This window comes from Crinia signifera, chromosome 9 (genome assembly GCF_055691185.1).
Source record: "Crinia signifera chromosome 9, ASM5569118v1, whole genome shotgun sequence".
NCBI classification, from domain to species: Eukaryota; Metazoa; Chordata; class Amphibia; order Anura; family Myobatrachidae; genus Crinia; species Crinia signifera.
In genome coordinates this window covers 128,261,221-128,405,399 of record NC_139225.1, presented here as the reverse complement: position 1 = coordinate 128,405,399, position 144,179 = coordinate 128,261,221, and the positions used below count along the sequence as shown (strand labels likewise).

The following is a 144,179-nucleotide window of genomic DNA, read 5'->3' as shown; positions in this document are numbered from 1 at the left end:
GCTAACCATCGATAGATAAAACTATTGATGGTTACCCATCACATAGTTTTTTTACTATGGCTGTCTGGATGCAGAATTGCCATCGATGGCAACCATCGATGGTGACTGAACTGATGGCCATCACTAGTAGCATTACAGGGCAGCTGAGCAACAACTCAGTTGTCCAATAGTGTGGGCAGATAACAGCTCTGTCACTGGCTGGAGCACGCAGGATGTGCCGGCCAGCAGCACCAGCATGTGGACTGAAGCAGCAGAGGAGAGGCAGAGAGAGGGGCTCTCCACTGTAGTGCTGGGCTGCTGCCTGCAACTGCAAACAATTAAGGCAGCATGTAATAGATTTTTAAGCTGTCTCTGGGTCATTTTATATAATATATATACAATCAGGCTGATAGACAAATATCTAAATGCTCTAAACAACTTTGGCCTGTCAGCCAACAAGATAAGGATTTAAGGAAATTGAAAAATGTATCTTTGATGCCTTGCTTTAAGCACCCCGTAATGTAAGAGATTGGGTGGTAAACACTGATATCTCTAATGCCGTGTTCTCACTGCGAGTGAGAAAGACACGGCTTTTACCCGGCATTAAAATCCCGGGGACTGCAGGGACGGACCCCCGTTCTAACTGCAAGGCAAATTCCTGGGTAAAGAAGTTCTACCCGGGAATTTGCCTTTAAACACGGGTTTTTTGGCAGTGTGAACGGGTCAACCCGTGTCTGCATATCCGGATCTCAGACACGGGTATAAAGAAGGGTTTTACCCAGGGTTGCCGACCCTCCCGGAATTCCCGGGAGTCTCCCGAAAATCGGGTCCCCCTCCCGGCCCCCCGGAAGGGTGGGCAACCCTCCCGGAATCTGGGGGACCCCCCTGAACCCCCCGAATCGCGGCATGCAAATGCCGCAATCCGCGGGTCTCAGAGGAGGGGGCGGAGCTAAAACGGCACAATCGTGTCATTTAGCCCCGCCCCCTCCATGGGTATCAGTAATTTCTACTATTTCCCGTAGTGGGGGCGGGGCTTAATGACGTCACCGTCAAGCCCCCCCCCCCCCCCCCCCCCCCCCCGATCGGGTAAGTAAAGTCTCCTCTCCGGGCTTCTCCCGGAGAGGAGCATTAAAAAGTCGGCAACCCTGGTTTTACCCGTGTATGAAATCCGGATATGCAACCCGTTCACACTGCAAAAAATCCTGTGTTAAAAGGAAAATAGACCCGGGAATTTGGCTGCAGTGAGAACGGGGTATAAGAGGACACTCCCCAACACACGTTCTAAAGCAGGGGGATGCTACAGGTGTGTTGGTTGCACAACCTGTAGCGGCATGTCCAATGCTAAATCATTTTGTCACCCTCACCTGGGGTATAAGATAATGATTAAATTTCCAGTCACCTGCACTACTACCTATGTAGTCAGGGCCGGATTAAAGCAGGGGCAAAAGGGGTCAGTACCCCTGAGCTAGGGCCCCCCTGTGGTTGGCATGTATTTAAAAAAAATAAAAAAAATTTAGCTTAAGTTTTTGTGCATGGCAGTGGGGTAGTGCGGCAGCTTCACCTATCTGCCAATGTGACAATGATTAACCCCTTCCTGACAGAGCTAGTTTTTGCGTTCCTGACAGAGCCATTTTTTTCAAATCTGACATGTCTCACTTAAGTGGGGATAACTTTTTTTTGCTTTTACTTATCCCAGTGATTTTGAGATTGTTTTTTCGTGACACATTGTACTTCAAGTTAGTGGTAAATTTTCGTCGATACGGTCTGTGTTTTTTTGTGAAAAATACCAAAATATCGTGAAAAAATGGAAAATTTAGCGATTTGCAAAATGTTAAATTTTCTGCTTGTGAGACAAATAATCTTACCACTCAAAATAGTGAATAACTAACATAGACCATATGTCTACTTTATGTTGACATCATTATTTCAACTTCCTTTTAATTTTTTTGGACACTAGGAGGCTTACAATATGAATAGCAAATTCTCAATTTTTCAAGAAAATTTCAAACACTGATTTTTTTAGGGACCAGTTCAGTTCTGATGTGACTTTGAGGGACTTGTATGTGAGACACCCCCATAAATGATGCCATTTCAAAAACTGCACCCCTCACAGTATTCAAAACAGCATTTTGGAAGTTTGTTAACCCTTTAGGTGTTTCACAGGAATTAAAACAAAGTGTAGGTGAAATTTCAAAATTTCTTTTTTTTTGCAGATTTGCAATTTTAATACATTTTTCTAAGGAACACAGTACATTTTACTAGAGAAATGTGACTAAAAATTGATTCCCCCAATTCTTTTGTTTTCATAAATATCCTATATGTGGCCCTAGTGTGCACGGTGACCAAACCACAGGCTTCATAATAGAAGGAGCACCTACTTGATTTTGGAGCCTCCTTTTTATGAGATTATTTTTTAGGCACCATGTAGGTTTCTAGGCACCATAACATGCTAAAAGTTAGGAACCCCCCCACAAGTGACCCCATTTTGCAAACTACACCCCTCAGGGAATTCATCTAGGGGTATAGTGTACATTTCAAACCCGCAGGGGTTTCACCAATTGTGGTACAACTGGGCAGTGAAAATGAAAAATTATTTTTTTTACACAAAAATGCAGTTCTGGCTCCAAATTTGTCATTTTCAGAAGGTATGAAGGAGACAAAGCACCCCAAAATCTGTGCCCCAATTTCTCCCGAGTACGGCAATGCCTCACATGTGACCAAAAAATACCAGTTGGGTGCATGGCAGGACTCAAAAGGGAAGGAGTGATTTTTGGATTTTGCAGCTCAGATTCTGGTGGAATTTTGGTGGGTGCTATGTCGCATTAGCAAGACCCCCCAAGCACCAATACAGTGGAACCCCCCCACAAGTCACCCCATTTTGAAAACTACACCCCTCAGGGAATTCATCTAGGGGTATAGTGTACATTTCAAACCCCCAGGGGTTTCACCAATTTTGATACAAGTGGGCAGTGAAAATGAAAAATTACATTTTTTTACACAAAAATGCAGTTCTGGCTCAAAATTTTTCATTTTCAGAAGGTATGAAGGAGAAAAAGCACCCCAAAATCTGTGCCCCAATTTCTCCCGAGTACGGCAATGCCTCACATGTGACCAAAAAATACCAGTTGGGTGCATGGCAGGACTCAGAAGGGAAGGAGTGATTTTTGGATTTTGCAGCACAGATTCTGGTGGAATGAATGGTGGGTGCTATGTTGCACCAATACAGTGGAACCCCCCCACAAGTCACCCCATTTTGCAAACTACACCCCTCAGGGAATTCATCTAGGGGTATAGTGTACATTTCAAACCCCCAGGGGTTTCACCAATTTTGATACAAGTGGGCAGTGAAAATGAAAAATTACATTTTTTTACACAAAAATGCAGTTCTGGCTCACAATTTTTCATTTTCAGAAGGTATGAAGGAGAAAAAGCACCCCAAAATATGTGCCCCAATTTCTTCCGAGTACGGCAATGCCTCACATGTGACCAAAAAATACCAGTTGGGTGCATGGCAGGACTCAGAACGGAAGGAGTGATTTTTGGATTTTGCGGCTCAGATTCTGGTGGAATTTTGGTGGGTGCTATGTCGCATTAGCAAGACCCCCCAAGCACCAATACAGTGGAACCCCCCCACAAGTCACCCCATTTTGCAAACTACACCCCTCAGGGAATTCATCTAGGGGTATAGTGTACATTTAAAACCCCCAGGGGTTTCACCAATTTTGATACAAGTGGGCAGTGAACATGAAAAATTACATTTTTTACACAAAAATGCAGTTCTGGCTCAAAATTTTTCATTTTCAGAAGATATGAAGGAGAAAAAGCACCCCAAAATCTGTGCCCCAATTTCTCCCGAGTACGGCAATGCCTCACATGTGACCAAAAAATACCAGTTGGGTGCATGGCAGGACTCAAAAGGGAAGGAGTGATTTTTGGATTTTGCAGCTCAGATTCTGGTGGAATTTTGGTGGGTGCTATGTCGCATTAGCAAGACCCCCCAAGCACCAATACAGTGGAACCCCCCCACAAGTCACCCCATTTTGCAAACTACACCCCTCAGGGAATTCATCTAGGGGTATAGTGTACATTTCAAACCCCCAGGGGTTTCACCAATTTTGATACAAGTGGGCAGTGAAAATGAAAAATTACATTTTTTTACACAAAAATGCAGTTCTGGCTCAAAATTTTTCATTTTCAGAAGGTATGAAGGAGAAAAAGCACCCCAAAATCTGTGCCCCAATTTCTCCCGAGTACGGCAATGCCTCACATGTGACCAAAAAATACCAGTTGGGTGCATGGCAGGACTCAGAACGGAAGGAGTGATTTTTGGATTTTGCGGCTCAGATTCTGGTGGAATTTTGGTGGGTGCTATGTCGCATTAGCAAGACCCCCCAAGCACCAATACAGTGGAACCCCCCCACAAGTCACCCCATTTTGCAAACTACACCCCTCAGGGAATTCATCTAGGGGTATAGTGTACATTTAAAACCCCCAGGGGTTTCACCAATTTTGATACAAGTGGGCAGTGAACATGAAAAATTACATTTTTTACACAAAAATGCAGTTCTGGCTCAAAATTTTTCATTTTCAGAAGATATGAAGGAGAAAAAGCACCCCAAAATCTGTGCCCCAATTTCTCCCGAGTACGGCAATGCCTCACATGTGACCAAAAAATACCAGTTGGGTGCATGGCAGGACTCAAAAGGGAAGGAGTGATTTTTGGATTTTGCAGCTCAGATTCTGGTGGAATTTTGGTGGGTGCTATGTCGCATTAGCAAGACCCCCCAAGCACCAATACAGTGGAACCCCCCCACAAGTCACCCCATTTTGCAAACTACACCCCTCAGGGAATTCATCTAGGGGTATAGTGTACATTTCAAACCCCCAGGGGTTTCACCAATTTTGATACAAGTGGGCAGTGAAAAAGAAAAATTACATTTTTTACACAAAAATGCAGTTCTGGCTCAAAATTTTTCATTTTCAGAAGGTATGAAGGAGAAAAAGCACCCCAAAATCTGTGCCCCAATTTCTCCCGAGTACGGCAATGCCTCACATGTGACCAAAAAATACCAGTTGGGTGCATGGCAGGACTCAGAAGGGAAGGAGTGATTTTTGGATTTTGCAGCACAGATTCTGGTGGAATGAATGGTGGGTGCTATGTTGCACCAATACAGTGGAACCCCCCCACAAGTCACCCCATTTTGCAAACTACACCCCTCAGGGAATTCATCTAGGGGTATAGTGTACATTTCAAACCCCCAGGGGTTTCACCAATTTTGATACAAGTGGGCAGTGAAAATGAAAAATTACATTTTTTTACACAAAAATGCAGTTCTGGCTCAAAATATTTCATTTTCAGAAGGTATGAAGGAGAAAAAGCACCCCAAAATCTGTGCCCCAATTTCTCCCGAGTACGGCAATGCCTCATGTGTGACCAAAAAGTGGCAGGACTCAGAAGGGAAGGAGTGATATTTGGAGTTTGCAGCACAAATTCTGGTGGAATGATGGTGGGTGCTATGTCGCATTAGCAAGACCCCCCAAGCACCAATACAGTGGACCCCCCCCACAAGTGACCCCATTTTGCAAACTACACCCCTCAGGGAATTCATCTAGGGGTATAGTGTACATTTCAAACCCCCAGGGGTTTCACCAATTTTGATAAAACTGGGCAGTGAACATGAAAAATTACATTTTTTTACACAAAAATGCAGTTCTGGCTCAAAATTTTTCATTTTCACAAGGAATGAAGGAGAAAAAGCACCCCAAAATCTGTGCCCCAATATCTCCCGAGTACGGCAATGCCTCACATGTGACCAAAAAATACCAGTTGGGTGCATGGCAGGACTCAGAAGGGAAGGAGTGATTTTTGGATTTTGCGGCTCAGATTCTGGTGGAATGAATGGTGGGTGCTATGTGGCATTAGCAAGACCCCCGAAGCACGGTGAAATGATGAACCTAATATTCCATAGATGTGTGGTATATTTTAAAACACTCCTTTATACATAGGCCGGGTTTGTCGGGGCAAGTGTCACACTGGAAAATAGTTTGCTTTCTTATTCCCTTTTTATAGCAAACTTTGCACCTTTTTTGTGTCCTGCCCTTTTTTCCAGTGGAGGGGATTTCATCAGGAAAATGCTGCCCTGGTACAATACGGGGGCCAGTACTAGAAGTACTGGGGCCCTCTGCCTGCTGGTTCCCAAATATTAGGCCCTTTATGACTTCCTCTTGAAAGTGCATAAATGTCCCCCTCTGGCCGGTAGAACGGAATAGCACGTAAGCGTTATACAGTGCCATCTGGATGATATACACGGCCACCTTCTTGTACCAGATTTTTGTTTTCCGCAGGGCACTGTACGGCTTCAGTACCTGATCTGAAAGATCCACTCCGCCCATGTACCTATTGTAATCCAGGATACAATTAGGTTTGGAGGTGTGGGTACTGGTACCTCGTACAGGGACGGAGGTGGTACTGTCTCCGTGAATTGTTGTCAGTATAAGGACATCCCTCTTGTCCTTATATTTGACCAACAACATATTTTCGGTGCATATTCCCCTGCTTTCACCCCTTCTCATTACTTGGGCAATGTGCGTTTTTGGGAGGCCTCTTTGGTTCTTGCGCACAGTACCGCAAGCTGCTGTACCTCTTGAACCAAGGGCCTTAAACAGGGGGATGCTGGTGTAAAAGTTATCCACATAGAGGTGATAACCTTTATCCAGGAAGGGGTGCACTAAATCCCAGACAATTTTCCCACTAACACCTACGAGGGAGGGGGGGCATTCTGGCGGTAGAATTCTTGAATCCTTCCCTTCATAAACCCTAAACCTGTGGGTGTACCCTGAGGTGCTTTCACACAGCTTATACATTTTTATGCCATACCTTGCCCTCTTACTGGGAAGGTACTGGCGGAATTTAACCCTTCCTTTAAAATGTATAAGGGACTCGTCGATACAAATAAATTTTTCAGGGATGTACACCTCTTCAAATTTGGCACTGAAATGATCAATGACCGGCCTGACTTTGAATAGCCGGTCAAAGGTGGGATCATCTCTGGGTGGGCACTGTGCATTATCGGTGTAATGTATAAATTTAAGAATTGTCTCAAATCGAGTCCGGGGCATGGCCATACGGTAAAATGGAGTACTGTACAGAACATCTGTACTCCAATATTGCCTAATTTCTGGCTTTTTTACTATGCCCATATGAAACACCAGACCCCAAAACGTCATCATCTCTACTGCATCTACAGGGGTCCACCTAGCAAATGATGACGTGGGGTTTTGAGCAATAAACTGCTGGGCATATAAATTAGTTTGGTCCACCATTAAATTTATAAAATCATCAGAGAAAAATAATTTGAAAAAGTCAATTTCTCTGAGACCTGTGGAATCAAATTGGATTCCTGGCATGGCCAAAAACTCAGGAACCTGGGGCTCAAAATTGTCTGGTGGTGGGGTCCATACTAGATCAATTATTGGGGGGGGAATCTCAGCTGATCTACGGGGGCGTCTTTGAGGGGGTCCCTCATCAGCAGAGGAGGAAGAGGAGCTTAAGGCAAATCCTTCAAATTCCCCGCTTGCATCACTGCCTGTGTCAGAGTCAGAAGCAAGCATGGCATATGCCTCCTCCACTGAATACATTCTCCTGGATGATTGGGAGGACATTTGGGAGGACATTTGGGAGGACATTTGGGATGCCATTTTTATTTTTGTGTTACCGGTAGTGAAATGTTTCAACACGTGTATAGTGTAGGGGGGGGCACAAACTTTATTTCAATCCGGGGGGTATGTAGTGTGTAGTGTGTATGTGGTGCAGAAAAAAAAAAAAATGCTTTATACCAATAAAAAAAAAAAAAATGAAGGGGTTAAAAAAAAAAAAAATTGAAGGGGTTAAAAAAAAAAAAAAGGAAGGGGTTAAAAAAAAAAAAGGTCCTGCGCCAAAAATTGAGCACAGATGTTGGTCAGTAACGTCTGTCACTGAACAGCGCTCAAAGGCAACAGGAATTTGATCAAAAAAAAAATAAAAATAGATCAACCCTGTGCCGAAAAAGATGATCAGTGATGTACGTCACTGATCAGCGCACAGCGGCCACAGGACACCCACAAAATCACAGTGTGTGTAAAAAAAAAAATTAAAAAAATACCCCACAGCACACACACAAAAAAAAAGGTGATCAGTGATGCGACACTGATTACCAGTGAGGTGCAGCAGGTGCACAACCTTTGGTGCAACTGACAGGTATATATAAAAAAAAAAAAACCTCTGTACCCCCAAAAAAGTTGCTGATCACCTCAGATATAGTGATCAGCACAAAAGGCGGGGACAGCAGACACAAAATTTAGCACTCTCTATCACTATCTCTCTCTATCTCTCACTATCTAACACTATCTAACACTCTATGACACTGCAGCAGCAGCACTCACAGGTATATCTATATATAAAAAAAAACCTGCGCCCCCAAAAAGTTACTGATCAGTTAATTTATACTGATCAGCACAAAAGGAGGGGGCAGCAGTCAGTTATATAAAAAATATATAGCACAATCTGTCACTATCTCTCTCTATCTCTCTCTCTCTATCTCTCTCTATCTCTCTATAACTATCACACTGCAGCAGCACAAAATATAGCACTCTGTCAGTAGGCCTCTCTCTCTATCTCTCTCTCTCTATCTCTCTCTCTCTATCTATAACTATATCACACTGCAGCAGCACAAAATATAGCACTCTCTGACACTATCTCTCTCTCTATCTCTCTCTATCTCTCTCTATCTCTCTCTTTCTATCTCTCTCTATCTCTCTCTCTCTATCTATCTCTATCTATCTCTCTATCTATCTAGCTAATACTAATACAGTGCAGCAGCACAATATCACAGTATGGCACAATTAAAGCACAGGATCCAGGATCCAGGAAGCAATCAGCAATCAGCAGCGATCAGGTAAGTATTGCAGCAAGTATTTCTGGTCAGTATGGCGGCAGGGGGGTACGGTGACCGCACTGCACGCTTTCCAGACCGGAATGGCGTCTGCAGTGCAGTCACCGTTAGTTTAAATCTCCCTCCTTGGCTGTGATTGGTCCGTCGGTCCGACGGACCAATCACGGCCTTTGGGGGCGGGCGGGGTGAGGTGGGGTGACACCAGTGTCACCCTTACACCCCGCGGTGATTGGTGCTGTACTTTACAGCACCAATCACCTCTGATCCCGTGTCACCGGCGAACGTTATTCGCCGGTGACACAGGAAAACGCTGTGAATGGCTGTTCACACTGAACAGCCAATCACAGCGATCGCCGACGGGGGGGCGGCATCGCAGCCCCCCCGGGGCATGCACGGACATGTCTGCTGTCAGGGACAGCAGACATGTTGAAACTGTCACCGCGTCTATAGACGCGGTGACAGTTTAAATCCATGACGTACATTTACGCCATGTGTCGGGAAGTGCTTCCCGACCATGACGTAAATGTACGTCAAATGTCGGGAAGGGGTTAATGGTGCTGAGCTTAAGGATTCAAGGCACACTGACTGCACAAGTGTGCAGTGCAGTACTGGGAGTTGACTAAGTCCCATGACACTTTGCACCAGAGGGCAGAGGCTGAGAGGTTTGTGCTGTGCTCTGATTGGTGGAGCTTATTACATGTTTCTCAGACCCATGGAGGACAGTAGGAGCCTAGTCATGGGAGGGTTTTTAATCAGAGGCAGCACTGGAACTGTGAGGTCTCCTAAAGTCCTACAGAGTAAGGTGCAGAGGGACAAACACAGGCTTTTCATGTGGTATGTACTCTATGTTTTGACAGTGTAATATTCTCCCATGCAGTTTGTGGCCAGTAATGACAAGTGCAAGGGGCAGGGCCGGTGCCAGGCACCGGAGCGCCCCAGGCGGGGGCAGGGGGGTGCCCCGGCGCTCACACACTCCACGGGCGGCGGGGAGTGATGCGGCCACCACTGCGCTCCACGGGAGGGGGAGATGGGTGATGCAACTTCCGCCGTTGCTGCGCTCCACTGGAGGGGGGATGGGAGATATGGCTGCTGCTGTGCTCCACGGGTGGGGGAGAGTTGGTGGTGGGAGATGCCGCGGGGGGGGGGGGGGGGGGCTAGAGATGCGGCTCCGGTTGGGCTCCAGGAGGGTTGCTGTGGGCTCTACCCCCGCCGCTGACAATGACCAGCACGGGGGGACGTGCTCCAGGGGGGAGGGGGGCGGCTCAGTCACTCACTTGCTCCCAGCTCCTTCTTTCTTCCTGCTCTCCTCGGGAGCTTTGCCGATGCTGCTGTTTTTTTCTGCTGCTCAATACCGCCCTCCAGTGACCGGCACCCTAGGCAAATGCCTAATGCTGCCTAGTGGTGGCGCCGGCCCTGGCAAGGGGCCACCCTGTCTAAAGTGCCCCGAGCCCCCCGAAGGCTTAATCTGGCACTGCACGTAGTATATTTGATCCACTGTCGATGTGGTTTATGCTACGTGGGAAAAACCATACTTACTTTCAGGGAGCGTATTGCTATTCACTGCCATGCCATTAAAGCCGTACTAAGTAAAAAGGACAATGATCAGCCTGTAGCCAGGCATTTTGCTTAGGCTAAACACAGCCTGGCTAATTTAAAGTACATTATCATTGATCACGTCCCGGTGGACAAAAAGGGTGGCGACCGGGCAAAGAGATTATTACAGCTAGAAACATACTGAATTCATAAATTGGGTACCATAAGCCTAAGGGTCTAAATGAACAGATTTCCTATAATATGTTTCTGCAATGATAATATGGATCTGATTACAACTGTGTCTTGTATTTTTGTGCATTTTGTCCTATGTTGTATATAGTGTTTTGTATATTTTTTATAATGTTTCTCTGCGATCTTCCTGCGTCTCACTAGGGTGGACACCAACGTAATGACGTGTGCACGTCAGGGGGAAGGCAGGAGATCCGGGTGGACAATGAGAGAGAGACGTGTGGAGGAGGAGCGGAATTCTGCACGGTACATAGGTTTGCACCCCGGCTGGAATATGCTCTAAGTTTGCTGAGTGCCGTTGCTTTGACCTCTCTCTCTCTCTGTATATGTACATATATATATATATATATATGCCTGTGTGTATATATATATATATATATATATATATATATATATATATACATACACTTATGTGGGGTACACACCAGGATGATCTGGCCCAAAATGAGCCAATTTAGATACAATCTCGACCGATTGTATCTAAATTGGCCATGTTTTGGGCCATTTCACTGGCGTTCTGATACGATCCCGATCTGATGCACGGCCCCACGTGTCGTTAGGTCTTTTCTAAGATCTTACCTGCAGAAGGTAGGAACTGAGGAACGACCACTGAAGTGGGTGCGGGTCACGATCGGATCGCGATCACATCAGGTGGATTTTCGGACCTGGTCATTGGCTCCGTCAGCTCGTGAGCGGGTTGTACGTTCCTGTAAGGACCCGCTCACGAGCTCCATCATGCTGGTGTGTACCCAGCATTACCCTCTACCTATCCCCACCCCCCACCCCGTGCCATAACTTGAAATTTTGCGACCCCCAGACAAAAAAGTCACCCCCCCATTTACTTGGATGCTTGCCATTCAGTACATATAAAAACAAATATACTGGATGTTTATAGCACCAGTGTTTTATATATCGCCTATTTTTCATTATGTATATTATTATTATATGGCGGGAGGAAAAGTCTGGGTTTAGGCAGTAGGAGGAAAGGTCGGGGTTTAGGCAGCAGGAGGAAAAGTCGGGGTTTAGGCAGCAGGAGGAAAAGTCTGGGTTTAGGCAGTAGGAGGAAAGGTCGGGGTTTAGGCAGCAGGAGGAAAAGTCGGGGTTTAGGCAGCAGGAGGAAAGGTCGGGGTTTAGGCAGCAGGAGGAAAGGTCTGGGTTTAGGCAGCAGGAGGAAAGGTCGGGGTTTAGGCAGCAGGAGGAAAGGTCGGGGTTTAGGCAGCAGGAGGAAAGGTCGGGTTTAGGCAGCAGGAGGAAAGGTCGGGGTTTAGGCAGCAGGAGGAAAGGTCTGGGTTTAGGCAGCAGGAGGAAAGGTCGGGGTTTAGGCAGCAGGAGGAAAGGTCAGCGTTTAGGCAGCAGGAGGAAAGGTCGGGGTTTAGGCTGTGGTAAGGAATGTTGGGGTTTAGGCTACAGCAGGGGAGGGGTAAGGTTATATTTAGCAGTGCAGCCACCAATCCCATACCTCCCAACTTTTGACTTGACGAAATAGGGACACTCGCCGCGCGAGCGCCCGAAAAGGGGGTGGGGCGTATGCAAATGAGGGCACGGCTTATGCTAATTAGCCGCGGCCTCATTTTCATACGAGAATAGACGCTGTGCGCATGCGCACAGCGTCTATTCTACTAGATTGGGGGGTCTCCCAACTGCCACCCCCCGCAGCGGGACAATGCCTGCCGCGGGTGGGACAGCGGGACAGGACCCGAAAATCGGGACTGTCCCTCTAAAATCGGGACAGTTGGGAGGTATGCAATCCTCTCCCTCTACCTCCAAACCCAGGGTCACAGTGAATGCCTCCTTGTAGTACAGCAAGCGGCCTCTACCCCCAGAAGTATTGGCAGAGTGTATATAAGTACGTGCAGTGTGGTTGTTAGACCTCACACTTAGAAGATATAACCAGTTTGAAGGGTTTATTCAAGTGGCAGGCTTGTAGGTTACAACAGTACTTCATGAGTTAACTTCAAGCAGTAATACAACTTGTACATTTGGTAACGACAGTCTCTGGTTGTTACTTAGCTGTAGCGTTTTGGCGCGTGCAGGGTAAATGACAGTCTGCTGGTTTACGCTGCGGTATCTCTCCCAGTCTCGCTGCTGCCAATGATGACTGATCTCCCTGTGCAAAAGGTCACGCTGGTAACGGGATTACAGCGGGGGCTTGCTCCTATGCGCTCCGGTGCACGTGGAGCTACAAACAGCATGGACGGAGTCACACACGATCTGAGGCACACTCTAACGCGGGGACTTCCTCACAGGAAAGAGTAACGCTGCCAGCAGGGTCAGGGGTCTCTGCCCTGCTATTCGCTTAAGCGACCTGTCACTCAGGGTGACGCTTAACTACGTTGGCTGCAAGGGGGAAAAGGAAGACTGTAAGTCTTACACTAAGCAGTGTATGCGGAGACAGGCGCTGAGCGCTGCAATCTAACACTCCCCCTCGCTTAAGGCTGTCTTCGGCTACATAAAAGAACTCAATACAATGCTTTGTCCTTTTGTAATACCTGTAACCGAAAATATGGTTAGAGAGGAAAAGACATTCAGAACATCAAAAACTTCAAATCAACATTTTTGAACTTAGACAAGTCCACAGTCCTTCACGAACTTAGTAAGCAAGTTTCCCGACAGTCCTTTAGTAAGCATGTCAGCGACATTCTGTTCACTTGCAATGTATTCAACATCGATGGACTTGTTCTCCACTAGTTCTCTGATGAAGTGATGTCTTATCGCGATGTGCTTTGACCTTCCATGGTGCTTGGTAGTACAGGAAAGATCTATTGCTCCCCTGTTATCACATGCGATACTGATAGTCTCTTCTTCATAAAGTAGACCTAACTCACACAAAGTCTCTTTGATCCAGAGTGCTTCTTTTGATGTCTTTGTAAGAGCCATGTATTCGGCCTCGGTTGTTGAGAGAGCAACGGTCGGTTGTTTTCTACTCGCCCAACTAACTGCTGCTCCGGCCAGTGTGAACAGGTAACCGGTGTGGGAACGACGATCATCTTCATCTGCTCCCCAGTCGGCATCGCAGAAGACTTTCAAATTTGAATTGCTTGTCTTGGCGAATTTTAATTTCAAGGAACTTGTACCTTTTAGGTATCTCAGAATCCTCTTCACTGCGATCCAGTGTTGTCTTCCAGGATTTATTGCAAATTGGCTCACCCGACTGACTGCATGAGTGATGTCTGGACGAGTTCCAATACTTGCATACATAAGACTTCCAACCACGTTCTTGTAAGGAACATCTTGCATTTCCTCTATTTCTTCTTGTGTGGTTGGTGACATACTTTTTGTAATCTTGATGCTTTTGTCAATTGGTGTATTCACTGACTTGGAGTCTGCCATCCCATACTTCAAGATTGTTGCCTCGATGTACGTTTGTTGGTCGACTGTGACTGTTCCCTTTTGCAAGTTTTGAACAATCCTCATGCCCAACAGATGATTGGCTGGACCTAAGTCTTTCAACTTGAATCTCTGTTTCAGTTGATCTCTTACACTTGTGATGTGATCTTCGTGACCTGCTATAAGTATATCATCCACATAGACTGCTATGATGAACAACTTTTCTCCCAGAGTTTTGTGATAAAGGCAGTGGTCAGTCTCTGATCTAATAAAATTCATTTCAAGCAGTACTGTGTCCAATTTTATGTACCAGCAACGACCACTCTGCTTTAGGCCATATATGGATTTCTTCAGAAGACACACTTTCTCTGTCTGAAGTTCATTCTCATCATAATGATCTGGTGATTCCATATAGATCTCTTCAAGTAGTTCTCCATTTAGAAACGCTGAATCGAAGTCTAATTGGTATAGCAGTAAGTCTTGTAAAGTGGCGACTGCAATTACTAATCTGAGAGTGTTATACCTCGCAACAGGTGAGTATATCCCCCCATAGTCAATTCCGGATCTCTGTGTGTATCCCTTAGCAACAAGACGGGCTTTGTAACGGGCAACTTCTCCGTCTGAATTTAACTTCTTGCAGAAGACCCACTTGTTCTTGACTGTCTTGCGGTTGCTTGGCCTATTTACTATGGTCCAAGTATCGTTCTCTCTCAGTGCTGATAACTCTGTGTCTATTGCAGATTTCCATTTCGCCCAATCACTGCACGCTTTCGCTTCTTGAATACTCTGAGGTTCACTGAAAGCAATATTCGCATATTCTTCCTCATATCTTCTGGCTGGTATGCCCTTGTTTCTTCTCACAGAAGCTCTTTTAGTTGGTTCGCTTCCTTCTTCAGTATTTTCTGTTGCAGGTATGCTTTCTATTTCACATACCTCTACTAGTGCTTGCTTTTCTTGCTCTTTTGCTTTTGTGGGTGATGCTGTTTCTTGAAATATCACATCTCTTGATTTCAGGAGACGTCTGTTCTCTGCATCCCAGAGCCTGTACCCTTTGCTCTCCTCACAATAGCCTAGCAATATGCACTGTCTTGATTTTGGGTCAAGTTTCTTCCTTCTCTCCTTTGGTATATGTGCATAAGCTCTGCTCCCAAAGACACGGAGGTGACTGATGTCTGGCTTCTTCCCAGACCAGGCCTCTAAGGGGGTTTTTCCCTTCACGGCCACTGTAGGTGTTCTGTTTTTCAGGTATACTGCAGTAGATACAGCTTCTGCCCAAAAACTCTTCTCCAGGCCAGCATCGTTCACCATCGCTCGTGCTCTTTCAACGATTGTTCTGTTCGCCCTTTCACTTACGCCATTCTGTTCAGGCGTGTAGGCCATCGTCAGCTGATGCTTTATGCCATGCCTTTTTAGGAAGTCGGTTAGTACTTCATTTTCGTACTCTCCCCCATTGTCGGATCTCAGGACCTTTAGTTTTAGGCCCGTCTGAGTTTCCACTAGGTTCTTGTACTCCACAATTTTCTTGACCACCTCACTTTTCTTCCTTATGAAGTATACGTGTGTCATTCTTGTGGCGTCATCGATGAGAGTCATGAAGTATTTGTAACCACTGGTTGACTCCTCTTCCATTGGTCCGCACACATCTGTGTGTACCAGAGCTAGTTGTGTTTCTGCTCTGCCTGCTGACTTGGGAAATGGGTTGCGGGTCTGCTTGCCTTTTATGCAACTCTCGCACACAGGTCTTCCGGTGTCTTTCACTGTGATTCCTGTTGCCATCCCATCAGCTAGTTTCTGGACATTATCATATCCTAAGTGTCCCAAACGTCTGTGCCAGAGCTCCATGGACTCATTTTCAGCAGAGGCTGCCAAAGCTACACATTCATCTGTGTCTAGGACGTATAGTTGGTTGCATCGGGTTGCTGAAGCAATTACAGTCCCTCTTTCATTATGCACCATGCACTTGCCCTTTGCAAACTGGACTCTGTAGCCTTTTGCCTCGAGTACGCTGATAGCGATGAGGTTACTTCCCAATTCTGGTACATACAGGACGTCTTGGATATCTGTGACTACTGTCTGTCCCTCAATTCTTAGTCTCACTGTGATTGTCCCAACACTTGAAGCAGTAAGGATCTTTTCACCAATCCCGGTAACTGTTGTGGGGTTACACTGTGTTAAAGAATTGAACCACTCCTTGTTGCAGCTGAAGTGTCTAGAGGCTCCCGAGTCCATGTACCAGAGATCCCTCCTTGGCTTGTCTGTTACATTCAGTGCTGACTCGTTCTTTTTATCATGCCGCTTGTGCATGCCACTAGTGTTCTTCAGCCTGCATTCTGAAGCCTTGTGCCCTACTTTGTGGCACACATAACATTTGAATGTGCATTTCTTGGGTTTCGCACCCTTTGCTACTAAGGCAGAACCTTCAGCTATGGCATCCTTGTGGATTCTCTCTTGGAACTGTAGTAGTTTGGCTCTCACAACTTCAGTTGTAAGCTTGGTCTCATTTGACTCTAGTGCGACAACCAGAAAGTCAAATTCCTCTGTCAAATTCTGCAGCATTACCATTGCTACTTCTTCCTCATCCACTTTTGCTCCTACACACGCCAATTGCTGAGCTATCGATAGTATTTTTATCAATATAATCGTTCATGTCCTTGCATGCATTCAATTTTGTTCCATACAGTGTGCGTCTCAGACTTATCCTTCTCATTAAGCCTTTATTTTCATAAGCACAGAGTTGTCCACATGTCCTTAGCGGACTCTTTCCCACAGATAGTAGAATAAACATGCTGCTCCACAGCCAGGCCTATTGTGCCAATGGCCTTGTCTACCTCTTCTGGGTTTGGACTTTCTCCTGGGGCTATTGTGACTTTCCATAGCTTCTCCCTCTTAAGCTGCATTTCCATAGCGAACTTCCATGTAGTGTAATTCTCTGAGCCTTTGAGCTTTGGAAAGTTCATGCTATGCCCTGTACTGTGCATTCTCGTTAACTCTTCCACAAATGGCAATTTAGAAATAATTCCTTTGTGTTCTTTTATGTACTGCGCTAGCACTTTGTCTTCAGGGGGTTAATCTTCGCGCACGTGACGTGCTGGGCCCATAACCTATTGGCAGAGTGTATATAAGTACGTGCAGTGTGGTTGTTAGACCTCACACTTAGAAGATATAACCAGTTTGAAGGGTTTATTCAAGTGGCAGGCTTGTAGGTTACAACAGTACTTCATGAGTTAACTTCAAGCAGTAATACAACTTGTACATTTGGTAACGACAGTCTCTGGTTGTTACTTAGCTGTAGCGTTTTGGCGCGTGCAGGGTAAATGACAGTCTGCTGGTTTACGCTGCGGTATCTCTCCCAGTCTCGCTGCTGCCAATGATGACTGATCTCCCTGTGCAAAAGGTCACGCTGGTAACGGGATTACAGCGGGGGCTTGCTCCTATGCGCTCCGGTGCACGTGGAGCTACAAACAGCATGGACGGAGTCACACACGATCTGAGGCACACTCTAACGCGGGGACTTCCTCACAGGAAAGAGTAACGCTGCCAGCAGGGTCAGGGGTCTCTGCCCTGCTATTCGCTTAAGCGACCTGTCACTCAGGGTGACGCTTAACTACGTTGGCTGCAAGGGGGAAAAGGAAGACTGTAAGTCTTACACTAAGCAGTGTATGCGGAGACAGGCGCTGAGCGCTGCAATCTAACAAGAAGTACCCCATGCCTCCCTGCACTATAGTCAGCTGCCTTTTATTCACCCCCGACCAAACACCCCACCAGCCACCCTTCCCCCACGTGCATCACTGTTCCCATCCCCACTCACCTCAGCATTCACTTGTTGCTGGCATACTGGGAGCCTACTGTCAGGGGTGTGCAGGAGGTGCATATCTCAGCTGTATTCATTGTCCAGTGCTGGCAGTGAAGTGCCGCTGGCGCCGGTATTTGGGGAGAAACCACTGCTACCTTGTCCCGCGGAAAGCAGCCTTTAATAAAGCTGCTGCTGCTCCATGTCTGGCAGCTGCAGCAATAACTTATATGCAGCTCCCACCGGACTGCAGGTTCCAGCGCTCCCTGCAGACCCCGCTGTCGCTGGCAGCCTCAAGACACCACAGGGTCTGCAGGACCATTGTTCCGACACTGACCACCCCCCCCCCAACCCTCCATCCACAGCCTAATCCTCCCCACTAGTGCTTAACCACCACACCCCACCACCTAAACTCCCCGCCGCCCCGCAGTCTGATCCTAACCTCCCCTTCTAAATGCCTAAACTGAACACCCGTCCCCCCAGCAGGGCCCCCTTGTCTTTAGTACCCCGGTACTCTGAATGTAACCATGACGATGTCCTGTGTCTCTCCACGCTTTCCAAACATATTTTTATAACAGTAATGCTATTTACAAATACCACAAGCTTTGGGATCGTTGGACCCATTCATATATTCCTATCTTGGTATCAGACGAGTTGCTTGTTATGCATTGAATTTTAGTCCTGCCCTTCTCTTGCTTCACCCTGAATGGGGAATTATTTTAATACTTTTATGATCTTTTTATCCTCTGGTCATCTGGCTGTATGCCTATGAGTTGGCGTATGAATATCTGTAATGTGTGTAGTTCCTTCCCTGCAGTTTATGAGTAAAGAAGCATGCTGAACTTCCGGTGTCCTCTTTCATGAAGGTTTGATGTAATATAAGTCACAGACTTAACACTATGGTGGCCAATAAGGTCTGTGCTTCATTGTATTGCTCTTTACTATTAGTACAGCCAATCAGTGGCTTCCCATTAATTTTTATGTGATTTTTTTTTTTTTGCAGCTCTGCTCCTGGCTTCCCTGCCCGGCTCTCCATGAGAACCACCCCCGCCCGGCTCCCTCCACCTACAACTCCACAGGACTTGACACATCAAGTGCCTGATCGTGTGTGCACCCTCCTGGGGAGTGCCGGGACAGACAAGTCGGCCTAATGTATGGCGCGTCTGTAAGAAAGCTTTTTTGGAAGCTCTGTCCCAGCATCCCTACTTTGATAATTCTAATGAAAGCATTGCCAGTTGGCGTTACATTTGCATACCACAACTAGAGGTTATATGAAGTTAGTTGTAAATATGTATTGGATTTTCATAAACATTGTAATAGCAGATGTGTGCGACCTTTGCATGTTCCAGATGACAATATAATAAACTTATACTTCTATATAAGAAATAAAGACACGGAGACTTAGGTTTGCCAGAAACTTGTTAGCTGAATTTATTTTGAGAATAATTTAAAATAATTTATTTAGATTATTCATTTATTTAAATGGTGGCCCAGAAAGAACGGCTATTAACTAAACTCCACCCCAAACTGGCTTACGTAATTCGGCCTAAAACAACAAGCGGTATCCACTTAACCTACAGCATTGACTGCCCACCCAGCCGGGTGGGGTCGCTGTCCCCGAGCGGGTGATCCAGCGAAGGCCTAAGCCAATGAGAGGCAAGTGCACCGAAACAAACCAAATATGCAGCAAACATAACTTAATAAACGCCTTAAAATCTATCAACTTGCCGTTCTTTCCCGCCTAACAGCTAACGCGATTAAACCCACCACCCCAACCGTCTGAAATTTGGGAAGGGAGGGCGGGGAACTTTCAGGAAAAAGAGGAAGACTCCTCCTCCTTCCTGGATTATTATTTCAGCCAAACCTAGCTTATCCATTGGTTCCCCGAGTCACATGTTCTAAAAGGTACACATCCAGCTATCAATGTTTGGTACTTATGTATTATCTGGGCTCCCATGTAAAATGCACCCCATTTTTTCATACCCCTACTATCCAACTACGCATGGAGATGATTTTATATAGTGTGGCGAGCGCAGCGAGCCACCGTGCCCGAAGCGTGGTGAGCGCAGCGAGCCCCGCGAGGGGATGCGGTCTCATAAGAAAAACGGGAGCCCAGATATTACATAAGTACCCAATGTTTAATTCACTCCATGTCTAATCCAGCCATTAGGTTGTTCTTAACAAATAAACCACCGGGTGGCACCATGGACCATTCTACAAAACCATTTTTAGGCACGCCTATGCCAGTTCTCCTGGTTCCGGCAGCGTGGGCCATCCTGAGTAAGCTGAGGGCAGGGCCGGTGCAAGGCACCGGAGCGCCCCAGGCGAGTCGGGGTGGGGGCGCCCTGGTGCCTGGGGGTGGGGTACCTGTATTATAAAACTGGCGGCGTCGGCGTCCCTGCAGTGCTGGAGCGGGCAGGGTGTCTGTGCCGCGGGGGTACCTGCGGCGCTGTCACTGTGTATAAAGCTGCTGCTGGCGGCGGCGGGGTCCCTGCAGTGAATAGAGAATAACTAGCGCTATGCGGCGGCGCGGGAAGCACTTTTGATTTTGAAAACACTTGCCGCACGCTGATTGGCTGAATTTCAGCCAATCAGCGTGCGGCAAGTGTTTTCAAACCCAGAAGCGCTTCCCGCGCCGCCGCATAGCGCTAGTTATTCTCTATTCACTGCAAGGACCCCGCCGCCACCGCCAGCAGCAGCTTTATACACAGTGACAGCACCGCAGGTACCCCCGCGGCACGGACACCCCTGCCCGCTCCAGCACTGCAGGGACGCCGACGCCGCCAGCTATATGCACATGCTGGGGGTGAGGGGCGAACTGCCGCCCTCCAGGTGCCGGTGCCCTAGGCAAATGCCTAGAGCTGCCTAGTGGTGGTGCCGGCCCTGGCTGAGGGTCATTAAGACAAATGTTTGCAGAGACACGATTTTTGGATCACAGAATCTTGCAGGAGGCGTCTATTAAACCAAGACTGCAATATATAAAGAAACCAGCAGGTGTCAGGATGAGACCGTGCAAAGATAGATTAGTGCCAAGCTAAAAATGGATGACATTGATGAAGCATTATCACTCTCTATAATGTAATAAATGTTGTTTCTGAAGTGGCGGATCTTGCATTCCCTCTTAGAACCGCTACACATGGCTGACTAAAAGGTAATATCTGACTGTTATAGATGATTCGCAGGAGACCCTTTATGAAATAAGGGCCTAATTCATATTGGCACGCAGTGCTGATGTTCGCACATCTGCGCATGTGCCTTGATCACACTGTGTATGCTGCAATAAGGTACATTTGCGCTACTGCTCGTATTGAGAATTTCATACCTCCTAACTAGAGATGTGCACCGGCCACTTTTCGGGTTTTGGGTTTTGGGTTCTGATTACCTTGAGGTTTTGGGTTCTAATGGGTTTTGGCAAAACACCTCCTAAGTGTTTTGTGTTTGGATTTTTTTGGGTTCTGATTTTTTTGTTAAAAAATGCATAAAAACAGCTAAAATCGCAGAATTTTGTGTTTTTTTTGCTCCTACGCTATATTGACCTCAATAATATTCATTTACACTCATTTCCAGTGTATTCTGAACACCTGACACCTCACAATATTGTTTTTATTGCCAAAGTTTGCACTGAGGTAGCTGGATAACTATGCTAAGCCACACAAGTGTGCGGCACAAACACGTGGCTCATGTAAGAGTGGCACTGCAGCGGCAGACATGATGGCAGTTTAAAAAAATAGGCCCATAAAAGATACCTATCTGGCTTGATCATGCACTGTTTACCATGTGCAGCCAAGGAGCGGTGGGCATTTTGTGCAGCACAGAGTTTGTCTGCAAGTGTGTAACTGTTTTGATCACTTTAACATCCAACAAGACCCCTATCTGGCTTGATTGTGTGATAATGTAATCTGATTGTTTAATTTTGTGATTATTATTCATTTATTATTACCAGTCGTCTTAAATCATTGCCTAATGGGTGTAGGGGAGTGGGCTAATCAATTTTAAGGTGGCAGATGGAAGATGTAATGTAATGTAAACCATCACTAGCATTGGTTGCAGCAGTGGCAGATGGACCCGGCTGTGCAGATAAGGAGGATGCTGACAGCGATGATGTCAAAGGGAGAGCCAGCGAACTGTTGCTCCATGCAGCGCTGGAAAACTTTGCTGCCCGTGGTGATGCCATAGGGCATGCGTAACCATCACTAGCATTGGTTGCAGCAGTGGCAGTAACTGATGGACCTGGCTGTGCAGATAAGGAGGATGCTGACAGCGATGATGTCAAAGGGAGAGCCAGCGAACTGTTGCTCCATGCAGTGCTGGAAAACTTCGCTGCCCGTGGTGATGCCATAGGGCATGCGTAGGAAGACGTAGCACCCAATAGGGGTCATGAAGGCAGTAAGCATGGAAGAGGCTCTGTCCAGAGGGATCTGCCAAAACCCACACTTGGCATTCAGGGTGCTAAAGACCGTTGCACCTGGCATGTCAGTGATCACCTGCTCGATGGTGCAAAGTGTGTATCTGTTTTGGTCAGTTTAATATTTTATAAGACCCCTATCTGTCTTGATTGTGATTATGATTATTTATAATTAATTTCATCTGATTTTTTATTTGGTGATTAGTAATATTATTCATTTATTATTTATTATTACCATTCGTCTCGTCAATCATTGCCTAATGGGTGGAGGGGAGGGGGCTAATCAATGACTAGGTGGCAGCTGGAAGAGTTCTATCTGGCTGCGACTTCTGTAACTCTATTGATCGCTAGGGTGGATTCAGGTGATCTGGCTCGCTAGGCGGGTGTTCCCTTTGCTCACTGCTTCACATGCGTCCCTCGTGAAGCTGCGCGCTCTGTCGAGGAGGATGTCCTTTGCCGGTAGAGAAGTACTGATCTTCTCTCAAGGTGTTACGACTCGTAGCTGCACTCCCCTGCTACAACCTCAAAACAAGCACCAAGACCCCTATCTGGCTTGATTGTGCACTGTTTACACAGTGCAGCCGAGGAGCAGTGGGCGATTGGTGCAGCAATCAGTGGAATGCAAAGCGTTATATGCATTTCAAAGACAAGTCCCTCATACAAATGACTCTCAGCAGTGGGCACCAGACCAGACAGGTAAAAAAAAATGTAGCCGCCCCCAAAGAAGTGTAATTGCAGCCGCCCGCAAAGAAGTGTAATTGCAGCCGCCCTCAAAAAAGTTTAGCCGCCCCCAAAGAAGTTTAATTGCAGCTGCACAAAAAGAATTTTCATTGCAGCCTCCCTCAAAAAAGTTTAGCCGCCCCCAAAGAAGTTTAATTGCAGCCGCCCCCAAAGAAGTTTAATTGCAGCCGCCCAAAAAGAAGTGTAATTGCAGCCGTCCCCAAAGAAGTTTAATTGCAGCCGCCCTCAAAAAAGTTTAGCCGCCCCCAAAGAAGTTTAATTGCAGCTGCACAAAAATAATTTTCATTGCAGCCTCCCTCAAAAAAGTTTAGCCGCCCCCAAATAAGTTTAATTGCAGCCGCCCCCAAAGAAGTTTAATTGCAGCCGCCCAAAAAGAAGTGTAATTGCAGCCGTCCCCAAAGAAGTTTAATTGCAGCCTCCCTCAAAAAAGTTAAGCCGCCCGTAAAGAAGTTTAATTGCAGCCGCACAAAAAGAAGTTTCATTGCAGCCGCCCACAAAAAAGTTTAGCCGCCCAAAAAGAAGTGTAATTGCAGCCTTCCTGCACCAGCCCTGACTCCCCCAGGTCAGGGAGATCACAACCGAGACACAACATACGCTTTAAACCGAGGATTGAGCACTGTGGGCAAAATGTATTCCTCTGACTTTAACAGACTGACCACCCTCGTATCCTGACAAAGCGTATGGAGGGCTTCATCCACAATAGCGACATGCTTTGCGGAATCGCTCCGCTTTAGCTCCTCCTTCACTTTCTCCAGCTGCTTTTGTAACAGCCTGATCAGGGGAATCACCTGACTAATGCAGGCAGTGTCGGAACTGACTTCACGTGTGGCTACTTCAAACGGCTGGAGAACCTTGCACAACACGGAAATCAGCCTCCACTGCGCTTGAGTCAGGTGCAGCCCCGCTCCTCTGCCTATGTCATAGGTGGCTGTGTAGGCTTGAATGGCCTTTTGCTGCTCCTCCATTCTCTGCAGCATATAGAGGGTGGAGTTCCAGCGCGTCACCACCTCTTGTTTCAGCTGATGGCAGGGCAGGTTGCGGAGGCAGGCTGTGGCAGAATGCCGAAAGTGTCCGCAAATTTTGCGTGCCACCGCAAGCATCTCCTGCACACTCCTGTCATTTTTTATGAAATGCTGCACCACCAAATTTATTGTGTGGGCAAAACATGGCACGTGCTGGAAATTGCCCATGTTTAATGCCCGCACAATGTTACTGGCGTTGTCCGACACCACAAATCCCCAGGAGAGTCTAAGGGGGGTAAGCCACAGGGAGATGATTTCCCTCAGTTTCTCTAAGAGGTTGTCGGCGTTGTGCCTCTTCTTGAAACCGGTGATACACAGCGTAGCCTGCCTAAGAAGGAGCTGGCATGCAGGAGATGCTGCTGCTGCTGCTGCGGAAGGCGATGCATCTACCCAGTGGGCTGTCACAGTCATATAGTCCTTAGTTTGCCCTGATCCACTTGTCCACATGTCTGTAGTTAAGTGTACAGTGGGTACAGCCGCATTTTTCAGGGCACTGAGGACACTTTTTCTGACCTCCCTGTACATCGCGGGTATCGCCTGCCTAGTGAAGTGGAATCTAGACGAGATTTGGTACCGGGGACACAATACCTGCATCAACCGTTTAAATCCCACTCCATTGATGGCGGACACCGGACGCACGTCTAACACCAACATAGCTGTCAAGGCCGCAGTTATCCGCTTTGCCATAGGATGACTGCTGTCGTATTTCATCCTCATGGAAAATGACTGTTGGACGGTCAATTGCTTAGTGAAAGACGTAGCGGTCTTACGACTTCCCCTCTGGGATGATGACTGACTTCCCCTCTGGGATGACGACTGACTTCCAGGAGCAGCAGCAGCAGCAGCGGCAGTAGTAGTAGTAGTAGGCGTAGTGCTGCAGGATCCTCCGGAGGAATCTATGGAGTCATTCATGCAGGTGAGATGGACTGCAGGACTCCCCCCTATCCGGATCGAGGAGGAATTTGTCGAGGAGGGAGTTGGTGGTGTGCTTTTCAGGCATTTGGCTCCAAAAGGAGGACCAAGTGATTTAGGTGTCGCTGGACTGCTAGCCGCACTTTCTGGACTAAACACTGAACCATGACGCGTCTTTAGGTGACGTTGAAGGGAGGTTGTCCCTAGGTGGGCAAGATCCTTACCCCTGCTTATTGGAGTTTTACATAAGCTACAAATGGCAATACTTTTGTTGTCCGGATGCGGATAAAAAAAATTCCAGACCGCAGAGGTGGATTTATTGGTCCTTTGTCCAGGCATGACGATGGGCTTTTTCATCCCATGGACAACAACTTTTTCCCCCACAGGTGCCTCATTCCCCCCTGGTGCGTCATTTAAGCAAACCAAGTCTCCATCCTCCTCGACAACTTCCTCCTCAGTGCCAGCAACATCAATATCCTCCTCCTGGTGTACAACATCACCTTCACTAATAAAATCTGGAACTAGACTGTGGGTGATCCTTCCAGCATATGCAGAGGGCGTACTGCAAATGGTGGAAGGAGCCACCTCTTCACGTACAGTGATGGGAAGGTCCGGCATCACAACCACCGCCACCCTCGGACTCTCTGTGGGGATTTGGGATATGTCTTTAGAAGGATGTGTTTTTTCCAGATTTATTTTCTGAATTTTTTTCTGTTTTTTTTTTTCTGAAATTTTTTCAGACTTTTTTGAGTCGGTGTCAGCCTAACTCTCTTTAATTTCCTATTGGGCGGGGAGAGAGGAGGAGGAGGACTTTCCTCGTCATCTGAAGCTGCACCACTAGTCATGAAGTTAGGCCATGGCCTTAGCCGTTCCTTGCCACTCCGTGTCGTAAATGGCATATTGCCAAGTTTAAGTTTCTCTTCCAACGATTTACATTTCATATTTTTATTCCTTTTACGGAAGTTTGGTTTCAATTGTACATGCCCTCTGCTTTCACACTGGGCATCGGCCGTTCCAGACGACGTTGTTGGCATTTCATCGTCTATGTCATGACTAGTGGCAGCAGCTTCAGAACTATGAGGAAGTGCATCTTCATCTTTCCTTTGTTTGTTAACCTCCATATTTTGGATCTCCATTATTATTGTGGAGTTATGTCACAGAACAGCGCCACTGGAGTGCAATTATATACGTATGTCAGTGAGTATGCACCAGCAGGCAGTTATACAGATACAGCAGTATTAGGCAGTGAGCCACACACCAGACAGGTACGGCAGTATTAGGCAGAGAGCCCCAGACCAGACAGGTAGATAATGATATACGGCAGTATTTAGGCAGTGAGCCCCAGACCAGAGGGTAGATACGGCAGTATTGGGCAGTGAGCCACAGACCACACAGGTACGGCAGTATTAGGCAGAGAGCCCCAGTCCAGACAGGTACGGCAGTATTAGGCAGTGAGCCCCAGACCACAAAGGTAGAGATTTACGGCAGTATTTATTTATTAGACAGTGAGCCCCAGACCAGACGGTACATACGGCAGTATAGCCAGTGAGCCCCAGACCACAAAGGTAGAGATATACGGCAGTATTTAATTATTTATTAGCCAGTGAGCCCCAGACCAGACGGTACATACGGCAGTATAGCCAGTGAGCCCCAGACCACAAAGGTAGAGATATACGGCAGTATTTAATTATTTATTAGCCAGTGAGCCCCAGACCAGACGGTACATACGGCAGTATAGCCAGTGAGCCCCAGACCACAAAGGTAGAGATATACGGCAGTATTTAATTATTTATTAGCCAGTGAGCCCCAGACCAGACGGTACATACGGCAGTATAGCCAGTGAGCCCCAGACCACAAAGGTAGAGATATACGGCAGTATTTAATTATTTATTAGCCAGTGAGCCCCAGACCAGACGGTACATACGGCAGTATAGCCAGTGAGCCCCAGACCACAAAGGTAGAGATATACGGCAGTATTTAATTATTTATTAGGCAGGCAGTATTTAATTATTTATTAACCAGTGAGCCCCAGACCAGACGGTACATACGGCAGTATAGCCATTGAGCCCCAGACCACAAAGGTAGAGATATACGGCAGTATTTAATTATTTATTAGCCAGTGAGCCCCAGACCAGACGGTACATACGGCAGTATAGCCAGTGAGCCCCAGACCACAAAGGTAGAGATATACGGCAGTATTTAATTATTTATTAGGCAGGCAGTATTTAATTATTTATTAGCCAGTGAGCCCCAGACCAGACGGTACATACGGCAGTATAGCCAGTGAGCCCCAGACCACAAAGGTAGAGATATACGGCAGTATTTAATTATTTATTAGCCAGTGAGCCCCAGACCACAAAGGTAGAGATATAAGGCAGTATTTAATTATTTATTAGCCAGTGAGCCCCAGACCAGACGGTACATACGGCAGTATAGCCAGTGAGCCCCAGACCACAAAGGTAGAGATATACGGCAGTATTTAATTATTTATTAGCCAGTGAGCCCCAGACCAGACGGTACATACGGCAGTATAGCCAGTGAGCCCCAGACCACAAAGGTAGAGATATACGGCAGTATTTAATTATTTATTAGGCAGGCAGTATTTAATTATTTATTAGCCAGTGAGCCCCAGACCAGACGGTACATATGGCAGTATAGCCAGTGAGCCCCAGACCACAAAGGTAGAGATATACGGCAGTATTTAATTATTTATTAGGCAGTGCAGCACCAGTGGACTATATATATTTATTTAATATAATTAATTAATTAATTATTAATATATATAATAAATGGCACAGCACAGCACCAGAGGTATGCCCCAGCACAGAGGAGACAGTAGTACTACAGGCAGGTACACAGTTAGACTGTTCTCCTAAGCAGAGGAGAACATAGTACACAGCAGCACTGAGGGAGACAGCCCTAGCAAATAAAATAATTAATTACAGCACAGCTCACCAGAGGTAGACCGCACAGAGGAGACAGTAGTACTACAAGTACACAGTTAGACTGTTGTCCTAAGCTGAGAACAGAGTACACAGCAGCACTGAGGGAGACAGCCCCAGCAAATAAAATAATCAATTACAGGCAGCACAGCACACCAGAGGTAGACCGCACAGAGGAGACAGTAGTACTACAAGTACACAGTTAGACTACTACACAGCAGTTCAAGGAAATTGCACGCTGCCTAGGCTGCATGCATACCCAAGGAGCGCAGTTGTACTCAGAAAAAAAAAAAATAATAACAATAATAATTTTCCTTAATGGAATTATTTATTAAAAAACAATATATAACAATTTATACATAGAATAAAAATTCATTAGAAGTGCACTTCAAACATAGATCAGACAGACAGGACAAACAACATAAGACAAACGGATGCTTGGCATATATGGTAACTAATATGCTTATTTCTCAATACAACACTGACAAGGCAGATTTGTGTGCATAGTTACCAGTCCTGCTCTTTAGATAGAGCTTCAAGCTGCACAGAAATGTCCCCACTCTATGTGTGTGGTCAGGGCTCAGTCCTTCCTCTACTCAGCTGGATATTCTCAATTGCTGAGGAGGGATGCAGCTGCAGCCAAAGCAGTGTACCCACTTTGCAGACAATTTTTAGCAGCAGAATACAGGGGTCACTTTGCAATATCCTGGCATCAAACACAGCTCCAAAAAACGCGTTTCTCCGCCTCTTAGCAGTCATCAGCGGCTTCCTCAGTTTGTGCTGTGCAAGTGACAGTGTCCAGTTTAAATAGCAGACCCGTTCGCGGGGTTTGTAATGCCTCACTTCCGGGTTCTGTGTGTCAAGCCTCGTTTTCAGTCAGTTCAGTTTACTGAACTCCGGCGGCCATCTTGTTTTTGTGGTTCAAGCCTCGTTTTCAGTACAGCTATAAAGCTGTAAGGAGTGTCCTTCGTTTATCTCCTCAAGTATATATAGTTAACACAGATCATATCTCCCTCTTAGTGGTGCTCCAGCTTATAAATTGAAGCGCTGTGCAACTTCCTAGGCACTTTGTAAGCCACTTAGATAGGAAGCTCCGGCGGCCATCTTTGTTATGGGCAAAAGTCTATCTCTCACATAGACCTTTATTGAAGATAAACTGGCAGATTCGTTTTACTCCATCATATTAGAAATTGCTGTTGCTCATTGCTTGTCAGTGTATCGGTCACATATCATATGGTATATAGATTTTATTATATTTCCATGTGGCCTTTTTCTTTTTTCCTTTAATGAGAAAACCTCTTTATGGGGAGCTATGAGGAGAAGTACATCTGGGGTGGCGAACTCGGGGCGAGCCTGGTGCTCTATGGCAGATACATAGATGATTTGTTTTTTATTTGGGATGGGGATTTGGATTCAGTTACTCACTTCACTAACAGTCTTAACGATAATACATTTGGTTTAAAATTCACTAGTAATTTTTCACAAGGTGCTATTAATTTTTTGGATATTGCCCTCACAGTGGAGGACGGGAAAATCCAAACTGAAACCTTCGTCAAAAGTGTAGACCAAAACCGATATTTAAACTACAAAAGTAGTCATTATGATAAGTGGAAAAAGAACATTCCAAAAAGCCAGTTCATGAGAATTAAACGTAATTGTTCAACTGATATTGCCTATAAAAAACAAAGCAACCAAATTTACCAATCCTTCCAAGAACAAGGTTATCCTGTGAGAATCCTAGACGAGTCCCTGAAAAATGTTAATGAAATGAAGAGAGAGAATTTATTAGAAATAAGAACAAAAGAGAGTATTAGAGAAAAAAGAGGGAAAATTGAGGAGAGAAAAAATAAAGCCGTGTTCGTTACCCAGTTTAACACAAAAGCGTTGGATATAAAGAAAATTGTGAATAGAAACATGCATCTGTTGAAGTCAGACGAGATCCTGAATAAAGAGGTAGACTTTGGGAACACTGTGGTGTTCCGAAAGTCCAAAAGTTTAAAAGAAAAACTTGCACCTAGTTTCTTTACAAAGAAAAACCCGACACTAACCACCCAAACTTGGCTGCCAACAAAACCAGAAGGTTTCCATGTATGCGGGGGAGGTGCAAGAATCTGTGTCTCATGTAACATGATGGATAGGAAAACAACCAACTTTTCATCCTATGTTTCAGGAGAAACCTTCCCCATAAAAGAATTTATAAACTGTAAAACAAAATACATAATATATCTCCTTACTTGTGGATGCGGCCTGCAATATGTTGGCCGCACCATAAGAAATTTGCACATAAGATATATGGAACATAAAAGAAATATAACAAAGTTAAGTAAAAACAATAGTTTGTATAGACACATGGCAGGTTGCCAACGTGGAGACATGAAGGGCATCAAAATGGTGGGGATTGAACATGTTACTGGTACCCCTAGGGGGGGGGATAGATATACCAGACTATGTAGAAGAGAGGCCTACTGGATTTTCTGTCTTAGGACCTTGAATCCATTAGGCCTCAATGATACTATTGAAATGAACAATCTTTAATTTCTTCCGGTTCACAAAGATCGTTTTGGATGCTGTTAATCATGGTCCTTAAGGGATGGGGAGGGCTGCTATGGTTTCCCGGGAGGGTGGGTGGGATGGGTAATGTTATCCTATTCCCTTGATAACAACTCTGTTCCCTATTGTATTACCGGAACATTTGTTAAAAATATTAAACAAATGAATACAATTAAATACCTGTACTAATTATGAGGTCATAGACCATCAATAATATATATGTTTTATATTTCATCATATATATTTTATATATATTTTTATTTATTTTTTTATTTTGGAGTAATGGTGATAAATAGGGGAAATGAGAAATGAAAATTAATGTATGTACATAGAAAAATGATGACAAGAATTAGAAATATGAAAAATGCCCCATATATGTAATTTTTTATATAATATATGTGTGTGTCCTGTTTAATGCTTGGCATAAGACTAATATGGCTCTGTTTCAAAATACAATAATGATTTCTCATTAAAGGAAAAAAGAAAAAGGCCACATGGAAATATAATAAAATCTATATACCATATGATATGTGACCGATACACTGACAAGCAATGAGCAACAGCAATTTCTAATATGATGGAGTAAAACGAATCTGCCAGTTTATCTTCAATAAAGGTCTATGTGAGAGATAGACTTTTGCCCATAACAAAGATGGCCGCCGGAGCTTCCTATCTAAGTGGCTTACAAAGTGCCTAGGAAGTTGCACAGCGCTTCAATTTATAAGCTGGAGCACCACTAAGAGGGAGATATGATCTGTGTTAACTATATATACTTGAGGAGATAAACGAAGGACACTCCTTACAGCTTTATAGCTGTACTGAAAACGAGGCTTGAACCACAAAAACAAGATGGCCGCCGGAGTTCAGTAAACTGAACTGACTGAAAACGAGGCTTGACACACAGAACCCGGAAGTGAGGCATTACAAACCCCGCGAACGGGTCTGCTATTTAAACTGGACACTGTCACTTGCACAGCACAAACTGAGGAAGCCGCTGATGACTGCTAAGAGGCGGAGAAACGCGTTTTTTGGAGCTGTGTTTGATGCCAGGATATTGCAAAGTGACCCCTGTATTCTGCTGCTAAAAATTGTCTGCAAAGTGGGTACACTGCTTTGGCTGCAGCTGCATCCCTCCTCAGCAATTGAGAATATCCAGCTGAGTAGAGGAAGGACTGAGCCCTGACCACACACATAGAGTGGGGACATTTCTGTGCAGCTTGAAGCTCTATCTAAAGAGCAGGACTGGTAACTATGCACACAAATCTGCCTTGTCAGTGTTGTATTGAGAAATAAGCATATTAGTTACCATATATGCCAAGCATCCGTTTGTCTTATGTTGTTTGTCCTGTCTGTCTGATCTATGTTTGAAGTGCACTTCTAATGAATTTTTATTCTATGTATAAATTGTTATATATTGTTTTTTAATAAATAATTCCATTAAGGAAAATTATTATTGTTATTATTTTTTTTTTTCTGAGTACAACTGCGCTCCTTGGGTATGCATGCAGCCTAGGCAGCGTGCAATTTCCTTGAATTGCTATATCTGTATAGAGGCACACAACCTCTGTTTCCAAGGAGCTGCAATAGCCCTCAGAATCTCTTTATAATTTTATAATTTTTTTTATTTGTTACAAGCACATATTCCTTCTATCCTACCAGCGCTCCTAGGTGACCCCAGGGTCACATTCCTCTTCTGTTGTATTGCTGTGCTGTTGTGACTAGGTGCAGCAGGTATTAAATAATTAATTATATCTGTAATACGTAATTATGACAAATTTAAAATGTCTAAGTGAAAGGATGGAGAGGAGGAATATGTACTTAAAAGACCCCACAAAAATTCAAGCAACGTCAGATGCAAATGGGGATAGCATGCACAGTCTGTTTAATAGACTAGAGAACCTGTGTATAGACGATACAAGACACTGGTGGGACCAAGTCCTTTTACAAAAATATTTGGATCAGAATATAATTCCGAGAGGCTTAAGGATTTTAAAAACCTCCACATTTAAGGATGATATTAAATTTTCAGAAGAGTGGGACACCACTCTAGATAACTGCTCTAAAAATCTGATGCGATTACTCATCAGATTTAGAGAAACAAAAGTAGGAGAGATCCAAAAAGATATTGAGTTGACACAGGAAAAACTCAAGGTTTATGCAAATGATCCTGATTTTTCGAAACGGGACCAACAAGTGAATAAAAGTGTGGAGGATTTTGAAAAATCCTTGATCCATAGGAAAAATAACAAACTTGATAGGGACAGGTCCGATTATGCCTCAGGAACAGTACATAGTTTCAATAGGAATAGAACAAAAGACTGGGAAAGGAACAGAGGAAATAGGAATTTCAGCCAGAAAGAGGAAATCAGGAAACCCTATGCCACTAATTGGGAACAGAGGAATAGGTATTCTAACGAAAAAAGACCCCAACGTACATATCAGCAAAATGAACAAAAATCCCTTGAATTAAGCAATAGATATGAACCATTAGAGAATTATGAAACTCCCCCTAATAGAACCTATGGTTCAAATTATACCCCTAGGAGAACCTATAAAGACAAAGAGAGGAATGTAGACAGGAGAGGTGGTGATTATATTGCCCCTCTACCACAAAGAGAGAGGACTTTTTTAGGGGACCCCCCCAGACACAAATATCAGAGGAACTGGGGGGAGGGACAAAACATGTCACTAAAAAGATCAAGGGACCACGATATAGAGGAAAACGAGGAGGGTGGAAACTGTCCAGGAAACATTCCAAAAAGAAGGTAAAGGGCAAAGGTGTCTTTAACCTCTCAAAAAAGGTTCTAACAGAAGAGGAAATTAACTTGCTCCAGAAGGGGTTAAATTTTGCCCCAGCGAGCAAACCAAATCTGTTTGAACTATTTATCGACCTCAATAGATACGTGAGGAATCTGAGTCAGAAAAGGTATTTTTTCCTAAAAAAACACCAAAAAAACATAGGGAGTGAATTACCAACTCTGGACAGTGATGATAACAGGGCTCTAGAAATTCTGGAGTCATTAGTAATAGAGAGTGGTACGAACACGGAGGAAATCCCTATTTTTGATATAAAAGAAAGTGAAACAAAAAAGAAAATTTTCAAAAAGAAATCCGAATTTTACCCCTTACAGTTCAGGGGCCCGTATATAGAGAGCTTTTATAAGGTCACTATGGAACAATTCAGAGACCTGTGTAATAAATCAGAAAAGAAACCCCTGAAAGACAATCTAAGCAAAAAAGAAAGGGCTGCTCTAAAATCTATATCAAAAGACAATAGCCTAACTATTAAACAAGCAGACAAAGGGGGGGGGGGTGGTGATTATGGAAACTACAGACTATGTGAATGAGGCTTATAGGCAATTAAGCAACATAAATTACTACGCAAAATTATCTAGCGACCCAACTCCGAAATTTCTTAGGGAATACGGGCACATGCTTGACGAGGGACTCTCTGTGGGGGCAATATCCAAGGAAACACATGGTTTTCTTTCTGTTTCTTACCCTGTCACCCCCACCTTTTATTTTTTACCAAAAATCCACAAATCACTCTCAAATCCACCGGGTCGCCCGATCATCTCTGGGATAGGATCTTTAACAAATAATCTATCTTTTTTTGTTGACAGCTATTTGCAGAAATTTGTTTTTGAGTTACAGTCATATATAAAAGATACTACACATTTTTTGCAAAAAATTCAAAATATACAATGGAAAAATAGTTATTATTTGATTACGAGCGATGTAGAAGCCCTCTATTCCAATATAGACCACGAGATGGGCATCAGAGCAGTGGAGGATTATCTGTTGAAAGACCCAGAGATGTCGGGCGACCTATGCACTTTTATTTTACAGTCTATTAGATTTATTTTGACACATAATTATTTCATATTTGATTCACAATTTTATTTGCAGTCACTGGGCACAGCCATGGGCACCAGGTTCGCCCCGAGTTTTGCCAACCTCTTTATGGGGAGCTATGAGGAGAAGTACATCTGGGGTGGCGAACTCGGGGCGAGCCTGGTGCTCTATGGCAGATACATAGATGATTTGTTTTTTATTTGGGATGGGGATTTGGATTCAGTTACTCACTTCACTAACAGTCTTAACGATAATACATTTGGTTTAAAATTCACTAGTAATTTTTCACAAGGTGCTATTAATTTTTTGGATATTGCCCTCACAGTGGAGGACGGGAAAATCCAAACTGAAACCTTCGTCAAAAGTGTAGACCAAAACCGATATTTAAACTACAAAAGTAGTCATTATGATAAGTGGAAAAAGAACATTCCAAAAAGCCAGTTCATGAGAATTAAACGTAATTGTTCAACTGATATTGCCTATAAAAAACAAAGCAACCAAATTTACCAATCCTTCCAAGAACAAGGTTATCCTGTGAGAATCCTAGACGAGTCCCTGAAAAATGTTAATGAAATGAAGAGAGAGAATTTATTAGAAATAAGAACAAAAGAGAGTATTAGAGAAAAAAGAGGGAAAATTGAGGAGAGAAAAAATAAAGCCGTGTTCGTTACCCAGTTTAACACAAAAGCGTTGGATATAAAGAAAATTGTGAATAGAAACATGCATCTGTTGAAGTCAGACGAGATCCTGAATAAAGAGGTAGACTTTGGGAACACTGTGGTGTTCCGAAAGTCCAAAAGTTTAAAAGAAAAACTTGCACCTAGTTTCTTTACAAAGAAAAACCCGACACTAACCACCCAAACTTGGCTGCCAACAAAACCAGAAGGTTTCCATGTATGCGGGGGAGGTGCAAGAATCTGTGTCTCATGTAACATGATGGATAGGAAAACAACCAACTTTTCATCCTATGTTTCAGGAGAAACCTTCCCCATAAAAGAATTTATAAACTGTAAAACAAAATACATAATATATCTCCTTACTTGTGGATGCGGCCTGCAATATGTTGGCCGCACCATAAGAAATTTGCACATAAGATATATGGAACATAAAAGAAATATAACAAAGTTAAGTAAAAACAATAGTTTGTATAGACACATGGCAGGTTGCCAACGTGGAGACATGAAGGGCATCAAAATGGTGGGGATTGAACATGTTACTGGTACCCCTAGGGGGGGGGATAGATATACCAGACTATGTAGAAGAGAGGCCTACTGGATTTTCTGTCTTAGGACCTTGAATCCATTAGGCCTCAATGATACTATTGAAATGAACAATCTTTAATTTCTTCCGGTTCACAAAGATCGTTTTGGATGCTGTTAATCATGGTCCTTAAGGGATGGGGAGGGCTGCTATGGTTTCCCGGGAGGGTGGGTGGGATGGGTAATGTTATCCTATTCCCTTGATAACAACTCTGTTCCCTATTGTATTACCGGAACATTTGTTAAAAATATTAAACAAATGAATACAATTAAATACCTGTACTAATTATGAGGTCATAGACCATCAATAATATATATGTTTTATATTTCATCATATATATTTTATATATATTTTTATTTATTTTTTTATTTTGGAGTAATGGTGATAAATAGGGGAAATGAGAAATGAAAATTAATGTATGTACATAGAAAAATGATGACAAGAATTAGAAATATGAAAAATGCCCCATATATGTAATTTTTTATATAATATATGTGTGTGTGTCCTGTTTAATGCTTGGCATAAGACTAATATGGCTCTGTTTCAAAATACAATAATGATTTCTCATTAAAGGAAAAAAGAAAAAGGCCACATGGAAATATAATAAAATCTATATACCATATGATATGTGACCGATACACTGACAAGCAATGAGCAACAGCAATTTCTAATATGATGGAGTAAAACGAATCTGCCAGTTTATCTTCAATAAAGGTCTATGTGAGAGATAGACTTTTGCCCATAACAAAGATGGCCGCCGGAGCTTCCTATCTAAGTGGCTTACAAAGTGCCTAGGAAGTTGCACAGCGCTTCAATTTATAAGCTGGAGCACCACTAAGAGGGAGATATGATCTGTGTTAACTATATATACTTGAGGAGATAAACGAAGGACACTCCTTACAGCTTTATAGCTGTACTGAAAACGAGGCTTGAACCACAAAAACAAGATGGCCGCCGGAGTTCAGTAAACTGAACTGACTGAAAACGAGGCTTGACACACAGAACCCGGAAGTGAGGCATTACAAACCCCGCGAACGGGTCTGCTATTTAAACTGGACACTGTCACTTGCACAGCACAAACTGAGGAAGCCGCTGATGACTGCTAAGAGGCGGAGAAACGCGTTTTTTGGAGCTGTGTTTGATGCCAGGATATTGCAAAGTGACCCCTGTATTCTGCTGCTAAAAATTGTCTGCAAAGTGGGTACACTGCTTTGGCTGCAGCTGCATCCCTCCTCAGCAATTGAGAATATCCAGCTGAGTAGAGGAAGGACTGAGCCCTGACCACACACATAGAGTGGGGACATTTCTGTGCAGCTTGAAGCTCTATCTAAAGAGCAGGACTGGTAACTATGCACACAAATCTGCCTTGTCAGTGTTGTATTGAGAAATAAGCATATTAGTTACCATATATGCCAAGCATCCGTTTGTCTTATGTTGTTTGTCCTGTCTGTCTGATCTATGTTTGAAGTGCACTTCTAATGAATTTTTATTCTATGTATAAATTGTTATATATTGTTTTTTAATAAATAATTCCATTAAGGAAAATTATTATTGTTATTATTTTTTTTTTTCTGAGTACAACTGCGCTCCTTGGGTATGCATGCAGCCTAGGCAGCGTGCAATTTCCTTGAATTGCTATATCTGTATAGAGGCACACAACCTCTGTTTCCAAGGAGCTGCAATAGCCCTCAGAATCTCTTTATAATTTTATAATTTTTTTTATTTGTTACAAGCACATATTCCTTCTATCCTACCAGCGCTCCTAGGTGACCCCAGGGTCACATTCCTCTTCTGTTGTATTGCTGTGCTGTTGTGACTAGGTGCAGCAGGTATTAAATAATTAATTATATCTGTAATACGTAATTATGACAAATTTAAAATGTCTAAGTGAAAGGATGGAGAGGAGGAATATGTACTTAAAAGACCCCACAAAAATTCAAGCAACGTCAGATGCAAATGGGGATAGCATGCACAGTCTGTTTAATAGACTAGAGAACCTGTGTATAGACGATACAAGACACTGGTGGGACCAAGTCCTTTTACAAAAATATTTGGATCAGAATATAATTCCGAGAGGCTTAAGGATTTTAAAAACCTCCACATTTAAGGATGATATTAAATTTTCAGAAGAGTGGGACACCACTCTAGATAACTGCTCTAAAAATCTGATGCGATTACTCATCAGATTTAGAGAAACAAAAGTAGGAGAGATCCAAAAAGATATTGAGTTGACACAGGAAAAACTCAAGGTTTATGCAAATGATCCTGATTTTTCGAAACGGGACCAACAAGTGAATAAAAGTGTGGAGGATTTTGAAAAATCCTTGATCCATAGGAAAAATAACAAACTTGATAGGGACAGGTCCGATTATGCCTCAGGAACAGTACATAGTTTCAATAGGAATAGAACAAAAGACTGGGAAAGGAACAGAGGAAATAGGAATTTCAGCCAGAAAGAGGAAATCAGGAAACCCTATGCCACTAATTGGGAACAGAGGAATAGGTATTCTAACGAAAAAAGACCCCAACGTACATATCAGCAAAATGAACAAAAATCCCTTGAATTAAGCAATAGATATGAACCATTAGAGAATTATGAAACTCCCCCTAATAGAACCTATGGTTCAAATTATACCCCTAGGAGAACCTATAAAGACAAAGAGAGGAATGTAGACAGGAGAGGTGGTGATTATATTGCCCCTCTACCACAAAGAGAGAGGACTTTTTTAGGGGACCCCCCCAGACACAAATATCAGAGGAACTGGGGGGAGGGACAAAACATGTCACTAAAAAGATCAAGGGACCACGATATAGAGGAAAACGAGGAGGGTGGAAACTGTCCAGGAAACATTCCAAAAAGAAGGTAAAGGGCAAAGGTGTCTTTAACCTCTCAAAAAAGGTTCTAACAGAAGAGGAAATTAACTTGCTCCAGAAGGGGTTAAATTTTGCCCCAGCGAGCAAACCAAATCTGTTTGAACTATTTATCGACCTCAATAGATACGTGAGGAATCTGAGTCAGAAAAGGTATTTTTTCCTAAAAAAACACCAAAAAAACATAGGGAGTGAATTACCAACTCTGGACAGTGATGATAACAGGGCTCTAGAAATTCTGGAGTCATTAGTAATAGAGAGTGGTACGAACACGGAGGAAATCCCTATTTTTGATATAAAAGAAAGTGAAACAAAAAAGAAAATTTTCAAAAAGAAATCCGAATTTTACCCCTTACAGTTCAGGGGCCCGTATATAGAGAGCTTTTATAAGGTCACTATGGAACAATTCAGAGACCTGTGTAATAAATCAGAAAAGAAACCCCTGAAAGACAATCTAAGCAAAAAAGAAAGGGCTGCTCTAAAATCTATATCAAAAGACAATAGCCTAACTATTAAACAAGCAGACAAAGGGGGGGGGGTGGTGATTATGGAAACTACAGACTATGTGAATGAGGCTTATAGGCAATTAAGCAACATAAATTACTACGCAAAATTATCTAGCGACCCAACTCCGAAATTTCTTAGAGAATACGGGCACATGCTTGACGAGGGACTCTCTGTGGGGGCAATATCCAAGGAAACACATGGTTTTCTTTCTGTTTCTTACCCTGTCACCCCCACCTTTTATTTTTTACCAAAAATCCACAAATCACTCTCAAATCCACCGGGTCGCCCGATCATCTCTGGGATAGGATCTTTAACAAATAATCTATCTTTTTTTGTTGACAGCTATTTGCAGAAATTTGTTTTTGAGTTACAGTCATATATAAAAGATACTACACATTTTTTGCAAAAAATTCAAAATATACAATGGAAAAATAGTTATTATTTGATTACGAGCGATGTAGAAGCCCTCTATTCCAATATAGACCACGAGATGGGCATCAGAGCAGTGGAGGATTATCTGTTGAAAGACCCAGAGATGTCGGGCGACCTATGCACTTTTATTTTACAGTCTATTAGATTTATTTTGACACATAATTATTTCATATTTGATTCACAATTTTATTTGCAGTCACTGGGCACAGCCATGGGCACCAGGTTCGCCCCGAGTTTTGCCAACCTCTTTATGGGGAGCTATGAGGAGAAGTACATCTGGGGTGGCGAACTCGGGGCGAGCCTGGTGCTCTATGGCAGATACATAGATGATTTGTTTTTTATTTGGGATGGGGATTTGGATTCAGTTACTCACTTCACTAACAGTCTTAACGATAATACATTTGGTTTAAAATTCACTAGTAATTTTTCACAAGGTGCTATTAATTTTTTGGATATTGCCCTCACAGTGGAGGACGGGAAAATCCAAACTGAAACCTTCGTCAAAAGTGTAGACCAAAACCGATATTTAAACTACAAAAGTAGTCATTATGATAAGTGGAAAAAGAACATTCCAAAAAGCCAGTTCATGAGAATTAAACGTAATTGTTCAACTGATATTGCCTATAAAAAACAAAGCAACCAAATTTACCAATCCTTCCAAGAACAAGGTTATCCTGTGAGAATCCTAGACGAGTCCCTGAAAAATGTTAATGAAATGAAGAGAGAGAATTTATTAGAAATAAGAACAAAAGAGAGTATTAGAGAAAAAAGAGGGAAAATTGAGGAGAGAAAAAATAAAGCCGTGTTCGTTACCCAGTTTAACACAAAAGCGTTGGATATAAAGAAAATTGTGAATAGAAACATGCATCTGTTGAAGTCAGACGAGATCCTGAATAAAGAGGTAGACTTTGGGAACACTGTGGTGTTCCGAAAGTCCAAAAGTTTAAAAGAAAAACTTGCACCTAGTTTCTTTACAAAGAAAAACCCGACACTAACCACCCAAACTTGGCTGCCAACAAAACCAGAAGGTTTCCATGTATGCGGGGGAGGTGCAAGAATCTGTGTCTCATGTAACATGATGGATAGGAAAACAACCAACTTTTCATCCTATGTTTCAGGAGAAACCTTCCCCATAAAAGAATTTATAAACTGTAAAACAAAATACATAATATATCTCCTTACTTGTGGATGCGGCCTGCAATATGTTGGCCGCACCATAAGAAATTTGCACATAAGATATATGGAACATAAAAGAAATATAACAAAGTTAAGTAAAAACAATAGTTTGTATAGACACATGGCAGGTTGCCAACGTGGAGACATGAAGGGCATCAAAATGGTGGGGATTGAACATGTTACTGGTACCCCTAGGGGGGGGGATAGATATACCAGACTATGTAGAAGAGAGGCCTACTGGATTTTCTGTCTTAGGACCTTGAATCCATTAGGCCTCAATGATACTATTGAAATGAACAATCTTTAATTTCTTCCGGTTCACAAAGATCGTTTTGGATGCTGTTAATCATGGTCCTTAAGGGATGGGGAGGGCTGCTATGGTTTCCCGGGAGGGTGGGTGGGATGGGTAATGTTATCCTATTCCCTTGATAACAACTCTGTTCCCTATTGTATTACCGGAACATTTGTTAAAAATATTAAACAAATGAATACAATTAAATACCTGTACTAATTATGAGGTCATAGACCATCAATAATATATATGTTTTATATTTCATCATATATATTTTATATATATTTTTATTTATTTTTTTATTTTGGAGTAATGGTGATAAATAGGGGAAATGAGAAATGAAAATTAATGTATGTACATAGAAAAATGATGACAAGAATTAGAAATATGAAAAATGCCCCATATATGTAATTTTTTATATAATATATGTGTGTGTGTCCTGTTTAATGCTTGGCATAAGACTAATATGGCTCTGTTTCAAAATACAATAATGATTTCTCATTAAAGGAAAAAAGAAAAAGGCCACATGGAAATATAATAAAATCTATATACCATATGATATGTGACCGATACACTGACAAGCAATGAGCAACAGCAATTTCTAATATGATGGAGTAAAACGAATCTGCCAGTTTATCTTCAATAAAGGTCTATGTGAGAGATAGACTTTTGCCCATAACAAAGATGGCCGCCGGAGCTTCCTATCTAAGTGGCTTACAAAGTGCCTAGGAAGTTGCACAGCGCTTCAATTTATAAGCTGGAGCACCACTAAGAGGGAGATATGATCTGTGTTAACTATATATACTTGAGGAGATAAACGAAGGACACTCCTTACAGCTTTATAGCTGTACTGAAAACGAGGCTTGAACCACAAAAACAAGATGGCCGCCGGAGTTCAGTAAACTGAACTGACTGAAAACGAGGCTTGACACACAGAACCCGGAAGTGAGGCATTACAAACCCCGCGAACGGGTCTGCTATTTAAACTGGACACTGTCACTTGCACAGCACAAACTGAGGAAGCCGCTGATGACTGCTAAGAGGCGGAGAAACGCGTTTTTTGGAGCTGTGTTTGATGCCAGGATATTGCAAAGTGACCCCTGTATTCTGCTGCTAAAAATTGTCTGCAAAGTGGGTACACTGCTTTGGCTGCAGCTGCATCCCTCCTCAGCAATTGAGAATATCCAGCTGAGTAGAGGAAGGACTGAGCCCTGACCACACACATAGAGTGGGGACATTTCTGTGCAGCTTGAAGCTCTATCTAAAGAGCAGGACTGGTAACTATGCACACAAATCTGCCTTGTCAGTGTTGTATTGAGAAATAAGCATATTAGTTACCATATATGCCAAGCATCCGTTTGTCTTATGTTGTTTGTCCTGTCTGTCTGATCTATGTTTGAAGTGCACTTCTAATGAATTTTTATTCTATGTATAAATTGTTATATATTGTTTTTTAATAAATAATTCCATTAAGGAAAATTATTATTGTTATTATTTTTTTTTTTCTGAGTACAACTGCGCTCCTTGGGTATGCATGCAGCCTAGGCAGCGTGCAATTTCCTTGAATTGCTATATCTGTATAGAGGCACACAACCTCTGTTTCCAAGGAGCTGCAATAGCCCTCAGAATCTCTTTATAATTTTATAATTTTTTTTATTTGTTACAAGCACATATTCCTTCTATCCTACCAGCGCTCCTAGGTGACCCCAGGGTCACATTCCTCTTCTACTACACAGCAGCACTGCACCAGCGATTGCAAAAGCTCAAGGTCAAGCTCAAGTTTAAGCCCCAGCAGCAGCACCAACACACCCTCTCCCAACCCACTACTTGACTGGAGTGAAGATGGCGGGCGCGGCAGCCGCTTATAAAGCCTCGCGAAATCCGACGCCGGGAGATGACGTTCTAATCACGCGGACGGACCGAGTCAGGCGGGAATCTCCGAGCGCTGCTCGGAATCGGGCTCGGAATGATGACGTCCGTGGGGGCTCGGATCTCTGAAATCCGAGACCGCACATCTCTACTCCTAACCCGGTTTTTGGCGCCGGCATTGTCTTGCGGTGGGGTCAGTTGGGAGTCGTCCCCCCTGGTTGTCACCTGGTGAATAGTTGCAGCGTCTATTCCCGCAGCAGAGAAGCTGGGGCCTGGCCAGCAGCTTACAGAGCTGCTGGTCAGGCCCCCACAGCGGCGAAAACAGGAGTGTAACCTGGCGGGGATGATGTGATTTGCAGGCCACGCCCCTTGTCGCAAAGACACACACCATAATTTCGGTTGCGCACGTTCGGCGCGTGCATGATCATGGGTGTTCGGTGTCTTCTGCTCCTCTGCCGCACCTCGCCATACCCCCGCTGCTGGCAGACGGGGAGAGAGTCCGGTGGTGGGCAGGAGATTTCAAAACTCCTATTCAACATAATGGACGGCCGCTCTCTCAGCCAATCAGTGACCTCCCAGTTCTACGCACGGAACGATGTGGCCAAATCCAGCACGACAAGTCACTCATCTTTCGACCTGCTGAAGAGATCAGCAGGCTCGATGATCGACCTGCGGGCACCCATATTGGATCATCATCATGCCCACACACATAAAGTTTTTAACTGATTGGTTGTTCCCCTCAGGTGAAAATGGGCAGAGCTTTTTTTTTTTTTTTTTTAAATCTTACCTTGTGTGGGCACCTTAAGTGTCTATTTCTCTCTTTGGGCCAGATGTACTAAGCTTGTAAAGTGATAAAAGGTAGAGAGATAAACAGCTAGCCAATCAGCTCGTAACTGCCATGTCAGAGGCTGGGTTTGAAAAATGACAGGTAGGAGCTGATTGGCTGGTGGTTTATCACTCTCCACTTGATCACTTTTCAAGGCTTTGTACATCTGGCCCTTTATGGTTATTCCCACACTCCCTTTAATGGACAGACTGCAGTACATAAAGTGAGCAGCAGGTGTCAGGATGAGACCGTACATACTGTAGATTAACAAAAGTCGAATGCAGGAAAAGTCACTGAAATATGCGTGATGATAAAGACAAAAACCTATTGTATTATGATGCAGCAGAAAGATACTCACAGAAATGTAATACAGACATTTGTATTAAATATCTGCGTAGATTTTTCCTTCTGCTCCACGGTAGGTTTCTGTCCTCCCTGAGCTTGCCTTAGGCTGAAAGCAGAGGGTCCCCTATTTCCATGGGTACAAGAATTTTACAAATCCGCCCTTGGGAACCGGAGATATCTGACTTCAAAGCAGTAGTCCCCATCCAAGCCTGTTAATTGCTCTTCCCAGTCAGATATTTCAGGTTCTGTCTGACTTACAGTTTTTCTGAGGGTATGTCCCAAAAGCTGGGACTCTCCCCCTTTGATGTGGGTGGATCCCCGTAGGCTGCGAATGGAAGTTACTGTGTAACATCCATTCGCAGGCCCTGCGAGGGAGTCGCCTTTGCGAATGGGTGGCGGCCAGGCCACCATTTGCAAGGTGGGGTTTGGTGGACTCAATCAGAATAACCCCTAAAATGTACTACTATACATATAGCACATGTAGGAATGATAATTACTATGCTACAGAATTGTTGCGTGTCATCTTCCAACTCTGTCAAGGTCGTTAAATTTGCTGATGATATCAGGGTCATGGCATTGATCAGTGATAATTATGAGACACACTATAGTAATGAAATAGTAAGGCTGCTGCTTGGAGTGTAGTCAATCATTTGGTACTAGTACCCCTGGGGGTACTCTGCAGACCAGTTGGGGGTACTTGGAAAAAATATTGGTAATGGCGGAAGAAGAAAAAGAAGTCTCCCAATGGCAAAAGAAGTCTACCATTGACATGGAAACAAGCCACGTTGTGTCATTTCCAGTTCCATCTGCAGCATCATCAGCGTCTCGTGCTTTTGCCCAACCAGCAATTCACTGAGAGCTACCTGTGAACATCTGCCCCGCACTGACACGGGTGGAAGAAGCATTAATCCTACAGGCGTTAGCGGGAACTCTGGAGACAATACACAGCCAGCGGCCAGACAAAAATGGACCTGATTCCTGACCATATACTAGTCCACGGCTACTCCTTAATATTAGGACACGCATACTGCTCACTTCCACTCATAAGTACTGTGGAAATTTCAAATTGAGAGGAGGGGTGCTTATAAATGAAAAGCCTAATTAAGGGGTACAGGAGAGAAAAAAAGGTTGGGAACCACTGGTCTAGACGATGACACAGAAGAATCAGTACAATTTTTGGGTACCCATGTTTCAGCAAACTTGATAGGGTCTTGAAATGCAATGTCTATAATTAAAAAAGGCATTTCAGATTCTGTCTACTATTTCTCTATTGTAGGCAAAAATCATCTCTTTATATTTTTAGAAGCTTTAGAAAATGTACCCCTCTATGTTACATTTTTACAGATACTTCATCGAAAGTGTTTTGACCTTTGACATTATTGTTTAGCTTGGTAACTCCATGGCCAAGGAGTAGGGAGTATAAGAGCGTAAGGTAAGGACAACAAGTAAAAGCATTGGAGTGCATTTGCCAACCATTCAGGAGTTTTATATGTGAAGGCTTTTTAAGAGAACCAGGAATATTTTATTGGAATTGATACATACGTTTTATGCATTGATAGACTCCCTTCTCATAGGAGGTTTAGAAGTTTGAGGGCATGTACGGGTTATTTGCATGGTAGTTTCTTCCATCCACGGTATGCATGTTGAATATGTGAACGTATTGCTGTTCTTAGGATGTTAACGTGTGTTTGTTTTATCATGGATCACTGCATAGCTGTACTGGTGTGTTTTCAGTGGCGTAACTAAGTTTTGGGCGCCCCCCCGCCATTAGGGGGGCGCCCCCCCGCCGCCGCCGCCCCGCCCCGCCAAGCACCCCCAATCCCCTGCAGCCTTACCTATCGCGCTGGTCCCGGCGGCTCCGTTCTTCTTCTGCTGAGGACCACCACAAAATGACCGCCCCCATACAGCAGACAGTTTCAGAGAACTGTGTGCTATATGAGGGCGGCCATTTTGTGGTGGTCCTCAGCAGAAGAACAGAGCCGCCGGGACCAGCGAGATAGGTAAGTCTGCGGGGGATTGGGGGGGGGGTGTAACTATAGCACCGCTGCCCCCGGCGCCCCCACATGCACAGCGCCCCCCCCCCCCACGGTGGCGGGGGCTGCGGTGCTATAGTTACGCCGCTGTGTTTTGTACAATATAAACAATAAAAAAAAGGTTTATATGGAAAGAATACATTGTGCCTTAGCTGCTAGGGTCCACTACTGTATGTGAATCGCCTTTTTCACATACAATACAATACAATTTTGTTTACATAAAACAGACCAAAGTGTTCCCTGGCGCTTGAAAAGGTTGGTTTTCACAGATTTCCTTATTGGCTTTAACCAAGCAATAAAGAGGGAAAAAATGGGATACAATAGTGTAATTTTATTTAAAATAATACCAGAGTAATAACAATATGCAATAGGGTTCTGTATACTGAGACCCGTACCATTTAAAATTGTCTACCAACAATGTAGACACAAAGGGGGAAATTTACTAAAGGAAATTTGTAAAAAATAGGTGTATTTGTATCCAGAAATACACTTATTTTTTACATGTACTATCCCGAAAATACGGCAATTCGTATTTGTATTGATAGCACATCAATACGACTACGAATTGCCGTATTTTCGGGATAGTAAATGTCAAAAATAAGTGTATTTCTGGATACAAATAAACCTATTTTTTTACAAATTTCCTTTAAAAAATTTCCCCCAAAGGGTGAGATTTAATAGGATGAGAGATTCAGAAAGTGAGAGATTTGGTAAGAAATCTCCAGTTTTTTTAAAGCTGCAATCATTTACACTGCTAAACCAGTTTGATTTTGCAGTGTAAATGATTGCCGCTTTAAAAAAAACTGGAGATTTCTCTCAAAATCTCTCACTTTCTGAATCTCTCATCCTATTAAATCTCACCCAAAGTGTGACATCACCAACAGCTCAAATGTTCTTGCTCCATTAATCGCTTCCAACCCATACAAAATAGAAGGTCATAGATAGTGCAATACCATTTTAATAAACACATTAAAATACAAGACAGAATGAAAAACATCAGGAGTCCTTGGAAGCCTCCTCCGGGTTGAGCACCGCACAGTCTACAGCAGTATCTCCTCCCCAACGCGTTTCGATACACTAGGTATCTTTTTCAAGGCATGTGGAGATAGTGGAGCCGGCATTTATACCAACCAAAAGATAAACCTAACACCAGACCTGGAATTCTAACTTCTAGAACATATATACAAGTTCCACAGAATAAATGTAAATTTCTTTGCGATCTCTCCTGAGACAAGTGTTTCCAATTATCACGCTGAATCCCGCGTGTTAACTACGTCCGCTTACAGCATTCCTTCAAGCGGAAGTGATGCTTTGCGTTCCAATAGTTAACTTCCAAGGAATTTAAACGTCTATTCATGGCAAACAGGGTAGGCAGGTGGCATGGCCAGCAGCTCAAAGAGCTCTGGCCATGCTCCCAAGGTGGCAAAACGGGGATGTGGCCTCACATGAGCATCATCCCACTTAGTCACGCCACCTTTCAAAGAGGCCACGCCCCTTACCAGGTACCGCGGAAAGCACTCCTTACTGCGGATGGCTGTAGCAGATGTCGCGCTTGCTGTCCTCCGAGTTCAACACGTCCACTGGCCGGGCTTACTGGAGGGTGGCTGACTGGATGTCCTGTGTGGAATATGCATTTCGCCGCGCACAGGGTGGCTTTTTCAAATCAGGAACTGCACGAAGTTCAGTTTGTCTGGACATTATATCTGCCCGGTTTATCAGATTAATTTAATTTAATTGTTTATAATGTATCACGAAGCACCCCACGTCCTTTCATTTCTCTATTGTGCTTTGGAGATCGGCATTCATCCCCTCCGGGGGCTGCTGGGATATATTTCACACACCAGTGTTCCCCAGCACCTAAAGATGCGTACACACTGATAGATTTGGCAAAAGATCTGGGCGTTCCCGACCGATTAAAATGAACAATCACTCAAATCGTTCCATGTGTATGAACGATATATCCGACCATGTGTGTACCCGCCGGTCGTTGGTAGAGGTCGCTGATCTTTACTGCATGCAGAAAGATCAGCGACCAATCGCTAGCGATGTGTACCAATCGTTTCATGTGTATGCACGTGGAACGATTTGGTAAGGCTAACTGACTGGCTCCCACTCCCCTCCACCATCGTTAAAGATCAATCGTTCATGTGTAATTGTTTGCTCAATCGTTCATCATAGAAATCGTTTGTGCAGGAGTTAAGAGGAAATCATTAAAGACATTGAATCGTTTGCCAAATCGCTCCAATTTTTACATATGGTCCATTCCATCTGGTAATTCTCCAGTGCTGAGTGTTCTTCATTTCTTCAGTATTCCAGTCCACTCTGCCTGGTAATTCTCTGGTCTAAAGTATTCTTCAATTCTCTCCATCCGGTATTTGTTTTGCCTTAGTCTTAAGCTGTGTACACACGGGGGCGATAGGGGCTGAAATCGCTGATAATATGGTCGCTGGCGACCATAATGCCAGTGATGGGAGTGTGCCCCGGTGATAAATCGCCGGGTGCGCGCTCCCGTTTTCAGCCCCGTTCTAATAGCTGGAGCTTGCTCCTGCGACCAGCTGATTTCCTCTGAGGCACCGCCGGCAAAAGTTCCCTTTCATCAGCGATCATCTCTGGTCGCTGATGAAAAGGAGAAACTGAGCAATATATTGCTGAGCAATATATTGCTCAGCAATATATCTCCCCCCGTGTGTACGGGGCTTTACTTCTGGCAATAATTTTTATACCCATGTTCAATTTATAGCACTTAGAGGAGGAAGCCCAAACACAAATTACGGCAAATATGCACACTGTGGTCCCAGCCACACAGTATTAATTGCAGATGGGCCCATTTGCTGAGTTGGATACATACCTGTAACAGCACTGTCACATTCATATGTGCAGTTTAAAATCCATTATTAATATTATCATTATTTGATATACATATAGAAATTTATCACATACTCAGGAGGAGGGTGGGGTGAATTTACAAAGATGGGATTTCTATTGAAGATGGGAGGTTGCCTAACACAACCAATCAGATTCAACTTCTTATTTATTTTGCACCGTAGCGAGGGCGGAGCCAGTGGAGCATGAGCTCCGGGCGCTGAAAGTTCACAGGGCATCGGAGCCGTGCACCGCAAACTCTGCCACTGACACGTCCGCTGTCTCCTGTGTCCTGACTCCTGCGCCACCCTGCCGTGGCTCACAATATCAGCTGTGTGAGCCACGGCCGGGCAGCGCAGGAGTGAGACTGCGAGTGCCTATTGGCTCGCAGTCCAGCGGGAGACTTGAAAATAGCGCTGGACAGCCTGGGCAATGCACAGCTCTCCCTGCCCGTCAGTCAGAGCAGGCCACAGCAGGATTTCACTCTCCCCTTGGCAATGAGCCATTTCAGCCCCCCTTGGCAACGAGCAATTTCAGTCCCCCTTGGCATGGAGCATGAAGCCCCTTGGCATGGAGCATAAAGCCCCTTGGCATCGAGCATGAAGCTCCTTGGGATTGAGCCTGAAGCCCCTGGCATCGAGCATGAAGCCCCTAACAATGAGCATGTAGGTAAGTGGCAATTACGTGTCGAATATGTAATGGTAATTGAGGTTTGTTATATAGTATGTAATGGGCATTACGGTTTGTTATATAGTATGTAATGGGCATCATGTGTGGCCTTATGTGTATTGGCATTACGGCATGTGGCTTTACGTGTAATGGGTATTACGAAGTCCACTGGCTATGGGCAACATCTCATCTGTATTACAGCTAGTAAATGTATACCTGTGAGTAAACTTGAATGTCTGACAGTTTTTCTTAAGCTGTGGACATAAGGAGCAATTTGCGCTAGTATAGTCAAAATCGCATAGCACCATGGGCTAAAGGAGGCATTGCCAGTGCTCCATGTTACATACTGGCAAATGCCTCCATTTCATTCCCCCACTATCTACGGCAGCCCGAAGCATGGCAAGCGCAGCGAGCCCTGCGAGGGGACGACGTGTGTGTGTGTTCTCACGACATTTTCATACCCCCACTATCCACGTCGGCATGGAGCTGATACTTATAAAGTGTAGCGAGCGCAGCGTGGCGAGCGCAGATAACCTCACATGTATTCCACATCCCCTCGCGGGGCTCGATGCATCCTCGATGCACTCACCACGCTTTGGGCTCGGTAGCTCGCTGCGCTCGCCACACTTTATAAGCTCAACTCCACGCCGACGTGGATAGTGGAGGTATGAAAAGGTTGGGAGGATGCGTACCGCGTCCCCTCGCTGGGCTCGCTGCACTCCCCACCCTTTGGCCTGCCCGTGGATAGTAGGGGTGTTTCAGGAACACATTCACACCTGACATATCATACACCTGAGACAGTAATGACGACATGTGTATACTGGTAACTGTAATTTACTTAAGATTACGAAGAATAATGAAGGATAAATGATCAGATAACAATACATTTAATAAGAACAATAAAGAACACACAAAAAAAGATAAAAAGTAATTCATCTGAAACTTCACTGACAGAAACAGCCGCCGACGTCGACGCAGTTGTCTCTGTGGCGTCATCTTTCTCTGCCTGGGGGAGCAGGGTCAGCGCGTGCAGGATGCGCAGGAAAGAGTCTTCGGCGCCAACTGTCTTCCTCCAGATTAACTCCTTCAAGTAGGAGTCCAGCTGATGGCGCACTGTTCCCCTTTGGCACTTATTGCACCACTTGCAGGCACCCCACAACCTTTCAATGTTCTGGAGGTGAACCCCGGTGTCTGGATCCACAAAGTGGTACTGGTGGTTCACCCTGGCGTGGTGGTACCCAGCCTGCTCCAACTGCTCTGTGTTGTAGGCTCTCCAGCAATCAGAGTAAATTGTGGTACCTGGGAGCATGTGCCTCTCGATGGCAGCCATGAGGGTGCTGGCGTCACGCCTCTCAACTGCCGCTATGAAGCACTCTCCGGTCTCCCTGGAGATGCCCCTGAAGATCCACTGCTGGGGCAGCACGCGGCCAACCTGGTTCTTTCGCTTGGTAAACAGGCTCCCGTCCACTTCCACAATGGTGCCTGGCTCTCCAATACGCCGGTGAGGCTGCGACAAGAGGTCGACGGTGCAGGCCTCCCGCATCAAGCAGTTGTACTGTACAGTCGTCTTCTGCGAGATGCCCAGGTGTTGCTCGCAGAAGCGGACGCTCGTCAGCTCTTCTGCCCAGCAGAAGACGAATCTGATCAATGTCACAAATGTCAGATGGCACCTTCTTAACCACTGGGCAGCCCTGACTCCAATACTTCTTTAACAGAGTCTGCAACAGTCTCCAACAGCTCCAATACGTCTCTAACAGCATCTCTAACAGTCTCCAACAGCTGACTGACTGCGCTAACTGCATACCGCTCAATCTACCAGCTACGCTACCTGCGTACTGCCCAATATACCAGCTGACTGACTATGCTACGCTGTCCGCGGGAGCACAACGCTACATCTGACAGGGACGCTGGCTACGCTAAGCAGCCGCGTAGTCGCAGGAACTGACTGACTATGCTAACTGCGTACTACTATGCTGTCCACGGGGAACAGTACAGGGATGCTCATGCGACTACCGTGGGAACACTTCGCTACGCTAACCACCCGATTCTGAAAGGGACGGTACGCGAACTACGTAAGTGGTGCCGTGAAACTACACAAGTACCTTTTATTCTTGTGGGAGCTAGGGCGTGAAAGTTTTTTTAGGGCTGAGCCCTATTTTTATTGATCAGTTCAATCCTGGGATTGAGATTTACTTCAATCCTGAATCCCAGGATTGAAAGACTGAGGGCGGGATGCATTAAACCAGAAATGCGGTAAAAACCCCGTTATCTGGGTTTTTTTTACCGCATTTCTTTATTCTCTAACCCCCTCCGCAGTGTCAGCAAAAGCTGGCAATTTCCTGCAGAAGCCTATGGGCTTCTTACCCCAGCACTGTGTGAGGAATCCATCACGGATCCCTCCCAGCATGCCCTGCGCCCGGCTCCGGCGCTCTACGCATGCGCAGACGGACTCCCGGGTCTCAGACCCGGAAGTCCAGCACCATGGCTGCATCGCAAGGGACAGCTCTTATCGCAAGTGCTGTCCCTTGTGTTAATAATCGCATATGTTAGAACATATGCGATTATTAACAATGCGGTACCCGGCGAAGGGGGGCGATAGAGGACTGTGGATGTTAGAAAATCCCGCCCTGAGTCTGGCTTCCCTACTGGAGATGTGACTGAAATAAATACCAATCTAAATGGCTTGTAGGTATGTAAGGAGCATGTGTAATGCAGGAAATTGCAAGATCAGAACATAAAATAGATTGGCGTGTAATTCTATATCAACACATGTATTGTCTAATACCTGTTTGGTAACACAATTTTAGGCCAGATCTGTTTCTAAATATAGCACAGGAGCTAATTTAATCTGACAGGTACTATGAGCGGCGTCTGTACGCTGTCACATGTGTGACCAGGACTGGGTTAATGGTGCACAGATTTGTTTGCTGTGGTGACCTGATTATTGGAATGCAGTGGAACCTGTTTTCCCAGCTGGCAACAACTCGTGTTCCAGTCTGACCGAAACTAGGTCCATTTAAAATGGAAATAAGCCTAAAGAAAATATTTTTAGTGTGTGTAGAAGATGAAGGCCAGTTCTTTCTATAAATGTCAGACCAACCCTGGTAATCCTGAAAACGAATTAGTAGCTGCTTACTGATGGGTGTCTATGTGCCCTGACATTGGTGGCTCAGGGAAAAAAGTGGACAAGGTCATCTTGTCACCTCCTCTTGGGTTCCACGCAAATCTCGTATGGTCCAGTATAAATTAATGCTTGAACTGTTACGGTGCTTGGGCCTGATTTATTGATGTATCTATGATGGGTGCAGTGTGCGGTGCAAACAGACCCCTTTTTTCAATTCATACCCTATGGAGTCCTGCATCAGCAACAGCACTCCGAGAATATGATGCCTGGCTATTTTTCCTGCGTTTCACGCATGCACAGTAGGAAAATCACAAGGAAAATGTTGCGGTGGCCATTTTTCCGGAGACCTGTGCATGCACACTAGACTATGGGACTGTGCTAGCGTCTCCTAGTGACCCTAGTGCCCAGAGTCTATTGCTCTGCTGTAGTAGGCAACTATAGGCTAAGAAATATTATCCTTATATACAAATTCCTGGGATTTTAGAAGCAGAGTCTATACACAAAGGCCCTTATTCTGGTTCACTCGCAAGGCTGCGGATTTTGAATCATGATTTTTCAAGCACTCACAAATCTAAGACACCTCTTTGGTGTCTTACATCTGCGAGTGCCTGTAGGGGAAGTGGGTGGCCAGCTGGCACCCGCTGATGTCAGCTCCCCGCCCCCCTGCACCCGCGTCATCAGGGAATTACCATGAGAACGACCAAGCATTTTCATGGGCACGGCCATGAAATGCTGGGCATTCCCATGGGCAAATCCTCTGGCCCACTCTAGTGCTCAGACCCTACTGGGCATGCGTAAACCTCCGCTGCACTATAGTGTCTGAGCACTAAGGCACTCAGAGGCAGATGTATTAAGCCTGGGAAAGAGATAAACTGGAGATAAAGTGGAAGGAGATAATGCACCAGCCAATCAGCTGTGTTTGAAATATGACAGTTGGGAGTTGATTGGCTGGTGCGTTATCTCCTTCCACTTTCTCTCCAGCTTTTCTCTTCGCCAGGCTTAATACATCTGCCCCTCAGACTCCATTTCACATACGCAAATCGTCGGAAAAGTGTCCGCCATGCCATTTCAACAGCCATTTCTGCAGCGCTTCTGCCACTGACGTGGGATTCTGGAGGGTACATATTACCAAAATGGGTGCAGTGTGTACGGTGTGTGGCCCCCTGGGAGTTAGGGGCCCATGTGCACCGCGCACACTGCACCCATTATAAATATGCCAATGAAGGCACTACATCACAAGACCACTGGCCATGATCATAATACACTTCTATCACACTGTATGCAGACACAGGGAACTCTGTCTCCCAACATCATCTACATCTCCCAACATGACGTGATCACCAGGCATGATAAAAATACATGTCAATTACACCCTATACAGACATAGAACACCACACCTACCTTCCTGACCTGGCCATTACACGTCTATTACATTGTCACTGGCCATTATCCTAATACACGTCTATTATACTCTATGCAGACATAAGAAGCTACATCTCCCAACATCACTGGCCATTATCATAATGCACTTCTATTACACCTTATACAGGCAGCGGAGTCTATGAACATGGGGAGTAATTCAGATGCAGTTGGAGTTGCTTAGTCTATTGCAAAGTACCAATTATCAGTACTTTAAGCATGTGCAGCTTGAGATTGTAACAGTGGACGCCGGACAGCATCAGAGTGTCAGTGAGGGGGCGGTGACAGTCTCCGGCATGTCATCACCAGTGTAGGGGAGGGACGAGGCCAGGATCTCTGCCGAGTTCATCTTTTATTCTCAGTACCCCATTGATGAGAGAAGATGAATGCCATTATTAATCCTTTGAGTGCCAACGTTGCTGTGAGTGATACTCAAAATATCCCCTAAAAATGCCAGTGTCGCTCACAGCGTCTGTTGTTTTAGGGCGGGGTACACTATCATCCGCAGCACCTCTCTGCCGCACATCACCAGCTACTGCATAGATAATTATCACATATGCACTGACATATGCAATAATTATCGCAAAAGACAGCTCTTGTGTTAAGAGCTACCCTTTGCGATGTGGCATCAAAAGTTGAATGCTGTCATGGAACAGTTTTCTGGTCCTGATCAATCATCTAGACAGTCTGTAGCCTCTCTCCCTATCCTCAATGTGGATTCTAAGGAAGAATGTGGGGTGGAGAAGTACTGGGACAATACAGATAACATTGATAACCCTGTACCTGGCATTGGGGATTTGGTTCTTGTTTAGTTTCACGACGGCAGCATGGCCGCCCGCTACTTCTGGGTTCGGCGCTCGGAAAACTATCTTAAATAAAGTCCATGCCAGCGTGAATTGGTTCATTCCCCCACCATCCACGTCGGCATGGAGTTGATTTAAGATAGCGTGGCGAGGGTAGCGAGCCACCGAGCCCGTAGGGTGGGCGAGCGAAGCGAGCCCCGTAAGGGGACACAGCCGCTGCTGCGACTGAGACGCTGCCGCCGTGAAACTAAACAAGTACCGGGGATTTAATTTTGGCAGTAAAGCAGGCATTACATTTATCAGTAGAGGATAAGTCTCCTGCTCAAGGTGTTTTCAAAAGACAGCGCCGAGACACAGTTACTTTCCCTTCGAATTAAGGGATGCAGGATTTATTAAGTGGAGCTTGGAAAACACCTGACAAAAATATTTTGATGCCCAAGAGGTTCTTGTGGGAAAAAGTTCCCTTTGTAGACGCTTCAGTGGCTAGACTATCTAAAGCCACGCTTTTACCGGATCAAGGTGGAGCTGCATTTAAAGATTCAGTTGACAAAAAACTGGAGGGCTGTTTAAAAGCTACATTTGAAAGAGTGGGCTTTTCCCTCAGACCTGTGATTGCCTCCGCTTGGGTATCCAAGGTCATGATAGCGTGGGCTACAGCGATTTGTTCCTGTTTGCAGGCTGACACAGAGGCCTTGTTTTTAGCTTAGGGGTTCCCAATCTTTTTGTAATCACGGCACCCTAGAGTATCAGAAAAACATATATATCAAATTAAGTAGATTGTGTTTATATGTGATCCTTCGGTTCAGTTATGTGGTAAAGGGCAGGATTTGGCGTTCACGAATTGCATGTAGTATAGCAGACACTGTCTCAGGTAGAAGAAAGACTTAAGGGTTTCCCTCTTCGCATACAGTCAGACAATGCCATGGCTGTGGCTTATTTGAATCACCATGAGGGCACACGCAGCAAAAGAGCGATGGCGGAAGTCTCCAGGATTTTTCGGTGGGCAGAGAAAAATGTTCCAGCCATCTCTGTGATTTTTATCCCAGGAATCCAGAATGTGGAGGTGGATTTCCTGAGCAGGGATAAACTTCTGGAGGGGGAATGGGCGTTGCATCCCCAGGTCTTTCAGGAGATTATGACTCGTTGGGGGCTACCAGAAGTGGGTTTGATGGAACCCCTAAGCTAAAAAAGTGGAAGCAAGGAAGAGGTAAGCAACTATCGACCAGTGAGCCTTACATCAGTAGTAGGGAAATTGATGGAAACACTCTTAAAACAAAGAGTTGTAGAATATCTCAAAACCAGCAATTTACAGGATCCAAAACAGCATGGGTTTACTGGGGGAAGATCATGTCAAACAAATCTTATTGACTTTTTTGACTGGGTGACTAAAGTAATAGATCAAGGTGGGGCTGTAGATGTAGCTTATCTAGACTTTAGTAAAGCTTTTGACACTGTCCCACATCGCAGACTGTTAAATAAACTTGAAAGCTTGGGATTGGATTCTAAGATAGTTGAATGGATAAGAGCGTGGTTGCAGGACAGAAAACAGAGAGTTGTAGTAAATGGAGTACAGTCAAAGGAGGGAAAGGTTACAAGTGGAGTACCCCAGGGATCTGTACTTGGACCGGTGCTTTTTAATATCTTTATTGGTGATATTGCTAATGGAATTGAGGGTAAAATGTGCCTTTTTGCAGATGACACAAAGGTATGCAACAGGGTAGACACACCAGGAGGGGTAAAACAAATGATTGAGGATCTAGGCAGATTAGAGAAATGGTCAAGAGAATGGCAACTACAGTTTAATGCCAAAAAATGCAAAATCATGCACTTGGGTCTCAGAAATCCAAAGACTCAATATAGTATAAATGGCACTATAATGGAAACTACTGAGGAAGAGAGGGATCTAGGTGTCACCATTTCAGGGGACTTAAAAGCAGGTAGGCAATGTAACAAAGCAATGAAGAAGGCAAGTCAGATGCTTGGTTGCATAGGGAGAGGTATCAGCAGTAGAAAGAAAGAAGTAATAATGCCACTGTATAGGTCATTGGTACGACCTCACCTAGAGTATTGTGTTCAGTTCTGGAGGCCATATCTCCAGAAGGATATAAATACATTAGAGACTGTACAAAGAAGAGCAACTAAAATGGTGCATGGCCTACATCACAAAACGTACCAGGAAAGACTAAAAGATCTTAATATGTATACTTTAGAGCAGAGAAGGGAAAGGGGGGACATGATAGAAACTTTCAAATATATCAAGGGCTTTAACAAGGTACAGGTGGGAGACATTCTTCACAGGAAGAGGAGCAACAGAACACGAGGACATGCACTGAAACTAGAGGGAGGAAGATTCAGGGGAAATGCGAGGAAGAATTTTTTCACAGAAAGAGTAGTAGATAAGTGGAATAGCCTCCCAACAGAGGTGGTAGACGCAAATACAGTAGTACAATTTAAACATGCTTGTGATAAGCATATTGATATCCTTACAAAAAAATAAAGATCAAATATGGTTTGAGGTAACATGTTTAAAAAAAGGGGCAGACTAGATGGGCCAAGTGGTTCTTATCTGCCGTCAAATTCTATGTTTCTATGTTTCTATGATGGCGTCCAGGCACAATCGCCAAGTACCCAGATTCTGCGCGAGGACCAGGGATCCTCTAGCTTGGGCAGTGGATGCCATGACGGTGCCTTGGAAGTTCCAGTTGGCGTCTCTCTTCCCGCCATTCACGATGATTGCTCGGGTGTTAAAGAGAGTGTGATAACAGGGGATATCTGTGATATTGATAGCACCAGATTGGCCAAAAAGATCTTGGCATTCCAACATTCGGAGGTTGCCGACACAGTAGTGGCGTCTTCCTCTACGGCCAGATCTGCTCAGACAGGGTCCCTTTTGTCATCAGGACCTAGCTCGACTAAATTTTACAGCCTGGCTTTTGAGAGCTCCATCTTAAAAAAAGGGGGTTCTCGGATGCCGTCATTTCTACCATGATAAATGCTATGAAACCGGTTTCATAAAAAAAACCTATTATAGAGTTTGGAAAATTTACGTTCGATGGTGTGAACGTCAAGGGGTTCACACTTCCAGGTTCAAGATTTCCAGACTTCTGGAATTCTTACAAGATGGTTTCTCATCTGGCCTGGGCCTTCAGTCCTTGAAAGTTCAGATTTCGGCATTATCTATATTTTTTCAGCAAAGAGTGGCCTTGATACTGGAGGTACAGACTTTTCTTCAAGGAGTGATTCAGCTGAAGCCTCCTTATAAGCAACCTGTGGCACCATGGGATTTGTAATTGGTATTATCAGTTTTGCAGAAACCTCCATTTGAACCATTGAGGTCGACAGACCTGAAATTCCTTACTTGGAAATTGACGTTTTTGTTGGCCATCGCCTCAGCGAGGCGGGTGTCTGAGTTAGGAGCATTATCTTGTAAGCCTCCGTTTTTAGTTTTTCATGATGATAGGGCCGTGCTTAGAACAGTCCCCATGTTTTTACCTAAGGTGGTTTCTTCGTTTTATTTAAACCAGGAGATTGTTCTTCCGGTGTTCAGTCCTCAGGAAGAGACCAAAAGAACAGACTAATAAATTTGGATGTGGTTTGCGCCCAGTGGCGGATTCAGGGGGGGGCACCCGGGCACGTGCCCCCCTGTCATTTCATTTAGTAGCTGAGGACCAGGGCTTTCCAACGAGCCCAGCCCCATGTCTCTAGCCCCCCGGGAACCGGAGATATCGCCTGGCAAATCTGTAACGTTTTTCCCCATAGGATAATATGGGACCCGTCAATTCCGACCCCCACCTGGTTTCGACGGCTGCCAGTTCCCACCCTAGCATCTCAGAAGCTTATGGTTGATTTCATTCAATTCCAAATCGCTGGGCCTTCAATATGATACCAGGCTGGTCCATATCGGTCAATCGTTTCCAGAGATATTGTGTGTAAACCGATTTTTTATTTTTGAAATCTAATTTCATGGCTGTTCATGTTCTTTGAGGGCAGATTACTCTGGAACCAAATGTTCCAGTTTCACTGGGCCAAAATCATTCTAAGCCCACTCACAAGTTCTTCAATATGATACTTGTGCTATGTAAATGGGTCAGTTGGTTCCAAAGATATAGCCGGTTAAGGGGCACATTTATCAATAAACAGCGATGTTTTCCCGATAATATCGATGAACATCGCATTAACATGGATTTATGAAGGGAGGTGGGCAGGGAGAGCTGCGTAAAAGCTCTGTCCCGGCGATCAGCAGCGATGCAAAGGCGAAGTGTTTCTCACTCCCCCTGGTCACGCCCCCTTTTCACCAGGCCAATCAAAGCCTGTGGATATGGGCTGCCAGTGTAGAGAGTCCGTATTTGGAGATTTGTGGCATGCTGTAGCAGTGGCCGTGAAGTGAAGATGCCTCTTATATTATACTGTACTGTTTTATTCACCGCACTCTCAGCTCCTGCATCTCGCTGGAGCCCAGTGTGTGTTTATCCTTCCCCGCGCTGGGCAGTATGACAGCCATGAGCAATGTGAAACTATTTACGCTATAGGAGATTCTGCACGGGGGGGGGTCTGCGGATCAGCGCCGCAGTGGGGATGGAGACAGGCTGCCGGGACCTGCTGCGGGGGGGGGGGGGGTCTGCGGATCAGCGCTGCAGTAGGGACAGAGACAGGCTGCCGGGACCAGCTGCGGGGGGGTCTGCAGTTCAGCGCCGCAGTGGGGACGGAGACAGGCTGCCGGGACCTGCTGCGGGGGCGTCTGCGGTTCAGTGCCACAGTGGGGACGGAGACCAAGCTGCCGAGACCTGCTGCGTGGGCGGGGGGGTCAGTGGATCAGCGCCGCAGTGGGGGCTGCCTCCTGTCGGGAGTGCTGAGCGACAATGGCAGTGGGACAGGGGAGGGAGGGATAATGCCACTTTAGCTTTGCGAAGCTATCGGGCAACAAGTTCCGAAAGAAAAATTATTTCGGAACTTGATACATTTCAAGAGACAGCAGTTCCCATTATAAAGATGGGAACTGCGAAAAGTGTACAAATGCGATATCTGTCACCTCATACTTTCGAAAATACCTGCGAAAGCAGGATGATACATTTGTGTGATACTGTCATGTCACGGTACTGGCTGTTTATCGCAAAGTTTTTCTCATTCCCCCCTTGATAAATGCGGCCCTTTATGAGATAACTGGTTAAAAGGGGGGGAGGGGTGGTTTTCTCTCCCCCTCACACCAGAAAATGCAGGGACTAAGCTGGTGTAAAAGGGGCCAACCTGGGAATGCATTTTCTGGCGTGAAAGTCATATTATTTCAAATAGCCGGGACCTGCAGCTCTGAATACAGCCAGGCTCTGCCACTGTCAGTGGCTATCTCTTCTGCCCGGCTGCGGCTGTCCCCCATTTACCCTGAGCATGTATTCCCCCATGGCAATGAGCATGTAATCCCACATGGCAACGAGCATGGAACCTCTGGCAATGAGCATGGAACCCTTGGCAATGAGCATGTAGATAAGCAACACTTATGTAGCATAATTTTTAATAGGCATTATGGTGTTTGGCATAATACTTAATGGACATAATGGTGTGTAACTTAATGTGTAATGGACATTATGTTGTAAATGTTTAATGCACGCCTTTGGTGGACAATGTCCCTGTTTATGAAGCGTATTGTGAATTTTGGCTTAATCTGTGTGGCATTATGTGAATTTTGGCTCAATCGATGTGGCATTATGTGAATTTTGGCTCAATCCGTGTGGCATTATGTGAATTTTGTCTCAATCCATGTGGCATTATGTGAATTTTGGCTCAATCCGTGTGTTATTATGTATATTTTGGCTCAATCCATGTGGCATTATGTGAATTTTGGCTAATTCCATTTGGCATCATGTGTAAGGGGCAAGTATAATGGAGTCTAGTATTTTGATGCATAATGTGTAGAAGTTGTATATGGTGTTGTACACTACACTCAAGGACACACACCCTTTTCCGGAGCACGCCTTCGGCGCATGCACAACTACATCCTTCACTTTTGTCACCATGGTGGGCCTGAATACTTTAAATGCCAGGGCCTATTTTTAATCCCATTCCCACTTTCTCTCTGCCGCTCTCTTAGCATGTACACTGGCACCACTAACACCGCCCCTCCCCCACCCAAACCTTCTTTTATCATGGTGCCCCCCTGTTATTTTATCCTGGATCCGCCCCTGTTCGCGCCTTGCGCATTTATGTGGACAGTGAAAGATTTCCGTAAAACGGATTCTTTACTATTACTGTATGTTGCTCACAAAATTGTCTGGCCAGCATCGAAACAGACCATTGCTAGGTGGTTGAGGTCAGTAATTGCTTTTGCCTATACTAAGGTTGGCAGACCAGTGCCTTCAAAGATCAATGCTCATACCGCCAGGTCGGTAGCTACCTTCTGGGCGGTGCGCCATGGGGCTACAACGGAACAAGTATGCAGGGCTGCCACTTGGTCATCTGTTCACACTTTCACCAAATTTTACAAGTTTCATGAGTTCGCATCGGAGGACGCATCATTTGGGCGAGCAGTGATGCGAACTGCAGACCTGAGCGTACCCACCCAAAGGACCGGCTCTTGAACGTCCCAAGGTCAAGCTGCGTCACTAGGATAGATAAAAGAGAAAAAGGGATTTTTGTAAGAACTTACCGTTCGAATCCCTTTCTCTGATTCTATCCTGGTGACGCAGCGATCCCTCCCTTACGCTCAGTAAGTAGTGCCGTTTTCATGAGTTGTCATGTTATAATGGTTGTGTTAAAATTAAATTGTGCATATAATATGTTCAGGCGTTGTACTGAGTTATTGTATCCTAGTGTGCTCTAAAAGTTGAACTAAGGAATGCTGGGATCAGAGGCGTAACTAGATATCCGTAGGCCCCATAGCAAAAGTTTGTAAGGGCCCCCTGTTTAGCAACTGATGGTGATAAATGTATGCAAAACATTAGTTTGACAGCAAACATGGGCCCCCTTCGGCTCTGGGCCCCATAGCAGCTGCACCCCCTGCACCTATGGTAGTTACGCCCCTGGCTGGGATGCAGAAGGGAGGAGCCTGCCTCTCCAAAAGTTTAGCATAGGTACCTGGCTCCTTCGGACCCCTCCTACATCCCAAGGTCAAGCTGCCTCACCAGGATAGAATCAGAGAAAGGGATTCGATTGGTAAGTTCTTACAAAAATCCCTTTTTTTGTGTCACTTTCGATCTACATTCGATTAGATGCGCGCTCCCGATTTCACAAAATCGAACAGAAATATCTACTGTGTAGCCAAGGAAATATCGAATTCAATCTAGTAAATCGAATGTGTGCAATGTACCATGAATGTATATCGAATTCCATATCGAATTCGATATCTAATGCAAAAGTACAGATCTAATGCCAAATTGAATGGAAAGATCTAATGCCAGATCTAATAGAAAATTGAATGTAACATCAAATCAAAAGCAAACCGATTTGTGTGTACAGGGCTTTACTTAGGTTCATTGCACTTTTCCTATGTGTCACTAGAGGGAGCTCATCCAGCAGCCTGAGGGCTAAGACACCTGTGCAATGCACACCCAGCTAAAGCATCACACCATTGTGAGCATTCACCTGCCATGAACAGACACAGGATAGAGCTGCCTAGGGTTTCAGGCCTGCCCATTACCACCCACTGCACAGCTCAATCAGAGCCAAGACTACGCATCCCAGAACTCCCTGCTCTGACAGGGGAGTGGTCTGCTCACTGACTGTTCCTGAGCAAAGGTTGTTGCAAAGGGAAACAGGTTTATTTTGTGTATAACCTCAGTTATGCATGAAAGCAGATATAGCGTGTACAGAGATATGGGTGGGTGTTTTGTAATCCAGAATCTTTACTGTCACCTGTCTTCCTCTAAAGAATGAATTGCAATTTTCAGTGCGAATTTACTAATGCTTTAGATCTCGGAAAAGCAGGTGTCTGAAGTCATATGCAGTGTATTGGGGAGTGAGTGTTACCACTGTTACAGTTGTCAAAGAGTTGTCCACTGACAATTACCCATTTGGGTCTTTTAATTGTATCCTCTGGGCAACTTGTGGTTGTTGTGAACTACAATACCTAGCATGCCTTTCCAGTCTTAAGACAGTCTTAAATCAGAGATTCCAAAACTCATGGGCAGATGTATTAAGCCTGGTGAAGTGATAATGTTGCCGGTGATAACTCAGTTGGCTCCTAACTGACATTTTTTAAACTTGGGGCAGGTGTATTAAGCCTGGTGAAGTGATAATGTTGTCGGTGATAACTCAGTTGGCTCCTAACTGTCATTTTTCAACCTCAGGGCAGGCGTTTTATGCCTAGTGAAGTAATAATGTTGCCGGTTGTACCGCAGTTGGCTCCTAACTGCTTTTTTTTTTTTTTACCTCAGGGCAGATGTTTTACGCCTTAACAAGAGATAAAGTAGAGGGTGCTAAAGAGAGATAAATGACCAGCCAATCAGCTCCTAAGTGCAGTGCCACAGGCTGTGTTTGTGAAATGACAGTCGGGCGCTGATTGGCCGGTCCTTTATCACCCTCCACTTTATTATTTGTTAAGACTTAATACATTTGGCCCCCAGTCTTTAACTTGACAGTTAGGGGCTGATTGGCTGCTGCGTTATCACCTCCCACTTTATCGCTTCACCAGGCTTAATACATCTGCCCCATATGTCCTAAAGAAATGCAACAGTCAAGGTTTTAAGAATATCTGTTTGTGCTTCGAAAGCAATAATTACAGTTTATATATCACATGATGCCAACACGCGTGATATGAGACTTCATACGTGTGATATGAGTGTTCATACGGAACGTTTGTCTGGGTCTATGTGAAATGCATTCACCTTTTTTCATACATAACTTGTGCACACATACCAGAGAGAAATGATTATATCCTATAAGTACATCAATATAGATGTGTAATCGGTAGGCGCACACAGATTGTTATTCAGCAACAATGCTCTATGGGTATTCTCGTTTTCTCTGGGGACGGACAATATAAATATACACAAGTGTGCATAGGACAATGGGGACATTGGCTGATTTATCACTCACTTCCTGAGCATACAGGGACTGCATGGCACAACCTGCTGGTCACACTCTGCAATTGTCTCTTTGCAGCACAGAGAAAACTACATCTCCCACAATGCATCTAGACAGAAACAGGGAGGTGAGGGGGGTGGCTGTGTATCTGCTCTGCCTGGAACAGCTGACAGCCTGTGTAAGGTGAATGGAAACCATTACCCAAGAGAGAGAGGGGCTGAAGCTGAATTCCTGCAGGTGATGGGAGAGTGCTATCCCATCCACACCTTGTCATGCTGGGAGGCCAGAGGATGATACTGGTGGGGAGATGATGGGATGGCTGGGATGATGTGTGCATTGTCTCCTTACCGGCTGCAGTTGCTGCCTTCAGGTTTTCACATTCTGTAAGAGATGATCTATCCGTGGTACACTGTGGTGTGGGACCCCCGCATGGACCTCACAGGTGAGTAACCCACACGATCAATATGTTTTATATTTATTTTATAGCAAACACTGATCCTGGTTATAGTTGCAACCCATATAGAAACCTGGCGCTGCCTGATCCCGTCCCAGCAGTAATGACCGGTCAGGAGATCTCTCTATATTAGGTACAGAGACCCAGCGCTGACTGATCCTGTCCTGATAATAATGACCGGTCAGGAGATCTCTCTATATTAGGTACAGAGACCCAGCGCTGCCTGATCCCGTCCCGATAATAATGACCGGTCAGGAGATCTCTCTCTATAGTAGATACAGAGACCTGGTGCTGCCTGATCCCATCCCGGGAATAACAACTGGTCAGGAGATCTCTCTATATTAGGTACAGAGACCCCAGTGCTGCCTGATCCCGTCCCGATAATAATGACCGGTCAGGAGATCTCTCTCTATAGTAGATACAGAGACCTGGTGCTGCCTGATCCCGTCCCGGCAATAACAACTGGTCAGGAGATCTCTCTATATTAGGTACATAGACCTGGCGCTGCCTGATCCCGTCCTGATAATAATGACCGGTCAGGAGATCTCTCTATATTAGGTACATAGACCTGGTGCTGCCTGACCCCGTCCTGATAATAATGACCAGTCAGGAGATCTCTCTTTATAGTAGATACAGATACCTGGTGCTGCCTGATCCGAACCTGATAATAATGACCGGTCAGGAGATCCCTCTATAGTAGATACAGATACCTGGTGCTGCCTGATCCCGTCCTGATAATAATGACCGGTCAGGAGATCCCTCTATATTAGATATAGAGACCCGGTGCTGCCTGATCCCGCCCTGATAATAATGACCGGTCAGGAGATCTCTCTATGGCCCTTATTCTGGTTGGTGCGGTAATATCCGCGTGCGTTCGTGCCGCCGATGTTTTGTGTCTGCGCATGTGCAGAGGCGTCTCTGCGCATGTGCGAGCGGGGCGTACGGCCAAATCCCGCATGAAATGTGAACACTCCGACCAGGGGGTGGAGAGGGGCGTGAAAGGCTATTTGGGCTCATTACCATATGCATACGCCCCGCGTTTCATGGGCGTTCCCATGCAAACGCTGGGCGTACGCATGGTAATACGGCCGTGACGCACGTGTAGGGGGCGGACATATGACATCGCCGGATGTCAGCTGCCCGCCCAGATCCCTGCTTTTGCACGGAAAAATGTCCGTGTGGTCTGAGGTTGCGGGAGCTGGTGGAGCACTCGGTCCTGCATTCGATGGTCTGCGACCATCGAATTATGGGGGAGGTTCCCTTAGATGGAGGAGGCGTATTCCATGAAAAATACACGTGCGGTCCGTTCGGACAGCTTCTTACCGCGTACGGACGGAGTTGGCGATCCGTACGGAAGGCGGGGTTTCGCACGCACGGTCCTGGCCGCATATTCGGATCCGGCCGCACCGATCAGAATAAGGGCCTATATTAGATACAGAGACCCAATGTTGCCTGATCCTGTCCTGATAATAATGACCAGTCAGGAGATCTCTCTATAGTAGATACAGAGACCCGATGCTGACTGATCCCGTCCTGATAATAATGACCGGTCAGGAGATCTCTCTATATTAGGTACATAGACCTGGCGCTTCCTGATCCCGTCCTGATAATAATGACCAGTCAGGAGATCTCTCTATATTAGATACAGAGACCCGGCGCTGCCTGATCCCGTCCCAGCAATAATGACCAGTCAGGAGATCCCTTTATATTAGACACAGAGACCCGGCACTGCCTGATCACTTCCTAATAATAATGACCGGTCAGGAGATCTCTCTATATTAGATACAGAGACCCGGCACTGCCTAATCCCGTCATGATAATAATGACCAGTCAGGAGATCTCTCTATATTAGATACAGAGACCCGGCGCTGCCTGATCCCGTCCCAGCAATAATGACCAGTCAGGAGATCCCTTTATATTAGACACAGAGACCCGGCACTGCCTGATCACTTCCTAATAATAATGACCGGTCAGGAGATCTCTCTATATTAGATACAGAGACCCGGCACTGCCTGATCCCGTCCTGATAATAATGACCGGTCAGGAGATCCCTTTATATTAGACACAGAGACCCGGCGCTGCCTGATCCCGTCCTGATAACAATGACCAGTTAGGAGATCCCTCTATATTTGGTACATAGACCCGGGGCTAGTGCTGACTGATCCCGTCCTGTTAATGACCAGTCAGGAGATCTCTCTCTATATTAGGAACAGAGACCTGGTGCTGACTGATCCTGTCCTGATAATAATGACCAGTCAGGAGATCTCTCTATATTAGATACAGAGACCCGGCGCTGCCTGATCCCGTCCCAGCAATAATGACCAGTCAGGAGATCCCTTTATATTAGACACAGAGACCCGGCACTGCCTGATCCCGTCCTGATAATAATGACCGGTCAGGAGATCCCTCTATATTAGGTACATAGACCCGGCACTGCCTGATCCCGTCATGATAATAATGACCAGTCAGGAGATCTCTCTATATTAGATACAGAGACCCGGCGCTGCCTGATCCCGTCCCAGCAATAATGACCAGTCAGGAGATCCCTTTATATTAAACACAGAGACCCGGCACTGCCTGATCCCATCCTGATAATAATGACTGGTCAGGAGATCTCTCTATATTAGGTACATAGACCCGGCGCTGCCTGATCCCGTCCTGATAATAATGACCAGTCAGGAGATCTCTCTCTATAGTAGATACAGAGACCCGGCACTGCCTGATCCCGTCCTAATAATAATGACCAGTCAGGAGATCCCTCTATATTAGATACAGAGACCCGGCGCTGCCTGATCCCGTCCTGATAACAATGACCAGTTAGGAGATCCCTCTATATTTGGTACATAGACCCGGGGCTAGTGCTGACTGATCCCGTCCTGATAATGACCAGTCAGGAGATCTCTCTCTATATTAGGTACAAAGGCCCGGCGCTGACTGATCCCGTCCTGATAATGACCAGTCAGGAGATCTCTCTCTATATTAGGTACAAAGGCCCGGCGCTGACTGATCCCGTCCTGTTAATGACCAGTCAGGAGATCTCTCTCTATATTAGGAACAGAGACCTGGTGCTGACTGATCCCGTCCTGATAACAATGACCAGTCAGGAGATCCCTCTATATTAGATACATAGACCCGGCGCTGACTGATCCCATCCTGATGATAATAATGACCAGTCAGGAGATCTCTATATCAGATGCTCTGATCATGTCTTGATAATAATAATGAGTAAGGAGATCTCTGTGTTTTAGATATAGAGGCCGGCGCATTTTGACCCTGTCCCGATAATAATGATTAGTCAGGAGATCTCTTTAAATACAGAGACCTGGTTCTGTTTAATCCCATCCAGATAATAATGACCATTTGGGAGATTGCTCTATGGCACAGTTTCTCAAAGTCGGTCCCCACACAGTGCATGCTTTGCAGGTCTCCTCACAGAATCAAGTGAAATAATTAGCTCCACCTGTGGATCTTTGAAAATGTGTCAGTCAGTAATGAGTGCACCTGTCGGGTGACCTGGAAAACGTGAACTGAGTGGGGTCCTGAGGACCGAGTTTGAGAACCACTGCTCTATGGTATATGGAGACCCAGCGCTGTCTGATTCTGTCCTTATTATAATGACCAAGTCAGGTGATCTCTATATTAGATACAGAAACCCAGAAGTATCTAAATCTGTCCTGATAATCAGGACCTATCAGTAGAAGGATCTCTGATTACTACAGAAACCCGGTCCTAAGATCTAATTAGGAGATCACTTTATAATAAGATGACTCACTGAACTAATGTCCTGTTAGACCATGGACCTAGGCAAACTGGATGTTCTGTTTTTCAGTCCAAATAGCTGGATTGTTTCTGGTATAACTGGAACCTCTTAGTACGATGAGAAGGTCATGGTCATATTACAGTCACACAAAGGAATAGTAATCATCTAATCCATCTGATCATTGATGCAATGAAATATGTATACCGGGGAAGATGTAGGTATACATGTGCAAATACATTTAATAAAACACAGATGTTTTTCTGCCCATTTAAAATGTCTTTGATAGTTTTGGTGAGGACTTAACCTAACTTTCCTTACTTCCACACAGTTTCAGTTTGAAGCCCACTAAGGATGGAAGTAAACTACCAAAATTTATAAACTGGAGAGGATTTGATTTGTCTTAAATTGAAGAACATTCCACCTTGACGCACATGAGATGTTTCGACGAGCAAGAGGTCTGGTATATACCTTTCACTAAGCCAATTTTTGAAGAGAATGTGCCTATTGTGCGATGAAGAGGAAGAAGAGTAATGGAGGTGATATTTGGTTTAGTCAGGGGCTGCTTCAGGTACAGCTGGACCTGGACGCATTTAAATACCTTTATTATGGAAGAAAGCACATGTTACATGTCCGCCCTTGGGATAAGCATGGACTAAAATGATTACTCAACCACCTTGAGCTGCAGGTATGGATGGTTTTGCAAAACCTGAGCCCATCTTGTGGCAAAACTCTACAGACACAAAGGAAAATGGAATGTGGCACGATACACAGGAGGATTATAGGGTCTCCAACCCTTTGTGGACTGCTGTTTTTGACTATGAAGCCACAGCAGAGGAGGAGCTGACACTACGGAGAGGGGACTTGGTGGAGATCCTATCCAAGGACTCTACAGTCTCTGGTGATGAAGGTTGGTGGACTGGAAAAGTAAGAGACAAAGTAGGCATCTTTCCCAGCAACTATGTGGTCAGTGATCTGAAGTACACCACCTTAAGGGCTGACCCAAAGGATTTCCCTCCTCCGTTGCAGATAAAGTTTGAGGAGCTAGATTTGGAGGAAATCATTGGGGTGGGCGGTTTTGGGAAGGTCTACAGGGGAGTATGGAGGGAAGACGAAGTGGCAGTGAAGGCAGTACGGCATGACCCAGATGAAGACATCAACGTAACGGCAGAAAATGTCAGACAAGAAGCCAAGCTGTTTTGCATGTTACAGCACCCTAATATTATAGCTCTTAAGGGAGTATGCTCGACACCCCCGCATCTTTGCCTGGTCATGGAGTATGCCAGAGGGGGACCACTACACCGGGCCCTGGCTGGGAAAAAGGTCCCAGCTCATGTACTAGTTAACTGGGCTGTGCAGATTGCACGAGGCATGAAGTATCTTCACGATGAAGCTATTGTTCCTATTATCCACCGGGACCTGAAATCCAGCAATAGTAAGTGATTACAAGGAGAGCTACTACCTGTTTCTGTACATATCATGGATGGTGATGCGGGTGGGGTAAGCAAACTGCTTCTCCCTGAGCTATGTCAAAAGTTTTTACCTGTTGGGTACAATGTCAGGAATGAATGGGTAGAAGATAGCCCATGGTGCAAAATGTAATGCATAATTCTCAATATGGGGCTTAGACGAGACCATATATACAGGCAATGCTATTTCTGCGCAGCTTGCTTATACACTATGACCGAATTTCGGTATTGATAAATCACTTGGTGTAAGTCCCCGTGTATTGACCATTCCCATGGAAATGTTCTTTATTCTAAATTGTGTTGAAATAATCTGAGTCAAGCAACCCAGCATTTTAATTCTGCTTCAAGACGGGTTCAACCTGACTTGCTGGGTAGTGTGGACAGGTAAGCCAGGTTGATGCAACCCGCTACCAGTTCACAGCATAGACCTGGCAAAAAGCTGGGTCAGGCCACCAGTGTGAAAGGTGTGTTGCGTGTAAAAAATATCCTGGGTGCACCCAACTTTTCCATCTGAAAGGGGTATAAGCTATACAATAGCGAAGATGCAATCCAAATTCATCCAGAAGATTTTGTGTGATGCCGATATGAACAGACAACAAACAAATTTTTTTTTTTTTTTTTTTTTTACTAACAGTCAGTAGACAACCTCTATGTTCAGACACGACCCTTACAATTTTATTATATATATATGTAGTGTGTACATGAAGGTGCCCATACACTGGGGCGATTCACATGCGATTTGGTCACTTTTCATACGATAAATCGCATGAAAAGTATCCAAATAGCCGGTCCGGTGCGATATGAGATACAATATATCGCATGCGATCCTGCCACCTGGGAAGGTCCGGGGCAAATAACAGGGGGATCGTGTGTGTCTTCTCCCAAGGGGAGACATTGCAGAAGTGTATGGCAGCTTACTACCTGCTTTGCTCTTTTGAGTGCAGACCATAAAACTGGAAGGTTAGTGCAACATCAACAGAAGGCATAATAACACCTCACCTAGCCCCTTCCTAAAATTGCCAACGGTGCCTGAGTAGGCTCTGTTCATTCACGGAACGGAATATGTGTTGTAATCGCATAATAAATAAAATCTATTTTTAGATGGGGAAGTCATTACATAATTATGTTCCAAAAGATTGTTAATTAGCACAAAGCACGTATGTACTGTAGCTCATTTGCATAGGAAGAATACATCTAATTGTGCAACGGTAGGCCAAAATAACCTGGAATTAGCATGTTTCCTCACGTTCATGCTCGGTATCAATTACACGTCTGTTTCATTGAAATATTCATGTCAAATATTTGATTATTAAGGAAGTTGGGTTAAGTTCCCGTGTTGACACGAAAGGGGTCGACATGAGTGTCGGCATGATGTGAGTCTGCAGGGTTTGTTTACTAAGATGGGAATTCTATTGAAGATGGGGTGTTGCCCATAGCAACCAATCAGAATCTAGTTCTTATTTATTTAGCACCTTCTAGAAGATGATAATAGAATCTGATTGGTTTCCCATAGCAACATCGCATCTTTAATAGAACTCCCATCTTAGTAAATAACCTGCCTGTCTTCAGCACATCACTGTACAGCACTGCGTCTAGGAATGCCGGAGCTTTACAACCTCCATATATGTCAGGGTTTCTCATAAAGCCTATGACAATTACATTATAACAGCTCAAAGAAATTGTCACGCACATTAGGGTTCCCCATCCATGGCTTTGCCATCGATAGTGGATGGCTGTAAAGTTTAAACCATCGACTAGTAACTATTGTTGGTTGAGCCATCCGCAGTTTAACTTAGCCGGCATTAACTATCGGGCATCTGTCATTGATGTTCACCAGTGATGGTGACGCTAACCACCATTGCCATGAGGCCGTTGATGGCTGCTAACCATCGATGGCTGATGGACATCTCTACCCCCTGTAGCTGTGTAGCTTGCCTGAATTTCATATGTAGACGGCCCACGGACCAAATGTACTAATCTTGTAAAGTGATAAATTGGAGATTGATAACGCACCAGCCAATCTGCTCCTATAGTACCTGGCATTTTTAAAACCCAGCCTGTGGCATGGCAGGTAGAGCTGATTCGCTGGCTGTTTATCACTCTACATTTTATCACTTTTCAAGCTTAGTACATCTGGCCCGTGTCTTTACTGATGCATTATTCTACCATGGCCAGCTTATTGTATGTGTGGGGGTAATTGGTGACTAAGGGGTCCCTGCTGATGCAGGCTTTACCGCAAAGTTCCTTTTAATACCCCTTTCACACCAGAAATGCAGAGACCAACCCGGGAATTAAATTCCAGGGACATGCAGGTACATTCACGGGTTCGGACCCATTTAAACCCCTTTTCCACTAGCCTAAATATCCCGGGTTTTTGCACAGGAGGGTGCAAAACCCGGGATTTTAGGCATTTTCTTCCTGTAGAAATAACACAGGTCGTGAGACCCGGCATTTCTACCCAGGTAGCGACCAGGGTTGAACTCGTGTTCAACCTGGGTCACTGTGTAGTGTAAACAGGTAACCAGGGTCCATGCGACCTGGGTCCCGTTCAATACAGTGCAAAAGTCGGCGCTGGGAGATCCTTTCATCTTCCAGTGCCTCCCCGACCCCACCTCCTGATGACGTCACCCGCCCGGCATTATGCCATTATGCACCCAGGTTGTAGCCGGGTACAAAATCCCGGGTGTTAGCTTTTAAAACAGGGACAACCCGGGTCAGCACCTTTCACACTGAACCCGGGATGACCCTGCTTTTCTATGAGAATAGCCTTTTTTAGTCCCAAAAAGATGAGGTAATTAGGGAGAGGGGTAAAGGGAGAGCGGGAGGGCGGGCCGTTGCAGACATTGCAGGCTTTCAGGGGTGAAATAGCACTGCTGGGGTCTGTTGTGCCATAGAGCTTGCACAACAGTATCTTCCTGTATGCTGTGTGACTGCCAATGCAGACATTGCAGGCTTTCAGGGCATTAAAACGCACTTCTGAGGTCTTTGGTGCCACGGAACATGCACAGTGTCTCCCTGCAGGCTGTATACTGCCCCTGGGTGTGTCTGTGAGAGTCCACCACAACAGGAAGTTACCCTGCTAGCCAATCAGCATTAGCTGACATCAGCAGAGGCAACACCTGAAGGAGGGACATGTACCTGCACCTTTCACACCAGCCAGTAGTCCGGGTAGGAACCAGAAGCAACCCTGCTATCTAGCAGGGTTGAAATGCCGGCAAATTTACCCTGGAATTTGATCCTGGAACCTTTCACACCAGCGCTAGTCTCGGGTTGTTCCCAGACCCAACCTGGGAATTTAGGCTGGTGTGAAAGGGGTATTAATGTGTGGATACATAGGATTTTGGAGAGCGATAAACAAGCAGCCAATCAGCTCTTAACTGCCATGTCACATGCTGCGTTTGAAAAATGATAGGTAGGAGCTGATTGGTTAGCTGTATATAACTCTCCATTTTATCACCTTTCAAGGCTTAGTACTTATCGCCCCCTGTAAGTTGGAGGCCAGACCATCTCTATTCCAAAGTAAGTTCTTCATACATCTATATGGGCCTAATTCAAGCAGCCCTGCATTAAACGGGAAGGGTTTGGTGGAACCAACCAGAATGACCCCCTTGGTGTATGACCGTGATGGCTAACCTTGACAGCAGCATGCCCTGCATCAGTTTGAGCATAGTTAAATAGTAAAACTGATGCAGGGCATGCTGGGATGTGTAGTTCAACAATAGCTAGAGTGTCAAGGTTAGCCATCACTGGTGTATGACAATGAAAACATTTCTTGTCATTATTTCTGAGTCTCCGCTGTAGCACTGTGGGGCTATTCTACGACCTCAGCTCACCCTCTTTTACAGGCAGACATACTATCACATATCATAGCTCTTCTTTACTGTGGCGAAGCAGGAAGCAATAGCGACGAGTTGTAAATTCACACCCCCAGCGATCCCTGAACAATAAGAAAACCAACTGCTGATGGAATTAAAAAAAACATATACAGTATACGAGCCCAAATAATAATAATAGTAATAATTATAACCAAAAAAAGGTCACGCACGCACGCACACACACACACACACACACACACACGGTCAGGGATGAACATGCTGTTGGGGTCCTCCTATGTTGTTCAACCTCACAAACAATGTTTACATTGCCAGTCTACCCCATTTGCTGCCTATGGGTCAGATGCACTAAGCTTTAAAAGTGATAAAATGGAGAGTGATAAACAGCCAGCCAATCAGCTTCTGCCTGCCATGTCACAGGCTGGGTTTAAAAAATGTCAGGCAGGAGCTTATTTGTTGGTTGTTTATGACTCTCCATTTTATCACTTTTGAAGCTTAGAGAATCTGGCCCAATGTCCTTTAACCATCTGTAGTTTTTTTTAAGGGCATTTAATAAGTGAGCCACTAATTATACCTCATACTGTAGAAAACAAAATCGGTACATTTCTGAACATGGAATTATGGGTGTGCTTCAACTTTGATTTGACGGGTCCAAATTTGTCCCTGTTCTGATGGTGGGGGGTTCTGCGAATCTGCACACCCCAGGAGCGAACGGGGTGCCAATAATCACTTTTGATAAACTGGCTGTATAAGCGGTGGTAGATCGGTTTTAGGTCTATGGGTAGTAGCTATTGGTGTGCAGTCTAGGGCAGGGTTGACTACCCTCCCGTAATGGCCAGGAGGCTCCAAAAAATCAGGTCCCCCACGCCCCCGAAAGGTGGGCAACCCTCCTGGATACCGGCGGAACCTCTTGCATCTCAACCATGGCAGCGTTAATTTCCCACGATTTGTGGCTTTTCAGGGGGCAGGGCTAAATATTTAAATCACGTTATTTAGCCCCGTCCCCTCCTCGAAGACCCACAAATTGGGGGATTTGCAGTACTGGGGGGTGGGACTTGATGCCGTGTTCTCCCAGAGAGGAGACTTTAAAAGTAGGCAACCCCGGTCTAGGGGAAAGTGTGGTGATTGTGCAGGTATAAATCACTTGTGCCTAAAACACAGAATAGACAAGGCTAGACAAAAAGAGTGAATGCCATATAAATAACGAATTTTAGAATGTACAGTGGTGCAGGTCTTTCCACTGTGTAGTTATATAGTTTTATACAGTACTACAGGGGAATTAATGGCTGGTCCATATAGGCAAAGCAGGACATATAGGGCCGGGATGTGATGGGAGCCAATATTAGTCCGTTATTGGGAAATGTAAGATTTTTTTTCCCCGTAAAAGTCAGACATTTTACAAAGTCAGCCAATGTAATCGTGTCAGAGTTCATCAAGTCGGATGTTTTTGACTCCAGTTAAGCAGCCGGCGAAAAGTCGGATCTAGAAGTTTTGCCATGTTTAACATAGGACTCAGCCAAGTTAGAAAGTCGGACACCAAACAGCTCTATAAAATGGGACATAATTAGTTGTATTTGGTACACAATTGCAGCACATTTACATCAAATATTATTGTTATAATTATTTTGAATCTTACAATTATGCCCCTTTCCCACTGCAGCTAAAAACCGGTAAAATGCAGATTTTCAGCGCAATTTACCGTTTTAAGGCTGCAGTGGGAAAGTGCCAGAGTTGAAATACCGTTTAAAGCTAAATGGTATTTCAACCCGTTTTTAAAGCAGAGTCCTACACGTTAAAATAACGTTTAAGAGGCAGTGGGAATGCCTCTTAAACGTTATTTAGCCTCCAGGCAGTCCCAGTGCCTGATGAGACCTAGTAGTTCTCACTTTGTGCATGTGCATAATAAAGAGCCGCTGATTACATATGTGCATATGTAATTAGCGGCTCATTATTATGCACGTGCACTCATTACATATGCACAAAGTGAGAACTACTAGTTCTCATCAGGCACTGGGACTGTCTGTACCCTGCATGGACCCCCGCTGCCTCACCACTGCCCTGCATCCCCGTGCAGGTAAGTACAAGGGGGGGGGGGGGGGGGGGGTAGGCACTCTACATTTTACCAGTACTTTAAACTTTTTTTTTTTTCAAAAGTACTTTAAACTGGTCTGCAGTGGGAAAGCAGCATTAGACAAAGAATTATTTGCTCTTTTAAAATAGCGCATGTACTCTACACATAAATAGGCAACAAACTGGGGTGTAGTGCTCAGTGTTACGTAGCTACTAAAAAGGCGAATAGTATACTTGCCTGTATAAGAAGTGGTATGGAGACAAGGGACGCAAATGTAATTATACTTCTTTATATAGCATTGGTCAAACAGCACCTAGATTATCAAGTACAATTCTGGGCCCCGCTCTACAAAAAAAGACATAACTGAACTGGAAAAAGTCCAAAGAAGAGCAACAAAGCTGATAAAAGGATGGAGAAATTGAATTATGAAGACAGATTGGACAATTTGGGATTGTTTACCCTCGAAATGAGACGTTGAATGGGTGACATGCTTAACATGTACAAATATATCCAGGGCCGGCGCCACCACTAGGCAAATCTAGGCATTTGCCTAGGGCGCCGGCCACTGGAGGGCGGCATTTCGCCCCTCCCCCCGTGCCGCGGGGGTACCTGTCCTGCGGCTGTGTATATAAAGCTTGCGGAAGCGGGGGGTCCCTGCAGTCAATAAGAATTTAATAACGAGCGCTATCCGCCTGGCTACGCGGAAGCGCTTCTGTTGTGGAAACACTGGCCGCACGCTGATTGTCTGAGATTCAGCCAATCAGCGTGTGCTGTGCAGCCAGTGTTTTCACAACAGAAGCGCTTCCGCGTAGCCAGGCGGATAGCGCTCGTTATTAAATTCTTATTGACTGCAGGGACCCCCGCTGCCGCCGCAAGCTTTGTATACACAGCCGCAGGACAGGTACACACCCCCCCCCCCTCGCCACCGGGGCGCCCCCACCCCGACTCGCCTGGGGCGCTCCGGTGCTCGGGCACCCTCTTTGCTTTGAGGAAGGACTCTAGGACATGTGGGCATGAGTTTAGACTAGAGGACAGAAGATTTTGTACCCTTAAAACAAAAAACTTTTTATGGTCAGAGCAGTAAAATTGTGGAACTCTCTTCCTGGAGAGGCGGTGTTGGCAGAGAGAATATATTCTTTTAAAATAAGGCTGGACAAACATCTATTGGGCAAAAACATCCATGGGTACAAATAATTAAAATCTGTATCAGATTTCAGTTTTCAGTTATATAAGGGATGAAGCAAATAGATCATGCATAATAATGAAGGTTGAACTTGATGGACGCAAGTCTTTACTCAGCCTTAACTACTATGTAAATGTGTAACAGATCATTTTCCTGAATACTGTGTGTAACTGCATACCAAAAAATATGCTACAGTGTTTTCCTGCCAAACACTGTAACATAATTTGATTTGCCCATTCGGTCGCATTTGCATACAGAATATAGGTATGCCCATACCTTAGAAACTTTCTAATCCTTAAATTGTGGTCTAGTGCAGTGACCCCATTATTATCATTTTTTAGGGGCGTGCCCAGCTCTCTCCTAGCGACGTGGGACATTGCCAGCTGTGGGAGTGACAGCGGGACAGTCTCTAAATAGTGGGACTGTCCCACTGTAAACGGAACAATAGGAAGATATGTATGCCACATATAACCACAGAATCTGCTTTTGTGTCCAATGCATTCAGTAAAGAATTTGATGCATCAGTGTTCTGGACTTGAGGGAGATGGCCATTGATGACCCATCACGGACAGTTCTTTGTACCACCAGCTCCCTCTGAAGGGCCACCATCACCTTGGTTTGCTCCTGGATGGCCTGCATGTACTTCAGGTCTCCTACAATTACTCCAGGTCTCCTGCGACTGCTCCTGTCTAGTGGGTCAATTTCTGCAGATGACTCTTTCTTTAGCAGGTCATCTGGGAGCAGGTGCCATGTTCCACCAACGCTGTCAATACTATCTGACATAATAAAGAACTATGCAACAATTTTATTTGTAAAAAACACTTCTTATATCAGTTTACAGTAGGCTGCAGCCACAAATTCACTTATGTGGTTGGGCCCAAATTAATTAATGTTATGGTTGCAGGTGTAAATTTGTGTGTGTGTGTGTTTTTTCAAAGCGCACGCACCGGTCTCATCTGCGGCTGTCTCTTGCCGCCATGTCATTAATCATGTGGCAAAGGTATTATTATTAAAAAAAAAAATTTTTTTCATGATGCATTATACAGCAAAAATGAATATTTACATAATGTAAAAACGACCCTAACAATACAAAAATTGTTGTTGCGTTCAAATCCCCACATAGCACACAACATACTTTGTTATAGTAAAAAGGAAACGTTTTTTTCATTCACTCACCAGGATGAGATGGAGACGCTGGACGGTCCATGTCCACTACATCATACCTCCCAACATGACCCATTCCAGGAGGGACAAAATGATCATCTCCTGGACATCCTTACCAGTTGCAGTTGCAGGGGTGGAACTACACCACTGTCGCAAATTCAAACAGGGGAGTCAGTGAGTTTAGACTGTGCTCTTTAGGGTGGCAGTTGGTGGGGCTCCCCTATCTGAATTTTGGACTGTGCTGCAGCCCTGCAACTCTGCAACTGCCAATGAAAACGCTGGGCGTTCCCATGGAACCATTCCCACCACCGCTCCCCCCCCGTCCGCACTGCTAGGTGTAAACAGGACAGTGAACTAGCAGTTTGCTGCCCCCGCAGTCGCTCAACATCACTGCCAATCAAAGTAAGGGCCTCGGTGTAGTGGACTGATGCAGCTCATCCTCCTGTCCAGCAACCCTTGCGGCGCTCCTCAGCCGCCTTTGCCTTCAGAATACATTTGATGTTTCGCAGTGCAAGAGACGCACACCTTAACATTGGATGAGAACCGGGAAAAAGTCGGACATTGTGCAACTTTTTTCTGCCCACTCAAATCGGCTCCCATTACCTCCCAGCCATAGAATGGTTTAGATAGAAATAGAGTAGACATGAGGACTGATCGTGTACCCACATCAGAGAAATGTAACCACAGGCAAATCTGCCCAAAATAAAAAGTTGGTGACTGGAATAAATAGATTGTGTAAATAATAATAAAAAGAAAGTGAAAAGTATTAAAATGAAACCGGTTTTGTCCCAGAGTACATGAAGGGACATAAATGATTGGTGGTGCCCGGAAGGTCTTCAGATGGTGACTGGATTTTTAACCTGAAAGTCCGTTTAATTTTTTTTAAATGTTAGAAATGTATTATCTTCTTCAGGGGGTGCCAGATGGCTTCCTGGCAGTCTGGATCCCGACTTACAGGGGCTTTTGGAGTCCCAGCAGTCGGGATTTCGACCTTGTGTAATAACCGTTGGAATCCCACTCATCACTCCCTTCTTCAGGTACAGTTGACCTTGCCCATGCCAAGGTCATTCTAAAGCTAAAATAGCACAACGTAGCAGCCAGTTCACTAACCAATTGCCAGCTCGGTCTATGAGCCATCACTTGCAGTTGTACCGTCAGTCCCTGTAACCAGTGTGTGGCTGGTTGGTGGACCATCTTTACACGCCGCCTGGAACACCAATGCATCTGCAATAATATTGGGCATCGGCTGTCGACGCAATATGTCTGTGAACAACGTTATTAGCAGGGTATGGGTAAAAACCGGATCAGGACAAGACCCTTGGACCGGACATCAAAATCTGCAGTTCGGAGCTTGTAGCGTCTGGTCTGGGGGTTGTCCTGTCTGGGGGGGCTGCCTGTGACACCTGTCACCAGGGAGAGGAGGAGGGGGAGAATAAAGCCTCCCTGTATGGTCCGGGCATGTAGCAAGAACCGGACAGACCGGACCACACGGGGTGGCTCTAATCTCCCCTTCCCCATGTCCCTGATGATAGCTATTACAGGGACACCCCTGGACAAGACACCCCCGGACTGGACACTACAAGCCCCGGACTGCAGATTTTGATGTCCGGTCCGGCGATCCGGGGTTTAGACAGGGTCCGATTTTTACATAGTCCCTTGTTTGCAGGCATATCATTTATATACATCGGCGGAACTGCTTGCAATATATGCATAGTTTGTACCCAGCATAAGAGAAATAACATCGTAATTGAGTGTCTGGTACTTTTATTTTTTTTAGCTGTTCATTACATGTTGTCCCAGATGTGTTTTTAGAGGACGTGTGGTGTGAACTGTGTGATAAAAGGACACAAATTCCAGGAGCTATATCGCATTGCTAGAGTGACACATGAAATGCTCAGTATTGATGTTTTTATGATGCTCAGTAAAGATGGAACATTTCTTGTTTTACGTTTGAGTACAGTATGTTGCATTACAGGCTGCACAGGTTCCACACCTGTACAATCCACTGAGAGCGAGAGAGAGAGAGAGATTCCTTCCCCAAGCAAAATGCTTCTTATTATTTATCTTTCAACTTCAGATCCCTTCTGTATACAGATTGTGGTGACGATGGTAGGTCTCAGAAAGCAGATGATAAATTAAATAAAATGGGTGATGCCTTACCCAGGTATGGTCACCAACCGTTCACAAACGTCTCCCTCACCTACATGTTTCAACCCCAGCAAGGGGTCAATTCACAAAGACTTTTGAGAATTGTTAAGGAAAAAGGGATGATCCCCTTTTCCAAGGGTGTAACTACCATAGGTGCAAGGGGTGCAGCTGCTATGGGGCCCAGAGCTGAAGGGGGCCCCTCTTTGCTGTCTAAGTAATATGTTTTACATATATTAATCACCATCAGTTGCTAAATAGGGGGCCCTTACAAACTTTTGCTATGGGGCCCACGAATATCTCGGTACGCCTCTGCCCTTTTCTATTGTTGAATTAAAGGCCTCCCATACACTTAGGCGATTTGGGCCAATTTCACCCGGATCAGGTTGAAAAATCAGGTGAAATCGGTAACTATGCGCTGTACGTATGTCATGGTATATGCGCTGTAGTAATGCCTGTCTGCTGTATGTATGTTACAGTGTATGATCTGTAGTAATGCCTGTGTGCTGTATGTATGTCATGGTGTATGCGCTGTAGTAATGCCTGTGTACTGTAGGCATACTTGTCTACTTTTGAAAACTAGTTTCAGGGAGATTATAGTTGGTAGTAGAATTTTGCACAGCGCCCTATTGAGGGGGCATGTCATGCTCCACCCAAAGGGCGTGTCTAGTTCCATATATGGAGAGATTGTGAAAAGAGATTGTACCTAGAAGAGTGGGTATGTACTGCTAAATCTTTAAAATGACTTATATCCAAATTTAGATGAGCCCCAAAGCAGTTAGTAAGAGCTACTATACTTGGTAAAGTGCTAGGAAATGGTGCTGATGATTCAATGTAACCTTATCTATCTCTCATTCCTTTTTTTCACCACAAATATAACCGTGTAATGTGGGCTAGGAGAAATGAGGGAGATTGCTAGACTAATGAGGGAGAGAGGGAGATTGCTGCTATTTGAGGGAGTCTCCTGCAGAATGCAGGAGGGTAGGCAACTATGACTGTAGGTATCCAGTATGTCGTGGTATATGCGCTGTAGTAATGCCTGTGTGCTGTAGGTATCAGAGATATCATTGCATATGAGCTGTAGTAATGCCAATGTGTGCTGTAGGTATCAGGTATGTCATGGTGTATGCGCTGTAGTAATGCCTGTGTGCTGTAGGTATCAGGTATGTCATGGTGTATGCGCTGTAGTAATGCCTGTGTGCTGTAGATATCCGGTATGTCATGGTGTATGCGCTGTAGTAATGCCTGTGTGCTGTAGGTATCTGGTATGTCATGGTATCATCGGGTGTCAAGGCACACTGACTTTGTGCAGTGTATTACTGGGAGTTGACTAAGTTCCATGACACTTTGCAGAAGAGGGCAGAGGCTGAGATGTTTGCGCTGAGCTCTAATTGGTGGAGCTCATTACATGCTTCTCAGGCCCATGGAGGACAGCAGCAGTAGCCTAGTTATGGGAGGGTTTTTAATCAGAGGCAGCACTGAGCATGTGAGGTCTCCTACAGTCCTACAGAGTAAGGTGCAGAAGGACACCCAGGCTTTTCATGTGGTATGTATGTGTGTGTATGTGTGTGTGTATATATATATATATATATATATATATATATATATATATATATATATATATATATATATATATATCCCCTGCAGTTACCCATTGACCAAGTTTATACTTCCTTTATTCTGTGTTTTGACAGTGTAATATTCTCCCATGCAGATTGCGGCCAGTAATGACAAGTTCAATAAGGCCTCCTTGTCAAAAGTGTCCCGGGCCCCCTGTAGGCTTAATCTGGCACTGATGCTCTGTAGTAATGCCTGTGTGCTGTACATATATCATGGTGTATGCTCTGTAGTAATGCCTGTGCTCTGTATATGTCATGGAGTATGTGCGGTACTAATGCCTGTGCGCTGTACATATGACCTGGTGTAGTAGTGTTTGTGCGGTGAATACCTGCTCAGGTGTAGTAGTATGTGAGGGGGAGGTGTGTCCTGCAGGCTGGTTTAGTATCAGCACACACTGACCTTTCACACACTCCTCTCTCCCGAAACCAGTTTGACTTTCTCCTTCTGTAGTCTGTGTCTGGATTAACCTCTGCACTGCCATGATTTTGTTACATTGGTGCTGGACCTGACAGCCCTTCTCCCCATTGCAAGTGTGTGACAATAAATAGCTACATATTGTGCTTATATTGTGTGATCAGTGTCTCAGCAGCAGAGAGGGGTAAGGACAGTCACAGGCTAAGCTCTGAAATAGAATCACTGATTTGAATAGACTGTCACAAGGGGTTAATACCTCTGACTTTCCATCATTTGTATACACACATCCATTATTTTGCATAAATGATCTACACTGGTCTCCTAGAACACATCCATCCTATTATTGACCTGGTACATTACTGGCAGTGCTGTGAGTGTCTGACATGGGCAAGTACAGTATTTGTGTCTGTAGGCCTACTGCATTGGGGACTCAGGGTACAGCACTGCTGAAAGGGGTTATTTGGGGTTGTTTCGGAACAGTCACTGATGGCCCCTTATTCATTTTGGATATTTTAAACTAATTGCACTTATCCTGTCATCATAACATATTTACATTGCACCACATTTATTGACATTATCATTTATTTTAAACAAATATATCACTTAGCAATCATACCTAGGATTAGAAGCCGTGACCTGTCTCACTGGAGGCAGCCACCTTACCGATAGGGGGGTTTGCTCCTGCACTGTAAGTATACATTGTTAGGTTCAAACCATTCCTATTAGGCAGAGCTATGTATAGCAGCCACTTCATACAGCTAGAATTCACATGCTTCCTATGCAAGAGCAAAAAGTTCCGTCAGTAAGGTGTCTGCTTCTAGTGGAACAGGTTATGGTTCTAATACAGGGTGTGACACATGCAAAAATTCTGTTTAGAATAAAGAGAATGGGATGTCTAAGGTCTAAGGTCAACCACAGAAGCAATATTGATGGCTTTCAAATAACTGATTCAAACTCACAGTGGAGGAGAGGTGTCCCCTTGGGAGCAGGAGGCTAATGCAGGGCAGGCAGGACTTGCTGCTGTTTGATATCCCAATGGACCCATTGCAGGACAACATAAGCTAAGCAGTAGGCTAATGCAGGTGGTCAGGCAGTACTGGCCGCTGCCTGATATTTATTTATTACTAGTTTCGGTACTCTTTACCTAGAAGGGCGCCCACGATTTTGATCATGGGCATCGCAAGTAAAAAAATTGCGTCGGTCGCATCGCATGCGACCAAAAAATCACATGCGATGCGATCGACGCGATTACCGCGATTTTACATAGGGAACAATGTTAAATGGGTCAATTGACCCGATTTAACATTGGGAACAATGTTAAATGGCCCACAGACCCCAAATAGCCACCCTGTGCCCCCCCAATTGTTAACGCCACTCCACGATCAACGTGAACCCGAAGCGTGGCGAGCGGCGGCGGTACGCGTCCTCCGACCTTTTCATGCCCCCACTATCCACGTCGGCGTGGAGTTGGGAATAGATAGTGTGGCGAGCGCAGCGGATACCTTCACAGGTATCCGTGTCCCTTCGCGGGCTTCACAGGTATCCGCGTCCCCTCGCGGGGCTCGCTGCGCTCGCCACGCTTAGGGCTCGCTGCGCTCGCCACACTATCTATTCTCAACTCCACGCCGACGTGGATAGTGGGGGTATAAAAAGGTCGGAGGACGCGTACCGCCGCCCCTCGCGGGCTTGATGCGCTCGCCACGCTTCGGGTTCACGTTGATCGTGGGGTGGCGTTAACAATTGGGGGGGCCCAGGGTGGCTATTTGGGGTCTGTGGGCCATTTAACATTGTTCCCTATGTTAAATCGGGTCAATTGACCCATTTAACATTGTTCCCTATGTAAAATCGCTGTAATCGCGTCGGTCGCATCGCATGCAATTTTTTGGTCGCATGCGATGCGACCGACGCGATTTACATTTTAGCATGGTTTTCTATGTAAAATCGCGGGCGTCGCATCGCATGCCATTATAATGGCATGCGATGCCCACGATGGGCGCCCTTCTAGGTAAAGAGTACCCTAGTTTCTTATATAGCGGACACATATTCCGCAGCGCTTTACAGAGAATATTTGAACATTCACATCAGTCCCTGCCCCAGTTGAGCTTACACTCTATGGGCATTATTCTAGTTCACTCTTTCTGACAACATCCTTCTTAGATGGACAAAACCATGTGCACTGCAGGTGGGGCAGATGTAACATGTACAGAGAGAATTAGATTTGGGTGGGGTTTTACTTCAAAGTGAGATCTATATTGCAGTGTAAAAATAAAGCAGCCAGTATTTTCCCTGCACAGAAACAAAATAACTCGCCCAAATCTAATTCTCTCTGCACAAGTAACATCTGCCCCCATGCAGTGCACATGGTTATGTCCATCTAAGAAGGATTTTGTCAGAAAGCTAGAATAAGGCCCAAAATTCCGTGCCACACGTACATTCTAGGGTTAATTTGTTGGGAGCCAATTAGCCTACCAGTATAGTATGGATTGTGGGAGGAAACACACTCGAGTATGGGGAGAATATACAAACTCCGCACAGTTAGTGCCATGGTGGGAATTGATCCCATGACCTCAGTGCTGTGAGGCAGTAATACTTACCGTTACACCATCCGTACTGCCTGATATCCCAGTATGGTCCAATTGCAGGACAAATAAGCTAAGCAGTAGGCTAGTGCAGGGCAGACAGGCAGTACTGGCTGCTGACCGATATTCCAGTATGGTCCCATTGCATAAGCAGTAGGCTAATGCAGGGAGGACAGGTGGTACTGGCTGCGGATTGATATCCCCATGTGGTCCCATTGCAGGTCAACATAAGCTAAGGAGCTAGGCTAATTTATTTACAGTTTCTTATATAGCGCAGCAAATTCTGTTCCACTATACAAAACGCAACAGTGATAAAACAAACTGGGTAGTAACAAACTGACATAGAGGTAGGAGGGTCCTACTTACAATCTATAGGTTAATGCAGGCCAGGCTGGCTCTTCAGGGGAGAGGCTGAAATTATGTGTTTTGTGTCATTTTACCCTCCAAGTAGAACCACAAATGCTGGTGGTTGACCGGCGGAGCAAGGGGCTATGCACACGTGGGGGGTGGTGGTTGCGTGGCTGTACGGGGGATGTAGGCAGCTTGCCCACCCTTTCAGGGGAGGGGAGGCAAGTATGCGGCTAATGCAAAGCGGGCAGGGGGTACTGGCTGCTGACTGAAATCCCATGTGACTAGTGTTCCTATTTTATTTTGAAGCAAACCTTAAGTTCTCAGTTTTTGTGATTGCTGTATCTATTTTAGTGACCTACAAAGGAGTGTTAAGTAGAATAAAATGAAGAAATTGTTTTACTGGACCAAAGTGCTTGGGGTTCATTTTTGTTTTCACTTGAAAACATCATGCTGTGAATACCGTCCGATGGCTGTATCTTGTGGGTAAATGAGATGTGTAGCAATATGTAATAGGGTGTCTTCTCAGACTTTTAAAGCGGCAAACATTTACAAGGCATCACCGACCTGGTTTTGCCTTGTAAATGATTGCTGCTTTAAAAATATGGGCAGATTTGCTGAAATTCCTGAACAGCCAGAATGTCGCAGGGTATTTAATTTTGCCTGTAGCTTCTGGATAGGGTCCAGGCTTTTTAGCACCAGGGGTTGTGTGTCAACAGACTCCAAATATATATCTAAGGCTGTTCTATGAATCTGACAAAACCCACCCAATCATTAAGGGTGAGATGGATCAGGCAGTGCCCTTGATATGCAACGAACAGGGCCCCCTCATAACAGATGGACGATGGGGTTGTCAGAACCACCCATTTTCATTGGCATGAGGGCTAATCTCTGTGTGTTTCCCATAGAAACAAAGCAATCATCCAAGTGCATCCATGATGCTCTGACACCTAGAGGAGGGGGTGGGGCATACTTGGGATTTTCCCGGGACACCTGTGGGCAAATCCACCCCTGCCAGTAGTAAGCAATTCAATTCCACTTAGCGTTTGACAGAATGTAGAAGATAAATGATACCTTGAGGCATATCGGTTGCTATGGGCAACTTCTAAAATGGTTCACTTCTTCCCTTTTTCCACTGCATCCACCACATTCCTTGTCCATGATTTTGGATTGGTCAATCAAAAGTGGTACAATTGGGAGGACTACAGTAATAAAAGCCAGCAATGCATGTAGCAGACATATTGATATTTCTAAAACTTTATTTAAAAAATTAAATACACAATGAACATAGAGCAGACTAGATGATCCAGGGCCAGAAGCACTAAGATCCAAAAGTGATAAACAGCCAGCCAATCAGCTCCTACCTGTCATGTTACAGACTGTGTTTGAAAAATGTCAGACAGGAGCTGATTGGCTGGTTGTTTATCACTCTCCATTTTATCACTTTTGAAGCTTAGAGCATCTGGCCCCCAGTCTGTCTCTTTCTGCCGACAGACTGCATGTTTTTGTTTCTGTATCTACTACACAGGCTGTGCTGCAACTACCACAGTACCAATGATAACAAAGCAGACCTAAGCCCCACATATTGGGGTTGTGGTGGGCCCCAGTGCGGTTCCTACCACTGCTACCTCTATAGTTACACTACTGATCCTTTGTTATGTGCATAGGCGAATCTAGGGGGTGGTCCGGGGGTGCACAGGACCACCCATTAGCTCATATTGTAGCTGAGGGATGGGGCTTTCCAACGAGCCCAGCCCCGTGTCTTTAGCCCCCTGGGAACCGGAGATACGACCAGGCAAAGCTGGAACGTTTTCCCTATAGGATAACATGGGACCCGCTAATTCCGACCCCCACCCAGTTCAACGGCTGCCAGTTCCCCCTTCGGCATCACTGAAGCTCGAGGTTGATCTCAGTCGTGGGTTAATTGGTTCCAGGGATATTGAGGTTAAACCATTTTTTTTTTTCATTTCTTAAATGTAATTTCATGACTGTTTATGTTCTTTGAGGGCAGATTTCTCTGGAACCAAACAGCCCAGTTTCAAGGGACCAAAATCATTCGAAGCCAACTCAAAAGTTCTTCAATATGATACTGGTCTCATGTAAATGGGTCAGTTGGTTCCGAAGATAAAGTTGGTTGGTTAAAGGGGGGTAGAAAGAGGGGAGTGGTTGTCTTTCCCCCTCACACCAGAAAATGCAGGAATGTCCCTGCATGATCCTGGGACCATATTCCCGGATAAATCCCTGAATTTTCTGTTGTGAAAGGGGTATTATTTCAAACAGCCGTGACCTGCAGTGCTCTGAATACAGCCAGGCAGCCCCGTGCTCTCTGCCCAGCTGTCAATGACTGTCACCCCTGCAGCTTCCACTCCAATTCTTCTTCCTGCTTTCACCTCAGCCTCCCCCCCCCCCCTTAATCATGTGGTGCGCCCGGCGTGCTCCCCCGACGTCACGCACAACAACAGCGCGTACAATATTTCAAATGTCCACTCGGACACCAGAGGGGACACCAGGAGGGGAGTGGGAGCGTGCTCTGCGCTGCGCTCTGCTCCTCTCCCCATAGAAGCAGCTGCACCGCTCTCCATCTCTCCCCGCAGCAGCAGCGAAGGCTCATATAAAAATTTACAGTAAGTGGCACTTTTGGGGGCATTGCTTAAGGGACGCTACAAGTGGCGGTATGTGGGGGCATTATGCATAATGTGTGGCTTAATGTGTAAGGGGCATTACGGTGTGCAGCATCATGTGTAAGCGGCATTATGTGTGCAGCATCATGTGTAAGGGACATTATGTGTGCGGCATCATGTGTAATGGGTACTATGGTGCCATCAAGCAAGAACCCCCTAGCAATGAGCACGTAGGTAAGCAGCACTTATGTAGCAAATATGTAATGGGCATTACGGTTTGTTATATAGTATGTAATGGGCATCATGATGTGTGGCACAATGTGTAAAGGGCATTATGGTGTGTGGCCTTATGTGTAAGTGGCATTACGGCGTGTAGCTTTATGTGTAATGGGTATTACGGAGTTTGCTAAAATGTGTTATGGGCATTACTGTGTATGGTCTAAAGTGTAACACCACACCCCTTTTTGTGATGCCATGCTTCCTTCCCATGGGGCCATGCCCCTTTTTGCCGCGCGGCTACGCCGCGCAAAGGTCCCCTACTTTTATGTCTAGATTTGGGACCACCCATTACCATAATTCTAGATTCGCCTATGGTTATGTGGGATTATCTTGTGTTTTGTTACAAGGTTTTAATGCTCTGCTCTGTCTCCAGCCTCTGTGTTCTCCGATTTGCACAGAATTGATTTTTGTCCCATATAATGCTTTCAGGAGCCGCCTGCCTCCACACATCTCTTCCCCAGGACAGGACTGGGGGTAATTGGAAATACATAACATACTGCAGATCTGTGTGGCCGGACAGATGGCTTCTGGTTAATAGATCTACAGCATCTAGTTCGACATTGATAAAAGGACAACACTAACAATAGCTCGACGTGGAATATTCGACACTTGAAAAGGTTGACATGAGTTTTTCATGTTTTTTAATTTTTTTACACTTTTTTATACTTTTAACATCAATGTGGACTCTGACTGGTGATGGTAAAGTGGAGAGCGAGGTGCTACACTAATTGGCACAAAAAAAAAAGTTAAAACTCGTGTTGACCTTTTCATGTGTCTCCCTTTCGTCAACATTATCTGTTTTGTCAATGTCGACCTTTTTGCCAACGTCAACCTTTTGCCAAGGTCGGCCTTATGCATGTCTATCTTTTGCCAGAGTCGACATATTGACTGTCAACTTAGACACTATAGACCCAGAAGCCCGGAGAGGAGACTCTCTGCAGCTTTGGAAGGGGTGGGGCTTGCCATAATTAAGCCACGCCCTAATTCCTGTAAATGCCATGATTTGTGGCTCTTCGGGTGGGGGTGTTCCTGAATGACACCAATGTGTGCCATTTTAGCCCCGCCCCCTCCAAATAGCGCCACGAATGCCGATATTTGACCGGCATAGGGAGGGGGCGCGAGAGCCCTGCTAAATGGGGAAGGCAGGGGCTGCGTTTTTCAGGACCCTCCCAGACATTCGGGGAGGGTAGAAAACTATGCGGTAAACATACCGCTGGCCATTAATACAAGGGCTAGCTTAAAAGCCACACCCGACTAGGGGATACGGTCATATTGTCGACGGCACTTAGGTCGACAGTCATTATGTTGACAGCGTTGGGTCGGCAGGTGGCAAGGTCGACAGGTGTGAAGGTCGACATGGGACAAGGTCGACATGGGTTGAGATTGACACAGAGTTAGGTCGACATGGGTTACGTCGGAAGGTCAACATGTTTTTTTTTTACTGTTTTTTGAGCCAACATGTGCCGACAGGAGGTATTTCATGCCCTACCATCCACTAGGCCCTAGGGCATGGTGGGAGAATAAAATAGTGAAGCATTGCGAGCGGCTGCAGTTGACTTCCAACTGTGTCCATGTCGACTGTGTTGACAATCGGGTCCAAAAACAGAAAGAAAAAAAAACATGTAGACCTGTCGACCTTGTCCCATGTCGACCTTGACACCTGTCGACCTTCAGCCATGTCGACCTAGACACCTGTCGACCTAATGACTGTCGACCTAAGTGCTGTCGACAATACGATCCACACCCCCGACTAGACTTTTATAGCCATATTTGAAAGCAGCCATGATTGCACTTGTTTCCCAAACTTCTTCAGTACAGTTCTGGCTTAATGATATTCATGCTTGAGAACAGGCGACTTAATTAGAACCTCAGTAAGATTGATTTATCTATCCGAGTTCATCCATGGATAGCCTAACATGGACTGCAATAGTGGAGTTTGGGAACCTTGCACACGCACAGTTTTACCCAAATTACACTTGGTACCAGCTGCTTGGCACGCATTGGCTACCATGTAGCATTATGTATTGTGAATGACCCATGCAACGTGGGCAAAGCAACAGGGAACACTGCAGGAACTGGTGAGCACATTATTATCCAGAATCCTCATCAGTAGTACTGGGTCATGTAGTGAGGGATGGTTGCACACAGTACGCACTCATAGGAGAGGTTTGTAGAGTAATACTATATATTTGTATGACAAGCCTGGGCCCAACAGGAGGGGCAGAAGCTAAGGAAATCATTCGGTGCAAGTCTGATTATGATGTAGCAGCGATAGCACTATTATGGTAATACAGCAGGCAAAGTAATGCCTCCTACATGCATTACTGATCCGAGCAGTATCAAATCATTTGCGGCACCACTGCCTGCTGCATGGACCCATGGAGCCTCACAAGAGACCAGGAAATCCCTGTTCTTTTACAAAGATCCTAATCCTGGTCTTGTCCCTCCTCTACAACGGAGGCGACACTCAACTGTGGTTGTCATGGTAATCATATGACTGTAAAAATCCGGAAAATTCTAAATCATAAATCACACTTTAAAGTAAAACTGGCAATTACCAAACTTCTTATAGACTGACACAGTGATTAATGTTAACACATCACAACTTCTTTTTTTCATACAGTAGATTGTCGCTTTAAAATGATTTCATGTGTTCTCTTGTTTTACTTTCATGAAAAAGTATAGCTAATGAGTTACCATTGTGCACTTGTTGTTATTATGTATTTATTATACATTTCTTGATGTTGACAATCCTCTGTTGCACCCACAGTCCTGATACTTGAGAAGATTGAGAACAATGACTTGTTTAACAAGACGTTGAAGATCACAGACTTCGGTCTGGCCAGGGAGTGGCAGAAGACGACAAAGATGAGTGCAGCGGGCACCTATGCCTGGATGGCTCCAGAAGTGATCCGACTCTCTCTCTTTTCCAAGAGCAGCGACGTATGGAGGTAATGGGCTAGGCCACCATTAGAAAGGTCTACTGGCATGAATCCTTCATCTGACTGTGAATTCTGTCTCGGTGATATTTGCACTTTCTATTTGTGGGGAGAGATAAAGTACCAACCGACGACTTATTTGTTTTTCAAATACAGTCTGTAAAATGGCAATTAGGAGCTGATTGATACTCGACCTCTCTCCACTTTGGGGGGAATTCCGTTAGCCACAGTCCATTTCTCTGCACATAACACACATTTTTTTTCTGCCAAATCCTTTATTGCGACAGAATGTACCCAATTCCATGCAATAAACTGAGATTACTAAAAAGTTCCCAGATCCACAAGTTTTTACAAGAAAGCGGGACTTATCATGGACTTTGGGCCTAATTCAGTATAGATCGCTTGAGAAAACGCCATATGGTGGTGCGCAGCGTTCACACTGTTCCAATTTGCAAACAATTATGCATTTTGATTGACAGGAAGCCAACATTTAGCACAGGCTGCCGCACCCCTTCGCAAGGCGAGTTCCCCCGCAATGTTTAGCATAAACATCCATTTGCAGCCTATGGGAAGACGCCCACATGAATGATGTGGAAGGTACACGCAAAACTAAGACACTCTCAGGTGCCTTAGCTTTGCGTGTGTTCTGGAGGGGAATATGGCAGGCAGCTGACATCCGGTGAGCTGCCCGCCCCCGCCACCCACCTCACTGAGGCATTAACAAGGTAACGCCCAGCGTTTTCATGGGAACGCTCATGAAATGTGGGCGTTCCCATGGGAGCGACTACCCGCTGCCGCCCCCCCCACGCCCCCGGCCCGCACTAGTGGTTACAGGCGAACACTCTGGTTGCCTTGGCTGCTGGCACCCGGCGCAGAGTGAAAACATTGTGCACCCGTGCAAATTCGCATGGGTGCGCTTCACTCAGAATAACCTCCTCGGCCTGTTGCTTTAGCAGAATTGTGGAAGCCTTTGACTGGTGCAGGTGGAGAGTACTCCGCGATGTTCCGTTTTTTTGTGAATAGATCTGTGTACACCGTGTTTGCAATAGTCATAGTCTTTCTTTCTGGGTGGCAATGATGTCATTGCAGCAACTGCTTCTTCTCAACTTCCACGATCCATGCTCTGTGTCTCCTCTTTCTCCAGGTAAAACAAAATCCCCAATAATGTCCGCTCCCCCCCCCCTCTTCCCAGATCAATCAGTCTAGTTAATTTCATTCAGACTCTGTGTGTTACGTGAAATGTAAATGTGTACGGCCCGCATCAGCATTACCCTATGTCTTTCAGTTTTGGGGTTCTCCTGTGGGAGTTGCTTACTGGAGAGGTTCCGTATCGGGAAATCGATGCTCTAGCTGTTGCCTATGGAGTTGCAATGAACAAACTCACCCTTCCGATCCCATCAACGTGTCCAGACCCATTTGTTAGGATCCTGGAAGGTAAATGCACTCCACCACCTTCAACATTATGGATAGGCTACATACCTAAACCTGTCCTGCAAGGCTAGAAGACCACCTGTTCTGCCTACTGTAGATGTTGTGAGACTACAGAGGCTGGCAGGGTGGCACATATATTCCCAAACTCATGGAGTATCGTATACAATCATAAGATGTATATGACGGGCTTCCATCTGGCTCTTCTCCTTACCTTTGCCTGAAAGTGATCACCTGTGCTAATATTTGTCTGTTTAGCCCGATTAGTTTGATGGTCGTATCCCATAGGGCTCCAGTAATGTGGATAGAGGAGGAACCAAGCGCATGCCTGGATGATTATGATAGGCTATCTGGTTGCCGCCACTCAACACACGGGTAGTGGTTGAAAGGTCTACAGTGCCTAGGTAGACCTCGAGTAGCTCGTCACCAGAAGGACGACGTTCAACCGGTCAACACAGACAAAAGTTTGACCTGCTCTAGTTTGACATGGTCAAAAGGTCGATATGGAAAAGATAAACATGAGTTTTTCACAAATGTTTCCCTTTTTTTTTTTTTACTTCTTCGCCCTTTACCATCCATGTGGACTACCATTAGGAAGGCCTAAGAAAGGCCCCAGGCCCAAAACATAGCAAGCAAAGCGAGCCATGCAAAGTTACAGAGGTTATTGGAGGTCTGCGTCTACAGGTGTTGGCATTGACATAAAAAAGGTGAAAAAACTCATGTCGACCTATTCATTTGACCTTTTGTCAATGTCTCTTTGCATGACTCGCTTCGCCCACTATTGGGTTCTCCCACCACGCCGTAGTGGGCGGTAGGGTATAAAATACCCTAAAAATTATGAAAACTCATGTCAACCTTTTGATTGTCGAATTTCCCATTGTCAACCTAATGCTTGTGTGGTTCACACAAGCATTAGGTCAACAATGGGAAATTCGACACCTATCGACGGCTAAGGTCCATAGGGTTGGAAGGTCCTTCCAACCCTATGGACCTTAGCCATGTTGACCTAATCCCTATCGACCTTCAGTGGTCGACCTAATGGCCGTATCTCGTACCAAGATATTTCATGTTGACTTTTTGGTGATGACCTATTGACTGTCTAGACCAAACCTGGCAAACCTGTGGCTCTCCAGCTGTTAACAAAAAAAAAATACATATCCCAGCATGCCTTGTCACTGTTTTAGCATTCCCTAATAGACAAACCATGGCAAGGCATGCTGGGACTTGTAGTTTCACAGAGCCACACGTAGATCAGGGATGGGGAACTTCACCCCTCCAGCTGCTGTTGAATTACACATCCCAGCATGCCCTGCTACACTTTTGCTATTTGGCCATACTAAAACTGTTGCAGGGCATGCTGGGATGTGCAGTTTAACAACATCTGGCGGACCGAAGGTTCCCCATCCCCGCTGTAGACCATTCAGTCCAAACACTCTGAAGATTCCAGCGATTTGATTGGTTGTCCAACACTTGTGCGTGGCCAGCGCTAATTTAGCATAATGGTTTGGCAGATGTATGAGCAGCTCACACACCTGTATAGCACGTGTATATGTACTTTCCGCAGCTCTCCTTGAACATGCCTTTGTTCTGGATCTTCAGGCCTGCTGTAGCATGCAGCTCTTAATTTAATTCCGAATACTAATACTGTAATTCTGACACTTTCTTTGCACCTGTAACAATTCTAACACCTGTTGTTCTGGCTTCAGCATGTTGGAATCCGGATCCTCACAGCCGTCCCACTTTTTCTGTCATTCTGGAACAACTGATAACCATAGAGCAGTCAGCCATGTTCCAGATGCCCCTAGAATCCTTCCACTCCCTGCAGGAGGACTGGAAAATAGAGATTCAGCAGATGTTTGATGAGCTTAGAACTAAAGAGAAGGTGAGAATGTGTGTGCTGTAGGCTATCCGCGTCAAATCATAACCCGACTCTGCTGTGACATCATGCACAAGGGCTGGCACATAACACATCGTTGTATTTGACAGTTCCTTGCTAGAACAGTAATACTGCATGGCCTCCTTAATTCATATGCATGAAATGATTTAGGACCCAATCATGTGCCTCAATAGAGGGATCAATTTTCTGCATACAAATGAACTCTTATATATATATATATATATATATATATATATATATATATATATATATATATATATATATATATATATATATGTGTATGTATATGTATATATATATATATATATATATATATATATATATATGTATATATATATATATGTATATATACTATTAGAACTTAAATGTGGATAGTGTAGACTGGATGTTAGGAATTAATGTAACACAGGGATGGTCTGTAGTCGTTTTGCTCTGTTTATTGTTGCAATGTATTAACATGCAGCACATTACCCCCTGTTAGGAGCTGCGTAGCCGTGAAGAGGAACTGGTGCGTGCAGCTGAGGAACAGAAGAACCTGGAGGAGATGCTCCGGAGAAGGGAGCAGGAACTGGCAGAGCGAGAGATTGACATTGTTGAGCGGGAGCTGAACATCATCATGTACCAGATGTACCAAGAAAAACCCAAGGTCAAGAAACGGAAGGGAAACTTTAAGAAAAGTCGTCTGAAGCACAAGGATGGGAATCGGATCAGTTTGCCGTCAGGTGACAACCTCTACACTTTTGTCTTTATAAATGTGTCAAGAAAAATATATTCCTATGGAACTTTTTGTTTTACACATATGGCACAAATATGATACACACATGGGGTAATGCTGTGTAGCCACCACAATACATGATGGAGATCTGTGAGCTTATGGGGCTACTCCCATTCCATTCTCATGTCCTTAACCCAAATGTAAACCTCTGTCCACTTGTGTTCTATGTCCAACCCAATAATCCCCCCCCATGTGTACCCATTCCCTCCAGTCTACTATCATCTACTGTATATACCCATCCCCTTCTGTGTACTCCCCACTGTGTACCCATTCTCTCCAGTCTACTATCATCTACTGTATATACCCATCCCCTTCTGTGTACCCCCACTGTGCATCCATTCCCTTCACTCTACTATCATCTACTGTATATACCCATCCCCCGCTGTGTACTCCCCACTGTGTACCCATTCCCTCCAGTCTACTCTCATTTACTGTATATACCCATTCCTTCCTGTGTACTCCCCACTGTGTACCCATTCCCTCTAGTCTACTCTCATCTACTGTATATACCCATCCCCTTCTGTGTACTCCCCACTGTGTACCCATTCCCTCTAGTCTACTCGCATCTAGCATATCCTGTATACCCATCCCCTACTGTGTCCTCCCCACTGTGTACCCATTCCCTCTAGTCTACTCACATCTACCATATACACCCATCCCCTGCTGTGTACTCCCCACTGTGCACCCATTCTCTACAGTCTACTATCATCTACTGTATATACCCATCCCCTTCTGTGTACTCCCCACTGTGTACCCATTCCCTCTAGTCTACTCGCATCTACTGTATATACCCATCCCCTTCTGTGTACTCCCCACTGTGTACCCGTTCCCTCTAGTCTACTCGCATCTACCATATACACCCATTCCCTCCTGTGTATTCCATCCCAAGCTCTGCAAAAGCCCCGGGCTCATTATTACAGGAAACAGAAACTGGTTTTAGCACCGGTACAGCTTACATCAGCTATTCTACAGTAATCAGCATTTAAACTCCTAAAACATTAACTGTATTGATTTAAGATTTATACTGCAGTATATAAATAGCTAACATTGAGTTCCTGGAGAAGTACCCACTATTATTCGATAAAGAGTATTCTGTAAGAGGAATGCTATGCATGCTACAGTACGGTATAAGTTATTAGATGAATTAGTGTAAACCAATGAAATAGTTCAGATGATCAGTTTATGCTAAATTCTTTAATTGTAATATATGTATTGTATGAATGTACCCCTTTTTCCTTTCCTTTCCTGGAAAGTATAGCTTGGCCGGGACGTTCACTGATTTGTAGACCCCCAAATAAAGTTGGAATGTTTTGTAAAGTTGCATCACAACTGTGTGTCCATTAATACTAAATGATGGGTTTTGACCAACTTTTCATTGGGTATGGTATAGGGTTCCGACAGTCGGGATCCCGACAGTCATTAGCCCGACGGCGGGATCTTGACTGCCCGGGCTCAGACAGCATGGTGAGCGCAACAAAGCCCCTTGCGGGCTCGCTGCGCTCGCAACGCTGTGGGCATGGTGGCTCGCTTCACTCGCCACCTATTCTATTCTCCCTCTATGGGGGTCGTGGACACCCACGAGGGAAAATAGCGGGTGGCCGTTGGGCACCCATCTGTCGGCGTTTTGACAGTCTGGATCCCGACGTTGAGTAAATGACGGTCTGGATCCCGACGTCGAGTAAATGACTGTCGGGGTGGCGTCCGGCACCCCTTTTCATTGAATAGTGTAATTTTGAAAGTAACTGACACATTCATTTAACAAGTAACGAAAGTTTCCTGGTCACAATTCTCCCTCGACGGTGGTCGCCGTCCCTGTTATTTATTATTGGGACATAAAAATTGCCCCATTCAACAAGTTCCAAAAAAGTATTTATTTCAGAACTTGTGAGTGTAACTGTAGGTTATCCTGAGATGGGTTATAGCTCCCAATAGTGGTCACAGGCTACACAGCAGCTTGTGCAGCAGACTGATCCCCTCTGTGTACGTGCTATCTCTCCCACTAGCTACACCCACCTTCTAGGCACTTACAGTCACACATCATGGGGTCACTAAATTTTGGGAGCACGTAGTCACCATTCCTCTGCACCTTTGTCATGATAGACCCCCGGGTATTGGAGATGGGTGGCTTAAGTAAGCATTCATTGGTCAAATTAGTTCCTATGGATTTTTCTCATGAACCCATATTGTGTATGTTGTGTGCTTCAGTATAGAACTGTAGGGACGAGTATAAAACGGTTAGATATAATTAACATGCTGCACTTTATCTTTCCACAGGGTTCGAACACAAAATCACAGTACAAGCGTCTCCCACGCTGGACAAGTGTAAGGGACAGGGTTCCAGCAGTTACAGCCCGCCAGGAAGTCCCCTGATCATCCCCAGACTCCGAGCCATCCGATGTGAGTGCTGTCCATACTCCCTAAGCCGCTGACATACAGGGAACACAGACACTCTGATCCTATAATCTGCTGTACATGTTTGCCACATAAAGTACCGGCACATGTAAAAATGTAATGTGCTAATGCGTTAGTGGTTGTTTCTAATTAATTCAGTTTATTTTAAGTATAATTGTGCTTTTATCTATATATAGACACTATAAAGAATCTGTATTACTCAAAGATCACTATACAAACTGACAACAGTGCTACCATTGACCAATGCTTTATTTATTTATTTTGAAGTACAGGTTGAGTATCCCGTATCCGAATTGTTCCAAAAAACGTGTTTTTTTTTGGAATCATTCTAATTTATTTATTTATTTTTACCCCCTGACCCTTTTTATTTTATACTTACCTAGTCCCCCGGTGTCCACGGCAGGCCTTCAGCTTCATCTCCGGCGTCTCCAGCGGTCCCAGGAGTTCATTGCGTGAGGTAACAGGCGCGCGGGTGAAGTCACCAGCGCGCCTGGAAACTCGCGCAATGCACTCCTCTGACCGCTGGAGACGCCGGAGATGAAGCTGAAGGCCTGTCGTGGACACCGGAGGACTCCATGGACGCTGAGGGACCATCGGGGACCCACCAGGGGACAGGTAAGTATGTAAAAAAAAAATATTCCAAAATCCAGAATGCTCGTGGTCCCGAGCATTTCGGATAAGGGATACTGAACCTGTACCTACCAGACATTCTGTATTCATTATTTTGCAATGGACAATATACTTCACTTGAGGTGCATACACACGGTGCAAAATGATATACAGTATATATATAGAGAGAGAGAGAGAGAGAGAGTTGTGTTGCACTCAACACTCCCAATATATAATTGTAGATAACTTTGGTAAATTTCAAAATCGGTAGAAAACTTTGCACAGTGTGTATACAGCAGGCAGCACAATTATGACTGGAAAGTGTACAATCTATAGCACAGTATAGTCAAAATTGTAAAAAGACCAAATCTTAAGGTGCCCATACACGGTACAATTATTGTGTGCAGCACATACTTTTTGAGCTGTGTGACGGGAGCGCGCATCTCATCGCACCCAACAATTGTACTGTGCATGGGCACCTCAAAAGTATACATTGCACAGTGTGTGTATAGTCAATATTGGTGGTTTCTGGTCTTTGGAGAGTTGAAGGGAAATCGCATAGTCAAAATCGTACTTGTGTTTGTGTCGACATTATATAAAACGTCTGTTTATAGGGGAGATTAATAGTAGTTAATAGTGCAGGATTTTAGTGACATGTTATGTCTGACCACCCATCTAGTTAGACACCTAAAGACAGTCGATCGAGTCTAGATCTACAGTAACAAAAGTTAGACACAAGCGTTAGATCAGGGCTGGGCAACACCGGCCCTCCAGATGTTGATGAACTACACATCCCAGGATGCTTTGCATTCGTTTTGCTATGTGGCCATGCTGAAACTGATGCAAGGCATGCTGGAATGTGTAGTTCATCAACATCTGGAGGGCCGGTGTTGCCCAGCCCTGCGATAGATTGAAGGGACCATGGTTGACTGTCACATGGTCCACATGTTTTTTTTTTTTTTTTGTGGCTATGTCAACATAGGTGAAGGTGGCTAATATATAAGTGCACAGTGTCCCCTCGCATGCTTTGGGCACGGTGCCTCGATACATTCCGCACACTGTTATAATCTAACTCTACGTCCACTTGGATAATAATGTTTGAACCAAACCAACCTGCATCAAAAACACATGAAAAACCCACACTCCGAGCGACCAAACGCTGGTGTCTAACTTCCCTTACTGTCGATCTAAATGCGGTCAACAATCTAACTAGATGGGTTCAACTATGCGTGGTAGACCATGACATGATGGATGGAGAGTTCGTAGATCTGTTGACGGGATACGATAATATATGAGTGATTAGTTATTACCAGTTAATCATTGTTGTGTATTGGTAGTGTGTGGTGCAGGAGTTCAATGAGGGGAAGTGATTAATAAATGACCAATGGTAGCTACTACATATAATAATACCATATGCCAGGCAACGTGATGCATTCTACCACGTAATATATGAAGGGGGGGGAGGGGAAGGGGGATGCAGAACTGAAAACAGCAAATCTTGGCAAACAATCCAAAAAGATAATAAAACAATCAGTTGAAGAAAACAATACAAATGTACGGATGGAGACATCGTATAAAAAGTATTATTACGTAATACATGTCTTTATACCTCTCAGTGACCCCTGTGGATGGAAGTAAGACCTGGGGGCGCAGCTCCGTGCTGAAGAAAGAAGAGGTGGCCTCAACAAAGAAGAAAGGAAGAACATGGGGCCCTAGTTCAACGCAGCCAAAGGAGAGAGTTGGAGGAGAGGAGAGGTGACTTATATTACCACAGTTCCATAGGGACCGTGCTTGGGAGCGGTTTCAGACCTGCTGGTCGAGCAGCGAATTCGGCCCCGTCTCCAATGTTGGAGGACTGCGCATGCGTGTCTATGTGCATATGCAGACCCACGCAATAAGCGGCTTCGGCAAATTTTTTATTTGCCGTGGCGCTTGCTGCCTGATTGACAGACAGGGGGCATTCCGGGGTGGGCACCCGATGTTTCATGGGCGTGCCCAAAAAAAAAAGGTGGGCACGCCCATTAAACCGGTGGGCGGACCCCAGCAAAAGCAGACGTGTCCCTGCCTGCTCGGGTCAGTCGGATGGCGTCACATGACGTCAGCACCCACCCCCAATTCGCAGAAGACCGTTCAGCTGAAAAGTAAGTCCTGGTGTGCAACCATCTAATGATTTTGGTACTTGTTTCCTAGAACGGCGCCCACGATATTGATCTTAGGCATCGCAAGGGAAAACATTGCGTCGGTCGCATCGCATGGGGCCAAAAAATCGCATGCGATGCGACCGACGCGATTACCGATTTTACATAGGGAACAATGTTAAATGGCCCAATTGACCCGATTTCACATAGGGAACAATGTTAAATGGCCCACAGACCCCAAATACCCACCCTGAAGTGTGAAATGGCCCCCCCAATTGTTAACGCCACTCCACGATCAACGTCAACCCGAATCGTGGCGAGCCCGCGAGGGGCGGCGGTACGCGTCCTCCGACCTTTTCATACCCCCACTATCCACGTCGGCGTGGAGTTGAGAATAGAAAGTGTGGCGAGCCCGAAGCGTGGCGAAGGGACGCGGAACACGCTCCCGAAGCGTGGCGAGCGGACACGGATTACTTAACATGTATTCCGCGTCCCCTCGCGGGGCTCGCTGCGCTCGCCACGCTTCGGGCTCGTATTCCGCGTCCCCTCGCAGGGCTCGCCACGCTTCGGGCTCGGTGGCTCGCTGCGCTCGCCACACTTTCTATTCTCAACTCCACGCCGACGTGGATAGTGGGGGTATGAAAAGGTCGGAGGACGCGTACCGCCGCCGCTCGCCACGCTTCGGGTTGACGTTGATCGTGGGGTGGCGTTAACAATCGGGGGGGCCATTTCACACTTCAGGGTGGCTATTTGGGGTCTGTGGGCCATTTAACATTGTTCCCTATGTGACATCGGGTCAATTGGGCCATTTAACATTGTTCCTTATGTAAAATCGGTAATCGCGTCGGTCGCATCACATTCGATTCTTTGGCCGCATGCGATGCGACCGACGCGATTTACATTTTACCATGCATTTCTATGTAAAATCGCAGCCATCGCATCGGTCGCATCGCATGCCATTATAATTGTGGGCGCCGTTCTAGGAAACAAGTACCATGATTTTTCCTCTGTGCACTCACAGCGTAGTGAGGGGATTCAGGCAGTGCGTGGGGGGTGCATTCACTGGGGTGGCGTTATCCTGCTCGCTAGGCTCCGAATATGCGCAGGTCTGAATCGGACCCGTGGTGTGTAGAAAGTAGGCTACAAAGGTCCAATTGACAGCTGTATCCTCTGTCACTGGGAAGACAATGAACTACTGTGTCCACTGATCGGCCTTACTGGCATCAATCAGGGGCCTAGTTTGCCTGTTATCAGTTTATACAATGACGGACGTTTGCGCCACATGGGAGCAGGGGCAGATTGGGCTGTGAGCATCTGCCCCGATAGAGAATATCAGAGTGGCCAGGCAGCATTCTCTTCCACCAATCAGAGTGAAACATTCTCTTCCTGCTTCCTAGCCTGTAGCCAGACAGTGAATAGCTATCAGCATGCTGATTGGTGGATAACTGGAACTATCTACCAATCAGAGTGATGCAAGCCATTCATTGGTTCAGGACTGTAGAAGGGGCAAGTTATGGTTTGTTAAAAAAAAAAAAAAGATCCTGTTAATGGTTGAGTAGGGGCCCCAGTGCATTGCTTTGCCCAGGGCCTAGATTACTGTTAAGATGGCTCTGTTTAAACCACATGGCTTTTATTAGATATATTGGGCTAAAACATACTTTTGATATGTGCTAGTACATCATGGGGCCTGTGTCTGGTCTACTGTAGAGAAATATTTAGTCCAGTTGCTCTGAGCAGCCAATGCCAGTGTTGAGCAAATACAATTGAATAAACAGCATTCAGTGAATTATACATACCTGGAATAAGCACAGGCCTCTCCATAGAATAAGCCATCAGCAAGAGAAATGGGCGCGTTACATGATGTGCAATTCAAATAATGTCTACATGTCTACCGGCAGGCTGAAGTCACTCGGAGAAGGCAGCAAGCAATGGTCCAGCAGCGCCCCCAACCTCGGCAAGTCCCCCAAGCAGACACCTATCAGCGTGGGCTTTGCCAGTCTGACCGAAATGGGTATGGTTTAAATATTTCATCCAACGCTTTTTATACTCCTGGCTCAGTGTCTCTTCCCATCTGTGTCACTACAGTCTGTCTGCCGCTCTCATTCGCATGGTCCTCTTCCCTTATCTCCTTATCTCTCCCACATTTAAACCGCCATCATCATCATAATCTCCCCCTCTGCCTAGAACGGTAACGGCAATGTTGCTGTGAGAGATCCTCCAAATATCCGCTAAAAAATGTCAGCGCCGCCCACAGCGACTGATCTTTTAGTATAAATGAATACAGACAAGACAATTCATTCAAGGGTAGTTAAATATTGCACCCAAAAAAGAACAGTGGCTGTGAGCGATGCTGGCATTTTGTAGCGGATATTATGAGAATCTCTCGCAGCAACATTGCCACACAAAGTGTTGACCTTTGGTTTCAGCCAGGGCTGCTGTGCTGGGTATTATGACCACATTTGCAGCATTGGCTGTATAGCGTGTATCCCTGGATCAGAAGTGTGTATATATCTTGTATCCCATGCACTTTTTTTTTCTTCTTGTTTTGACACTGTTTCTGCTTTTGTACTACAGTATGTATGGTATTGCAGACTCCCATGTGGCATCATTTAAATCAGGCATGTCCAACGTTGGCCCTCCAGATGGTTTGAAACTACACATCCCAGCATGCTTTGCAATCGTTTTAGCATTCTCGAATAGCAAAACTGTGGCAAAGCATGCTGGGATGTGTAGTTTCACAACATCTGGAGGGCCAACGTTGGACATGCCTGATTTAAATAAAGGATGATAACTTTGCCTGTGGTATAGCTCACAGACAATGTCTAGGTAGACAGATCAAGGTCGACATTGACAACAGGAAAGGTTGACACATAAATAGGCGACATGAGTTTTTCACATTTTTTTCTTGCTCCCTTTGCTCGTCCATGCTTTAGACATGGCCTTACTTACACTTCCTGATACTGACAATTTTGTGTGACCGAGAACTTCTGTTGCATCCAGTGGAGAGATCGGTATTGCATATTCCATATTGCTATTGCCTAAGATTGTTGCAACCCTAAAGCTGTGTACGCATGGTGTGATTTTGGCGATAATACTATATAATCAAAATTGCATAGCAAGTTAGTCAAAATCGCACAGTGTTCAGCCACATGCGATCCCAATGCGATCCCAATGCGTGGCCGGCGTCGGTATTGCATGGCTAAATAGGCTGTGCAGGCAAGTCTGTCTTGACTATGGCCCTTATTCAGATCGCAGTACAAATTTGTTTTCAAAATGGACAAAACCATGTGCACTGCAGGTGGGGCAGATGTAACATGTACAGAGAGTTCATTTTGGGTGGGGTGTGTTGAAACTGAAATCTATGTTGTAGTGTAAAAATAAAGCAGCCATTATTTACCCTGCATAGAAACAAAATAACTCCCCCAAATGTAACTCTCTCTGCACATGTTACATCTGCCCCACCTGCAGTGCACATGGTTTTGCCCATTTTGAGAACAAATTTGTACTTCAATCAGATCTGAATAAGGGCCTATGTCACCTGTCCTAGGGCCAAATAGCAAGAGTCTAACTTTAATTTAAGCACTCCAGGATATAAGGGGGTCCATCATTCTCAAAATTCAAGAGGGTCCTGTGCGACTGGCATTCTCTGTTTCTCTCCCTTACATGACTTGCCATTCATCTAAAGGTAAATAAGCATTAAAATGGCATAAACTAATGTACACCAGAACGATTTGGTCCAAAATTTAGATAAAATCTCAACCGATTGTATGTAAATTGGGCATGTTTTGGGCCATTTTTGAGCCAATCTCGATCTGATGCTCGGCCCCGTGGTTCGTTAGGTTGTTTCTCAGATCCTACGTGCTGCAGGTATGATCTGTAAATGACCATTCTACTAGTGGGTACGGATCGCGATTGGATTGGGCCCAGATCGGATACAGTTGGTGAGCGGGTCGTGAGCCCCACAGATTGTGAGCGGGTCGCACGATTGCCTTATGAGCCGCTCACGATCTGCATCATTCTGGTGTGTACCCAGCATTAGATTTTCTTGGGAAAACCAGATCCTATTGGAGCCAATTAATAGACAGAGGGTTCGTGGCTGTGCAGGGAAAGGTAGGAGGAGGAGGGAGGACAATACCCTGATAATAGTACATAGTATATAACAGGATACATAGAGCTCGGTAGTGAAGTATTTATCAGAGGAGGAGAACGAGGACACAACCCTGGAACTGGAGAGAGAACTGATCGGTACAAATACCGAAACAGGCCATGAAAATACACTGACTAAAGACGCCAACACACTTGGCTATTGGAACACCAATTTGATTATTTAGCCTGATACGGCTTCATGTGTAGCGCATTGACTGGGTGTCAATATTTATAGAATGGCTAAGAACCTTATTACTTTTATTCTCGTTGCAGAGGAATATGTGGATAATGAAGGCTCCGTTCCCCAGTCCCCATATTCCACACAGTCCTACCTCACGCTACCCCTCCAGTCCGATGCCAGGAGTTACACCGAGGACTCAAGCCTCTCCGCAACATCGTCTTCGGACAGCCCCAAACGCAGCTCCCAGCCCCGAAGGAAAAGTGAACTTGTGCTGCTGGGATGCGCCTCCCTTTTGGCAGCTGTAGCGCTGGGCAGTGACCTGGCAGAACTGGTGCCCCAGGAAGAAAAGAGAAAGGGTATTTTTCAATGGGCAGCGAGGGGTCCAAGGCGTAGTGCCAACTCTCCCAGCCGCTCCATGTCTAAGGAGGAACCGGTCATCCCACCTAGTTCCGTTACCCTCATCTCCTTGTCTTCCATCTCAGACTGTAATTCCACCAGGTCCCTCATCCACTCAGATAGTGACAAAGCCAGGCTGGCCTATGATAATGTGCCCTGTGGGCAACAGGTTGTAGAGGAGCCCAGTAGGGAGCAGAGTGTCTCTGGTCGTAACCCACTCGTGGACTACAAAGTGGAAAGCTTCAAGCGAGACCCACGGCAATCGCTGACTCCTACTCATGTCACAGCAACCAGGCCTGATGCCTCAGCAGCGAGGGGCCACCGGAGGACTCCGTCTGATGGGGCAATAAGACAGGTGACACAGGGTCACCGGCGGTCTCCCTCAGATGGCAGCACCCCACCACAACTTTGTGACGCAGGTCAGTGTTGTTTTCTAGAGTTCCTCAGGTATGGGTAAAAACTGGACCCAGACAAGACCCCGGACCGCCAGTCCGGACATCAAAATCTGCAGTCCAGAGCTTGTGGTGTCCGGTCTGGGGTTGTCCTGTCCTGGGGGTGTCCTGTCTGGGGGGAAGCTTCACGTGACAGCTGTCACCATGGAGAGGAGGAGGGGGAGAATGACGCCTCCCTATATGGTCCAGGCATTTAGAAAAAAACGGTATGGTCTGGACCAAACGGGGAGGCTATAATCTCCCCTTCCCCATGTCCCTGGTGATAGCTATCACAGGCAGCCCCCAGGCAGGACACTACAAGCTCTGGACTGCAGATTTTGATATCCGGTCCAGTTTTTACATAGTTCCAGTTCCTCTGTATTACTCTGCTATTAGAACAGACATTATTGGTAGTTACCCCCCAAAAAATATCCAATTCCGATCAGGCACACGGCAGGTATCACTGCATCCTTTAGTATAAACCTATATGCACACGTTGTGTATACAACTGCTGAATAGCAGCCACCCAAATATCTACACTGTAACTCTTTGCCTTATCCTATTATACTTCTCCTGTCCACCCACTTTCAGATGCTTGCTCTCCAGCACTCTTATCCCCCTGCCAGTCTCAGCCTCCTCCGTTTCACCAAAGAACCACTAAGCCCATTGTCCCACCTTCCCCTAATGTATATTGTCCCTTCCTTCTGCATCTTTAGTTCTACAGGTTTTCAATTTCATTCATATGCTGTGTTCAGCACGGATAGCCCAGTTATGAGCAAACATATGGGGGATGGGGGGGGGGGGGGGGGGGGGGGCTGTCATGTTCTTGAGGTACGGCCCTGCAACACACACACACACACACACACACACACACACACACACACACACACACTGTTCCGTGATATGTAGTCTTACAGGGTGTAGTTACCTAGATAATTCCAGCTATTTGGTGTATGGGACACAATAACTGGACAGGTTCTCCATTCTTAACAAGGTGTCATAGGATGAGATGATCTAAGCATGATCTATGAACCTAGAAATACGATTTTGACCTTGTCGGGATTTTGACAGTCGGGATTTTGACTGCATCCCATATGTATAGATATATAGGTCCAGAGAGGGCAGCTGCTATGGGGCCCACAGCTGAGAGCGGCCCAGCTTACCTGTACATTTTTTATCATTGGGGGCTGTACAATCTTTTGCTATGGGACCTACATGTATCTAGTTACACCACTGGATCTGATAAATCGGACACCGTGTCTCTCTCATATTTTCCATGTGTCTTTTTTGACCTTTAGCGTTCTATTTAGATAAAAGTTGTGTATGAAGAGAGTACTATGACTAGAGTGCCAATCAGGGGCCCCTCACTACATACTACTAATACTCTAATGGTCTTATTCAGGCTTATCACCTAGATACTATAGAATGGGCAACTTTCTGCAGATAGGCTTAGATGGAATATTGGCCCTCAGACACTGTTACTGTTGTCCACGGTTCCACTTATTGGCCACTATGGTGACGGTTGCACTTGGCCTCCTAGTTGCCCCAAGTATGATACTTGTTCTGCCTGGCAGTGCCTGGGACAGTCAAGGGGGACGAAGAGTATATGGTGGTATCTCTGACCAGTGTATGCACAGGCTTATCTGCGTGCCAGCGTGGCATGGGCGCATCTCTGCTAGTCTATAATAAAATTGTTAGCACTCCTACAATAAGGTGCAAGTAATCCTTTACATAGTTATTTATTTATTACCAGTTATTTATATAGCGCACACATATTCCGCAGCGCATATAGAGAATATTTGAACGATCACATCAGTCCCTGCCCCAGTGGAGCTTACAATCTATATTCCCTATCAAATATACACACACAGACATTCTAGGGTTAATTTGTTGGGAGCCAATTAGCCTACCAATATATTTTTGGATTGCGGGAGGAAACTGGAGTACCCAGAGGAAACCCACGCAAGTACGGGGAGAATATACAAACTCCGCACAGTTAGGGCCATGGTGGGAATAGAACCCATGACCTCGGCGCTGTGAAGCAGTAATGATAACCATTACACCGTGCGTACTGCCTTTCATTGAAATTAATGTGAAGGTTCGATTTTATCGAATTTCCAGATTGTTGCTGTTTTATATGAAAATAAACAGACATTAATGGGGGTATTCAGTCTTTGTTGATATTTCCAACAGTGGAATATCGACAATTCCGTATTCAACCCTGGCCAAGACTCGGCTTACTATGGAGGAGAGTCTGTATTGTCGGAAACAGCGATGGATTGCCAAATCTGTGCCCGCTTTTTGACAAAACTACGCAGTTTTCACTGATCCACTGACTTTCCAACATTGGACAGTCGGAACATTGAATAGGGACTGGCTGATAACTGGTTGCATTGTGAAATGACATCACCAGCACCAGCTCTGGTTGACATCTGTGAATCTGTCATTGAAGTAGAATCTTCTCTCCAACCCACCATGTCCTACCAGCTTGGATCCAGTTGTTTAACCCCTAAAGAGCTGCAGGTTTCTTGAGTTGTATCTATGAGCTGAATCCATCATATCTATGTCATGTTTCCTAATGAGAACTATTTCTGTTTTGATCCCACAGATTCTAAAGAGCACACTCCTTTCCCTCGCCTTCCAGACCCCCACTTTGTGTTCCCCCCACCAGCCCGGCGTAAAGCCCAGGACAAGGATTTGGCAGTAGAAAGGCCGACCACCTTGGAATTTGCTCCCCGCCCTCGCCCATCCTCCAGCCGGCCCCGACTGGACCCATGGAAATTTGTGTCCCTGTCTCGGACTCACAGTTCATCCCCGCCTAGCAGTGGAGCAGATGCCAGCTCCAGCGGGTCCACAGAGGGCATTCAGATGGGGGGAGTTGAGACTCTGCTGGACATGGAGGTGGAGGGGCAGAGACTGGACAACACTGTCCCCTTGTGTGGTGAAGGGGTACGGCTGAAAACTGACCCTTATTTTAATTTGGGGACGGATGTGTCTTAATGTGAGCGGCTGCAGGAACAGAGTATTATCCAGCCGCTGACTCCTAAAGGAAAGGCGCGGCTCTTATGAATGTATTTTGTGGTTGTAACCCAACGGGTATAAAAAAAAATAAAAAAAAAGACTTCTGTAAGTGATTTAAAAAAAAAAGGAAACAACCCACTTTTGATTCCTATTGTTAGGATCCGCTGAAGCAGAGCAAACAGATTCCGGTGTATGAATTCGTTACTGCAGGCCTCCGGCCCTGACTTATTGCAGTGTTCTCTGAGGTCACACTCTCGGCCCCTCTGTAGATCAGGATTTAATGATCTGTTAATGATTTCTGTGAAAATGACTGAGCCTTTGCCCAACCCACCTGTGTTTACACCTGTCCTATATCCGCAGAGGGTATGGGCACATAACCCTGCTGGAACCCTGGGGATCGCTGGCTTAGTATCATTGTAGCATGGCAATAGGCAGGATGTAGCGACTCCCAGCAGCTCACCTGTTCCATCCATCGTTGTCTTAATGGTGACCGAAGTATTAATAAAGAATGTTACCACTCTCCTCCACAGTGTATATGCTTGTATCGCATACATATAAAAGACATATCTGAATGTATGTACAGTGTGTTTCTTCATCATCTGCTGTCCACAACAACCACTGGGCCTGATTCAGACCCAAGTGCCGCCCGCCGGGGGAGCGAACGCCCACCCCCCTTCGCCGAGTGAATGTCCGCGCCTCCATTCGCATATGGCTGTACGAGCAGTAAATCATTCCATGGTCGCCGACGCGCAGATAAAACTGACTTTTATCTGGGCTGAAGATTGACGAAAAAGGGGACGGGTATTGATGTCATGTGACGTTGACTGCCCGCCCCCAAGCAGGCATCAGCCCACCTGCATTCCAATGCCCCAGCCAGCTCTCCGCCCCCTTTCCTCCCCTTAGTGTGCAAATGCCCGGTGAGTGTGATACTCACCAAAGGGGTTTGCACATTGGGTCTGTACATGCGTATTTTCACCCATTCGCATGTGCAGACCCGAAACACTGGTCCCTGCATCAAATTCGCTGTGTACCGATCAAACCTGAATCGCCCCAATTGTCACGCTCTTCTGCCACAATACAGTGTGTGACATTTGTTGTTTACTTAGAGTAAATGTGACATAAAAACGCAGTTTGGGGAAAATGTGTCCCCAACTGCGGGCCAGCAAGGACAGGTATAATGATGTGTATGAGATTGATCCCTTGCAATTAAATGGGGGTATAAATAGAAAAGATATTACGATCCAGCGATGATCTGCCCCCACCGCATTGTAAGCAACAAAAGCATTGCCCCCAATGCCAGGCTGCATAAGATGCATTTGCATTCATTAATAGTTTGCCATTTATTTATTGAACACTTACCCACTGATGGGGGCTATTATAATTTCGACGGTTATGAGCTCATAAGTGGCAACAATGCCTCTGGGAATTTCCATACTATGTGGTGTACATTATAGCAGGGCCCTAATGCACATTGGGGGTTATTCTCGCAGCCTTGCGAGTCCAGCAAACCCCACCTTGGGAATCGTGTCCCAACCGCCACCGATTCGCAAGGGCGATTCGCTCGCAGGGCCTGCGAATGGATGTTACACAGTAACATCCATTCACAGCCTTGGGGGATCCCCCCACATCATGCGATGGTCGGTATGGAAGTACATTTATTTATATATGCAAAGACTATCTAATTTATTCATGTCGCACGCAACCAATAATTGAATGTCCAGATTTATAACCAATGAATATTATTTATGAATGTAAACTGATGAAACTGTATCATGGATTACAAAATATAACAATACAGGTATTATACATAATAACGATTATTATGCTCCAGCATCCTTAAATAAAGCTAACCTCAGTGTTATATACTGTGTATGCAAATACAGCGCGGGAGGGGGCGTGGCTATGAAGCAGCCATTTTGTGATACCAAGTCTTTGTGTCCGCCATTTTAGATACCGCCGCATGGCACACAAAGGAACCTTATTGTCGGCCATTTTAGATTCCACTACAAAGCTGACAAAGGAACCTTAACTAAAGACTAATAACTTCCGCCTGGCGATCACACATAAACTGACTGTACTTTCCTATATCTTTCCACAACATTTACTTCAATTTAACCTCTAACCTGCATCATGCAATACTCACAACTATATTATATAACTCGCACATTCAGCAAACACACTTTACCTGCAGCATACAATCTATGGCCTTGCTATATCATACTCACATCACATGCCGTTACACACACACCATCCGAGCATCATGCTATCAACATTTGTTACATCCGATTATCTAGATATTCTAGCCAGACAATATACTTTAAAAGCCTTTCCGCAATCACACTTGGACACACAGTGGCTAGTTTAAATATCCAGACACATAGCAAACAAAAAGAAGCTATTTCATGGTTGCCTACCCTCCCGGAATTTGCGGGAGTCTCCCGGTTTTTGCCCCATTCCCCCGGTCTCACGGAAATACCCAGGATCCTCCCGGGTATTCAGCCTGCAAGCTGAAAAGTCGGACTGCGCATGCGCAAGTCATGATGCGCTGGGTCCTACTAGCGCGATGTCCTGCCCGATTATGTAAATGAAAGCCACAGCGGGCTCTGTGAGTAGCGCTGGATACAGCAGCTACTCATTACACAGTGGCCTGAAGTATGGAGAGCAGGAGCAGCGGCAGCGCGAGAAGTGGCGCAAGCAGCGGTGAGCGTATTTTGCTAAAATGACATGTTTTTTTTTTTTTTTTGATGAGATCCGCCTCTGGCTCCGCCCCCTTTTTCGTCATAGCGCTCGGCCCCGCCCCTACCTCCTGCTTCTGGCTGCCCTCTCCCGGAGAGGGCAGCCCAAAAGTCGGCAACGCTGAGCTATTTACACTCCTTGCATACAAAAGATCCAGGACCTAGGCCTTTGCTTTGCCACATGGCAGCAGCAGGATTAGGCCTCACTTTGTCCACATGTAAACGTACACGGCTATATCTATGTATTTAGGCATATCCTTGCTCACAATTCATAACTACAGGCTAGCTAACCATCATCCACACAGATCACCTTCAACTACAGACAGAAGCTTTCTTTGTCCAAACCATAGGTAAACATACACTGGGCCTATGCACATGTTAATATCTGAAGACAAACTAAGAATGGAAGTTAACTACTCTTAAACTCTCTGGCATAATCCATATTCCATAACCGGGGTCCTAGTACACAATTAATCAGTCCTACAAGTTTATACATTACTCAAAGCCATGTGTCCAATCTTATCCAATCTTTCTCCAGGACTGTTGCACTGCATCTTGACCGGCTCAGGTTCCAAAAACAACTAACTTAAAACTGTATTTTTACTTCCCAAGAGAACTTTCTAGGGGGAGGGGAGAATCTATTCATTCACCTGGTTTCACTAGATAGACACGCCCCTTTGTTTGCTGTATCTTGTGACTGGCTTAGCTAGTCTCTTTGGAAATGTTAATGACTTCATCTCTAATGCTGGTTTAAGAATATGCTACTACTAACAATATCCATTGTAATATTTCTCTGCAATGTGATATGGAATTCTAATAACTGTCATCTGACAGTTATTATAATTTCGCACCTTTAGAGTCCAAACATGACATTTATGGGATAAAAGATTATTTATCCTTGACTATATTAATTTAGTGGGCATGATTATAATTATGATTATGGAAATTATATGCTAGGAAAAATTAGGCATTGACAGTCGTCCATTTGACAGTAAATAAAACTGTCACATTAATAATGCATAATTTCCGCATTAATTTTCATAATTCATAAAATTTCAATATTTTTCATAAAAATGATTTTTCATTGATAAAAAAAAAGATTTTTAAAGGGTGGAACTTATGTGTATGTGTAGAAAGAAGGGGATGTATCATTTTTGCGCAATGGCTTAATCCGAGATTAATAATAAATGGGGGAGTGCATTTACTTAACGCCGGCATGTCCAGACTATGACCTCACAATAGTTGTAGGGCCACAGTCCAGACACACACGACTGAATGATACATTTGGGGAGTGTATGTGTAGTCTATGTGGGTGTAGTGTTCCTGCATAGGTGTTGTGTAACCTACCGCAGGGTGTACAGGGTCGTACAACCTTCATATGTCCTACAAAGGATGCTGGGAAAACATGGATGAACGACATAACAAAAACAATTTAACAGAGTATTATAAAGATTTCCTGAAAGAGTGGAGAACAGTCATTTCTCCTAGTGCAGTTAGTGGACTAAAAACCCGGCTAGACCTCCCGGGACAAAAACCGTTCTAACGCACTTTTGGGTCATTCCTAGTGTCTCTTGACATTAAACTAAGGGCCAAAGAAAGTCTCTAGGGGGTCTTCTGCTCATCACGACGTGGGGTCGTCTAGGGGTCATCATTCTCTTGGTCGGCTTGTGTATTTCGTCGGCTCTTGGGGCTTTCTAGCTGGGTTCCTGTCCAGTCATCTGTCGGTATCCAAGTCGTCATCTCGAGGACCATCGTCTGTCTACGGCTAGGCTCATCTCTTCTTATCCATTGCATCTGTAGGAAAAAGAAGTATCAATATCTTTGCATTTCTACCTATTTTCCCTACCATCCTTGGCTTCTTGTATTCCATCCGATCCACTTGTAGACTTCCGATAGTTCTGTCGTCGACTTGTTTCCCTGCAGAGACATAAACAGAAAGAACTTCCCAAACGTTAAAAATATCCCGCCTCCCACATCTGTGAAGCTTCTACACTCTAGAGTGCTATAGTTTAACCCTCGCCTTACTGTCTTTTGACACTAGGTGGCGCTCTAATTTATTTAAGGGTATTTCTACCCTGTACTATCAAACTTCTTTCAATTTAACCTCTATACCCCTCCATATATTACAAATACAGTTGTCTGAGCCAGATAATCTGTGTTCTTCTTCGGAAAAATGTGACTAGAGGAAATCTGAGATATTCAGCTTCAATATTTGATCTCTCATTTCCCTTGTCCAATCACTAGGGACTATCAGTTACTTGACATCTGGACCTAACACTATCAATATCTTAAGATTTTTAAATCTCATTTAAAAACACTGTTATATATCTCGTTGTCTAGGGGGTGAAACTTTTTCAATGTTAGGTCCATACGCTCTCCATGCAATTAGGAGCAACAGGGGTTTCCAAATCCAATGCGTCACATTTGACCGGGTCCAATCACAGCTCTTTCCGGCTTACTAAACAACACAAAGAAAAACAAATCGTTAGACACCTTACATGACATATGTCTGATTCTGAGAACCATCAAAACAAACAATAACAATCAAACAAACAAAAGAGAGTACGTATAAACTAACTTCCATTTCTCCTTATCTCCTTACCTGATTCCTAAGAACCTGGACTGACAATTACACCACATACAAGTCACCACTAGGTGGCTATTAACTTTTTAACCACTTCCCTATGCCTATGTGTTCACATATGTGTCATGGGAACTATATGTCATGTAATGAACAAGCATGTTTCAAAAACAAATTTCCTTATACGTCGTTACCCTGGTACCGAGGGCGGATCGTATGCAGTACTCCTTTGAATAGAACATGTTATCTTGTTCTCTACCTTTCCTCGTGTTCTATACCTGTATGTCTTACCATCTTCTAAACCTTCATATGTTTGCTGTAATATTGTGTTCTACATTTAAATCTTTAATCTATTTGTTAAAAAGGGGAGAAAGAAAGTTTAGGAGTCTTGTTTGCTTCAGTTCTTCATGTGTGCGACATCTCTGCTTCTCTATACCTACAGCAGTTATTAACCTGGGGATGTAATTAATTTCAAATACAATTTGGCATTCTCAATTTATCTTGTTACCTTAATACTTATTACCTGAGTCAGTGTGAAACCAGTATACCTACTTCTCCAGCTGTCAATTTGGCGTCAACTGTACATTCTCTTACCACTTGGGAAAAACAAACAGCATCCTCTCTGGCTGTTTGACTCCGCCTTACATTTGACTTCTCTCGTCTCGGAGATGACAGCTGTCTTGAATATTACGTCGACACTTACTAATCCTTAACAAGGAGTTGACACAGGGTATAGGTTAGTCAGTTTCACAATTACATCAGACACTTTAAAATAACTGGTCCCATTATATACGAATGGGGGGGTATTGCTATTCTGCATCAACAGTCTAATTGCACTTGTCCCATCACTTTTTCCTATTGCCATTTTCCTATACCACAGTTTTAAACAAACACTATGCCTCTTCTTACCTCGCGTTTGATGAGAGCAGACATATTTTCAATTCTTATTGTGTAATTCATCCGGTTCGAAGCTATCAACACTGGGAAATTCTAACTTGCTGCCTTGTGTCATTCTTTTTCTTTTGGTAAACAACTGCGAGTTCACCGTGCTTCCTGCACATAATAAAAGCAGCCATTCCTTTTGGCTGGCTTGCTTCCTCCCTAACATGCACGTTATCACAGCGTGACCCGTTATTACCCATAATTACAGGAATAAACGTCCACGCTTAATAGATACCGGTGGGTTATTTAAGTTGAGAGCTCCCCAACCACTCACTTCTCCACACAGCGACACTATTCCGCAATCAAGCGTGAAGCCCACAATGCGAGGTAATGTACTCAATCACCAAGTCTTTCAACTAGCAGCGAACTTCTAGCCAACTTGCTTGGTGCGGCACAATTTTTCCAGGGTATAACAAACTTGTTTTCCTATACCCCCAAAAATTGGATTTCTAAAGTAGCTAATCGGAAACAAGTGCGTTCCGATGTATCTTCTTGTACCCTCCTAGCGGAATCAATTCCACTGAAGGGGCAGTTCCTATGGGCACGTCGTCACGTGAACCCGGTCCTAACTGGACTGTCCTACACTGGACTACACTGCGCTGAGTCGTGCCGTCACACACCCGTTCGCCTCAGTTATGTTTCACACTGGGCGCTGGTTACACCTTGGTCTTATGCATATCTGTACAGAAAATCTTCCTAGGCTGGTAGCTTTTCTACTGGATGTCACACGAGTGTTCCCTTGACTATCAATGGGAATTTAATCAATACTACTTGAATTTCTTGAATTTTGAACAATAATAAAAGAATCCTGTTTGTAACTCAACAGGAGTCTTACTCAATATGTATGAATTGTAATTATCACTCAATTAAGTATCACTACCCATCCTTGGGCATTTACCTGTACAGCGTACCTAGGCAATCACATGTGCCAGCACATGTGTCCATCACGCAAGCAGTGTCTCACTGAGCGGCAGACGTTGACACCCATGTGTCCGAGTCCCGCCTTCTTTTGTATACTTTGCAAACCTATTTGCACTTCTATTTAACTTAACTATTCAAGAAATCCCAATAGCACACTCTTTCTATAACATTTGTGGTTAGCAAGGATATGGCACTATGAATTTAACACCTCTTACAATACTGTAGATATCTCACATTCACAGGGGAAAACAAATGCAATTTTACTCTTAACAGGTACAAACTCCACACAGTACAATACCTCTTACCAATTTTCATGCACTTATGCATTTGGGATAAAGATCACAATAGTTACAAAAAGAAATATTCTGTCTATTGAGCCTATTCAAAACTACAGTCTCTGCTGCTGAGAGTATAAATGAACCATTCCTATTCAAACTCTCCCTTTGGCTATGGTTGTAAATCTATTGTCTCAACACCTTAATTTACATCTAAATACCCTCTGGCTGGCACTTTTAAAAGTTAACAAATTTTTCTTTGCAGGTTATTATGCTTAGGGGAAATCTGTCTTTTAGCCTGAAATAAAAAAAGAAAAATGTTATATATCATACTTGATAACCATTAGTTTCAGTTTCAAATTTAATACCTTAGAGTAACATTCAAATTTCACACTGCTTGGAATTTGTTGATTTTAACTGTACTTGATTTTTTCTATTGACTGGTATTTTATCTCTCTCTGCTTTTATCTTTCTAAAGTTAAAATACTTATGACTCAATCCTATCAATTATGGGAATGAAAGCTTACCATTAAACACTCTTAGCCACCTTGCCTACTATTCTCATTACCATATGTTGAAAGGTATACTAAAAATAAATTTATTTAGTAGACATAGCATTTTTACCCAGAATTCTTTGCAGCATACAATTATACATTGGCTTTCTCAGGTCTGCAGTAAAATACCTGCAATTTATGGCTATACATTATTCCCTTATAATCCGCTTCTGCTGCACTTATAAAAGATGTGCATTTATTTAAAATTTGCACTGCTTATAAAACACTTCAAATTTAAAAAAAAACAATTCAACCTGAAACAGCCCTTGCTAATCATATCTGACTATTATTTAAAAGATAAACATCAAAAGGAGATGCCATCACATGAGAGAAAACAAATTATTAAAACATATTTACTTATAGAATCGCATCTTGATATTTAAATATAAATAAATGTTTTTCCTTTTGTCCCAAAGTTCAAATTAGAGCTTTGTAATACTACAGATCCAACACAGGCCTCTAACCGGAAGTAACATGGAAACACACAAAAACGCACCAGAAAAAAAATAAAAAAACTTTTTCTTCCTTTCTGGTAGATGATCCCACACCTGCCGATATTCGCAAACCTGCGCATATCTGCACATCGTCAAATGCTTAATCCCTAGGACTGAGGCCCCATCTATGGAAGTACATTTATTTATATATGCAAAGACTATCTAATTTATTCATGTCGCACGCAACCAATAATTGAATGTCCAGATTTATAACCAATGAATATTATTTATGAATGTAAACTGATGAAACTGTATCATGGATTACAAAATATAACAATACAGGTATTATACATAATAACGATTATTATGCTCCAGCATCCTTAAATAAAGCTAACCTCAGTGTTATATACTGTGTATGCAAATACAGCGCGGGAGGGGGCGTGGCTATGAAGCAGCCATTTTGTGATACCAAGTCTTTGTGTCCGCCATTTTAGATACCGCCGCATGGCACACAAAGGAACCTTATTGTCGGCCATTTTAGATTCCACTACATAGCAGACAAAGGAACCTTAACTAAAGACTAATAACTTCCGCCTGGCGATCACACATAAACTGACTGTACTTTCCTATATCTTTCCACAACATTTACTTCAATTTAACCTCTAACCTGCATCATGCAATACTCACAACTATATTATATAACTCGCACATTCAGCAAACACACTTTACCTGCAGCATACAATCTATGGCCTTGCTATATCATACTCACATCACATGCCGTTACACACACACCATCCGAGCATCATGCTATCAACATTTGTTACATCCGATTATCTAGATATTCTAGCCAGACAATATACTTTAAAAGCCTTTCCGCAATCACACTTGGACACACAGTGGCTAGTTTAAATATCCAGACACATAGCAAACAAAAAGAAGCTATTTACACTCCTTGCATACAAAAGATCCAGGACCTAGGCCTTTGCTTTGCCACATGGCAGCAGCAGGATTAGGCCTCACTTTGTCCACATGTAAACGTACACGGCTATATCTATGTATTTAAGCATATCCTTGCTCACAATTCATAACTACAGGCTAGCTAACCATCATCCACACAGATCACCTTCAACTACAGACAGAAGCTTTCTTTGTCCAAACCATAGGTAAACATACACTGGGCCTATGCACATGTTAATATCTGAAGACAAACTAAGAATGGAAGTTAACTCTTAAACTCTCTGGCATAATCCATATTCCATAACCGGGGTCCTAGTACACAATTAATCAGTCCTACAAGTTTATACATTACTCAAAGCCATGTGTCCAATCTTATCCAATCTTTCTCCAGGACTGTTGCACTGCATCTTGACCGGCTCAGGTTCCAAAAACAACTAACTTAAAACTGTATTTTTACTTCCCAAGAGAACTTTCTAGGGGGAGGGGAGAATCTATTCATTCACCTGGTTTCACTAGATAGACACGCCCCTTTGTTTGCTGTATCTTGTGACTGGCTTAGCTAGTCTCTTTGGAAATGTTAATGACTTCATCTCTAATGCTGGTTTAAGAATATGCTACTACTAACAATATCCATTGTAATATTTCTCTGCAATGTGATATGGAATTCTAATAACTGTCATCTGACAGTTATTATAATTTCGCACCTTTAGAGTCCAAACATGACATTTATGGGATTAAAGATTATTTATCCTTGACTATATTAATTTAGTGGGCATGATTATAATTATGATTATGGAAATTATATGCTAGGAAAAATTAGGCATTGACATCGGCGACGGCGCACACATATAAAAGTGACTCTCAAGTCACATATATGCATTGACACTCGGGAGGAAGTGGGCGGGCAGCTGACCGCCGGTAAAGTCAGCTGCCCGCCCCCGCGTGATAGGCCCATTAGCATGAGAACGCCCAGTATTCTCATGGGAACGCCCATGGAAAGCTGGGCGTTCCCATATATGTTAATAGAACGGCCTGCCGCCCCACGTCCCTTTCCGCACACTTGGGTGCATGTGGATACACAACCATCGCACATGTACAGAAATGACCCTGCGCATGCACAACCATCGATGCCCATGCAAAGATTCTGGTCCATGCAAACGAACCATAATAAGGGCCATATACTCATGGACCTGTCACCATACGCATATGACAGATGTACGTCAGTAACCCAGAGTAATCATAGCTTTTACAGGCTAGTGCGGGCCGAGCAGTGAAAGCGGATATATGGCTGCCCCGTATATGTTACAGCGCACCTTTGTTTCATCCTACTCATCCTTTAATAATTAGTTTAGTCTGTTGTGTGGCTTTAAGGTAGCACTGCTGTCATTGCTGTCACAGAAGTGTTGTTTAACCCTTTGAGTGACAACGTTGCAGTTAGCGATCCTCAAAATACACGCTAAAAATGCCAGCGTCGCTCACAGCGACTGTTCTTAATACATATACAGCCAAGACAATTCCCGCAAAAAAAGAGCAGTCGCTGTGAGCGGCGCTGGCATTTTTTTTACGGATATTTTGAGGATCTCTCGCAGCAACGTTGGCACTCAAAGGGTTCGCAAAACAAAAAAGTTTGCTTGGCAATTTGCACACCTAATTTGACAAATTCCCTTGGCACTCAAAGGGTTAAGGCTAAAAATGACCTGAGAAGAGCTTTTCATAGTGAATGATAATAATATATTGATGATCGTTTTCTTTTTGTAGCATTAGTACTGTTTCTTGGGGCTTCTGCACAACAGGGAGCATTCTACGAAGTGGTGGAATCCAAAAACATTCCTAAAAATATATGACGGATCAAATCTAAATTTTTATAACCGATTTGATGACAAAGTCTCTATAGGATGTACTTTTTTTTTTTTTTATAACTATTGCTTAAAGTGACTTTGCTGCTTTCTTAGGATGGTTTTCTCCTTGTCCTGTATTAACTTTTGGTTTATATATTTTACCACTTATTTATTATTGTGGAAAGTTGATTGACTGAAAAAATGCACATAAACATGATAAGAGAGTTTACTTACCATCTCGTGGTATCCGATTCATGGATGGTTGACACTTTCCAGTGGCGGCCCGTACCTTTTCTGGGGAGGGGGGCTGCCTCTGCACCCCTCCCTGTTGCCGCCGGTCCCTGCAGACAGAGTTCCCGGCACCTGTGCTCTGATGACAGGTGCCGGGACTGGTGCATGCGTACTACAAACCTCTGTACTGCACATGCTGCCAGCTTCTATGGGCTGCTTCGGCAACAGCCCATAGATGTAATCATGGTCCCGGCACTTGTACAATACAAATGACAGGCACCGGGACCAGCGTGTGTGCAGTACCGATATTGTAGGAGCCGGACTGGAGGCAAAGCCTGGGGGTAGGCTCCCCTGACAGGGTTTGTAGGGAGCTGACTAGCAGTTAGTCATAGGAGGAGTGCTTAAGGAGAGGGTCATAAGGGGAGGGGCTTAACGGGGTGTTGGAGGGCCAGGCCTCCGGAGCGCTTTAGCCCATCTGTGTCCCCCAGGGTTCAGCGTCGTTCACGGAGCCCCGTTAGGGACCCTCCAGGCCAGGCTGCGGGCCGGGCACCTTCCGCCCGCAGGACCAGGTCTGGGAGGAATCCAACCAGCAGGCGGAACCCTCCGCGCGGGGGGGATCCCCCCCACTTGCAAGAAGATCCGGCGTTGCGTGGTACTGGACCTGGTGCGGTGGGGCATGCTGCTGCCCAGCGCGGGGTGAGTCGTGCCAGGGGGGCAGAAGTACAGGCTGAGGACTGCAGGCCTGGTACACGGAGCGAGAGGCGCACGGCTGGCTCCGCCTCCAACGAGGTCGCGCCGGCTGGTGCTGTACCTGAGGGTCGGGATGGCGGGAGAAGAGAGACGGCAGCGTCAGCAGATGATGGAGAAATACCTGGTCCTTCCTCATTGGCTGGAGTTCGTCAGGACACTGGACCTGCGGCTGCTGGGTTCACAGCCCCCAGGCAGCCTGGTGAGTCTGTCTCTATGTCTGTTAATGCTTTAGCGCAGAGTCAGGGGGGGGGGGGAGGGTTAGCCCTCCAAGGGGAAATGAGTAGAGGTTTTACTGAATTATTGAGTGGTTTTGCAGATTGGTTGGTGGGTTTGCGGCAGGGGGCGGGGCCGTCCCCGGCGGCAGCATGGGTGCCGCAGAATGCGGGCACACCAGCTAGCATTAGTGTGTCAGGCAGTAATAGTGTGCCGGTTAGCAGTGGGGTGCCGGTGAGCAGCGGGGTGCCGGTATCCGGCGGTGAGCAAAGTAGCAGTAGTGCAGGGGCAGAAGGGGGCAGTGTTGGGACGCAGGAGGAGAGTGGGAGGCTCAGTGACACTGCAAAAGGGGAGGTGTATGTATGCTTTGAGGGGCCATTGGGGGCCCACCTGAAGCAGGAGGTGAGGGAGAAGATTTGGAAAGGGGAATACGTTGATATATTTTCATTGCTCCCTTTAGAGCGTTTTAATCTGGATAGGCCCCGTAAGGAAGAGAAGAAGGAGGAGGAGGAACGGCGGCGGTATCGGCTGATACCGCGGTCATTCACGAACTGGCTACAAGCATTTGCTATTTTAGCTAGTGTGATTGGGGAGAAGGCACCTGACAATTGTTCAGGCTTGTTTTGTTACATGGATGCGATAGGAGAGGCATACCGTGTGTATGGGGGCTTGGCTTGGCTCAGGTACGATGAGCAGTTTAGGCAGAGGAAGGCTGTTCGCCCTAACATACGTTGGGACCATAAGGATATTGCTTTATGGTTGAAGGTGACGGCTCCCACAAAAAGTGGGCAGCCCTTTCGTGGGGACGGGGGGGGGGCCGAGGGAGGCCACAAATGGGACGGCCATGCAGAAGGGACTCTGCTTTGCCTTTAATGATGGGTCATGTCGTTTTGGGGCAAAATGCAAATTTAAACATGAATGTTCCTCGTGTGGAGGGACCCATGGGGCAAATAAATGCTTCAGAGGGAAGTCACGGGACGGTAATTCAAAAGGGGGAGACACCGGTTCGGCTGGAAAGGATGCTGGGCTATCTGCGTAGGTATCCTGACCAGCAGACAGCCGTGTTGTTGGAGGAGGGGTTTAGGGAAGGTTTTAAGATACCTTCCGACGTGCAGGTTTCAGGGGGCGTGAGGAGGAATTTGAAGTCTGCAAGGGAGCATCCGGAGGTGGTGCAGGATAAACTGCGTAAGGAGGTGCAGCTGGGTCGTATGGCTGGACCTTTTGGGTCGGCACCATGGCCAGATTTGATAGTCTCTCCATTGGGGGTGGTGCCAAAAAAGGAGGCGAACAAGTTTCGTCTTATACACCATTTATCTTTTCCAAAAGGGGCGTCGGTCAATGATGGCATTGACCCTGACATCTGCTCGGTGGTTTATACATCGTTTGACGCGGCTGTCCAGTGGGTGAAGCGGTTTGGGAAAGGGGCCAGGTTGGCAAAGACTGATATTGAATCGGCATTCCGTTTGCTGCCGGTTCACCCAACCAGTTTGCGTTTGTTGGGTTGTTGTTGGGACGGGGAATTTTTTGTTGATCGATGTTTACCGATGGGTTGTTCTTTGTCATGTGCTTATTTTGAGGCCTTTAGTTCTTTTTTGGAGTGGGTGGTTAAGGATGTCTCTGGGTGTAGTTCAGTTATTCATTACCTAGATGACTTCTTATGTATTGGTCCTGGGGGGACCGGAGTATGTGACTTATTGTTGAGGACTGTTGAAAGGGTGTCGGCAGACTTTGGGGTCCCGCTTGCTCCAGGTAAGACGGAGGGCCCTGCGACTGTGATTAGTTTTTTGGGTATTGTCATTGATACCGAGAATATGGAGTGCCGCTTGCCCGAGGAGAAATTGCTGGGTTTGAAGGACGAGGTAGGGAGGGCATTGCTGTTGAAGAAGATTAGATTGCGGGAATTGCAATCCTTGCTGGGCAAATTGAATTTTGCGTGTCGCATTATGCCTATGGGCCGCATTTTCAGCAGGAGGCTGGCAGCAGCGACAGCAGGGGTGGTTCTTCCTCATCATTTTGTCAGATTAGGTAGTGAGTTGAAGGGGGACTTGCGGGTGTGGGCAACTTTCTTGGAAGCTTTTAACGGCAGAGCTTTGTGGATGTCAGACACATGTGTCGCTACTGAGCTAGACCTTTTCACAGACGCGGCCGGGAGTGGTGGGTTCGGGGCATATTGCCAGGGGCATTGGTGTGTAGGCCGGTGGCCGGAGTCTTGGGTGCAGAGAGGCATGGTTAAAAACTTGGCATTGTTGGAGTTGTTTCCTATCTTGGTAGCAGTAGTTGTTTGGGGGGAGCTATTCCGCAATAGGAAGATTTGTTTTCACTGCGATAATTTGGGGGTTGTCATGGCTATTAACCAATTGTCGGCATCTTCACCGTCGGTGGTCACTATTTTGCAGCAGTTAGTATTGGAATGTCTGGCTTTGAATTTGTGGGTTGTGGCTAGGCACGTTCCCGGTGTCTCTAACGGCATTGCGGATGCTTTATCTCGTTCACAGTGGGAGCGTTTCCGGGAGTTGGCGCCAGAGGCGGACAGGGAGGGGACCGGGTTCCCGAGTCGGCTCTGGGCTCTGCTGGACGGGTAGTCGATCAGCTCATCAGGGAATCCTTGGCCCCGAATACATGAATGGCGTGAGGTAGTAGGTCTGAAGGAGGATGATGACGAGTTGGCTGTCTTGCTATATATAGGCCATTGTAAGGAGATTGGTTGGTCAGTGGCAAAAATCACGCGCTGCATGGCGGGCTTGGCTTTTGGGTTTCGTGCAGGCGGCAGGCCTGACGTCACTAAGAATTTCCTGATTGCGCAGGCTTTGAAAGGTTGGAGGAGAGGTCATGTCGTACAGGATCAGAGAAGGCCGGTGTCTTTCCAGTTGTTACAGAATATGGGCATGAAGTTAGGGGAGGTCTGTAGTTCCAATTTCGAGGAAAGGTTGTTTGGGGTAGCTTTTTCGCTTGCCTTCTTCGGGGCACTGCAGATTGGGGAGCTCGTGAGTCCAAGCGTGTCCAGGCCGGGAGGTTTGTTAGGAGAGGATGTGGATTTATACTCGGATAGGGTGGAGCTAGTGGTGAGGAGGTCTAAGACGGATCAGTTAGGGAGGGGGAAGAAGGTAGTTCTCTTCTCTGTACCAGGGTCGGATATGTGCCCGGTGGCACGGCTGAGGATATTTAAGGAGGTCAGAGTGGGCAGGGAAAGGGATCCTTTGCTGATGCATGCGAATGGATCCTTTTTATCACGATTTCAGTTCACAAGTGTGTTTAGAGCAGTCCTGCGGACGTTGGGCCTCAAGGGGGAGGAATACGCGAGTCACTCTTTCCGCATTGGGGCCGCAACTGAGGCTGCTAGAATGGGATTTGGGGATGAGTTGATTAAGCGTATTGGGCGGTGGGAATCGTCTCGCTTTCGGTCTTATGTTCGTTTAGGGGATTGTTGAGGTTGACCGTGTTTTTTCTGTTTTAGGGCAGCCTCCGTGCCTGATTTGGATTTTAGGACATTCATATGTCTTTTGGGGAGCTTTACGGGCGGATGTCAGACCGAACGGCCGCCAGCTGGGTTTGGATAGAGAGGAGGCAGTGGTTCGCTGGCTGGGAAAACGTGGTATGGTATGGAGTGGAGTGCTGCAGGAATTTCACCGTTTTGTTCGGCTTGATAGGGTTCCCGACATATTAGTTCTGCATGTAGGCGGGAATGACCTTGGGAGCAGACCATTTAGGGAGTTGATACGGGATATCAAGTTTGATCTCCTACGGTTATGGGCAATGTTTCCGGAATTAATCACGGTTTGGTCAGACATCGTGCCACGCCATTATTGGAGGGATGCGAGGTCGGCTGACAAGCTTAATAAGGCACGGATTAAAGTTAACAGGGCGATTGGGCGTTTTATGGCCAGGAACGGGGCTGTTGTGGTGAGGCACAGGGAACTTGAGTCTGGTGCCGGGGCATTTTGGAGAGGTGACGGTGTGCACCTGAATGCTGTGGGGATAGATGTTTGGTCTTTGGGACTACAAGAGGGAATAGAAACAGCGTTCCGGATGTGGGGGGGGCGCACGGGGTTAAGGGTTTAACCTCGTGCTTTGTGGCGGAGGGGGGTCCTCGAGGTTGGTGGCATTGAGGCTTAATTATGCGGCGGGGAGGGCCCCATGAGGGGGCTGGACTCCCCTGGGTGAGGTTAATTAATGAGCACTGGGTGTGTACAATTGGTGCCCTCGAGCCAATCGCTATCGGCTGGGGGTAAGAGCTCCTGGAAGTGCTTAGAGGTGTGGATATATATTTATTGAGGGCCTCGGGGACCACCTTCCGTGGGAATGTTTTTGGATTATTGTTTAAAATTGTATTGTTCAATAAAGATGGCTGCTGTGGCCAATTTTATCCAACAAGAGAGTTATGTCATTTGTGGGGGGATAGTTGGGCACAGCGATTAGACAATACCCTGTCATGTAGGAGCCGGACTGGAGGCAAAGCCTGGGGGTAGGCTCCCCTGACAGGGTTTGTAGGGAGCTGACTAGCAGTTAGTCATAGGAGGAGTGCTTAAGGAGAGGGTCATAAGGGGAGGGGCTTAACGGGGTGTTGGAGGGGTTTATAAGCAGGGTTCAGGCAGGAAATAGGGGTCACTGGGAGATTTTCTCAACAGCTCCCACCCACCCTTCCCTATTTTTTATAGTTTAGGTAGAATATTTGCTAGGATGTCTTTTTGTCACAGTGGCCTGTGCGGAGGGGGGTCCTCGAGGTTGGTGGCATTGAGGCTTAATTATGCGGCGGGGAGGGCCCCATGAGGGGGCTGGACTCCCCTGGGTGAGGTTAATTAATGAGCACTGGGTGTGTACAATTGGTGCCCTCGAGCCAATCGCTATCGGCTGGGGGTAAGAGCTCCTGGAAGTGCTTAGAGGTGTGGATATATATTTATTGAGGGCCTCGGGGACCACCTTCCGTGGGAATGTTTTTGGATTATTGTTTAAAATTGTATTGTTCAATAAAGATGGCTGCTGTGGCCAATTTTATCCAACAAGAGAGTTATGTCATTTGTGGGGGGATAGTTGGGCACGGCGATTAGACAATACCCTGTCAAGGAACTGTGCATGCACAATCGTCGATTCTGCACAGCAGCCCACAAAAAGGCGTCCCGGAGGGAGGGAACACCTCCCAATGGGGCTGCCTTGGTACAAATGCGCAAGGCCGTCCTGTGATGAAGCCTGCTACTTTTTTCTTTATCACTGTGGGGATGGTAATCCGCCGTTTCATGGGAGCGCCAAGAAAAACACTAGGTGTGTGAGGAAAAAATGCTGGGAGTGTCAGGGAAAACACAGGTGAGCCCAAGCGGTTTAGGGGAGGGTGTGTGACTTCAGCTCCGTGCCTGTTTTCATCGCAACCGCCTAGTCTCTGAGTACTCTAAACCTACGATGACTGGTGCACAGTGCAAAAATCATTCAGTGCTGAGCGGTTTCCGAATGGTTTTGAACATATTCACACGTCTGCAAATAGATTTGCAGACATACACATCTATTTGCACAGCGAACACATTAATTCCCAAGGCAGGATTTCACTGTGGTGGGGTGGCGTTTACCTAAATCATGGCCGTTGCAAATTCTTGGCTATACGATCAGGTGTGAATTACCACAAATGTCATCACCTACCTGAAATATCCCTTCTCTTCAGTAAAGCAGTTGCTTCATTTTACTGCCTAACCGTGATGCTCACTCCTGCCCTAATTACTCACATTGCTTTGGCCTCCACCTTAGAAACAGTCAGGGCCGCCAATAGGGGGGTGCTGTGGGTACAGCTGTCCCGGGCCCCGGCCTCTGGAAGGGCCTGGGCAGCTCATTTTACCCACCACAGCCCCCTGACTGCCTCCGTTGCGCTTAGTTCGCTGTACAAAGCAGGTCCTGGAGTGCAGGCTTAATCAACCCAGGACGCCGGTGGCCAATTAAAATGCTGCATACCGGCAGCCAATCAGAGCGGCTGCCGGTAGTGTTCTCTGATTGGCTCACCAGCCGGTGCTGCATTTTAATTGGCCGCCGGCATCCTGAGTTGAAAAAGCCTGCACTCCGCTAAAGCTCAGCGGAAGAGGAGATGGGGGAACAGGAGCCGGGTTATGGTAAGTCAACTGAGGGGGGGGGGGGGGGGGGGCGCCGGACTGGAAATGAGTCCTGGGCCCCAAATTTCCTGATGGCAGCCCTGGAAACAGTGGCAGAATACACTCTTCTCTCACCCAGGCCAGATGTACCAAGCTTTAAAATGCGGCTAAACCATCAAAAAATCCATAAATTCTACATTTACCCTAAAATACAACGTTCCATCATTGATTTCTTCAACTATTTCTCCACAGATCTGTATAATGAGATCTGGGGAAAACCTGTCAGATTTACCTCATGAAATACCTGCCATTTTTTTGTCCAATGAAATGCAGACACACAGTTTGTTGCTTTTATTTACAAAAGAAAGTCCTACACAACATCCTTATGAGACTGAAGAAGGAGCCACACTGGCCCTTTGTACGGAATAAGAGGGCACGTCTTCCTTGGAGAGATTCCAGCTTGCGCTGAACGTGCGGAGCATTAGATGCGGCAGTCGTAAGGTGCAGAGCCGGCGTTTACTCAATGTATCGCATCATCAGCCATCACAATTACATCCAATTTTCTGCAGGGTCTTGGTCATTCCTATGAGAGATCTGGTGGCAATGCAATAAATCTAGTTCTGTAGTGGTCTTGTGCGGAGGGGGTGGTGGTGATGGTGGTGCAATGCGGAATCCTTAATTATGTCCTTTAGAGATTGTGTGCAGCAGGAAGTATATTCCCCAGTGACTAAATAAATCCGCTCTTTGTATTGTTGTCGAATTTGTAATTAACTGATGCCCGTAATGCTATGCATCCAATTATATTGGGTACGAACTGGGAAAAAGTCATTTTTGGCTGAATTTTCTTGATAAGAGGAAGGTGGGAGGTTGAGAACTGGCGCTGCGGGGCCCCGTGAACTTGTCATGCTGCCACCACTGCTACTGAGCATGACCCGTCATATGAGTGTGTACATATATTATATCATGTAATATACATATATACGCACAATACATGCGTTGACACATTCTAGGTAGTTGAGAGGGAGATAGATCTAAAACCTGATCCATGTAATGATATCATTTATATAAAGTGCCAGAGCTGTGTTGTTATTCTGCGGCCTCCTGGCCAGAGGGAGACTGTTGAGGTTTGTACAGGGGAATGCTCAGTACCGGCGCACATAGTATCCTCACATACAGGCCTGGGCAGGAGCAGGCCCTCACAGTGGGCTATCCAATCACTTCCTTCAATGCTTTCCTCTCCCGCTGGCTTGATCTCTGCACTTTCATCTCTGTCAGCTGGATGTAGCGAAGAACGTTGGTGTCTGAAGGGAAACAGGAAAATAGTCCCATTTTAGTCCTATTTATCTATGCAGAGCTGGACAAATCCACATACAGCGTTTCTACATCTTCTAAGTCGATAAACAGAATGATGAAATGATGGGTTGCAGGGAGGAGGCGGAGCCTGCAGCAGCTGCAGGATATCAGCCGGTCGGGTAAGGGAGGGAGGGGGAGCCGCTGTCCTTTGCAATAATTATCGCATATGTTAGGGCATATGCGATAATTATCAATGCGGTAGCCGGCGATGTGCGGCGGACTAAGGCTGCTGATGTTACTGCATCCCGCACCCATATTCCCATTACTAGCACCTGCTCACTAAACCAGCCAGCATACTTTACTCATGGGTAAATTTACTAAGATGGGAGTTCTATTGAAGATGAGATGTTGCCCATAGCAACCAAACAGATTATATATTCTACTAGGTGATTCATCGCGCCCTACGGGCGCTCTTCACACCGGCGTAAGGGGCTACGCCCCTTAATTTGTGAACATTTGTATTGTGAGAAATATGGTTAGAATTGTATGAAAGATGCCCTGTATTGCAGCTTCTGGCAGTGGGTGAGGGTCCAGCGTGGCAGTACCGGACGGTGGCCCTGAGTCAGTGTCTCCTCCTACTGGGTGGGAGTTAGGGTGCATGAGAGCAGGAGGCTGGGATATGAGGCATGATAGGGGTATGTGGGCAACACAGCGTCAGCGATTACCCAGTAGTGGAAGTTACGGTTCAGGAGAGCAGGAACCTGGGTAGTGATAGGGGTGTGTGGGCATACGGGGGACTAAAGAGGGTGGTGGACACTGTGCAGCTTCTGCCAGTGGGTGAGGGTCCAGCGGGGCAGCACAGAAATACAGGAGTCAGTGTCTCCTCCGACTGGGTGGGAGTTAGGGTGCATGAGAGCAGGAGGCTGGGCGGTAAAGCATGAAAGGGGAATGTGGGCAACACAGGGTGAGCGGGTCTCCACTGGCGGAAGTTACGGGGCAGGAGAACAGGAGGCAGGGCAGTGTCCTCCCACATTGATGGCAAAAGTATTCAACATTGGCCATAAACCATCGATTATTTGAAAATCATTGATGGTCGATGGGCATCCCTAGAACTGGAGGAGGGTGGGGGGACAGTATGCAGCTCCCGGCAGTGGGTGAGTGTCTCCTCCCACTGGGAGGGAGTGAGCGTGCATGAGAGCAGGAGGCTGTATAATAGTGGTATGTGGGCAAGACATTGATAAAAGTTGTGGCGCTGGTGCAGAGGGCAGTGGGGAAACCTGCAGTGCGGCAGCCAGGGCCGGATTTCCCACCTAGGGGCGGTACCTGCTTGTGGTGGTACAGGATCCCCCATTGTCACGGGGGTACGTGAAATGCAGGAGCGGGGGCCGCGGTGGTCCGCTGGGGGGTGGAATTGCCGGAGGGGGGTCTGGGGGGTCTGCAAATTGCGGGAGGGGGGGTGGTGTGTGGGGATCCGCGGTTAGCGGGAGGGGGCGGGGGTCCGCAAATCGTGGGCGGGGGCGCGGGGGGGCTTGAATCGTGGGAAGGGGGGGTCCGCAAATTGCGGGAGGGGGGTTGTCGGGGTTAGTGAATTGCGGGAGGGGGGGTTGCGGAGGTCCGTGAATTGCGGGAGGGGCGCGTGGGGTGCCGTGAGTCAGGGGGGGGGTGGTGCGGGGGTCCGTGAATCACGGGAGGGGTCATGAATCGCAGGAGGTGGGGGTCGTGGGGGGGCTGCGAATCGCAGGAGGGGGGGTGTGGGGGGTTGCCGTGAATTGCATGAGGGGGGCGTGAATCAAGGGAGGGTGGGCGCAGGGGGGTGGTGCGGGGGTCCGTGAATCGCGGGAGGGGGCATGAATCGCGGGAGGGGGGGTCGTGGGGGGTTCCGAATCGCAGGAAGGGGGGTATGGGGGGTGCCGTGAATTGCGTGAGGGGGGCATGAATCGCGGGAGGGGGGGTCCCCGAATGTGTGAATTACGGGGCGGTCGCAAATTGCGAGAGGTGCCAAGGGGGCCCGCAAATCGCGGGAGGGGGGCGCTACGGGGGGTTTCGTGAATCGCGGGAGGGGGGGTCTTGGGGGGTTGCGAATCGCAGGAAGGGGGGTGTGGGGGGTGCCGTGAATTGCGTGAGGGGGGCATGAATCGTGGGAGGTGGGGTCCCCGAATGTGTGAAGGGGACCCGCAAATCGCGGGAGGGGGGTCGCAAATCACAGTAGGGGGGTGCTGCCGTGAATCGCGGGAGGGGGGGTCGCGGGGGTCCCTTTTAATGCCGGGAGGGGGGGTCGCAGGGGTCCCACGAATCGCGGGAGGGGAGGATGCAGGGGTCCTGCGAATCGCGGGAGGGGGCTCGCGGGAGGGAGGGGTCGCTGGGGTCCCGCAATTTGCGGGAGGGTCGCGGGGGTCCCGCGTTTCGCGGGAGGGGGTGGTTGCGGAGGTCCAGCGAATCGCGGGAGGGGGTGGTCGGGTCTGGGACGGATATTAGACAGCACTTTCATCGACAGCCATTACATCGACACCATTAGTTCGACAGCTCAATAGGTCGACATGGTTTTAGGTCGACATGTCATTAGGTCAACATGTCATTATGTCGACAGCTCATTAGGTCGACAGCTCATTAGGTCGACATGTTTTTAGGTTGACACTGCCATTAGGTCGACAGAGTCTATGTCGACAGTCAAAAGGTCGACATGGGTTTTTTCACTGTTTTTGGGCCGAAATGTCGACACAGTCAACATGGACACAGTTTGAAGTGTACCGCAGCCGCTCGCTATGCTTCGGGCACAGTGCCTCGCTGCGCTCGGCACACTATTTTATTCTCCCACCACGCTCTAGTGGATAGTAGGGCATGAAATACCGCCTGTCGGCACATGTCGGCTCAATAAACAGTGAAAAAAACCATGTCGACCTTTTGACTGTCGACATAGACACTGTCGACCTAATGGCAGTGTCGACCTAAAGTCATGTCGACCTAATGAGCTGTCGACCTAATGAGCTGTCGACATAATAACATGTCGACCTAAAACCATGTCGACCTATTGAGGTGTCGAACTAATGGTGTCGATGTAATGGCTGTCGATGTAAGTGCTGTCTAACAATAGTCCGGATACCGTGGTGGTCGCGGGGGTCCTGCGAATCGCGGGAGGGGGGGGTTCGCGGGGGTCCCGCGAATCATGGGAGGGGGGGTTGCGGGGGTCCCGCAACTCGCGGGAGGGTGGAAAGCGGGGGTCCCGCGAATCGCGGGAGGGGGGGTGCGGGGTCCTGCGAATGGCGGGAGGGGGGATCGCGGGAGGGGGGGGGTCGCGCGAATCGCGGGAGGGGGGGTCGCGGGGGGTCCCGCGATTCGCGGGAGGGGGGGGGTCGCGGGGGGTCCCGCGATTCGCGGGAGGGGGGGTCGCGGGGGTCCCCGCGATTCGCGGGAGGGGGGGTCGCGGGGGTCCCGCGATTCGCGGGGTCGCGGGGGGGTCCCGCGAATCGCGGGAGGGGGGGTCGCGGGGGGGTCCCGCGAATCGCGGGAGGGGGGGGGGCGCGGGGGGTCCCGCGAATCGCGGGAGGGGGGGGCGCGGGGGTCCTGGCAGAGGGTAGGGATGTGCAGGAGTAATGGTGGATGGTGGCTGTGGAGTAATGGTGGATGGTGGGCGTGTACTGTAGCCCTGGCTGGGCGGGGGGAGGTGATGTCAAGGGGATGGAACGTCAGACACATGAAAGTGAAACTGTTTTACACAGGAACGTTCTCCACAGGGGTTGAGTGACAGATCTGGCTAAATATATAAGAGATTGTCTTCCAGAAGCTGCTAAATAAATAAGAATTTTAATCTGACAGGTTGCTATGGTTGCGTGACACTAAGCATCTGCTGTGAAATTGTGACCGTTATTTTTGATAAATGGACAGACAGCGGGTCATAAAGGGCTTAGAGGGGAGTGGTCACCAATGTCTGGTACCTTCATGTGTTTCAGAGCAGGCTGTACAAATTCATTGGTCAACACGGAGGCCATGGTAAAGAGTACTGAGTACACCGAGGAAGCTGGCTCGCTTAACGTTTTCTGTATAAAGGGCCGTTAGACCTGAGCTTCTGTTCACCTAACACCTGATCAGTGGGTAACACCATCACAGGATGGAGAGAATGGTACAGCAGCTGCCTGAAGGCAATCTCTTTACTCATATTTAATACTATATACACACTGCAATATAATAGGGCCAAGCAGCTGATTTGGGAAACGGTCATTTGGTCTACAGCAAGTTGGTCAACACTATTAGGTCGACATGCTGAAAAGTCGACAAGGGTCTAGGTCGACCGGTCATTAGGTCGACACAAGCATTAGGCCCAAAATGTCGACATGGAGTTTTTCAATGTTTTTTAAGCCAACATGTGCTGACAGGCGGTATATCATGCCCTGCCATCCATTAGGGCATGGTGGGAGAATAAAATAGTGCCCGAAGCATGGCGAGCGCACGCGGCACTACGTTTCATTGTCCATTTCGACATGTTGGCTCAAAAAACTGTGAAAAACCCCATGTCGACCTTTTGACTGTCGACCTTGCCGTTGTCGACCTAATGCTTGTGTCAACCTAATTATCTGTCGACCTAAACCCATGTCGAACTAATGACTGTCAACCAACTTGCTGTAGAATAAATGATCCACACCCGCTGGTTTGCACCTGCATTCTCTGATAAACATGCCCAGTGATAGCAGGTTCTTCTACCAAGTTTGCTGTGTCTGGACCAGAGAGTAGTTGCCAAGAAGAAGAGACAGACATCTTACCATGAGGTGGGAGAATGTGTGCTTAGAAAGTGAAGTTTTATCTCCTACAGGGTCTATTATGTACAGTATGTGTATTTATTATGGGATATTTAACCTTTTCCTAACCACTTATGCCTTCTGTATATACTATATAGACCATCTATAATGGTAATTATTAATACTGTATTCCAAAACACCAATGTGTACAATACAGTATACGTCCAGAGTGGGTACTAGGTTCTTCTACCGCTCCCCCAGTCCTCCACACTTGTCCCAATATTCTGCTGAGTGGGAGATTGTGGATTTTATTTCAAAAACCTCCTTCTAGAAATCCACGTGTGCTCCCTGAAAATAGCTAATTGCATAAAATGTAAATTAAAGCTAGAAAACAAAAGTCACAAAAAAAAACCATTTTGTTTTATAACGCTGTATTGTAGAGATTCTGGATCCTGAGAGCTGTGTGTAGCAGATGACAAGGTTGCCAAAGTTTCTTCATCTCATTTATGACCACTGCAAATGCCACCCTGCCCTATGGGCCTGGCATCAGCAATTGTGACCTAAGCACCATGGACCAGATGTATACATTTTCAAAAAGTGATAAAATAGAAGCATGGGTCTTCAAACTGCGGCCCTCCAGATGTTGTGAAACTACAAATCCCAGCATGCCTTGCCACAGTTTTGCTATAAGGGAGTGTTAAAACTGTGGCAAGGCATGCTGGGATTTGTAGTTTCACAACATCTGGAGGGCCGCAGTTTGAAGAAACCATGAAATAGAGAGTGATAAACAGCCAGCCAACCAGCTCCTGACTGCCATTTTTCAACACCAGTCTGTACGATGGCAGTTAGGAGCTGATTGGCTGGCTGTCTATCACACTCCATTTTAGGCAAAACGAGGGCAGCATAGGCCAGAGTGCAGTTAAGAGCCCGGGGATTTGGGGGTTAACTATATAAGCAATGCAGCAATGGTGCAGTGGATCATTCACAGGCATTTTAGCCAGGTGGGGTCGCTGGGCCAATCAGCAGCAAAAGGGGAGGCAGCTTAAGCAGGGTATATAGGGTCCAGCTCTGGGGGAGGAACTTCCTCTTGGAATCCGGATCCCCACCCTCCCTTCCCTTTTTTCTTCTTTCTTTCTCTGGTCCACATTGCCTACGGGCTGTCCAAACAATTGGTAAATTTAGTTTTAGTTTAAAAATCGTCGAGAAGGCGCTCTCGACCAGCAGTCGGGGTGAGGTGTCAGGTGGTCACCGTGCGGTATTGCCCCCCCCCCCCTTTGCCAGGACGGTGAGTCCCGAGTTGAGCGGGGACGGTGGGCACTTCCTTGAGGTGTCCGCGCCTTACCTTAGAGTGGGCGAGGAGCCGTCACGGTGCAGGCTGTACCTTACATAAGGGTGTGTTTGTTAGATTGGAGCGATGCAGTCGCTGCCATTGGCATACACCTCTGACTGGTGCTGGTCTCAAGTGCTCTTTTTGGCCATCTGATAGACAAACAAGGGTCATACCACCTAAATAAATAACTTGACCATTTTAAACTTACGCCATGGTTGTCTGAGTCTTATTTTTAGTTAAGGTGTCCGTGTGAATTATTTATAGGCATTTAAGGTAAAGGTAACATTACAAGGCAACCAACATAATCCCGTGGGCGCCTTATAACTTTTTGAAGCTTGATACATTGCCCCATGTGTGATGTTCCGATACATCATGTTGCTTTAACATGTAACAGGTCCATTGGCCTCTTAAGTTGTGTGAGACTGAATTCTGACCACTGATCCTCATTGGAGCATTTCCTATACCAACCCAACAATCTACAGCTGTTTTTGGATAAACGGACCCTACTGTTTTTAAAATCGGGTCCGTTCTCTTAAGCTGCCTCATCATTGCTGTCGGAAATAGCGGCGGGGATTGAATATCCTCCAAAGTCTCTTTATGTGACTGCTACACACAATATCTTAGGAGGCGAATATATTTAACCCTATAATCCCTAATGAACTACAACACCCATCATTAACCAGACCCTGCCAATCAGACAGTGAGTCCCCGAATCAGACTATCACACAGAGCTGGTAAACAACAAGACATTCTGAGTAAGTTACTGCAAAATGAGAGGGCGATTCCTCCCCGGGGAATTGCGAGTGGTAGGCAGACAGCATGGCACCAGTGCCACCCATGGGTATACCTGCAGGCTCCCTGATCCGGGCTTCTTTGAGATAAAGCAGAGCGTTTCCATAGTCCCCTAGGTGGTAGAATGCGATGCCAGCACGGTACGTGGCTTTGAAGTTGCTGGTCTGTTTCTCGAGCACCTTCAGGCAATATTCCTTCACCCGCTCATAATTCACCAGCTCTGACTGGAGCAGGCAGGCTGCAGAGAGCAATTGTCAGGGGAAAGAGAGAGAGAGAGAGAGAACACATGATGTCACTAATCCCACAGAGCAAGGCCCCTCCCACTGCAGTGACACAGACAGCAGGTAATTACCAGACGACTTGTCTGCCCACTCTACTACAGGGATGGAACAAAGCTGTTCTACATAGGGTCTGCCCATCCTACTGAAGGGTTATCTAAGGACAGGCAGAAGAAACTATGGGGGCATTTGTCATTGTATAGCCCTGAAAACACCCATTTTCGGGGGTTAGCTGCAAATATTAGGTACCGGCCACATGTATGATGGAGGGACCGCAACAGGTAACCTTCCGTTGTACACCATATTGCCCACTACAGAGTAACATAAAGTATAAAGAGCCTGTCCCTTCCACTGCAGGGTAGGGATGGCCATAGGTGCAGGTGCCACCGATGATTGCCATCGATGGCGATACTGCAACCAGCCTTCGATAGTAGCAAACTATGTGATGGATAAACATTGATAGTTTTAACTATCGATGGACATCCATTTTCTTTGACTGACTGGCTTGTGGGCCAATCAGAACATGAGGTGGGACTTCAGGATGGTTGGGGGTAGATGGGGGTTGAGCTATGCTCTATATCCCGACACCTTGGGGGGGGGGGGGGGAGGGGACATCGGTACTGCTGTGACATCGATGGAGGGATCTGGTTCTCTTCCATCGATGGCAGAAGTATTCAACATTGGCCATAAACCATCAATGATTTCAAATCATCCTAGATCGATGGACATCCCTACTGCAGGGTAACACGGTGACACCGAAGGATACTGTGACATGTTTTATCGCAATCACTGCAGGGTGACACAGACGGTGAGCATGAGATTTGGTTTATCCCTCCCACTGCAGGGTGACACAGCGACACAGCCAGAAGGATACAATGGGTGGGATGTACTAAAAGGAATATGTGGACACAAATGTAAAAAATGCAATGCATTCTGGGGCTTTTTGCTGGCATTACTTGGCGATCCTGAGTGGTAAGATCCTGCTCTGATCATTATGCTCCAGATACAGGGGCAGATGTACTAAGGCTAGGAGCGAGATAAAGTGGAGAAAGATAAATAGATCTATTCATAGAGCAGAAATAAAGCCTGTGGCATAACTCAGGTCTGCTTAGTGCTTTCCATCGAGCGTGTTTCCTTGCAGAAAGTGGCACCCGCTCTCCATGCGTGATCCACAGCCCTATATGTTAGTATGGTGAGCGCGAGCCGTCATTGGACAGAAAGCTTTTCTTTGCACTTTTCCTGCATGATCAGAATCGCCATCGCGTCCGGAGAACGGACATTAAACCGATGCAATGTACAGTATACTGTATAGTGCAAAGTAACGAAAGGGCTGATTGGCCGATATACTATCTCTCTCCTATGATTAGTACATCTCCTGTTCTATGAGAGGTGTTATTTCATCCACAGCGGAGTGACACAGTCAGGAACTATGAGACGTGGCATCCCTCCCACTGCAGGGTGACACAGTGACAGAGACAGGAACTATGAGACGTCACATGGCATCCCTCCCACTGCAGGGTGACACAGTGACAGAGACAGGAACTATGAGACGTAGCATCCCTCCCACTGCAGGGTGACACAGTGACAGAGACCGGAACTATGAGATGTCAAGTGGCATCCCTCCCACTGCAGGTTGACACAGTGACAGAGACAGGAACTATGAGACGTGGCATCCCTCCCACTGCAGGTTGACACAGTGACAGAGACAGGAACTATGAGACGTGGCATCCCTCCCACTGCAGGGTGACACAGGGACAGAGACAGGAACTATGAGACGTCACGTGGCATCCCTCCCACTGCAGGGTGACACAGTGACAGAGACAGGAACTATGAGACGTCAAGTGGCATCCCTCCCACTGCAGGGTGACACAGTGACAGAGACAGGAACTATGAGATGTGTTATCCATCCCACTGCAGGGTGACACAGTGACAGAGACAGGAACTATGAGATGTGTTATCCATCCCACTGCAGGGTGACACAGTGACAGAGACAGGAACTATGAGACGTGGCATCCCTCCCCACTGCAGGGTGACACAGTGACAGAGACAGGAACTATGAGACGTGGCATCCCTCCCACTGCAGGGTTAAACAGTGACAGAGACAGGAACTATGAGACGTGGCATCCCTCCCACTGCAGGGTGACACAGTGACAGAGACAGGAACTATGAGACGTGGCATCCCTCCCACTGCAGGGTGACAAAGTGACAGAGAACAGGAACTATGAGACGTGGCATCCCTCCCACTGCAGGGTGACACAGTGACAGAGACAGGAACTATGAGACGTGGCATCCCTCCTCTGCAGGGTGACACAGTGACACAGACAGGAACTATGAGACGTCACATGGCATCCCTCCCACTGCAGGGTGACACAGTGACAGAGACAGGAACTATGACACGTGGCATCCCTCCCACTGCAGGGTGACACAGTGACACAGACAGGAACTATGAAACGTGGCATCCCTCCCACTGCAGGGTGACACAGTGACAGAGACAGGAACTATGACACGTGGCATCCCTCCCACTGCAGGGTGACACAGTGACAGAGACAGGAACTATGAGACGTGGCATCCCTCCCACTGCAGGGTGACACAGTGACAGAGACAGGAACTATGAGACGTGGCCATCCCTCCCACTGCAGGGTGACACAGTGAACAGAGACAGGAACTATAAGACGTGGCATCCCTACCACTGCAGGGTGACAAAGTGACAGAGACAGGAACTATGAGATGTGGCATCCCTCCCACTGCAGGGTGACACAGTCACACAGACAGGAACTAGGAGACGTGGCATCCCTCCACTGCAGGGGGACATAGTGACAGAGACAGGAACTATGAGACGTGTTATCCCTCCCATTGCCGGGTGACACAGTGACAGAGACAGGAACTATGAGACGTGGCATCCCTCCCACTGCAGGGTGACACAGTGACATAGACAGGAAATGAGAGACGCGTTATCCCTCCCACTGCAGGGTGACACAGTGACAGAGACAGGAACTATGAGACGTGGCATCCCTCCCACTGCAGGGTGACACAGTGACAGAGACAGGAACTATGAGACGTCACGTGGCATCCCTCCCACTGCAGGGTGACACAGTGACAGAGACAGGAACTATGAGACGTGGCATCCCTCCCACTGCAGGGTGACACAGTGACACAGACAGGAACTATGAGACGTCACGTGGCATCCCTCCCACTGCAGGGTGACACAGTCAGGAACTATGAGACGTGGCATCCCTCCCACTGCAGGGTGACACAGTGACACAGACAGGAACTATGAGACGTGGCATCCCTCCCACTGCAGGGGGACACAGTGACAGAGACAGGAACTATGAGACGTGGCATCCCTCCCACTGCAGGGTGACACAGTGACATAGACAGAAACTGAGAGACGCGTTATCCCTCCCACTGCGGGGTGACACAGACAGGAACTATGAGACGTGTTATCCCTCCCATTGCCGGGTGACACCGTGACACAGACAGGAACTATGAGACAGGCTATCCCCTCCATTGCAGGGTGATATATATATATATATATATATATATATAATGTACCAAACTGAGAGGCTGGGCAGCAGTAGTGACATTATTCTGGGCCTTTTCTGGCACACCAGAGGTTAACGACCCCTGTTTCTCCCCCACTGACTCACAATACATTGGGTAATCTCTGCTACTTCCACATCAGTGAACCCTCCTCCCCTTCCACAACTGCATCCCGCAGCCTCCACCACCTACCAGTCAGGCTGTCATAACACTCGATCTCTGTGGCCTCCACCCGCACCTTCTGAGCCTCCGTCATCCTTGTCCCAGCTCCACCGTGGGCCTTCCTCTCTTCCCCGTCTTCATGGACAGCCTTGAGTATCAGCAGGGCCCGGTGGTACTTGCCTATTGCATCCCTGAATTTTTTGTCCTTGTAACAGCAGTTTCCTTCCGTCTTAAACTCCACTGCTTTCTGGATCCTGGCCTCCATCTCAGGCTCGGGGGAGGCTGGCAGCCTCCCCCCACCTACGCTGGTCTGGTCTCCCATAGCCCTTACTGCTGGCCCATGCTGGGGGTATCCCAGAGCCTGTTCTCTCTGAATGTACGTTCTATGCATAAGGGATGAGAGGCAGAGATGCTGAGGATGCTGGAGGAGGAGGAGAGGGAAAGAGCTCCAGCATCAGTCCATCCCCCACTGCATTCTGGGTACCACACAGCTGCGCTAGCTCTCCTTAACCCCTTGAGTGTTCCTCTAAGTCAGTGTTTCTCAATATATGGGTCAGTGTGCCTCACGTGAACGGGAAGGTAACCTCACCTGAACCTGAATTATTACCACTGAATGTCATTAAACATGATCCTCTGTCCCCAGTGTTATCTGCCACCTCCTGACTGTACTGGATAATTCTTATTTTGTCCACTGTATTTAGACAGCCCTCTGGCTTTTATAGAACCATACAATACTCTGCTTTCTGTTATACAGCAGAGCATGCTGAGACTTGTAGTTCCTCTAAAGAGAAACAGTGCATGTTCTGCATTGGTAAATGATTTTCTACTGCAGCACTGGGGGTTCAGTTCAGTCATACGCTGGTAATAAGGCAGGGACAAACAATGAAACAGAAAGCTTGCAATCTAATTGTGTTAAACATGAGATGCCAAGGTCTAGTGTGGATAGGAGTGTCCCTTGCTACAAATATGGATCATTTGGTCTACAAGAAGATGGTCGACAAGCACTGAGTCGACAAGATTAGGTGGACATGCTAAAGGTTACAAAGGTCTAGATCGACATGTCATTAGGTCGACAGTCAAAAGGTCCACATGTTTTTTGTTTTTTTTCCGGAATGTCGACACAGTCAACATGGACACTGAAACGTAGCACCGCTACGCTTGACACACTGTTTCATTCTCCCACCACGCCGTAGTGGATGGTAGGGCATGAAATACCGCCTGTCGGCACATGTCGGCTTAAAAAACCTAATGCTTGTGTCGACCTAATGACCCGTCAACCTTTCAGCATGTCTACCTAATAGTGTCGACCTAATGACCGTATACCGTATTTATAAGCAAGACATTTTCCATTTGTGGCTATGTAAATATGTTAGCAAGACACCTCAACAAATCTGCACACAATGTGTATGCCGTCATTAGGTCGGCAGTCAAAAGGTTGAACATTATTTGTCGTCAGACAGGTCAACACATGAAAAAGTCGACATGGCATTAGGTCAGGATGGTCAAAAGGTCGACTCAAGCAAAAGGTAGAAATGGACAACTTTTTTTTACTTCATATTTTACTATTCCAGTGGATTTAGAGGAAGAATATAAGTGTGTTGAGCGCAGCGAAGCATCATGGCTGAAGCAAGGCGAGCGCTGGAAGGGGACGTTGTCCATGATGACCTTTTTCCATGTGTCAACCGATAGTGGCTGGCCTTTTGACTATCAACCCAGACACTGTTGACCATACGATCCACACATACAATGATGATGATATAAAAGCATACCTCCCAACAATCCCGATTACAGCGGGCCAGTCCCGATTATCAGGGCCTGTCCCGCTGTCCCTCCCGCAGCTGGCAGTGTCCCGCGGTGAGGGGGGGCTGTTGGGAGTCCCCCCTGTCGGCTGCTAAGCAGCGGGGAATAAACGCTGTGCGCATGCGCACAGCGTCTATTCCTGCAGCCAGGGGGCTGGGGGCATGGCTAGAGGCTCACAGAGCCTCTGGGTCATGCCCCCATAGCGGCAAAATGGGGGCGTGGCCTCACGGGAGAGCCGTGAGTATAGGCCACGCCCCCGAAATTAGGCCACACCTCTCAAAATTTTCAACGCGCCTACGGCGCGCACAGCTACGTCCCGCCTCCAGCTCAGGCAAAGTTGGGAGGTATGTAAAAGGAACATAATACTTATTTATGGGGTAAAATGTGGAACATTTAAACAGTGTGTTTGAGGGGAATGCTCGAACAGGTTCCGTGATCACCACTTCCTGTGAAGCAGAACGGAGGGAAATGCATGTCCTCACGGTCCCCACGCCCACGGCGTTCTGCCAGGCTGCCTGCCCGTTTTGCTGAGGATGCCCAGCTGCCCGCCGTCGCGCTTACCGCGCTGTCGCCCACGGCAACGGCGTCCGCGCCTCCCGCAGGTCAGCGTGTGAGGAGGGCTGTGTCTGCTAGCCCCAGCCCCCGGGCTGCGGGTGCGGCTGCAGCCTCCTCCGGGTCAGCTGGTGGGCGGCGTGGAGCCGCGGCGCGGGTCCGCGGGTGGGCGGGGGCCTAATGCTGCCTCAGCTCCCCGGGCCCCGGCCCCTGCTAGGAGTTGGCGGGGGGGTCCCGGGTGGGGTGAATCTGCGGGGTCCCAGAGGAGCGTGTCTCCTCTGCCTGATAGGGGCCACATTCAGAGCACCCAGCCTGCTGCTGGGGCTCGGAGGGCATTGCTTGCGCACACGCCAGCTAGGGCACGGGGAGGTGTAGGGGCACGGCGGTATCTGGGAATAGCGAGGGATTCCCCACCGGGGTCCCCGAGGCCATATATACGCCCACCTTGCTGGGCAATAGGTCCCGGCTTGCCGGGGGTGACGCTGCGGAGGGGGGTCCTGGGCGTTCTGGACATCGTCGGGGCAGTAGCTCCGCCCGCGGGGGTTGACACGGTCGGAGGACTGGTCGGGGCCCTGCGGTGCGATCTGCCGACATGGCCTTTGACCCTGAGGCCCTCTCTGCTGCTTGGTCCTCGGATACTGGGGCTCTGGCTCCTTTGGTACAGGCAATGCCACGGAATGCGAGGGGTGACGGTGCTAGTGGGAGGTCACCTGCTTCGGGCAGTAGGGGTGTCACCCGGGGTGACGCAGTAGCGGTGATGGGGGGGGAGGTCTGCCCGTAACCCCAATACCGTTGATTCCACCCCACGGCGGGCCAGTAGGCGGGGTCCCTCACGCCGGGCCTCAGGCCGCTCAGCCCCCGTCCCGGATGAGTATGATACGGCCATGGAGGAGGATTTCCCCGATGTCGACGATGTTGTCGATGAGGAGGTCGACACGGATGATGATACCTGGGCTGCTTAGCCAGAGTCGGCAGGTGAGGCCTCTGATGAGGACGGGGAAGGGTCTGCTTCTGGGGGGTCTTCAGGCTGTTCCCAGGGTACCCGATCCACCTCTTCTTCCTCTTCTTCTGCCGGTGGGTCTGACCACGGCGGCGCGGCGAAGGCCCGCAAGCGGGCCGCCAAGTATGCTAAGAAGGCCGCAGGGCGCTTGGCACAGGGGACAAAATGGAGGAAGAAGGCAGCCTTATCACGTAGGGAACGCAAGAGGCGTAACCTTCCCGGGGTGGTGCACTGTGACTACACGGCAGTGTTGAGGGGCCTTAGAGAGAGCTGTAGGGTAAAAATTCTGAAGGGAGATTTTGTGGATGTGTTTAGCCTTACGGAGGAGTCCAAAAAGGCGTTTAAAGAGGCCAAGGGTAAAGGGGGGATAGGGGCGGAGGCATACCGCTCCTACGATAATTGGCTGGCAGGTTTCTGCGTCTTCGCGGCCTGCTACCTGGAGGACAGGCCAGAGGAGCATATGAATGTCATAAGGTACATCCATATAGTCCATGACATGCACCTCAAGTATGGGGGCACTGCTTGGCGTACTTACGATGAGCAGTTACGACGCAAGCAGGATTGCTTGCACATATTGGACCTGTGGTGTAAGCAGGGGCTGGCTGGCAACTTTTAGCCTAGGGGGCAAGTCCAGAGCACTGGCCCATAGCCCCCCCCCCCCCAACTTTCTGGATGACGGAACGCTTGCGCGCGCCGGAGGCGCGCAGAAAAATTAGACTTGTGGCCTAACATAAGGGGGCGTGGCCTATTCCATGATTGTATTGTGTACCTGCAGATTGCACATTGTGATGCTAATTACACATTATGCCGCACACCTTAATGCCCATTACACCCCATACTGTGATGGCAATTACCCAATGCTCCCCACACTGTAATGCCCATTACGCCCCATAACATGATGTCCATTTTACTGCACAATGTGATGTCCACAGTGCCAGATTTGCCCCCACAGTGCCAGATATTCCGCCACAGTGCCAAATACACATATGCCCCCACAGTGCCAAATACACATATGCCCCCACAGTGCCAGATATGCCCCCACAGTGCCAGAGACACATATGCCCCCACAGTGGCAGAGACACATATGCCCCCACAGTGCCAGAGACACATATGCCCCCACAGTGCCAGATATTCCCCCACAGTGCCAGAGACACATATGCCCCCACAGTACCAGATATGCCCCAACAGTGCCAGAGACACATATGCCCCCACAGTGCCAGAGACACATATGCCCCCACAGTGCCAGATATGCCCCCACAGTGCCAGATATTCTCCCACAGTGCCAGAGACACATATGCCCCCACAGTGCCATATATGCCCCCACAGTGCCAGATACACATATGCCCCCACAATGCCAGATATTCCCCCACAGTGCCAAATATACACATGCCCCCACAGTGCCAGATATTCCGCCACAGTGCCAAATACACATATGCCCCCACAGTGCCAGAGACACATATGCCCCCACAGTACCAGATATGCCCCACAGTGCCAGAGACACATATGCCCCCACAGTGCCAGAGACACATATGCCCCCACAGTGCCAGATATGCCCCCACAGTGCCAGATATTCTCCCACAGTGCCAGAGACACATATGCCCCCACAGTGCCATATATGCCCCCACAGTGCCAGATACACATATGCCCCCACAATGCCAGATATTCCCCCACAGTGCCAAATATACACATGCCCCCACAGTGCCAGAAACACATACCCCAGTGCCAGAATTTGCAACTCACCATTGTTGCTGTTTCAACTATATCTGCTGCTGCTGATGCTGCTGCTGGGGGAGGGGGGGCGGGGGAGAGCGCAGTTCATGCCCCTCCTGCCCACACCCTGCAGCCCCAGTCCGGTGCAGGCCGCGCACCTCCTCCAGCTCTCCTGCGCTGGCCGCTTCTTCCAGAATCCAGAACACGGCCGCGGCTACAGGAAAATGGCCGCCGGCCTCCTGCACTAAGGATATGTCCTCAGTGCAGGGGGCCGGCGGCCATTTTCCTGTGGCCGCGGCCGTGTTCTGGAAGACGCGGCCAGCGCAGGAGAGCTGGAGGAAGTGCGCCGCGCGGCCCGCAGCAGGTGGCTGGGTAAGCGGCCCGGGGGCCACATGGCACCCTGCCCCCCAGCCCAGCCCGCCCCTGGGTGTAAGTATGTGGAGGTGTGGAT

General features: G+C 46.3%; 2 protein-coding genes across 3 annotated transcripts; one reads left to right on the top strand and one right to left on the bottom strand.

The window, feature by feature from the left end:
- Window positions 1-62,388: 62,388 nt before the first annotated feature.
- Window positions 62,389-108,567, top strand: MAP3K10 (mitogen-activated protein kinase kinase kinase 10). Of its 2 annotated transcripts, XM_083159741.1 has the most exons (12): window positions 62,389-62,530; window positions 63,814-64,177; window positions 68,278-69,381; window positions 90,443-90,623; window positions 91,897-92,045; window positions 93,746-93,921; window positions 94,418-94,658; window positions 96,986-97,108; window positions 99,349-99,487; window positions 101,769-101,881; window positions 104,290-105,012; window positions 107,633-108,567. In XM_083159741.1, the coding sequence occupies exons 3-12, from the start codon at window positions 68,637-68,639 to the stop codon at window positions 108,022-108,024; spliced, it is 2,982 nt and encodes a 993-aa protein (XP_083015867.1). In that variant the 5' UTR covers window positions 62,389-62,530; window positions 63,814-64,177; window positions 68,278-68,636; the 3' UTR covers window positions 108,025-108,567. The 2 variants fall into 2 exon arrangements, with proteins under 2 accessions (XP_083015867.1, XP_083015868.1); XM_083159742.1 differs by lacking the exon at window positions 62,389-62,530 and having other exon boundaries at window positions 63,663-64,177.
- An 18,310-nt stretch (window positions 108,568-126,877) lies between these two features.
- TTC9B (tetratricopeptide repeat domain 9B) lies at window positions 126,878-139,154 on the bottom strand. Its single transcript, XM_083159740.1, has 3 exons — window positions 138,697-139,154; window positions 134,742-134,924; window positions 126,878-127,842 (listed from the first exon to the last, which is right to left on the bottom strand). The coding sequence occupies exons 1-3, from the start codon at window positions 139,055-139,057 to the stop codon at window positions 127,748-127,750; spliced, it is 639 nt and encodes a 212-aa protein (XP_083015866.1). The 5' UTR covers window positions 139,058-139,154; the 3' UTR covers window positions 126,878-127,747.
- Between the last annotated feature and the right edge of the window lie 5,025 nt (window positions 139,155-144,179).

What these genes read in the sequence shown, in the direction of transcription:
- TTC9B (XM_083159740.1), bottom strand. Translation starts at nt 139,057, where the DNA reads ATGCATAGAACGTACATTCAGAGAGAACAGGCTCTGGGATACCCCCAG. An exon ending in GTGTTATGACAGCCTGACTG is followed by an intron (nt 134,925 to 138,696) that starts GTAGGTGGTGGA and finishes TGCTCTCTGCAG; the next exon opens with CCTGCCTGCTCCAGTCAGAG. An exon ending in CCGGATCAGGGAGCCTGCAG is followed by an intron (nt 127,843 to 134,741) that starts GTATACCCATGG and finishes GTTTCCCTTCAG; the next exon opens with ACACCAACGTTCTTCGCTAC.
- MAP3K10 (XM_083159741.1), top strand. Translation starts at nt 68,637, where the DNA reads ATGGATGGTTTTGCAAAACCTGAGCCCATCTTGTGGCAAAACTCTACA. An exon ending in GGACCTGAAATCCAGCAATA is followed by an intron (nt 69,382 to 90,442) that starts GTAAGTGATTAC and finishes TTGCACCCACAG; the next exon opens with TCCTGATACTTGAGAAGATT. An exon ending in AAGAGCAGCGACGTATGGAG is followed by an intron (nt 90,624 to 91,896) that starts GTAATGGGCTAG and finishes TATGTCTTTCAG; the next exon opens with TTTTGGGGTTCTCCTGTGGG.